The 142808-nt window shown below is 41.1% G+C and overlaps 7 protein-coding genes and 2 long non-coding RNA genes across 13 annotated transcripts in view; 4 read left to right on the top strand and 5 right to left on the bottom strand.

Moving 5' to 3' along the window:
• dnajc2 (DnaJ (Hsp40) homolog, subfamily C, member 2) overlaps positions 1-21688 on the bottom strand; it is a 32394-nt gene extending 10706 nt beyond the window's left edge. The window contains exons 1-15 of the mRNA XM_031306434.2: positions 21462-21688; positions 20550-20740; positions 18195-18270; positions 18003-18101; positions 17678-17900; positions 16829-16894; positions 16643-16734; positions 15439-15560; positions 14691-14840; positions 14506-14594; positions 14263-14332; positions 13937-14121; positions 10780-10880; positions 9632-9742; positions 9302-9453 (exon numbers count right to left, since the gene is read on the bottom strand). Coding sequence (XP_031162294.1) covers positions 9302-9453; positions 9632-9742; positions 10780-10880; positions 13937-14121; positions 14263-14332; positions 14506-14594; positions 14691-14840; positions 15439-15560; positions 16643-16734; positions 16829-16894; positions 17678-17900; positions 18003-18101; positions 18195-18270; positions 20550-20740; positions 21462-21516 — 1782 coding nt within the window. The 5' untranslated portion in view covers positions 21517-21688. The remainder of the gene's footprint in view (positions 1-9301; positions 9454-9631; positions 9743-10779; positions 10881-13936; positions 14122-14262; positions 14333-14505; positions 14595-14690; positions 14841-15438; positions 15561-16642; positions 16735-16828; positions 16895-17677; positions 17901-18002; positions 18102-18194; positions 18271-20549; positions 20741-21461) is intronic.
• A 124-nt stretch (positions 21689-21812) lies between these two features.
• On the top strand, positions 21813-27577 carry psmc2 (proteasome 26S subunit, ATPase 2). The gene is made up of 12 exons (XM_031306436.2): positions 21813-22067; positions 22370-22407; positions 22591-22672; positions 22844-22943; positions 23460-23591; positions 23704-23776; positions 23987-24082; positions 24264-24428; positions 24539-24626; positions 25296-25498; positions 25648-25744; positions 27278-27577. Exons 1-12 carry the CDS (start codon positions 21998-22000, stop codon positions 27433-27435), a joined length of 1302 nt encoding a protein of 433 aa, XP_031162296.1. The 5' UTR covers positions 21813-21997; the 3' UTR covers positions 27436-27577.
• On the bottom strand, positions 27545-51667 carry slc26a5 (solute carrier family 26 member 5). Its single transcript, XM_031306432.2, has 18 exons — positions 51452-51667; positions 44121-44416; positions 43082-43221; positions 42096-42206; positions 38202-38383; positions 37752-37916; positions 37325-37560; positions 36918-37065; positions 35297-35410; positions 35115-35192; positions 34757-34852; positions 34082-34188; positions 33806-33875; positions 33590-33682; positions 31429-31536; positions 30298-30498; positions 30004-30058; positions 27545-28423 (listed from the first exon to the last, which is right to left on the bottom strand). Exons 2-18 carry the CDS (start codon positions 44276-44278, stop codon positions 28275-28277), a joined length of 2211 nt encoding a protein of 736 aa, XP_031162292.2. The 5' UTR covers positions 44279-44416; positions 51452-51667; the 3' UTR covers positions 27545-28274.
• Positions 51668-70372: 18705 nt separating this feature from the next.
• LOC116054593 (chloride anion exchanger) lies at positions 70373-89563 on the top strand. Its single transcript, XM_031306215.2, has 21 exons — positions 70373-70570; positions 71380-71556; positions 72790-72929; positions 74996-75106; positions 75190-75350; positions 76244-76408; positions 77807-77959; positions 78232-78314; positions 79665-79812; positions 79900-80013; positions 81548-81625; positions 81721-81816; positions 81957-82063; positions 82268-82337; positions 82529-82621; positions 82792-82887; positions 85909-86136; positions 86225-86279; positions 87570-87715; positions 87800-87859; positions 89121-89563. The coding sequence occupies exons 2-21, from the start codon at positions 71426-71428 to the stop codon at positions 89139-89141; spliced, it is 2256 nt and encodes a 751-aa protein (XP_031162075.1). The 5' UTR covers positions 70373-70570; positions 71380-71425; the 3' UTR covers positions 89142-89563.
• A 1767-nt stretch (positions 89564-91330) lies between these two features.
• On the top strand, positions 91331-111921 carry LOC116054594 (chloride anion exchanger-like). The gene is made up of 19 exons (XM_031306216.2): positions 91331-91559; positions 91749-91888; positions 93360-93470; positions 93769-93929; positions 94017-94181; positions 95380-95532; positions 96949-97031; positions 97650-97797; positions 98858-98971; positions 99146-99223; positions 102935-103030; positions 103775-103881; positions 105079-105148; positions 105259-105351; positions 105431-105526; positions 106489-106710; positions 107749-107803; positions 108927-109060; positions 111626-111921. The coding sequence occupies exons 1-19, from the start codon at positions 91432-91434 to the stop codon at positions 111644-111646; spliced, it is 2175 nt and encodes a 724-aa protein (XP_031162076.2). The 5' UTR covers positions 91331-91431; the 3' UTR covers positions 111647-111921.
• LOC118493996 lies at positions 93330-100576 on the bottom strand. Its single transcript, XR_004896054.1, has 2 exons — positions 100566-100576; positions 93330-93464 (listed from the first exon to the last, which is right to left on the bottom strand). It is a non-coding gene; the product is annotated as an uncharacterized LOC118493996 (long non-coding RNA).
• Positions 111922-112602: 681 nt separating the features above from the next.
• cbll1 (Cbl proto-oncogene-like 1, E3 ubiquitin protein ligase) lies at positions 112603-120247 on the bottom strand. 2 transcript variants are annotated; one of them, XM_031306219.2, is made up of 6 exons: positions 120116-120247; positions 119112-119276; positions 116678-116784; positions 114332-114415; positions 114174-114247; positions 112603-113933 (listed from the first exon to the last, which is right to left on the bottom strand). In XM_031306219.2, exons 1-6 carry the CDS (start codon positions 120126-120128, stop codon positions 112925-112927), a joined length of 1452 nt encoding a protein of 483 aa, XP_031162079.1. In that variant the 5' UTR covers positions 120129-120247; the 3' UTR covers positions 112603-112924. The 2 variants fall into 2 exon arrangements, with proteins under 2 accessions (XP_031162079.1, XP_031162077.1); XM_031306217.2 differs by having other exon boundaries at positions 119112-119279; positions 120116-120237.
• A 2196-nt stretch (positions 120248-122443) lies between these two features.
• On the top strand, positions 122444-142403 carry ppp6r2a (protein phosphatase 6, regulatory subunit 2a). Of its 4 annotated transcripts, none has more exons than XM_035996308.1 (24): positions 122444-122553; positions 125374-125543; positions 126887-127141; positions 127814-128000; positions 128525-128662; positions 128770-128835; positions 129420-129532; positions 130165-130278; positions 130546-130672; positions 130912-131064; positions 131917-132141; positions 132291-132355; positions 132481-132596; positions 132692-132777; positions 133936-134016; positions 134690-134787; positions 135091-135148; positions 135414-135541; positions 135673-135827; positions 136395-136539; positions 137971-138059; positions 138572-138761; positions 139584-139688; positions 141186-142403. In XM_035996308.1, exons 3-24 carry the CDS (start codon positions 126915-126917, stop codon positions 141232-141234), a joined length of 2715 nt encoding a protein of 904 aa, XP_035852201.1. In that variant the 5' UTR covers positions 122444-122553; positions 125374-125543; positions 126887-126914; the 3' UTR covers positions 141235-142403. The 4 variants fall into 4 exon arrangements, with proteins under 4 accessions (XP_035852201.1, XP_035852203.1, XP_035852200.1 ...); XM_035996310.1 differs by having other exon boundaries at positions 122449-122888; positions 134708-134787; XM_035996307.1 differs by having other exon boundaries at positions 122450-122888.
• LOC116054686 lies at positions 128575-132350 on the bottom strand. Its single transcript, XR_004106123.2, has 2 exons — positions 132261-132350; positions 128575-128692 (listed from the first exon to the last, which is right to left on the bottom strand). It is a non-coding gene; the product is annotated as an uncharacterized LOC116054686 (long non-coding RNA).
• Positions 142404-142808: the final 405 nt, after the last annotated feature.

Raw genomic sequence — 142808 nt, 5'->3', positions numbered from 1 at the left:
TGTTCACCTCTATTCTTAGCCGTAGACTGGAGAAGCTGTTACCTGACCTCATTAATTTAAACCAGACTGGTTTTATTCATCACAGACAAACGACTGATAACATCAGAAGAACACTACATATCTTAAGTCAAATACAAAAGGACAAAACTCAATCAATTATAGGGAGCCTGGATGCTGAGAAAGCTTTCGACTCTGTCAAAAGGTAAATGGGAAAGGGAATCAGGGCTTGAGATTTCTGAGGAGGCGTGGGGCAATATCGGGTCCTGCCAGTGGACAACATCCAACTCTATGAGCTGGAGAGAGCATTGCTGGAAGAATATTATTAGATATTTCAAGACACCGTATCAGGAGAGGTATAAAGGTGCACATATGCCGTGCTGGAGACAATGTGGCTCGACTGTCGCTAACCATTATCATATATTCTGGGAATGTCCCAAGTTAAATGTTTTCTGGAGGGGTATCCAGGCTTCCTTAAACATGGTTTTCAACACTCAAATACCTCTGAGCTTTGATGTTATGTACCTGGGTCGCGTCTCTTTTTTGGAACGTAGGAGCGAGATAAAGTTGATGCAATTACTCTTGGTGGCATGTAAGAAAACAATTACAAGGAGATGGTTAAGCCCGATCCCGCCTACCCTGGATGATTGGATTGGAACTACTCTAGAGATATTTAGGATGGAAAAATTGACCTACCAATTAAGAATCCAAAAGGACAAATTCTACCAAATTTGGAACAACTGGATTTCATTCATAGCTCCCACGAGAACAGACTTTTGATCTCACTGGTAATATTGTTTTGTAATTTACCTATTTAATTTCTGACTGGTTTTTGATGCTTATTTTTATGTCAGCAGCAGCAGGCAGCCACCCTGGTTCCTGTTCATAGTTTCCTGTAACCTGTTTTATCTGTAATGTAATTAAGCTGTTTCAGAGTTCTCTTTAAGTGAACACGTGGACCTCGTCTGGCTCTGTCTATCCCGGGCTAACTGTCAGTATTCTCCTTAAGAGGATAATGAGTACCTACTGACGATATTCTATCTCAATTGCTGTGAAATCTAAGTTATTAGAGGAGAATGGATAAACACTAAGGATGAACGTCAGCTGATCCACGATCCATGACTATACTTCCTTTGGCCCCACATGCCTGGATGTCTGGTGATGCACTTATTCTGGACTCAAAACAAACAAAACTGGAAGGACATGTGTTGTTATTTCTACTAATGTCGCTATGCTGGCATATGTCTCTGTTCTTTCCAAATAAAGATATAATTTAAAAAAAAAAAAAAAAAGTTTAATTACTAATGTTAACTAGCATTTTAGTTAGCAATAATTAGCCTGTGCCTATGTTATCTCCTTACATATACCTACGCTCTCCGTCTCTGCTAGATTGGGAATGATTGAGATTTCTCTTGGCACAGCTACCAGAAGACTTCCAACTTTCAGACAGGTTGCTCACGTCACATTTACGTCGTCTCTCTCAGTTGGAGGCTGCTCGGTAACGCTCGGTGCTCACCGCAAAAGTGCTTCTAATATCCTTCGCTGGTCTCCGTCCAGAGCAATGGGATCTGTTGGTCCATTCTTATATACTGTCTATGGTTTGTAACCCTCTCTCATATTTTGAAGAAAATAACTTTTTTGAATGGCTGGTATGTAGTTTCTACTTTTGGATGTCATGTGGTATGACCTCAAAATTTAATTTGTTAATTTATATTTACAAATTTATATTTTGATAGAAAATGTCATAGTGCCCTTTCGCGAGAAACTAGCTAGTTTTATTTAGGTGGCCGAGGCTGTGCCTGTAAATTTTGACTGAATTTTAAAAAAAATCATGTGGTGCGACCATTGATCATGTATCAGTATCACAGGTCACTTAACGGCATCAGGTTTTATGCTCTTCTATTCTTTTGATGGTTTGTATACAAATAGTAATTCATTTTAATATTCTATAAACAAGATTTTAAGGCTTTTCACGATTTTTTCATGTATTTCAGAGACAACGGTTTTGTACAATATAATGAAAACAATACAGAAAAATACCATTTTATTAATAATAATAATAATAATATATTATTTTAATCCATTTTATCAGATGCCACTGCCAAGTAAAGTAAAGACTGCTCGCCACAGAGAACGCATCAATTCCGACCCTGCGGCAAGAGCAGAGTACCTTGCCGGGAGAAAAGAAAGTTTGTTGTAAAATGCAGAAAATGAAGACAATAAATTGAAAAGCAACATGAACTACATATTGCTCTTGTGTGGAGGACATGCATTTTTGCATTAAAATATTCATCTACTGTCATTTGTCTAAAAGAAAACACTACGCCGTAGATTTATGACGTGACGCTACATTTGTTTCAGCTACCAGAGAAGAAAACAGCAGGGAAAGATGCACTATGTTAAATCAAGTGAGCTGCCTGGTAGAGAGAAAAACAAGCAGAGAGAGAAATGGAGGGCTGCATCCGGTTCCTATAGAGATAGGAAAAAGATGGCGAATGCAACATCCCGCCAATTCTGCTCGATGTAGCTATAGCTCCAGAGCCATCCGACAATGCAGGTCAACCTATCTTAGACCCAGAACCTTTTAATGAGGATTTTAATCCGCCAGTCGCGTCCACGCCAGAGAGAGGAGAAGGGAACGCTAGAAAAGCAGGTCTTGTATCTGAGGAAACAGCTGGCAGAAATGAGAAAACTAAAGGATAAATGTAGAAAGAGAGAGAGAGAGGAGATTGACGGCAAGACAGAGTCAAGGCCTAAATAAACAGAAAGTACAAAGAAGAGTTCTAACAAAGCCCCTCTTTGAGCTCCATGCGCAGTATCAGACTGAGGTCGAACAACATCTGTCCGTGTCTTACAGACAATTTGTTCGAAGGCGGCCATTTTACATCACAGAGCCCAAGTCCGGGGACCGAGATACCTGTGCGTGTTCAGAACACGAAAACATCCGTCCGTTGGTGAACAAACTTACCAAGAGAGGGCTGCTGAAGACAACAAGCATCTCCAAGTTAGTGGGAATCATTGTATGTGACCCCAAAAATAAGGAACGTATGGATCGCGTTTGTCCCGAGTGCTGCTTTGACAAAGTTGAATTTCCTGAAACGGACGGTATTACGGTCTCTTGGGAACAACGGGAGCGGGTAACTTCAACAAATGGAGAGAAAACCTTTGCAAATGTCGTAAAGCGCACACATACAGGGCCAATACAGGAATTGAAAGAGCTGTTCCAAAAAAAGCTAGAAGCTTTAGCCGTACGTCAGTTCAGTTGGATCCACCAAACGGAGCAGTTTCGATACAAAAAGCAAAATCTCGCTGACTTCTTCGCATCGATTTCTCGGAGAACTACGCGTGCGAGATGAGCACGGAGATACAGGCTTATCGTTTCGGAGGCAGTCGAAAGCCAGCCACAATCCACACTGCTATCCTCTACGCGGTCCGTGGCACAAAATCATACGCAACGCTGTCAGGCGGCCTCCGTCGTGATGAGCGGGCAGTGTGGGCACACTTGGAGCCCGTACTGGAGGAGCTACGGGCAACCTACCCAAAGATTACAGCTCTGCATATTATTAGTGATGGACCGGTTACACAGTACAGGAACAAAGCAAACTTTTACATGCTTAGTACTGTGCCTTTCCTGTCTGGATTTAAGTACGTTTCGTGGAACTATTGTGAACGATTCCGTGGGAAGGGTGCCCCGTAAAGAGGGAGACCGATCGATACGTTCTACGAGGAGGCGAGCTGCAGACTCCGCGGGATTTGTACGAGATGCTGGCCGAAAAGTCAGGATCGAGCATTCGTCGTCACTGGATAAGCAAAGAGGCGATACAAAAGTATGATGAGCGGATTCCAGGCAAGATGATGGCTGTGAAGGGCACCTTAAAGCATGCAGAAATGAAGACCTGCTTATGCTACCAGCCAGTAAAAGTTGACCTGAGGGACACCGCGTGCCACACTGAGGATGCGTCAAGATATTCTGAGCCACCGATGGAACGAGATAGTCTTCGGGACTTGTGTGGCAAATGTGTGATTGTAACATATGATGAGCTTCCATACATTGGCCAGGTCCTTGAGGTTGTGGGAGAGGATGTCAAGGTCAATGCCATGCGGCAGACAGGAAATAACAACTTATTCATGTGGCCACAAACTCCAGGTGCCATTTTCTACTTAAAGAAGGATGTCCAGCCTGCAACCTCTCGCTGTTCTAAGTTGAGCAGCAATGACTGGGAAAGGTTCAAAAGTTCCTGGGGTTACAGAAATGCCTATACCCCAATTCCAATGGTCCCATCAGAATAAGTAGGATTAGTAAAATGAGCAATTTGATGTTTTAAAAATGTGTTGTTTGTTGTTCTTTCCTACCTTTCCTGTTTGTTTAAAAATGAAAATGGTATGTTGTGGAAATGAAAATTAAATCAGTTAGATTTGAATAAAAATCTGTTTTAGATTTTTGCATGCAATTTATTGCTTCCTAATCTATTGATTTTTGACAAGATATGGTTGCCCCATCATTTGGTGCGACCACACATCGTTTGGCGACCGGAAATGGCAATAACTATTAAAATAAAAATGCAATATGTCATTTCTGAGGCTAAAATATTAATCTCTGATCGAGTATGGTGAAGGGAATTATATTGTTTAGACAACTTTTTCAGTTTTGTGCAATTTACGGGAAAGATGTGTATGTTAACTACGTGTAGGTAGGTGACTGCGAATTCCTAGCTAGCAGTTACTAGCGTAAACAAATAGGCACTCACGTGTACGGTAGGCTACTCGCCCATTGTGAAAAGCTGCACGTCTTTTTTGCAGACTTTACTACAAGAGGCAACTCGTGGGGTTTGTCCCCGTTTAATCCATAACTTGCCGCTATGGCCTACGAAGCAGCTCGATTGGTTGGGGTTAGGCATTTTACCTCGAGCGGTTAAGGTTAGGATAGCCGATTGGTCGGGGGATAGGACCTGAACGGGGGGCGGAGTCGCATATGGAAACAGACTGGCAGATCGCAGTCACACGCGTGCAAGAGCGAGCAAGTTTCATTTTAAGCTCTCCAACATTTTATTTCTCCATTTGATAAACAAATTATTCAGTCAGATAGGTATTTGTCGTGAATGAAGTTCGCTTTTACCGTAAGACTTGAACGAGATCAATTTAAAATCTGTCGGGCATCCTGGGTCGAATCGATATCCTCGCTTAGATCGGACTTAATTTATGAAGATCTCATTTTTACGTCTCCTCCCCCCAATTTGTTGTTTAAGTTACTCAAATGTTTGTTCGCTTCGTATTTTCGGCTCGTCTTTCTTTCCTACTAATTGTATTATTTTTTTTTTCTTCACCATTTTAATTATTGTGTCCGCTTGTATAACCAAGTTCTTTTTTCTAACTTTTTCTTTTTTCGAATTTTTCTTTTTCCTAATTTTCAAATTATGTTCAAGTATGTCATTCCATCCTTTTCTACGTATATTATTTATTTATTTATTTAATTTCTTCTTTAAATCAGAAAAACATGCATATTTGTTGTGCCGTATTACGTACACCAATGTGTTCCTAATAAAAATACTTTCCAAATAAATAACCGTTTACGCGTTAAACGTATCGGACTAAAAGACGACACGGATCGAGCGTAGCGGCGAAAAAGATTCCGTTAGAAATGGATAAAGACAAAGCCGGTATAGCACACTTGCGTTTAGAAAAGCGGGAACGCGAGAAGATAAAGAAACGATCAAACGGCCAGGTACGTTATAGCTCGTATAACTCAAAGAGAAGAGGAGTAGCGATATTAATTAAACGACGTGTGAACTTTGAAATAGAAAACTGCTTTACAGATAAAGAAGGACGGTACGTCTTAGTAGTTGGTAAAATAAGATCAATGGATTTCTCTTTGCGTAATGTATACTATCCGCCGGACGTGGGTCCAGAACCGATGCTCGCGTTAATTGATTTGATTTGGTGGTTGCAAAGTCTACGGGAGTTCTAATAACGGCAGGGGACCTCAACCTGGCGATCGACCGTAAATTAGATTCGTCTAGCGCCGAGGTACATCGGGTAGAGAAAAATGCTAATTTATCGAGGAAGGCCCGTTTAGAAATGGGACTCGTAGACGTACGGAGAGCTCCGTCCCGATCAAAAGGAATATACTTGCTATTCTGGAAGGCGTGGAATTTATAACAGACTAGATTATTTCTTTATATAGAGAAATAATGTAACTCTGGTGAAAGAACGTAAAATTACTTCTATTAATATGTCGGACTGTGCGGCAATTTCCTCGACTGGGGCGAATCCCTACAGAAATATATACGGGAAGGAGCTAAAGCGGTAACGAGAGCACGCGTCATTTCATATTCTTCAGCTAAGATAAAGGAAAGGTTAATTGAAGAAATAAAGGATATAGAAAATAGACCGTATAATAAATAGTGATAAAGATAAACTAAAGCTAAAGGTTAAACGGTCAAAACTAGAGAAGCTACGTACAACCTAAAAGGGAAAAATGAATGCGATTCGCACGACGACACAAATACAACTTTGGACCGCAGTCCTTCAAAATATTACCTTATAAACAAATAAAGAACTCGCACATTACAAATTTAAGGACCGACCAATCTAAAATAATAACCGATAAGGATCAGATTGTAGAAGAATTTGCTCGTTCCTATGAAAACTTGTACAGGCCAGAGGCGAGCGAGGATAAAAGAGCTGTATGGGCTTATTTGAGAAAACTCGAGTACACCCAAAGTAGCACGAGAAAATAATGCAAAGCTAACGAAATTAATTACGCTACAAGAGGTAAATAATTTTATAAAGTTTTTAAAGATCAAATTAGCTCCTTACTAGCGAAAGCATACAATTACACATTAGACACAGGAATGTGTCTACAAACACGGGCGTCGTCCATAATTACACTTATACGTAAAGAAGGAAAAGATGCCTAAGAATGTGCATCTTACAGACCCCTATCGCTTCTTAATGCCGATCGTAAGATAACATTTGCAATTCTAGCCGATAGGTTAAAAGACACTATTACGGATATAATAACAGCCGATCGGTGTGGATTTATACCGGGAAGGATTTTGGCCGATAACGTTAGGCCAACTCTAATTGTATTACTTTTTTTATTTTTATTTTAATTTTATTGACTTTGGATGCAGAAAAAGCTTTTGATTTGGTGAATTGGACCTTTATGTTTGAGACAATGAGGAGCTTTGGCCTAAGTGAGAAATTCTGTCGACGGATACGAGCCCTCTAAAGTAAAAGCAAATGGTACGCTATCGAGGAGATTTAGTATTCTAAGAGGCACCGGACAAGGCGATCCTCTTTCATCATTCATGCTTTCATTTCTTCGCGTTTGGATTACTGTAACGGTCTTTTGACCTGTTTGAGTAAGACGGAGCTTTACCGTCTCCAGGCTGTCCAGAACTCCGCCGCCAGGCTTTTAACTCACATTAACAAAAGAGCACACATCGCGCCTGTTTTGGCAGCACTTCACTGGTTACCAGTCCAGTATAGAATTCAATTTAAAATCCTGGTCCTACATCCCTACGTCTCTGACTCGATACAGCTTCGTACTCCCACCCGTAGTCCGAGGTCATCAGGTCAGAGGCTATTAGTGGTTCCCCGCACTCGTTTTCAAATTAGAGGGGATCGATCATTCCAAGAAGTGGCTCCTAGGCTGTGGAACGTCTCGCCTCCCTCTCTACGTTGTGTGAATTCTGTCGAATCTTTTAAAAAGCAATTGAAGACTCTGCTGTTCAAGCAGGCTTTTAGTTAGTCGAAGGGTTTTTATGGTTGTTTGTTATGTTTTCTATTTGTATTTAAAATGTTCTTGTATTTTAAATTTGTTGTATTGCAATATTGTGAAGCACTTTGTGATTTTTATCTGTGAAAGGTGCTATACCAATAAACTTTACTTACTCACTCTTTCCCCACTTCTGTTAATTAATTAATTAATGCCATTGATTATTCTACACACTCCAATACAGTGATGTAGGTGGTGGTACGAGCCTTAAACTTGGTTTGCGATCCGCTAATTAACACACGGGAGAAGACATCGACCGACATCGATCTTTTTCCCCGCCGAGAAGACGGCTAGAGTCGATCGGAGTTTTTACCGGTATTTAATCGAGGTTTATACTGCATAGAGAAAATTTTGGCGCCCCTTAAAGAGGTTTTAGCCAGCGTCAGAGGAATATCACGAGCGCCAACACGTCTGATTTTCAGCTGCCAGCGTTTGCAGAGTCGGACTGTACCGGACTCTCCAGGTGACCGCGGTGCTCTGGGGACCGGCGGCGCAGCGAGAAAACCGCTGCCGACGGACGCAGAGCTCTCCGTCCGCCGGAGCTCCGACTGCTATCGGTCTGCCGTCTATCGGTATTAAATTGAGACAGTTTCATAACCTGTAAAAATAAAAACGTCTTGTATGTCGCAAGCCGTCATCGGAGCCCCACGCGTAGCGTTCGTCCAATCGGGTGCAGCCGTCGCGCTTGTAGGAGGGTGTGGCCCGTTTTTTTGCTCGTCGGTGGTCAAAGTGAAGAGAAAGTGATAACTGCTAGTGGGTAAGCGGGGCGATCCCTGCCGTGTAAACAAAGTCTATACGCCGCCAGAGAGGCAGGGAGCGCTCTCTCTTCTCGTTGGTCAATGTCAATGAACGCGTCGTAGAACACCAGGCGGAAAAAGACAAAAAATGTCGACACGCTAGACTTTCTGCGAAGCGTCCCGGACGTTAGATCGCCCATCTTTGATTATGTCGCACTACGAGAGGTAAAGATGCGCGCTCGTCGGTCCCGACCCTAGTCATCGGGCACGACTTTGAACGTTTGTCTGCGACGTGTGCGTCGGGTCAAAATCGGGCTGAATTTGCGTAGTCTGATCCTGGCGTTTCACACGTTCCTAATATTTAGTAGGGCTGCTCGACATATAAACATATCATAAACATATCGCGAAAGACGCGCAGATTTAGTTTATAGAAAATATCGGTAAAAAAACTGCACTTTAAAATATAAATCTTTTGTCTTTTCTTAGTGGTGCCTTTTACATTCAATAATAATAATAATAATTAAATTCAAGCAATTTGTTGTTTTTTAGCAAAATACTGAAAGCAGCTGAATCGAGTACACTTTATCTGTTTATTTATCGCAAGTAATATCGCGACATACGACTATGGGATTGCGCATTTTCCTCATCGTGCGGCCCCGATATTTAGTCTGCTCGATTGATATAAATTAATGGAAAAATTAGCGACCCCTTGACGCGACAAACTAAACCGGAAACTGGAACGGTGGCGACGTGACCAGAATCCATACGGTGCAGCGCATCGTCTTACCTTGTATCTCTTCATACAGTCTTTCTTGCTGCGTCCCGGGACGGCAGCAGCGATCTTCTCCCAGCGCTCGGGTGTGCTGACCGGGTAGGTCTTCAGGGCTTGTTCCAGAAGCTTCTGTTCCTCGGTCGTCCAGGAGGCAGTGCTACCGGAGCCTGAGGAACAAGACGCGGTGGGTCAATACGGAATATTTGTCAAACGTTTCCTTCGCTATGAATTCCGTACACGACCACCAGCGCGGTGACGTGTCTGGACTGGACTAGAACTAGTGTGTTTCAGGTCTAGATCTCATTCTCTCGTACAGATGCTGAGCAGCTGTGCAGATACACTCACCGTCAAACCTCTCTGAGGGCACAGCGTTGTCTATGGTGGGCGCCACTGCACCGTGTTCCTTCTTGAACTTCTCAAAGGCTTTCCTGTTTATCTCGTCTTTCTGTACTGGATCTGCGGAGAGGACATTAACAGGACTGATGACCTTCTTGCATGGCAAATACTATTTAACAGAATGTTAATAATGTATAATAAAACATTTCATAAAATGATGTCTAAGCAGACGTGTATGTAATGTTGATTGATTGATTGATTGATTGTACACACATTGTACATAATCAAAGGTTTTGAAAAACAAGTTCTTTTTGCAAGCAGAATCTTTATATATATATATATATATATATATATATTTTTTTTTTTTTATCAACTAATAAGAGAACTTGCAGCATTCCATTCATGCAAAATGGATCTTAAAGTGACTATATGTAACTTTTTAATGTTTCTGAAGCTCTGTAATTTTTCATAAAGTGGTCTTAAATGACCTGTAACGGCCAAAGACAACAACGGTGAAAAGAGCGCCATTTTTATATAGTTTTTAGTAAGGCATCTGCCCGGGTCCGATTTTTCCCGCAAAGTCACAGTTTTCTTTCTAACACCGGAAAGCCTGCATTAGCGTATCCATCCAGCTGGAGGCAGGAGATATTCTCTACGTTTTATTCCTTTTACTCCGCGTTTGTGTTGGCCTGCTATTTTCTTTTCCCTCGTCCCCCTGTAACGTTACTTGTGTAAAGCGTCCGTGGGTTTCGTGAAATGCGCTACATTAGTCTAAGTTCTCATTACGTCGGTCGCTACAACAATCTCTTAATGCTTTGGCTCGTGACCCAGTGACAGCGATACACGGTTTAGCTCACGATACAGCAGGCCGAGTTACCGTATGCGACACCTGAAATGCAACGATGCGTCTGTAACTCATTCTCTTATTGTGAATGAATGATTTTCTGTCTTAGCAAAACATTCATTGCGACTATATGTTACTCTCCGTAACACTAACCCGGTAATACGGCACCCTAAGGCTTTACGACAGCAGGTGTGGTAAAAACACTCCCGCTTACTCAAAGTTACACACGGCCGCTTTAAACGGCCGATTAGCATTAATAAGTGGATTTGATGTAACACGCGACTCAACTTATTTTCTTCCCATTCGAGCTCACCTAGCCGTTGTAGATTCTTGGCTTTGTTGATGACGTCTTTGGCCGTCCTCTTGGTGCCGCTGGTGGAGTGTAGGTTCATATAGTTGGCGATAACTTCCCATCTGGAAGGAAAAACACAATCAAACCTCCAAACGCACTGCAAAGCAGCGCAACGCAGTAAATTGTATTTAAAAAATCACAATCTTTTTACATTTTAACAATTCGGCTGTATACGAATTAGCGGGGCGCTCCGTTGCACCAAACCAAGCGCTTCTCATTTTTCCTCAAGTTACATTTACGGGAGCAGAAATAAAAGATAGAAAAGCAAAAGAGTCGGCAGAAAAGCTTTGGAGAAACAAGTTTGAAAGAAGACAATCCTGTCGGTGGTCAGGAGAAAGAGTTTGTCCAACTCCGGTTGTGACAAAATCAAAGGAGGAAAGCCGAGGTCAGGGCGTACATTTCTCCTGACGTCTATTCTAACACGCACGCCTCGATGCAACCAACCAGGACCCCCTGGCGTCAACGCCTGTTGCGTTGGTCCGTTGCGCCTGCTTTGTATAAATCAGGGCTGGATGCGTAGACTGTATTAGTAAAGCCAAAACATCTGGATTGCCCCCCTGGTGGCTGGCTGCAGTGTAGGTCATAATGTTGGCGGAGAGTCGGCTACGGCTGCGTCCCCGAGATTCTACGTTTCAACATAAAAGCTTGCGTCTGGTCCGCTACGACTTTTTGAACATAAATACGGCAATAATGCTAATGATTACAATTATTTTTTCAGCAGATGTCTCAGTTCCAACGCGATTGTGCTAGCAAAGCAGTTATCGGTTTATATGTGCGGGCGAGATTTATTCAGTTTGGGAAATTCCATAGTAACAACACTAGTGAGCTAGCAAAGCAGTTTTGTGTTTAACATTAAATATGTGCAGGATTTATTCAGTTTGGGAAATCCCACGGTCTCTACAAAGCTGGCCGACTAAACAAGTATGGACTAGAAATTGGCCCGTGTTTTTTTTTTTTTTTTTTGTATTTTAAGAGCGAATTTCTCCACAATATGAATACGGATTGATCATCACTTATTTTGTTGGTAACCGTTGTATAATCGCAATAGGCTATTACACTCTAGGGTACACTTCAGTGATGCTTACGGATCTCGAAATTAAACCCTCTTATGTAACATGGCTTAAACTGATGATGATTAAATGGTCCCTTCACCTCTAAAAAATGTAATTTGATTTTTTTTTTTAAATAAAGTATTGGTTAATAATGTGTATTATTTTTAGTAGGCTATCACATGTGGGTGGCTTCATCGTTATTTATATATTATTTTCTTCAGCTGGCATATGTTTTTATGTTATGCTTGTCCTTTTTTGTACTCTTGTGAATTTGCAAATAAAGAATAAATTTTTTTTATTGTAAATCGCAGGTTTCATCAAATAAACAATACATGTTAACATCAGGGATACAACATCAACATCCACAAATCTGCCAACCGTAGGCTATGTGTGGCTATCGTTAATTTTAGAGTTTATATGGCTTTCAATTGATGGCAACATGCTCAAATTGCATTTTGATTTTTTGACCCTCTGAATTTACCGTTGGACACGACTGGGCATGAGGTCTCCAGGAGTACACCTCAAATACATTTTTCACAAAGATGGTTTCTGTCATTTTAGGTAGCTTTTATCATTTGGGGTTTTTATTAGTTATTCGGGCATCTGGTAAGGATGCTCCCTGGGCGCCTCCCTAGGGAGGTGTTCCAGGAACATCCAGCTGGGAGGAGGCCTCGGGGAAGACCCAGGACTAGGTGGAGGGATTATATCTCCAACCTGGCCTGGGAACTCCTCGGGATCCCCCAGTCGGAGCTGGTTAATGTGGCTCGGGAAAGGGAAGTTTGGGGTCCCCTGCTGGAGCTGCTACCCCCGCGACCCGTTATCGGATAAGCGGAAGAAGATGGATGGATTAGTTATTTGATGCTATAAAAACAGGGTAAACTGTCACGATTGACAGCAGGGATCGACTCGTGATTGGTCAGGCAGGTGGCCGATCGCCACTGCGCCGACTCTGGCTCCAAAATTACAAGATGGCAATCGACATTTAACGAGGCAAGGCAACTTTATTTCAGCAACGAGGCAATTCAAAGTGTTTTACGTAAAACATAAAGAGCAAACCAGGTCAAAGGCTTTTGAATGAGTATTACCAATATATTTTTCTTGTTGACAATGTGGCCCCATTAAGAATGAGGGTCTCCCTCAATGGGCCCCGAGTTTTCAATAAGGTTTGAAATAAAATGAAACAACTACGGCGATCGTGTGTCGGGCTCCCAGCGCTGCTAAAACACTGCTGACCTACACTCAGGCCCCGTTCACACGAATACGCCCGCGGGTGAAAACGACAAAATATTTTATCAGATGTGCCTTTCGTTTAGACTGCGACAAAATTGTCAGCTTTTTGTTGTTCGCTTCACGCCACTAGGGAGAGGAGAGGGAGAGAAGAGGAGGAGAGGGAGAGAAGCAGAAGGAAGGCACGCAGACTTGGTGGTGTTGTGTGGCAGTGCTTCACACTACCACCTAGCCGCCTGGTGTGCATACTACATCGAATTTCAAACACTTTTGCCGTGCAAAATATATCTATCTATCTATCTATCTATCTATCTATCTATCTATCTATCTATCTATATATATATATCTATCTATTTTATTTGACTGAAAGAGACAACCATGTCGTTCAACTCTATGTGCACCTTTGTAACTACGTCGCTGCGACGCAGACCACAACTGTGATTGGTCCGCGTGGCTGTGGCTTGGTAGCGTTGCAAAACTCACTGTCTCTATCGCTGCCACAAGAGAGTTTTAAAACACCAAACACAAGCACTGAACTGCCCGGGAGTTTGTGTAACAACCGAGTCCCTACGGCTCTTTTCTTTCTCCGTAAAATAAAGGTGCCTTCAAGTGCGGTCAGAAACTTTGACGTCTATAAACGATGTGACAGACAATTACTGACAGTAATTGTGAAATATGAAGTCTACTTTATTATATTACAGGGTCTGAAGTAACAACAACGTTACGCAAATCAGCCAATTAAGGGACACTCCCACCGCCGCACAACCCTTGCGCCGAATCCCATTTTGCTGATGTGAACGCAGCCTAAACATTGTGTGTGCGTTTGTGTGTGTGTGTACCTGGCGTTTGTCCCAGCAGGGAACAGGTTGACAGCTTTGATGAGCAGCTGGAGGTCCTCCTCGTTCCAGCCCTTCCCCCCCCCTCCTCCTCCTCCTCCGCTGGCCTGCTCAGCGCCGCGGGCCGCCTGCCTCATCTGGACCTCGGCCTCCTTCTCCCTCTGCAGCTGGGCGTTGACCTCCTGCACCTGGGGGGGGGGGGGGGTCATTTATTTCACATACATCAGCTGATGCTCATTCTCTTAAAAGGGCGGCCTTTGCTATGTATCTCCTCTATTAGCTACCAAATAAATAACATGGGAAATACCCTAAGAAAAGGGCCTTTTTACCTGCTTCTCCACAGCTACCTTGCTGTCCTCTTTGGAGCCTGAGGCCAGGATTTCATTCAGGGACTGCAGGCTAGAAACAGACAAGCACCATAAAATACTGTTACACATCTCCCCATGGCCGTTTCCTGACAGGCTCTCAGCTGAAGACAACAGGACTAGGATCATCTTAGATTAAAGAGACCTCTGGCGACCTCATCTACAGAAATGTGTGCAGAAAAGTGGCGATCCCGTAGTTGACTGTACCTCGTCAGCTCCAGGCGATCGCAGAGCTTCTCCACTTCCTCCATCATTTTCACACTGTCGGCCTCGTCGTCAGCAAAGTAATTCCAGTTCTGTGGAGTGTGGAAACATTAAACACAGCGCTATTGCTAATGCCGGTTTCAAGTGTCAGGGATACTGCCGGTGTGAGAGCTTCAATGAGAGTGAACCTTGCAGGTAGTCCTGAGTTTCTGCCTCTCCTTCTTGATGGCTTTCTTTTGGATCTCCTTCTCTTTCTTGGCCTGCTGGGCTACCTGCTTGGCCTCCTCTTCCTCCTTCGCCTTCGCCAATCGAGCGGCCTCCAGCTCAGCCTGCCGGGCCTGTAACGCGCACGGGACACCGACTGATGAGTATGTGCCAAAGTGACATCATTTCAAAAAGCAAACTTCAGTCACCAAAACATAAACTCTGACCTATCGGAAGCTTGACATCTGTGTGTTACGCAGTCCGTCTTTGATATACAGCTCATCCGCTGCTGAAAATAGTCCCTGACAAATGCGCTATTTCCTCCTGTTTGAGTCATGTTTGATAAAAACTACAGTGACCAGCTGTTTTAAGACATTAGTGAGCCTTTTTTCTTTTTAATGAAAGTACGTATTTGTGCGCTGACTAACATCTTCGGTAGGAACCCAGGGACTTGGAGATGAGAGCCACAGACAGGGTGGCGAAGTCAAGGTGTTGAGAGAAGGACTAACGCATGTTGGTTTTGGTCTTTTCATACTACAGTATGTCACAGTAGACATGCGCAACTTCCATATAACATGAACACAACAACCTTCAAAAAAAATGTAAAATTTTTGACTCCGTGTAAACATCCGATTGAAAGGTAATGGCGACGCTTATTGATTCACCCACAACGGACAAAGCGAATGGCCAAGTTATGCCAGCAGGTTTAGAATCAATGTGAATGAGACTCACTCGCTCCTTCTCCTCCTGCTCCCTCTTCTTGGCTTCGACTTTAGCCTTCTTCTCAGACTCCTTCCTGGCTTTTTCTTCTTCTTTGAATTTCTTTATTCTAGGGTCACAGCTGTAGGCAGTATCTGCAGTGAAGAAATACAAGTCATCAGTCTCAGGCTACATTTTTATTTTACACTACTGCGTAATGCTACTACGTGCACACAAGAGCTTTAGCTACAGTAGCAGAAATGTTCTCCGTTTACGCTAAAACGGCTCATGACCATTCGTGTATACTGGGCACGCCCACGACGGTGTAAATTGGAAGCAGTGTGTATACTGAGCCCAGTTGCTGGTAGTTGACATGGTAGTTGCTTTTACTACAGAGGAAGAACAACAATGTCGACAGATTTCTTCTTCTTTGTTTGCACCGACAGCGAGGTAGAATTGTCACTGAAAATAACACGTGGCGTCAAAGGCGGCAGTCTGTCTGAGGTTAACGTTACTCTGTGGCTCAAAGTCACGGATGTACAAGTTGAAAACACGTTGGAGAAGGCACAACAATGGCCAAGAGTAAGAGCAGGGGTTTATTTAGCTTGGAGCGAGGACGAGGGGGAACGGTTACTGAAAGGTATGTAAGCTAGCTAACAGGTAAGACTGACTGAAGAGCGTTTCCAAAGCTCTCTGGGGTCGTTTGTAGTCTGGACGGACGCACTAACCATTTCTAAATTTCTCCGTTTTAGGTGCTCTGAAACTCCGGCGCAATGTAGTGGCGAGGCGTAAAAGTAGCAAAAAAAAATTTAACCAAAACGTAGTAGCCTCACTAATATTCAGCAGCAGTATCTAGGGATTATAAACAGTTTCTTAGAGACATTGTTTTTTTTCTACTATCTATCTATCTATCTATCTATCTATCACATATACACATACATATATACAGTACATATATATGTATAAATGTTTTTTTGGGCTTTTATGACCTTTAATTGACAGGACAGCTTGAAGACAAGAAAGGGGAGAGAGAGGGGATGACATGCAGCCAAGGGCCGCGGGTCGGATTCGAACCCGGGCCGCTGCCGAGGACTCAGCCTGAGCGGGGCACACACTCTCCTGGGTGAGCTACAGGTTGCCCCTTTTCCTACAACATTTAATATCTATACGTGGCCTTATGCTATTTGTCATGCGTTTCATTCATCTCGCAGTGTGTGCTGGCTCTGAGAGACTGTACCAACTAGTGTTCGTATTCTGTTCATCTCCTCCTTCTTCCTCTGAGCTCTGGAGGCTCGATTCTGCTTTTCAATCCATCTCCTCTCGTCTCGACTGCGAGAAGAAGAAAAACGTCAGTTAAGTTATTACACAGGGTCTGAAATGCGTTTCAGTACAATGGATTACTGTCTCACACACGCTAGCTTACCACTCGGCCTTTTCCTTCTCTTCTTCATCCAGGTATGAAAATTCCCTCCATGAATCAAAGTTGTACCTTTAACGGAAATTGACATACAAGTTAAAGCGCTTTCTCTTCTCGGTTTTGATTTTTGACACGGCTAAATGCTATTTTTCTGTTCCGACACCAACCAGGCACTCAAATCCCTCTAATCAGTGTAGTGGGAAATTTACATTTAAGCATGATTCTTTATATTTTTGTCTTATTTTCTTCTCTATTAGCTTTCTTTTTTAGTTTCTCTCATTCCCACATGTAGAATCTGATTCTAACTAAGTGAGAATCACAAAGTCTGGAACATAATGTGAGCACTGTTTGTCTGAACAGATAGGGGCTACAAGGTCACCCTAAAACTATCTCTCCTGATACATTCAGTTTTCCCATGCCAGTTGAGATGCAACTGGGGGGGTGAAAGTCATACAGGGGGAAGGAGGCAAAATGGCTCCAAGATGTCTCTTGTGTTTGTTCTTGATTGTCTTCATGTGTATCAGATTGTCTGTGAGAAATGTAGAGTCATAATAAGCCAAGTGTGTGTGTGTGCTGTCACTCTGAAGATGTATTTAAGCTCAGTGTTTCTGTTCACTCATTTGAAGAGCTTTTCCACACCTGTGCTGCGTGCCTTCTGTGAAATGTGTTCCTCCTATATTTGCAAATATACTTAATAAAATACAAAAAACCTAACTTGGTTTAGTCTTCGACTGTCCTTATTTTGTTTCACCTTCTATTTTTAAAACATCTACACCTGCTGCATCGAAAAACTTCCACCACATCAGATCAACATTTCTTGTTAGGTAGCAGCAACAAAAAAACTCTCCCACTTACCAAAAAGAGTAAAAATTGTCGACTTCTTCAAAGGAGGACTCCATGGTTCCAAGTAAGGGGACGTGCTTTTTGGAAGACCATCTGGCATTTCTCTCGAAAACGGGAGAAAACACCTCCGTAAAGTTTTCCTTGCCTTCGCTCTTTGAAGGCACGGCGTTGTCAAAGGTAGGGTCTACGCTGTCAAAGGCTCTCCTCTTCACAGGGTCCGACAGGATTTCTATAGCTGAGGTTCAAACCGCGACAAACAGAGAAAACAGCGACGGTGACTTCAGGGCCTCCGGTAATAATATTAGTGCCGATACCAATAAGAGGCAGTGTTGCGTACCTTTAGTTATACAGGTGAAGTAGTCATTGTCTCCCTCTACAATCTGCTCTCCTGCAGCTTTCCTCTTGTCAGGATGGTGCTTCAACACAATCCCCTTGTCTGTTGAGAAACAGCAGAGAATGTGAGCGGAATACGTTACTTCCACCAACTAGAGAAATGATCCATGAGAGCAGGAGGAGGAAATATACTCACGGGCAGCTTTGATCTGTTTTTGTGTGGCTTTGTACCTCAAGTGTGGCAGTCCGAGGACAGCATAGTGATCTTGATTCTGACAAACAAGTAAAGAGTAAGAAAAAAAAAATGACAAGCTGATTCGTTGATTATATTTGAGTAGTCTATAAATAACTACTAAATATGAAGGGTTACTGCACCTACTGTAAACTCACATGTCCAGCTCAGAAATAGAAATATTGATCAAACATCACAAATTGGTACAAAAGTATTGGCTGCAACTAGCAACAATTTTTTTTGCTCGCGAAAGAAATAGAGGAGACGCCGTAACGAATGCTGCAGCGCGCGGCCGCTCCTCTACTGATCGCAGCTGATGTGAACTGACAGGTTGGATAACATGGGCGTCGAAATGAAAATCGCTTTGCGGCGCGGCTTTCCGCAGCATTTTTGCCGTTTTATATTGTTAATTGAATAAGATTGACAGTTTGAAACAAGCAGTTTGACGATGCCACTTTGTGACCTGTGATGGACAACTTCTACCAGTTTCTGCTAAGGGTGTCACGATTTCGATTTTAAATCGAAATTGACCGAAATTAAGTCACAATCTCGAAGTTCGAATAAAAAAATGGAATCATCGATGCTGCCACGCCCCCACGTCACATCCGGTCGGCCTGTCAAGCGGCCATCCAAGCCCCCAGGAACAGCGCCATGTCTTAAAGCAACCATGGACTTAGCGGTCAACGGTGGAACTGCCCTCCTCTGGCCCAGAAAGACTTTTCCCAGAGACTTTGCATGGCGAAAGAAACTTCTATATTTTCAGCGGATAATTTGTTTTGGGGTACATCAACTTACCAGCCCGAACACTTAAAGGGTCCTTGTTTAAAACGTCGCGTTTTAAACATTTTTAACGTTCAATAGTAGCCGCATCCAGACTAGGCATGATGAACGCGCATAATGAACGCGAGCAGACCCGCGGGACTGCGCCCGCCCACGTCGCCTTGCACGCCCCCATTTCACGTTCTGCCAAGTGGAAAAAAAAACACACGTGTTGAAGTGCTGCGAGTCAACATCCTCTAACTTAGCTACAGCCAGTCAAAAGAAAAGATAGGATGGCAACTGCAGATGCAGGAGACCCATCGACAGAACTTGAGCCCCCTCCTCTTTCACTGAAGTTGCCGGTGTGGAAGTATTTTGGATTTCCAGTGAGTTATGTTGACAACGTTCGCGTTTTCGACAAAAAAGCCACAGTTTGCAAGCTCTGCTATGTGTGTCATATTCTGTGTGTTTACCATTGCACATGAACCTAGCAGCTAGCAGAGTTTCCTTCCGTTTATAGCTTAATCCCGACAAAACCGCACGGTTGAATTTTAGCCTGCATGCACGTTTTGTAGCCTAAACAGAGCAGCTTACATTGGTAGAGAGAGCAACAAGTTAGCGGACTGCCGAGTCACCCTCTCTGCTCTCTGTCTGCTCAGCTGCTAAGACCGCTGTGCTGCGAAGTAGAGCTGGGCAATATATCGATATCATGATATGAGACTAGATATCGACTTAAATTTTGGATATCGTAATATGGCATAAGTGTTGTCTTTTCCTGGTTTTAAAGGCTGCATTACAGTAAAGTGATGTCATTTTCTGAACTTACCAGACTGTTGTAACTGTTCTATTATTTACACTTAGTCATTATATCCACATTACTGATGATTATTTATCAAAAATCTGATTGTGTAAATATTTTGTGAAAGCACCAATAGTCAACACTACAATATCGTAGCGGTATCGACATCGAGGTATTCGGTCAAAAATATCGTGATATTTGATTTTCTCCATATCGCCCAGTCCTACTGCGAAGCGTCTGCCCTCCTTCGGCATTGTCGGCAAACTTTTTTCTTTACTTTATTGACAAATTGTCAAGTTTCCAATTGACTGAAGATATAAGTTATTGTTACATCATGTTAATAAATGTCTTAAATTTGACAAATATTATATTGCATAAATGTCTAGTCTAAAAATGGCATAGCAACCTGTGCTTTAAAAAAAAAAGTTTTAGTTTCTGCATCTACACACTATGTGTTCAAGCTCCCCAGTCAAACAACACAGGGATTACCAGTCTGGCCCAGTCTTAATTTATAGTAGTCACACATTTCTCAGTCCTACGTTCCTTTTCAAAAGGACAGGAGGAAGATGTAGTAGTCGGAAAGCTGATGTCAACTGTGATTAACAGAGAATAACTGATCAAAGTTAAGTTATTTCCTCAACTAATTAAAACTGCAGGGTGATATTAAAAAGCAGATGTTGGATGAGTGTCTCCTGTGATACATCAGCTCTAAAAAGGAAGCAGAAACTTGTCTTCCTGTGACATAATATTCTGACCGATACCTTCCAGTCTTTGGGGTCAAGTGTTCGCAGCATCGGGTACTCCTCCAGCTGAAACTCTTCATCTTCCGACTCCTCCGAGGACTCCGCTTCCTCCTCCAACTCCTGGAAGGAGACAGATGCATTCCGGTTCCTCCTCCTCACGTAGGCCTCGAACCATCGACCCACAGGCTCCACCTGGATCTGCACGGAGGCTGAGGAGGGGACAGACAGGTCAGAAACCATGCCGGTTCTAATCCACAACGCAGAGCCCCACTGGATACAAACTATGTTGGCCGATGCTGATATTAATATTTGACTGTTTCTCTCACATAAGGATCCCATAAACTTGTCTTGTAAAGAATTGAGACTGAGACATGTACTGTTCTAGGGATTTCCCTATCATTATAGGGTTTAGGTGCAGCACCCAAGTCGTTTTTGGCAGCACCTAAACCGAATTCATGTCAAATCCCAAGTGGACTTCTTTAGCAAGTTTTGTCTTTAAGCTTTTTTTGAGTGTTATGTATCATCTGCTATAGCTTTTCCAACGTTTTAGACAGATATGGTAGTAATAATGGTCCAAAATGATGTCAAATGACATGTTTTTAATTGAATAACATCACATTTTCTCAAGTGCTGCCAACTAGCAAGTGTTCAGCTCATGTCAAGAGCGATAATAAATCACTGCGGCAAGTGCAGCCATGAGTGGGCAGCAGCTCGGTTACATTATGAAACATACAGTCGGAATGAACCGAGGAACAACACACATTATTAAAAATAAATGGACATTTCCCAGCTCTGAATTAGCTGATAAAAGTAGCTTAGTCCTTACTGTCTGCGTGTTAGCTGCGTGCTAACGAGTATAGCAACAGTCTTCATGAATTACATTGGTAAGTTAGCTTAGCTAGCTAACGTTACCTTCCTTTCAGTGCTTACCGGTAGCGGCTGTAAAGACAACGGTCTCATCACCGTCCAGCGCTTCTAACAACATCTTAGAAAAATGGGCTACGCGAACATTCAGGTGCCGAAATTATCAAGTGAAAGCTTTCTAATGTGCTGAAGTCTGTGGCCCGATCATTAACATACCACATGGGCCTCCCTTCCTTCAGAGTGCCGAAAACGGCTTGTGCTCTCACTCCGTTAACTCCGTGTTGCAACTATGGTTCCTAGCTGTTGTAGTTCAGCATTAAGCGTTTTATTAAGCAGCGCCTCTTTGTTGGAAACCCACTGATATAAATTAAAAAATAATTTGCAATGATTGAGTAATATTTATGATGACATATAAGAGTAATGTTTATGTGACAAAAATATATTTTTTTTATTGGTGGTACAGCCTGAATAAAATTCCGACCTGTATTTCCGGTGACTGTCGGAAAGCGGCGGAAACCCAAAGCTGCTGTGTAATTGTACAGTTTGACTGCCAGAGAGCTCGATCTTTTTTTTGTAAGAAAGTGTTTATTCCGAGATAAGAAATGCCGGACTATTTGGGAGACGATCAAAGAAAAACTAAGGATGAGGAGAAGGATGAAGGACCTATCAGAGGTAACGTTATATCTAAGAAAAATAAATGTAACGTTAATGTTAATAGCTGAAAATGAACGTCGACAATAGCTACTTGGCTAACGTTAGCTAGCTCTGCTCGTTAAATAGACTGCTCGTTTTCCCCTATGGCCATGGTAACTTTTTGCGGTAACATTTAAGATGTTTGCAGTGAATGCAGCTACTGTAAAACGTGTAACCTTGATGTAACGTTAATGATAAGCTGCATCGCTAAGTTCGACAACAGTGCTTGCGGCCTAAGGACAGAATGCAAACCCCCGTTAATGTTGTTTTCATCTTCACAGCTTTGGATGAAGGGGACATTGCCCTGCTGAAAACATATGTAAGTCCGCAAAGATAGCACCAGTTGACATCTAAAGCGGTGAAATTGGTCACATTTGCATTATTATTCACATCTACACTCTGTTGTTAGATTTTTCACGACACACACACACAAGCCTGAAATACACACATATACACTTGCACATCCATTTTGAGTTCTAATGTTGTTGCTGTGTGTCTTCAGGGTCAAAGCACCTACTCCAGACAGATCAAACAAGTGGAAGATGACATCCAGCAGCTGCTCAAAAAGATCAACGAGTTGACAGGTGGGCGATGAAACCAGGAATACACTTAAATGACAATAATGCCGTGTGTGACAGTGGGAAATATGTTGCTATTACTCAAAGTGTTCTCTCAGTAAATCACTGGCGTCAGATGTTGTGACTGGATGCTGGATTGGGTTTGAAGTTCCTGTTGTGTTTTCTTGGCTTTGACAGGAATTAAGGAGTCCGACACAGGCCTGGCTCCACCAGCGCTCTGGGATCTGGCTGCTGACAAACAGACTCTGCAGAGTGAACAGCCGCTGCAGGTTGCGAGGTAAAACAAACTGGCTTATAGTTAAAAAAAAAAAAGAAAAAGAATCTATCACAGTGGTTTTGAGTCAGTATTAGTATTGTGGCATAAAACAGGATAATGTGGCAATATTCTTTGGATATGGCTGTTTTAGCTACATCACGAGGGAAAGTCAAAATTGAATGTGATATGGCCTGTGAGGAAAAATACCATCTCCTAGCTTTAGCAAGAATGTCATCTTCCTAACAAATGTGTAACGCCTAATTTATTCCCATTTAAGATGCAAAATATTTGCATACTGTAGGATTGTGTCGAGTTAACTCATGTTTCCTACTGCATTCATCTAAAAACCTTGTGTATGTATTGTCTATCCCGTCTAAATAAAATTATATACAAAATATATTCCACCTCACAAAACGTAAACATTTTGCAATAATAGCTTGTAAACAGCGTTTTACCATGCTACCTTGTTTTTCATGGTTGAATTTTTAAAGGTTATCCATTGTTGTAGTCCCAAACGTTTGTGTATTATTCAAACAGATGCACAAAGATCATCAACGCAGACTCCGAGGACCCCAAATACATTATCAACGTCAAACAGTTTGCCAAGTTTGTGGTGGACCTGAGCGACCAGGTGGCCCCCACTGACATCGAGGAGGGCATGAGAGTCGGGTGAGGCGGACGATTTATCTAAATGTCTCAAATATTATTTAAAGGTCACATTTATGTCGAATGTCTCTAGGGATACAATCTGCTAAATGTAGTGTCTCTTCTGGTCTTTCAGTGTTGACAGAAACAAGTATCAGATCCACATTCCTCTGCCTCCTAAGATTGACCCAACTGTCACCATGATGCAGGTATGAATCTGCTTCACGAGGGCAACGTTCTCGTTAAGAAGTCTGTGAGAAGTTTAAGCTCTTACGCTATCTATGACCTTTTTACAACATTGTCCCAATTAATTTTTGAAAAAGTGACAGCCGACGTCCACCTTTACTAAAAAAATTGCAACGTTGGCTTCTGCAATTTCCAGAGTAAGCTGCAGCAACAACTCTGTTCTTGTGTTGTAGGTGGAGGAGAAGCCTGATGTGACCTACAGTGACGTTGGGGGATGTAAGGAGCAAATTGAGAAGCTGAGAGAAGTGGTCGAGACCCCCCTGCTCCATGTGAGTGTTCACAAATAAAGACAATCCCACAGCCTAATAGACAGACCTGCCATCATACATGTGTTCTGTAAAAAAAAATGAGTTTTAAGTTTCCAATTTAGTACAGTTAACAGGACTGTTGTCTGCCACGTGAAAGATCCTGACTGATGATCCCGTTTTGTCTTTCTCCTCCGCTCACCAGCCTGAGAGGTTTGTCAATCTGGGTATTGAGCCTCCAAAAGGTGTGCTGCTATTCGGGCCGCCCGGCACAGGAAAGACCCTGTGTGCCCGCGCCGTGGCCAACAGGACTGACGCCTGCTTCATCCGAGTCATCGGCTCCGAGCTGGTGCAGAAGTATGTGGGAGAGGTGAGTGGGAGAAGAGCTGGAGAAACACACCCGGCAGAGAATATCAGCTGTGAGATCATGAATCCTGGTCATTGTAAGTATTAAATTTGGATTCCTGTCTTTGTGTGTAGGGAGCCAGGATGGTGCGTGAACTGTTTGAGATGGCCAGGACTAAGAAGGCTTGTCTGATCTTCTTTGATGAAATTGATGCCATTGGAGGTAAGGCTCACCCCACTGTCACATTCTTTTATGTTACGATTTTATTTCAAGTACATTTTCACTAATGTGTCCGTGTGATGATCATTTTAAAATAGCTTAAACTAAAAGGGTCGGGAACTAACGAACAAACTAACCGATCAAGGCAGCGGTAGAGCAGCGACTCCTGTGTTCTTCGAGGTTAAATTACCGTTTTTGTCAAAGGTGGCTTTTAGAGAACGTTATAATGGCTTCAGTTCCCCGTCGTAAAGGGCGGCAAGGTAAAGCGGTGAAAATATTCTAAATATAGTATACACTTTAACAGAGATTTTCGTAGGTGGTCCTCATTTTAGGAGCTAAAATGCATTTAGTTGCTTCCCCCCGTCCACAGCAGTACATTGCTTAGCTTCTGTGTCAGTACTCTTGTCTGCTTCTTCACACTGGGGGCCAAACTGACTATGTACCAGTATCAAAAGATCCAAACTATCCTTTTTAAAATAACCCATAAAAATGTATATTAAAAACTAATTTTAGCTAGTTTTGTTACATTCCTTCTCTATGTACAATGTTTTTCTTTTGTCCTATCGTGAAATACTCAATGTTATTTCTTTTAAAGCAGTGGTGAAAAACATATCCGTGTATAACACTTGAACACATTGACATGGAAACGTGTGCTGTGTTTGAACCTGCCAGGTGCTCGTTTTGACGACGGTGCCGGTGGAGACAACGAGGTCCAGAGGACTATGCTGGAGCTCATCAACCAGCTGGACGGCTTCGACCCCCGAGGCAACATCAAAGTGCTGATGGCCACCAACCGACCGGACACCCTGGACCCGGCCCTGATGAGACCCGGACGTCTGGACAGGAAGATCGAGTTCAGCCTGCCTGACCTGGAGGTGAGTTACAGTAAAAGCACACCGGACTCGGAAGTGGAGCTATTTTCATTTCGGGGCCCATGTTATCCAATTTGTCAAGTTATACCACCTGCGATCAGAAGCAAAGTAGCCGTTTTTCTAGCCTCACCTGTTTTTGTTTTGCATTTCAGGGTCGCACACACATCTTCAAGATCCATGCCCGCTCTATGAGCGTGGAGAGAGACATTCGCTTTGAGCTGCTGGCTCGCCTCTGTCCCAACAGCACTGGTAAGACTGACGCAGCAGCACTCAATCTCCTATCTGACATTTGTCTTCTAAATAATCTTCCTATAGCTCTATTTGACATTAGTGTTCTCTTGCGTCCTGTTCTAAAAGTATCACTCCCAGTAATACTGATGTTTGTTCATCTTCTCAGTTGCTTATTTTACTGGTGTGGAGTATTGACTACGAGGTATTCTAGATCAGGGCTCTTCAACAGGGGGTCCGGGACCCCTAGGGGGGTCCTCAGAGTCAATGCAGGGGGGCCTCCAAATTATTGTTAATTTTGGAAAGTTTTTTTCAGAAACCATGCCAGGCTTTAATAGCTTAGTATTCTATGCAAAAAAGGTATGTATAAAGGCTTTAAGCCGCCCTACACGTTATTGTAGACCCAGTTTATTATGCAACTTAATTTTATACAGTATATGTAATAGGGGGTAACAGCTCCACCTCTCTTTCAGTTAAGGGGTCCTTGGCTTAAACAAACGTTGAAGACCCCTGCTCTAGATGACCGTTCCAAATTTGCCTTCAATTATTTGTCCACTGGTGTAGTACTGGTGTGTGGCCACAAGGGTGCACTGTAACAAGTTGTCACTGTCAAATAAAAACCACACATCTCTAAATTTAGTGATTTTTAAAATTTTTCAGATAAACCCAAGGATGAAATGTTTGTGTGTTGACAAAATGCTCATTCTTCTCAAGCTATTTAAAAGGATTTTGAATCAGTCATCACAAAACTGAAAACGTGTGTTTTTATTAAAGCAGAATGTGTAGGATTTGTTGCCTTGACGGTGTTTTAAGACCCCAACGTCTCCTTCCAGGCAGCGCTGCCACCGTTGACCTCAAGGCACCTAACCATAACCATTCCCCAGTCCTATGCCTTCCAGGCAGCGCTGCTTGGAAGGAGATGTTGGGGGCTTAAAACACAGATAAACGATTTGTTGGTTACAAAGTTGTCCCTTTTTCCACCGGCTCACTCATTTTGGAAGAGCTTTGTCCGCTTGGCGTTTCGCCTCGCTACATTAGTGTATGTTTTTTTTAGACGCTGTGTCCACCATTACCGTAGCTTCATCTTGGATGCGCGCTTACAATCTGGCACCTGGTCACTACGTTTTTATAGAGATTGAGGCCCAGAAATGTCCCGAACATAGCAAAATAAGAAAATACAGGTCTTGACAGATGCAGATACACTCACACTTCTATTATTTGTGTATTATCCATACATTGTTTTTTTTAGGAAAATCCTACTCATTGTGCCTTTTTAAGTTAAAATTAAAGTAAAATGAAAAGTTGTTTTGGAGGGACATGGTTTGAATGACAGAATGAATGAATGACAGATTTCAGGGGAAATCTAGGGTTTGTTTACCACCTCCTCCAACAGACTGTATCTCATAGGTATAAAGACAACACTGTCTTTATAAATGTTTTGGAAACACGGCACAATGGTCCAAAAGCAGTTAAACCTGTTTGGTTGTAATGACGTCTTAGGTCTGAAGACATTTTTCTCATTAAAAGCTTTTTGATGCTGTGTGTTCCTGCCAGGTGCTGAGATCCGCAGTGTGTGCACAGAGGCGGGCATGTTTGCCATCAGAGCTCGCAGGAAGATCGCCACAGAGAAAGACTTCCTGGAGGCCGTTAACAAGGTCATCAAGTCCTACGCCAAGTTCAGCGCCACCCCCAGATACATGACCTACAACTGAGTGTGTTTGTGTGTGAGATTGAGAGAGAGAGAAGTTCCACTTTGGCTTTTTACTGTCAAAAGAAGCCGAGAACGGAGTCAAAAATATTGTCCTTTTGTTGTCATTCTTGTTCACTTAAAAATAAAGTTTATTCCAGATTTGAGTCTGTGATTTGTAAAATAACCACATTGTAACTTTTAAGGCATCCTGTGTTCTACAATAACAGCACAACTACAGCTTCTTCTTTTTCTTAAATAGGAAAACACTTGTACAATATTAGCGTTGCACTCAGACTAAAACCACAGTGCAGATTTACTGCAACAACATGATACTGCAAATTGACCAATGATAGTGCTTTCGCTGGTTTAAATACACAATTACACAGACATAAACATACAGCTGAAAATAGAAAATCCATCAGGACAAAACTTCTCAGTAACAAACATTACATGTGATACCAACAGGATATTGACGGTTTGTTTTCATACATTTTTACCAAAAACTGTATAACATTCTAACAAGGTCAGCTTACTGTAAAATGTACTTATTCCAGCAAAGCAGTGAGAACTTGAACGCAACTGCTGCATTTCTGATTGGATAATAAAAGCCTCGTAAAACTGCCCTCTCTCACACTGCGCTGGCCACCTTAAGTTCACAAGGTTGTCAGACTTGTGTGCTACATGAGAGGGAAAAGCTGTTCTACAAACACTATTCAATATGAATGATTGCTCGGTTCATCCCTACTGTGATGCGGAAGCATCAAAAGGTAATCGCACCTACAGTACAGTTGTGTGGAAGAACTCCCAAATCTGCTGTCCCAAGGCAAGACCTTGTTGCTGTGATACAGGTGTCTTCTCCCGTCAGGTTGTTCCATTGGTTGGAGCAGCTGAAAGGCTGCCATTTGAGTGCTGACAGCGCAGTACTGCATCATGGATGGTGGGGAACACCATCTCTGGGGTCATGACCCCAGTGAAAAACTGTAAGGTGTCCAGCTCAGACAGTAGGCTTCCTTGTAGATTAAAGCAGAGATACAGGATCAGTCAGACCACATGCAAACAGTGTTCACATACTACAGGATTTAGGTGACAGCATTTACATCTCATCTGCTGTACCATAAAGGAACCCGATCACAGCCCACCAGCAAAAACTAGGTATTCAGTTTGACCGGATTGGACCACGGCAGTTGGATGCTTTTAAAAGAATGTATCTCAAACAGTACAATGCTGCTGTGGAGAACATAGAGGGCTTTGCTAGTTTATAGTAAGAAATTCATGAATTGTATCGCTGTAGTTTGTAGTGCTGTAGTCTCGCATTGCCAGACCTTCCTCCACAGCGCTGCGGATGAAGGTCTGGCTAGTCCACACAGCATTCCGGGATGGAAGAGAAATGTGCTCTGGTTTATTGCCATTTCTTTAAACCAATCACAATCGTCTTTGGCGCAGCTAAGTGCCGCACGGTGCCTCTGCAAAATAGCCTCGGGAAGGAACTTGTTTTGGTGGAACGTGTACGTTCAAAAGTTGTTTTAGTCGTGCAAGAGAAAACTCAGATTGGAGTTTAGAATTTCAGCACAAAGAAAGCGGAAGGAAACGGACATCCGGCCGAAAAGAAGGACATACGGCGGAATTTCCAGCAGCAACGGAGCAATCCCAGAAGTGGAAGGTGGTGGATATAGACTAGTAGTGCTGTTGACCTGTGTTCAGGGTCCAAACATTTACTTTTTCGTCCAACAGCCAAATGAGTAAATGTTCAAATTTTACCAGCCATTTAATAGACTACCATTGTTTTTTTTTGGCTGATGAATGAAGCAAATCTACCAGCCACTTGCATATTTTACCAGCATTTGGCTGGTGGATTGTGCTAATTTTGAACCCTGCTTGTGTTATACTAATAAATAAATGGTATGGTGAAAGTATATAGTAAGGTATGGTGGTTAGTTGTAGCCACGTCTATCTAAAAACTGGCTACTAAGTGCATTTGGACAATATTGATTAGGTTTGATAAAATAAACTATTCATTGATGGATATGTCAAGTAAACCCTCTGCAATACATTCTTGGTCCCCAATATGATGATGATTATAATGTCATACTATAAACAATGGTGTGCAAGTCCTGACTTTGCAGGCAGAGATGAAGCAAAAGTTTAGCAAAGATATTTCCACATCAGAGTTACGTGTTTAATCTGGGTAAGGCATCTAAACGAGGTTCCTCTTAAATCATTCAAATTAATCCAGGTTAGCCTGTATTTTAAAAAGGGTACTGTGTTTAAATATGGCCAGTGTGACTGTTATTACATTTCCACATTTAATAAATAACGTAAGAAAGCTTTTTTTGCACACCTCTTTTGTCGGGTAGGTGCATAGGATATGATCAAAAGTAGCAGATCAGAAGCTTAGAGAAAGTCCCGCACACTGACGCAAGCAATAATTTATTTAGAAAAATACAACGTTTCGGTCTTAGACCTTCATCAGGTAAATTCCTGAATTTACCTGATGAAGGTCTAAGACCGAAACGTCACATTTAATAAATGACAGTAGCAATTACTGTACAGTATCTCTATCTAACACAGAAACGTCACTGTGAAGACTTACTGCTGCAGCCGGCTATCACCACTCGAACATCCACAGCTGCATATTCCTTAATAACCTGCAGAGATAAACACTGATTTACTCACTGAGGTCAAATCCTGAACCAGTGTTCCTTGTGCATCACACATTTTCCTACAAGAATTCCTGACTTACACTGGATTGGACTTCAGAGCATTTATATAAAACACTTAATTTATTCCTCCCCTTGTCGTCCTAATACCCAACTGTTAGAAACCCTGTTGCAGTGAACGCGATATTGAAAATACCCTCGGTTAAAAAAAAAGAAGAAAGACGAACCTGTTTGATGGCTTTGGCTCCCACAGAGTCGATGTAGCAGGCAGGGGTCCAGTCCAGGATGATGGAGTGGACGGTGCTGAGAGGTTCAAGGAAGACAGCCTCCTCTGAGACTGACTCGCTGTGTCTGTCCCCCAACTGGCCGTTCCCCTGCTCCTTCTCCACGTTGTTATAGGACAAAACCTCATGCGTCACTCCCCGCTCCTTATTGTACAACCATTCAAAAAAGTGATCTTTTTATAACAGGAATATAACCCTTGTGATGTCTTCCGGTCGACCAAGAAATGAACGCTTTTTTAAAATGCTTTTGGCACTTTTTTGTCCCTCTTTTCAACGCTTTTTTTTTAATTCATGGTCAATTAACCTAATTAAATGACATTCTACCTAATTGTTTTGTTTTTAGGAATTATTTAATCTAATAGTTAAGATCAGTGGATGTTGAGTGAATCACAGAGGTTTATGTCAAAGTTTAGTCAGGATACTGTTTTGAAACCATTTATTTCAAATGCTATGAACCTGAATAAAACAATGGAAGCAATCATTCATTTTACCTGCAAAGAATGTTGTATGGGTTCCATACAACGTAGATGCATGCATCCAGGTTATTTTGGGGCACTTAGGTTGTAAGAAACCCATATTTCTGATATAAAAGCTTTGAAAACAGGTCAAATTTGAACCTTAACACAAGGGTTAACAAGCCACAAGGTATTTCACGGTGTCATTTTTGTGTATTGTTTTTATACTACCAGTGCGGGGAGCCAAAGTCCAACATTTTCTACATAGAGGCTCTGAGAATACGTAGACGTTGCACATGTATATCTAGCTAACAAGACGAAAATGTCTTTTTTTTTTCCATTTCACTTTTACCAAACAAACTATAGTATTCATGACATGATAAAATAGTTTTTTGCCATCTCTTTACAGAGTTCTCCACCGAGGCCTAAGAAACATCGTCAGTCACTTCCTGCTACTGTACAGCAGCCTTGGGAAACACGTTTTACAATCCCTCCAGGATTTTACAAGCCCAGACATGGGCACATAAATGCAAATATGCAGCATGCTGACTAAACAAAGTTGACTGTGTACATACTGAACAAGGAACCAGGGAGAGAAGAAAATTAAAGGAGAACTCACCTTGGCACACATCATCTTCAGTGGAAAGCTGTGGTTGCAGTTTGCCTTCTCCTTCCGTTTTTTTTGGGCTTTCCGGGCAGCTTGCAAGTGCTCGGGGTTTACTCCAGTCTGTAAAGACATCATCAATATTAGCCAACATGTGAGTCAAGCAGTTTGACTGCTAGAAGGGAGCTACAAAAAAAAGGGTGCTTTATTTTGTTCTTGATTAGACAGTATGGTTCCAAATTTGAACCATATACATTAACTGAAGAAATCACAAAATATTCCTGCTGTTAAGAGTTTATAGGAGATTTAAGTAAGGTTTTTTTTTTTATAGTAGGCTTGTAATCATTACATAAAACTCGCATTTTAGAAAAGGTGCATTTTGTTAAAAAAAATTCTCACAATCCAGAGACCGTTTTAAAAACTTTATTTCCTTGTAATGGTTTGCTGAAAACCTTGGCTGAACACTCAGTACAATGACTGAAGTAGATCTAATGATAACTTGTGCGTAGGACATCTTACAGCCTAATGCAAACCAAGAAACACAATTAAGCTTTAATCTCTTTAGTCTCATTCTAATGTCCTTCATGGCAATTAGCAACTGCTACATTTGCTGTCCAGGCCAACAGCTGTTAGCCTCCTTGAAAACCCTTGAACACAGCCACTTGATTGAGTTGTTTTGATTCTCCTAGGCTGCAGTGGAGGCCGAGGCAATTTTTTCAAAAGTCATTTTAAATTTCCACAGTAGTTGAATCACTTTAATCTTTTGAGGTTATTTTATTTCTGATTATCACTAATAATGTGTGTTGCCACTCACCACTGTGACCACCTAGATGTGACGTACATTTTTTTAACAGGAAAACTAGGAACAGGAACTACGGAACAAAGGAAAAGGAACCTTTTCTTGTTGAATGTTAGATGAGAAGATTGATATCACTCCCATGTCTGTGTATTCTAAATATGAAGCTACTTCTGTTATCTTATTTTAGCATAAAAACTGGAAGCAGAGCCAGTCTAGAGAAAACAGCGAGCCTTGCTCTGTCCAAAAGGTAAAAAAGTTCTGTAGCTTCATATTAGCTATACAGAGATTTTCTCATTTAACTTTTGGCAGAAAGTGCGAGTTAGATTTCAGATTCCTTCTGACATGTTATTAGTATTTCCTAAATTGTCAAACTATTCCTTTAAATAGGATAAATTCACTAACTTGTTAAACGTGTTTTTGGACCCAGACATAGGTGCAGTAGACGCATACTGTCGTCCTTGTTTTTACACGTGGACTTAATCTCAAAAACCTGGGCCCCATTCTTCAAACGTGGCTCTACTAATGAATCTGAAATAATCCTGTTCTCTCCTCCAGATCATTTGGTTCTTTGAAAATCAGTTTGAGATTTGAGTTGTTAATCCTGGATGAAGTTACCTTGAATTATTTTGAAATAAAAAGGCAAAATAAGTTGAAATCATTGAGTTCGTATTCATATTATTGGCTTAAGTGGCAAACGTGATTGCAGTTTACACAAGGTAAGTGTGTCGGAAAGCCTCCCAGCATGCACTGGGGCAATAGATTCATAGACATGCTTCGGACGCAGCGACGGCGGCTCTGCAAAATAGTCTCAGGAAGGAAACTTGTTTTGGTGGAACATATGCACCCCGCAAAAGAAATCGCCTTATGTAACATTAAATGAAGTTAACTGTTCACACAATAGAGTAGCATGAGTTATTTATTGCCCTGTGTCATGTTACTTCATCCACAACAATCCTGTCACAATCAGTCCCAAAACGTCCCAGTTAGATAGTAAATGCCGTAACGTTAAACATAAACTTTGTAAATATTTACAATTATTCCCCGAACCAAGCAGGCCTGCCTTGTTGCACCATCCAAATTTTCTTCAAAACTTCCACAGGTAGCTTGCTAGCTCGTAGTTTGCAGAGTAGTACAGAGTTTTGCAAGGCAAGGGACAATACCCTGGACCCTGACAACTGCTCACAACTTTAACAATCAATCTGCCACCACATTGTTTTCACATAATTACATGTCGCTGGGTATCAGTAGTGATGATCTACATGGTGCCAACGCTGTTTGTTAATTCTAGACTTCATTGCACTTTAAACAACCCGTTTCATTCCATCAATAAAAGTGTTTTAATATTCCACTCCCTCCATAGATGACATGACATGTTACCTTCTCCTTGAGGGCGTTCACATAAAGATCACTGTTGGCGAAGTAGATTGAAGAGTTATAGTGGAAAATCTTAATCCCCTCATATTCAGCCGCCTGGTAACAAAACACAAATCACAGGCTTTTAAGAGTTCAGAACAACAGACTTAATTTAGCTTTTTAACTTTTTTAGCCTGGGTTCAAACTCAAAAAAGCATTTGTCTCTTCGGACAGTCTCACCTCTTCATACTCATCCACATCACAGTACAGCCCTGTGCCGGGAACATGACCCAGGATGGCACTTTCAGGGCTGGAAGGTGAGGAGAAAGGTCAGAAACACAAATAACTCTGACACTAAATTATTCTGTTAGCACGCTTGGAGCACCACCCAAACCAGTTCATACAAATGTATTTACATCATGTTTATTCAGTGAATGTAGTAAATTATGTGACAAAAGAGAATCACACATTCGGACTAAAACATGAGAAAACGACAAGCAGCTGCCTATTCAATACCTCTGTGTTCTGTAGATGACTGTTAGTATGGCGAATGCGATGGCCGCCAGGAGGCCATAATCCAGTCCCAACAGCACAGATGCTACGAAGGCCACGAGCCAGATGGCCTGAGGAAGAAAAGGGAAGCAACAGAAATATACCGACATGAAGTGTTACAGCAGAGTGACAGCTACATCCTCTTTTCCTTCTCTAAATGGGGAAAAAAAACAGGGCGTGCACAGGACAAGATCAATGGCATGTGATAGAGGATCCAAATCATATCTCAGTCAACACACGTCTCATGGCCTTCAGTAATTGAAGAGAGCAATCACATTTAGTCTGACAATAATCTAATGATATTTAAGAGCCACACTTAGCATCTAAATAGTTAGATAGTAGTTTCATATCCCGTTTCTCACTAACTCCAACTAAAAGTGCAGAACTTTTTTGTTTTTACTTTATAAAAACATAGAAAAGGTGGGTAGGACCAGAAAAGTATTTCTTTTAACTTCTTCCTTCTCCTCTTTGAACATGGAAATCCTTATTTGAATCAGTTCCTGGAACGTTGAAAGATATTTTTGCTGATGATTTTGTTTGTGGAAGTTTTATTGCTGTAACTCAAATGCACAAGTTCTTAATTATCTGTTCAAAATAAACCAAATAAACTAAACTTTTGATTTTGTTTTGGCGACTGACCAGTTCGATCTTGCTGTTCCTCCACAGAGTAGGAATGTCTCGGAACTGTTTGAACATCCCCAACAGGTTCACCATGATGATGGCGGCCAGTGCAGTCTGGGAAACAGATCAGAAGATAGTACAACATGAGAACTAAACAAACGTCAGAAACGAATTAGGAAAGACTCTTGGCAGTTGGCTCATTACAAGAAACATTACACATTAACTAGTTATTGTGACTTGTAATCTGTATCAGTGGAGGTGTCAGCCGTTGTTTGTTCAACAGATTGGGGAGAAAATAAAAGGGTTCTGCAGCTCCACCTGTGACGCCGAGCTGCCAGACAGGAAGCTCTGCGTCATCAGCAACAGCGTCACCCACCTGAGGGAGCGGCTGGAAGACAAAACCAATGGCCACCACCACCAACAGCACCATGAGAGACCCGAGCAGTCCTGCTATCTGGAGAGACAAACACACACACACAAATTACAGTTTTACAACACCAATTTAGTCTTATCAAGTAAGATAGTGTAATCACTCCTGTACTACTGTGCGTGCGTTACCTGGGTTTTTCCACCAGTGCTCTCCTGCACCAGACTCCTCGACATGGAGCAAGTGATGGCGAAGGTTTGGAAGAAAGAGCTGATGAAGTTACACAGGCCGAGGGCAATCAGCTCCTGAAAGCAAAAAGACACAAAGGTTTGGTCTCAGACCATTAAGATACATTCAATGGAATGTGAATAATGTAAACATGTTCTGCAGATTGTTACCCTGTGAAAACAGCTCTAGGAAATTACCCCAACCTATACTGTAGTGTGTGGGTACAAGTAAGCAGATGACAGTAAAGAACCCATAGAAACGCACAATGAACTCCAGAAAGGGTCAGTTGTGGTAAGCTGAAGTTACAGTGACTTCTCATTTGCAGAAGTGATTTTCCATATCCAAGCATATATTGTAACATACAGCATATTCCCTGAAATAAGGTCTTCTCATTGCTGGGATATTTGCTGTTTTAAATAGCCTAGCTCCGCCTGTGAATCTATGTGACTTCAGTATCCTTGTAATTGGGCAGTACCTAGTACTTAGTTTCCACCGTGGCTCAAACAAAACAACGCAGTACTTTACATGCACTGTAGTAACCTGATTACTCCATGTGTTTCGATGCAGCAGGTCAGTGATCAGATTTCCCCTCTGCACTGAACCTTATTTTAGAGGCGTAACTTATTTTGACGTTATTCGTGACAGAAGACGCTGCGTTCAGTTTATTTTGGCGTGTTGTAGCAGACTGGCGTGGCAGTGAGGGACAGGCAGAGCACAGCTTTTCCGCACAGCACAAATGTGTCTCAATTTTACAAATGGTTCATTGAGCATCGGAAACCATCTCATTTAGACATGTCTTAGTTTCGGTTTTAGTCGGACTTTGATTGGAATCAATTTAAATACAGGATATATCGCTAACGTGTATTGATCTTTTTGTTCATCCCACCACTCTTTTGTCAGCAATGTTTTCACCGTCTCAAGTCTTTGTCCTGCACATGCTCACATATAAAAAGCCAATTAGAAACCCTTATACTTGGAAAGAGAAATCAGCTTTCTCTAAAGCCAAATCTAGCTCGAGAAATTAATCTTACTTAATTACCAAAAAGGAAACATGCGGTGAGAGTGTACGCCCCATGTAGGCCGAGTCCTTTGCAGCGGCCCGGGTTCAAATCCAACTTACGGCTCTTTGATGCATGTCATCCCCTCTCTCCCCCTTTCCCTATGTGTCTATACTATCTAATAAAAAAACAAAAGCCACCAAAAAATTATCTTTAAAAAACAAAAAAAGAAACCAGGTTTCTCTTTTACATGACATTTGAGAAATCAGCTTATTAGAGGAGGCCATCTGTGAAAACTATTTTCCACCAGGCGCATCTGTGCGGTGTACCGGAGATACCAACTTAATAATAAACACGTGATTGGTCTGTAAAGTACTTGTAGAGACAATAAAATCTGCAGGTCAGGCAGCAAGACGCTCCGCTTCTGAGAAGCTCCCGGTGTGGTTTGCCGCGTGGCGGAGGACGGAACGCAGCGCAGACGTGCCCAGTGGAAATAGGGGTTACTCGGTTACTTGTCAGGTTAGCGTCGAGTTCATTGTGCCCGGATGTGTAGCTCGCCAGCAGCTCCTCAGATGTCCAGACTCACCTGGTTGCCATCCACGCTGTAGCTGTGCTTCAGGGCAAAGGTCTTGGCAAGTGAGATGCCCATTGAGAATCCTACAATGGCTACAGCAAAGGAGTCTGTGACCAAACTGGGTAACAGAGAGAACTCCGGGGCCGTAGGAGGGAGAAGCCTGAGAACACATAAGATAACATTTCTAGTTCATCCATCCCAGTGTGTCAATATGTTTTGGCTGCAATGTTATGATGGTTAAGGCTTGATGTGGTAAACAAGAGCCTAAAACTACAAAATGCATACAATTAAGAAATATAACACAAGTCCCAGTTGTAAAGTCCCATGGCTTTCCATGACATGCACACAAACTACACCGCTCTATATTCCACAATATTTGACAGAAAGTCCCCTGACAAAATGAGAATGTAAGAACCTACCCGGTTGGTATCTTCCCAACCACGTCCACATGGTAGTCATCTGCTAAAGACATGCCATAAGAGACGCTGGTTGATACAATGACCACGATAATCTCTCCAGGGATGGGAATGGGCAGTTTCTTCTTGAAGCGCTCGTTGAGGTCTTTGATCACGAACAGGAAGACGAAGCACACGAGGCCCAGGATGAGAGTGGAGACATTGGTGTTCGTGATGTCGTAAAGTACCGCCTTGACACTCTGGGGCAAGAGTGGGACAATTTATGATGCATTTGAGCAATTAAATTTTTTGCCATTACCAAACAAACAACAAAACCAGACCAAGAAAAAAAAAAAGGCAGTAAAATAGGTGAATTCCCTTCCAACTCAAATTCAAATCAAGTAGTGCACACTTTCCACCTACAAACCATTCAGAAGCTATTGCAACTCACATAAATAGCAGAGAGGGGCCCACTGAAGCGCTGCGTTTTCACCCCCAGCAGGTACTTTAGCTGAGAGATAACAACGTGCACCGATGCTGCTGTAGTGAAGCCTCGCACCAGGGGCTCTGTGAGGTAGATCGCCACAAAACCAAACCTGAGAAGACCTAGCACAAACTGAAAGAAAGGAAAACAAAATGAGAAAGAATGAGGTAAGGGGATAAGAACAAGCAGTTTCAAACAAAAACATCAAGTTGTTGATACATCAACAGTGATTCAGACACGCTGCTGCTTTGGGTAAACAGTGATTTCTGAGCGTGAGAAGATTTCAGCAAGCTGTATCACTTTACTGTGATGTTTTTACCAAATAACAAGACACTCTGTGGGGGCTGAGGGAAGATAGACCATCTCAATAGCAGCTTTGAGTTGCTGCCTGAGTGTGGCGGTTGTTTTGAGGCTGACCTGGATGATTCCCACCAGGGTTGTGAGCACAACGGCGACCTGCACCCTCCTGGCATCACGAGCCTCCACGTCCAGGACGGCAGACATGTTGGATCCGTTGGCAGGCAGGATGGTAAACATGGAGTCTGGGGCCTCCCTCACTGCAACACTCCCGATCATCAGACTTATCACGGCAAAGGTGCCTGCAGAACACACAAAAAGACAAGCAAAACAGTAGTTTTGCATCACGGCTCAATTGTGTTAAGTACTTTCTTTTCAAGCTTTGTTCTGTACAGTATTATGATGTCCACTGTAAGTGTGAAATCATGCATCTCTCTGAGTGAAAATGCCATCTTGCCTAGCACTTGACCAGCAGACCAGTTATTCCCTCTCCCTTTCTGCCAGAAGTTAAGAGGTTAATATTTCCACAGCAACTTGTTATCAGACTACTTTACAGTGAAGCCAACTGCTTCCTGCTGTTCTATGCAGATCAGCTCTTTTGTTTAAAAAGGTTGAGGTTTGGTTTATCATATCCTTTTGTCAGACTTGGAGCCCCTGCTTGGAAAGAAAGTAGACAGATGGGTGAGATGAGGAGAGTGGGGTCACTGAAATCACACAATCCTGCTGCTCACATCAATTGTGGCCAAAACAGGCACATCAAACCCCTCCTAATCTAGACAAGTGAGTAACTTGTGAAGCTCTAGGTTACTGAGCTGACCCCGTGTGTGGGACAGAGACGGTTGGCAGTTCGAGCTCATTATACTGTTCTTGGCACTGACTATGGAAGGCAACCTGGCTGTGTGAAAAGGCCACTGCCTGCCTTAAATGCCACCATTAATTTATACCAGGATACATATTAACAGATTTAACAACATGAGGATGGGATTAGAACAGCACCCAATGGTTGATGATGAACTCATACTGACGTTGCCAACAGTTTTTTCCACCTCCAGCCCTCAATATACAGCTACATGAGGGAGTAAGCAGCAGGTGGGAACAAAATGTAAGCACAGTTATAACCCAAGACCTTTTTATCAAACATCCAAATTAATAGAATATGTAGCAAGCACAGTGGCATCTCTGTGTTCCAGTAACAGAACATGTGTAAATATACCTGTTGCTTCCTATACTCTTACCAAAGCTGTAACTTACATACAACGTACATGTAGATTGTGGGGATCTCTGAATATAGGATATGATACATTAATGTCAATCAAGCTTGGCTTTGCATTGGAACATTATGCCAAATGTCTAATCTTTCTAGTCATGTGGCCAGGCACACAGGTTCTTATCAGTGTGGGCCTTCATTTGTAAAGCAACACCAAACCAAACACAACAGTCCTCCTTCAAACATCCTGTCTGATTCACGGACGTAGTTCACCTTTACCCTACTTATGTATGTGTGTGCGTTTGTGGGTGCGTTACTGCGTGCATGAGTGAGTGAAAATGCCATCTTGCCTAGCACTTGAAAAGCAGCCCAGTTATTCCCTCTCACTCTCTGCCAGAAGTTACGAGATTATTATGTCCACAGCAACTTGCTATCAGACTAAATTTGGGGCATAGAGCGCTTTACAGTGATGCCAACCTCTTGTCGTTGTTCACTCTAGATCTGCTCTTTTGTTTAAAAGGTTGAGCAGGTTTAGTTTATTGTGACCATGGTCACATGGACTCATTGCTTAGAGCTGACATTTGAGATGACCTGGAGCCCTTTCAAGAAAAGAGAGCAGCCGGATAGGTGAGATGTCAGGGTAGCGTCAGTGAAATGTCACAATCCTGCTTCGGTCAGCTGAGGACACGGTCATCACATCAGAGTTAAAACATTTCCTCCACATGGCATCTCAAAAACTTTTATCTCCCAGAGCAGTGTGTGTGTGTGTGTGTGTGTGTGTGTGTGTGTGTGTGTGTGTGTGTGTGTGTGTGTGTGTGTGAGAGAGAGACAGAGACGGTTGGCAGTTTTAGCTAATCGTGTTCTTGGCGCGGACAGCAACCTGGCCATGTCAAAAGGCCACTGACTACTTCTTAACAGCCTATCCTCCATTAATTTAGAACGTGAAACATTCCAAGAAACACGGTATTAGGAACCTCAGGAATCCCTTTCCTAAAAATATTATGCTACAAAAAAAAGGAACAAGACAAGTTTGTTAATGTTTATCATTTTCTAAATCAAGATGTACTATTAAAAGCTGAAAAACATGGGGTAAGAAAATTACGGGAACCCCTTTCCTGGAAATACTGTGGCAAAGCCTGGCCAGGTGCCAAAAGTATGGGTCAACCCAAAATCTATGATCACATTTAATTGTTTGAAATTTTTATATATGCTCAAGTCAAGCTTTGGATTTCTCCACATGTTTAAATGTCCATGGGGCTGTAGAAAGACTACACTCGTACTCAGCATTGAATGAGGTTTTTGTAAGCCTTTCCAAAACCAAAAACAAGTGTAAGGAATGAATTAAACAATGTGTCTTAATCTGCTCTAATGTAAGCTGCAATCACTAGCATGCCCAGCTAACCAGCTTACTAACTAGTAAACGAGCAGTTTAGCCAAGGACCACGTCATTAACTAACTTCATTATTTTGTGGGGTTACAGGTTACGTTAAAAAAAGCACAGTTTAGGACAAGCACATCCACTGTGTAGGGCTTCCTCACTGTGTGGAAGCGGTTTCTGGATGCTATCAGAGTTTAGGGTTACATTAGCAGCTCTGTGCTGCTTGCCAACATTTTATGAGACACATCAAGTACTCCTCTTCCTAAGACCTTTAACTCTTGTAATTCTACAAGTGAAAATACCAACAAGTATGTAAGTTAAGCAGCCAAACGGAGAAATGTTAGAACGTAATAACAGTGTGATTAGATTGTCCTATTATACGTACAGTTGCTTACAACAAGCTCGGTGCTGCAATACAAGATCAGTGCTTCTTATTTCCATGGCGACTACATAGAGTCACACATCAGCTGGTGAAGCTGGCTTTTTGCCTGGGATCGGTTAGCTTTAGCCCCACTCTACTGGCATGATATCACATATCACATAGTAGGGCTCATCGCGGTATCAACTGTCGCAATAAACGCATCGCAAAAGGCTGCAACATATCGTGAAAGACAGAGATTTTTTTGTGTTAGTTGAAAGAAAATATCTGTAGAAAACTGCACTTTAAAATGTAACTGTCATTCTTTTTTTATAGGGGAGCCTTTTATATTTAATTCAATGTTCAATTTGTTCAAAGAAAGAATGTTGGAAATGATTCTCTTTCATTTGTTTTGAATTCAACAAGCAATTAGTCGTATTTCAGCAGAATACTAAAGGCAGCAGAAAGGCAGAACTGAGTACACTTTAATATCGGTTTATTTATCCAAGTTATCGCGATATTCATAAACGTTATCGCAGAGCGCATATTTCCCTCAGATAGTGCAGCCCTTTCACATATGTACTTGTAACCATGAAGTGCACTTTTAAGACCCTTTAACAAGATTCTCGTTTTAAAGCAAGTCAGCTTGGAACATTAAAAAGTCAGCCGTAGCTTTTTCAACCAACCAACTGATGGACATAATCACAGCTAAATAAGCTGACGTGCAACAATGTTGTCATTTTAGCCAGAATCAACTAATCAACCAAAATCAACTGTCCCCAGCTACAAAAGAGAAGCTACTTTTGTCTACCTCAGTCTAAAAACAAGTACCTACTGTTTCTAAGTATTACTGAGAATTTCAAAAGTTCAATCTGCCACCTTTATAATTGTAAACTGTATGTGACGTGCGAGAACGCAAAACTAAGTGGGCATGCAGAGAGATTAGCCCTAAAGGGATCGGTCAGGTGTCTCTTTGCTGCCTTGTTGTTTCTTTAATCTCCATATTAACTAGGAGGAGATTTATGACCCAAAATCAAAGCCTCTACAAGAGGCTTTAAGTTCATTTCTCACCTACGGAGATGTGTCTGGATGTTCCAAAGAAGGTGTAGAGCAGGACGGGGTAGAATGAGGAGTATAGACCATAAACTGGAGGCACAGCAGCCAGCATAGCATAGGCTAGACCTGTGGAGCAGAGGAGAGGGAGAGATGTCAATAAACTGAACAGCCCCAGAAGCCAAGTGATTGCATCACAACCTCAGAGCTACAGAGATATCAAAACAAAGACAGCGTGAAGCTGAAAGCAGCCCATCAGGGGTTGGCAGCTGGCCGTTCACACATTTAACCCCTCTGTCATTCCAGATGACTAGCCTGGCCAAACGTAGCTTGTGGCTACTGTACAAAGCCTTGGAATGCATTTCAAGGATTTTTTAGGCTTTCAAACATACAGATGGGTGGCAAATGAAATGAAGTGTCTTAGTAAGGTGTTTTTTCCAGCACAATCCTCGAGAACTTCTACTGCTCTCCGTCATAGATTCCTTAAGTAGGGCTGGGTATCGTTCAAATATTTTTGATACCGGTACCGATACAATACTGTGACTTCGACACCCATTTTATAAAACAAAAATAAATTACATTTGACATTATGGCACAAATCTTTTTATTCATTTTTCGGCTCCTACTACGTGAGCCCGTCTCTGTGTGTAACAGAGTTTTTCTTGCGTGCCTCTACGGCATGTAACGTTAGACAGCCAATCACAGACATTATTAGATCATAGTAGATCATAGTAGAAGCATGCTGCATGCTTATTGGCTCACTGACGCTGATGAGATTAACTCCTAAGGTATTGAAATTGGGTATTGAATGACAAGGCCTTTTTCGATCCTCAACAACTTTAGAGGCAATTCGTCGGTGCCTAAAAAGTATTGAATTAGGTTCCCAGCCCTATGCTCAAGTCTGTAGAACTCTAGAGAGATGAAAACCATTCTTCCAGACGATATTCCCTCATTAATGCATGTCTGAAAAGGATTTAAGACAGCTGGGACTGCACGGCACTAACCTTGAGGGAGCTGCACAACTCCTGTGCTGAGACCTGAGACCACATCAGAAAACAGGTACTGCTTGACTGGATAAGATGGCAGCCATGTCAGAATAGGCAGAAAGCTCAAAGCTGCCGCCTTAGCCTTCTTTGATGAACACCTATGAAAGGAGACATGTGGATTAACTTATCAGTTTGTGATTTAACGGTTTTAAAAAAATTTTAAAAACTGCCCCAATTTAATGACTGCAAAGAGAAATGCAAACCAGTAATACACTGCTTATTCATTGTTGGTTACTAAAAATAGCGTAGAATTTAAAGAGATTTTTCTATAATTCTAATTATTTGACTTGGCATTAACATAGCCATAGCTTAACTCCTAACTGCAACCATTAGAAAACATGGTGTGCGTCTTCATCCGTTTTCACATTTCTATGTAAATGTTTTGTAATATCTCTACTGAAAAACAAAAAGGTTACTAGGTCTGAACTAGTAAGGTTGCCATCGTAACTTTAATGGAGAAGTCACATACCAGTGCAGAAATACAGAGGTTATGTGTGTGTACACTGGGAGGGTGAAAAGTGAGTAAAAAGCATTCTAACTAGTGATCACAGGCACTCCCAAATATCTAGGGGGGAAAAAAACTCTTCAATCAAATCAATTTATCCCATTGACTGAAAATTCATCAACAATGAATCAACTCTGGGATATTGTGGTGGCCATTTTCACATTTTAATAGACTAAACCATTAATAAATTCAACGAAATATAATAAAATGGGAGACTGAATAAAAGTAATCGTTAATTGCAGCCCTCAAAATACCTGACACTTGGATTATACTAGTTGACTTCCAGTGACATTAATCAAAGTAAAGAAAAATCTTACACATACATTTTAGAAGCAGCATATTTAGCATTTTATGTTTAATAGATGACTTAAAATTATTAAACCATTACCAAAAATTGTTGGTGATTTGTTGATCAACTAATGGATTAATCAAATGCATATTTCTGACTTCGGCAGGACAAATCCAGGGGTAAATTCCTCAGTGTAAACTTACCGGAACTGGTGTGCCAGCCTCTGTCCGAGGGTAGTGGAGTTTTCTTTGCGCTTGAGAAGCTGCGACCGGATGAGGGCTTCATCGTAGACCGGGCGCTCTATCCTGTACATCAGCTGGGAGTCTGCGTCCTCCAGAGCTGCTGCAGCGTCCTGCTCCATGACAGAGGCAGGAGGACTGATCGTATGGAGTCAGAGTTTGGGTCGCTCCGGTGTTGTTTAGCTCTCCCACTTTATCTTCTCCGTCATTGTTCCAGCCGGTATATCTTCATTCCTTTAATCAGTCTGCACTTGCTCTTTCTGCTCAGAGGGCAAGAGAAGACAAGATAGATTGTATTCCAACACAAACTGGTTGCCTTCTGGTTCACTACTTTTAAATAACAAGAATGGCCATGGTGATAACCAACTATGCCTGCGTGTTTGTACATTTTGCATTGATAAGAGAGACGTCCATTAGATTTGCAAGGCTACCACCTTTGAGTGAATGTTTTACCAGATATTTAGCAAATATTTGGTCTTTGGCCAGTTCATAGAAAGCTTTTGTCAGTGGAGAACATTTCTCTCAAAAGTTGGCAACCATATGCCTTCATGTTTCGACATCTATAGAACTATAACATATATGCAAATCTAGCAGGAGATGGAACCTACGACTGTGTGGCATACTGAGACTCGCAATGAAGACGTGAGGATGGGGTTCTTAATGCTCTGGCAAAGATGGTTCTAGACAACGACGACAAAAAGGGGGTGTTAGTTGACACCATGCACAGAGTTTGTTTCCCCTGTGATGACAAAACCACAAGAGCAGTCGTCATTCAGTTGACTGGTGTGAAATGTAATGCTCCAGACTGCCAATTTCTCCGCACAATTTAATTTTCATTTAATCACAAATTCTAAATCAACCAGGACTGAAGCCTTAGGCTGGGTTGCACCAGCAATGACTTATTTTAGGACCTTCTAAGGCTACGAAAGGCTCTGCTCCTTAACTAATCATTACATTTAGGGCTGCAACTAACGATTATTTTCATAGTCGATTAATCTGTCGATTATTTTCTCGATTAATCGATTAGTTGTTTGATCTATAAAAATGTCAAAACATGGTGAAAAATGTGGATCAGTGTTTCCCAAAGCCTAAGATGACGTCCTCAAATGTCTTGTTTTGTCCAAAACTCAAAAGATATTCAGTTTACTGTCACAGAGGAGAGAAGAAACTAGAACATATTTACATCTAACAAGCTGGAATCAGAGAAATCTTATTTTTTTTAATAAAAAAATGACTCAAACGATTAATCGATTATCAAAATAGTTGGCGATTAATTTAATAGTTGACAACTAATCGATTAATCAATTCATCGTTGCACCTCTAATTACATTGTTTGTTAGCCTGCAGCTACTCCTTAACAAAACATTACATTGTTTGCTAGCTAGCTAAAAAATAGTCAGTTAGTGCGCCTGTAGCTATTCGTTAACAAACCAAAACATTGTTTGCTAGCTAAAAAGTCTTGTGAGTCACTAATGAAACTCATAGGTGTGATTGGCAAAGGACAAAAAAGCAGGAAAATATAAGCTGCACCCATGACATTTTTTTGAAAAATAAACCATTAAATGGCACTTTCTGGAGAGTTTTGTGCAAAGAAATGGAGAAATTGAGTCTTACATGATATGTGCAAAACTGCAAGGTTAAGAGCTTATACTTTGCATTGTTGTAGTATCAACAGGTATTAGGGCATTTAGCATTTACATTACTGTTAATCAGTCATCACTTGATTACACATTGCATTACCTTGTTATAATATAAATAATGTGCCACAGAATATGACAGTAGCAACAGTTGAGAAGATTTGGGTCTGTGGTGACCAGGTCCACCTCACCCAAACTTCCTTCTCCCATTCTCTCTCCTTATTACCACACCTACACGGACAGCCCTGGCACTGTAGCCACAGCAGCCCACATTACCACGCCCATGCAGCCCCACCCACGGACACGTGCATTCACTAATTACATTTGTGTACAGATAGTGAAATAATATAAGCAGTACCTTATGTAACAGACTTTTAAACATTTAATGTAACTGGCAAACAATGCTTTCTACTTTTTAAAGAGCACACGTTTATAACAAATTTTTATTTATGCCGTTTGTATGCTGTTACTGTCATTCTCTACAGTATGTAGGTATGTAGTATGTATGTTGTCACTGTCTGTTCAATTGTCCGTGTTTCTCTCTGTTGACACTGTACATATTGTCTGTCTGGTTCTCCATCTTTTCATCCATTTTAACTCTAACTCTGCAATTTAAATGTTTTTTATGGCTGTCTGTGATGATACTTCAGGGTTTTTCCTTGCTCAGAATTTGTCTTTGCGGGAACACACAAAGCAGGGGGGGGAGGGGGTCTGGGTGTCCTCCCCCAGGAAATTTTGAGGGTAAAAGACTTCAATTCCTGCATTCTGATACATTTTTAGGCACCAATTTATGGTAAAAATGTCTATATTTATTGCAAGGAAATCACAAAATTCTGGTGGCAGGTAACAATTCAAAATACAAAATATAATGGAATATTATTATATTCAGTATTCCAGTAAGGGGGCTTTCACATCCGGGACAACACTTGACACTAAAGTCCAGTTGTTTGTAGGATTGACTTAGGCTACTTAATAAGTGATGTTGAATATATAGCCTACAGTGTAATGGACCACCACAGTTCATTTATACATGTGAACCGCGGATTAACTGCAGAGTTTAACCTACATAGTGTAAAACTACTACGTAAATGGGGCACAGCAGAAAGACAGAGCAGAGCGACGCTGCTTGTTCAGGGTTGTCATGTGTACTCCTATAGGCCTACACTTTGCATCAGGCGTTAAAACCAACTGTACCGAATTAGACTACTATTTAACGCGATAACGAGACGTTTTTAACCGCTAATGAAACTGTCTCAATTTAATACTGATGCCGTCAGACGGCCGCGCGGACAGACAGCAGTCGGAGTTCCGGCAGAGCTCTGCGCCGGTCAGCAGCGGCTTCTCACTGCGCAGCCGGTCCCCCAGAGCAGCATGATCACCGGGAGGGTCCAGCCTGAACCCTGCAAACAGAGATCCCGTTTGAAGGTGACGTGCTTGATTTTGACTGAACGTCCCAATTTAAGTAACCTCTGATCGGGTCGTAGTAAATTAAGTACCCTAAGTTTAAGATTAGGTGTTGGTCATTATCAACTCTGGACTCTGTGCTGCTGCCAGCCTGTGTAACGTACGTTACTCACCATCGATCGACTGTTAGCTTCAGCTGGCTAACGTTAGCTGGCAACTTCTGACTAGCTAGTGATCTAGCGAGGATTAGCCCTTCAGACCACAGTGGACTTCAGTGGACTCTCCATCCAAACTCCCGACTGGACCTTCGTCTACCACAACTGCCGGACTCTTTCAAATACATGTACTCCCTGTCTCCGCCGATCACTTGGTAGCGTTGGTCAGCTGTCAGCTTACGCCAGCTAGCTTCTATTAGCTTTCACCGACTGACGGCTTGCCCAGCACATCTGTTCGCTGTAGAGCTCTTTTAGCCATGTTTCCTGGCTCAACACTAAGTTAGTGTGGGCCACTACCTCTCTGCACTGCTGAAAATGGTGCTCCTAAAATATTCCTCACTGCAACTTCTCAACGTCATCTGCTACGTTGCTTCAGCTTGCATTGCCAACATAAAATAAAAATATTGTCCCGTTGTCGGCTTCAGCTAAGAAGATAGTTCGCCCCCACATGTCCAAAATTCGTATTCAAATAACCTTCCGCAACGATTGCAGGCTCTTTGCTGGAACTCTGCTTTGAATGAAGTTACATCGTGACAAATTAATGGACCACTTGCGGAGTGATATGAAGACATGAGTCAGAGGCACAAAAAACGTTGACAGCAGTGACCAGTCATTATGTTTATATACCCCCGACCCGTGCCTTGCGACACCCCCCCCCCAAAAGCCGATTTCCATGATTTACGAGAGTTTCTTTTTCAGGTCGGAAAAGCCGGATTTACGGAATTATCCGGAAGAATCACACCCCTGGAAACTATTATTTGTCCTAAAAAGTGTTGGCCGAACTAATGGAGCAATATGGCCAAATAATAGCTGGCAATTATCTGGTGGCATTAAAGCTCAGGGCCAACAGGAGTTGCAGCATTGCAGATGTTACAGCTGCGATCATTTCTTTGCCATGTTTGGTCCAATCTTACTGTTCAGCTCCAGTTTCCTTACTGAAGCGGTACCTTAAAAGAAATTCAGGAGCATCATACAACTCAGTTGGGTTGAGTCTGACCCTTAATTTATTTTTGCTCAATCCATCTCAAAAAAGGCCATTAAAAAGTGAAACATCCTAAAGTGTAAATTTAAAGTAATATGGATAACAGTTTGAATTAGAGTTTAAAGTAGTTGTGTAGCAAGGGTTGCCACTTTAACTAGCAGTTAAGAAAGAGATTATATAGCCTATTTTTCTTTTACCATACAACACACTTTTTTTGTATTACTTTTTTTATATATTTTTTAATAATATTGTTTTTAACTGTTATAAACATCACTATTTTGTAAAGTAAAATGGGGGGATCCGATGTATTTCTCTAATGCATCACATCATTCAGCAGGTGTTGCTGTTCTATTTAATAAGTTAAGAGGTGATATTTTGAAAAAGATGCTTTAAAAACATGGTTTATTATGATGATTTGGTATGGATTATTGTGGAATTTAAGTTGGGCAATCAACTTTTTATTATTTGCAATGTATGTGGACCCAATGATACAGCTCAAGCCAAGACTATGTTTACCTGTGTATCTTAAATTTGGAGACGTTCCGGCTCTAATATAAAGAAGCCTCTGTTCCTGTAAGAGGTCATTTTAATGATGCTCCTGATGATTTAATTGACCACCTGCCACCAAGGACATCTCAAAATAGGAAGTTCAAAGCTTTCTCCTTTATCTGTGATGAACTGGTGGTATTAAACACCAGATGGACATCACTTCTCTTGGAGTAACAATAAAACTCCTCAGTCCAGAATTGACTTATGGTGGGTTTCTCCTGTCTGTTATCTCACATTGCAATGTGCCAACATTTAGTCAGTCAGACAAAGAGTTCAACCAACTCATGGAGCTAACCTTAATTTATAAACCTAACTAGCAACAACCGATGGAATCCGCCTGCAACAGTTATCATTACAGCCAGCAAAATCCACTGTCCCCGGCTAGAAATGAGAAGCTGCTTTTGTCTACCTCAGTCTAAAACAAGGACCAGTTGTTTCTAAACATTTTTTATAAGGAGGATTGCTAAGAATTTCGAGTGCTCAATCTGCCACGAGCAAAAACGGAAAGCACGACAGGCTACCACCTTTGAGTAAATGTTTTATGAGGCTACCACCTAATGTTTGTAAAGGTTTTAGCAGATTTTTTTTTTTAGCGAATATTAGTTTAGAGTAAGCTTTTGTTGGTGTAGAACATTTCTCTCAAAAGTCCTGCAACCACAATCTGTCTTATAGCTTTTTCCATCCTGTCCTCAGACAGAGTTACTCCATGTGTGTTGTAACTCTGTCTGATGCCCCCAGCTCTAGCTTAGCCTAACACAGATCCTGGAGGTAACCGACTCCATCTAGCCTACTGCTCCCAATAAGTGACAAAATAACACCAACATGTTCCTGTTTACATGTTGTGATTTGTCACAGGGTGTACAAATAACAAGGACACTGTGCTTTTACTATCTAGTAATTGTTGACTCTATTACTCCAACTCTGAGTGAACTCCAGGTGAACTCTCTGCTCCTCACCACAGGGCTTCAGGTGCTGCGAGCAAATCACTCCGCCCAAGTAGCAGAAGTAGCAGTGCTTCGCCTTTCTGAGAATATAGTTCCCAGTTTGTTTACGGTTAGAAGATGGCTGTGTCTCATGTGACCTTGTTATTTGTACACGCTGTGACTATACAAATCACAACATGTAAACAGGAACATGTTGGTGTTATTTTGTCACTTATTGGGAGCAGTAGGCTAGATGGAGCTGGTTACCTCCAGGATCTGTGCTAAGCTAGGCTAGCGGTGGGGGCGTCAGACAGAGTTACAACACACACAGAGATGAGAAGGGTATGTATGGACTTATCTAACTCTGGGGGATACGGTGAATAAGACAAAGTCCCAATAAGTTGGCATGTTCCTTAAAGTTAAAAGTATGTAAGTTTCATCAGGAAAATGTACTTAAAGTATTAAATGTAAAAGTATCCTCCATTTTAGAAACTGGAAACAATCCAAACTGTTCTGTCAATCAACTAAGTGATTAATCAGCTAATCATTTCAGTTGTACATGTAGGCCTGCATATTGTTGGGTAGTTTTTAATAATGCATCATATTTTATAAACTGCATGTGTATTTGTAAAGTAATTATTAACTAAAGCTGTCAGATGAATGTAGTGGAGTAAAAAGTCCAATATTTCTCTCTGAACTGTAGCGGAGTAGAAGTAGAAAGTGTCATGAATAAAAAGACTCAAGTAAAGTACAAATGCCTCAAATTCGTAATTAAGTAAAGTACTTGAGTAAATGTACTTAGTTACATCCCAGCACTGGTCACAAGTATCTATATTTGACTTCATAGTGAATTTACAGTAACCTTACATTCTGTAGATGAAAAAGCCTTTATATAATACGAAAGCTTAACATCCATTTCTGTATCCCTGAATGAATGCATAATGAATGAATTAGCTAAATGGGTGATGTCAAACCATTTTAACAGGCATGTCTTCAAGGTATGCATGTATGTAAGATTGTATCTAATACGTGTAGTATGTGATACTTCCATGTTAAAAATTGTATCTACTCTCGGCGTGGAATTGACTGATAATGCTGTGTAAACTATGCTATTGCTAGAGCAGACACTTTATAACGTCCCCTCTTACAATATTCTCAAAGTGACACGAACGCACTTGCATGCGTAACCATTTGTGTTCTGGTGTTTTTTTAGTTTACTATTATCATTGTAAAATTAAGCAGCTTCATTTTTTTAGTTGGTTCATGGTGGGACTTACCAGTTTTCCGATTCAGTCAAGTCTCTGACGCACAAACAGTTAAACGCCTCGAGTTTCTTCCCGTTAAGCTTTCCTTAACGTTAGCTAGCTAACACGAAATTTAAAAAAGGAAAAATTGTGATTTCATAAACTTGAAATGTGAGAAAAATAAACACAATTAAAATAACAGCATAACGGTCGCGTTACAATTATTAACCGGTGTACAACTATACTGTCCTCGCTGTGACAGGAGAGGTGTTTTTTTTCTGGCTCTCCACAGTTCAGCATTTAAGCTAACATAAAGATGCTAGTAAAGACAGAACTCTTACCTCCGTACTCCAGCTTCTGTGGGGATGCTGCTGTCGGTTTAAGGACAATATAAATGTACGGCTAAACTGACCTCTTGAGTTAAAGTTTAACAAGGGAAACACATGATTAACGTCCTTCGTGGAAAGCGGACAGCAGCAACCTGTTACGATACACAGATAGTGTATGTTGAAAGGATTAAATAGTGAAATTCCTTTTCATCTTCCGGTCTGCAAAAATAGGCGTAGAACCGCCAGCGTCATGACGTGTAGTAGTCACGGGGCTCCCTCCTGTGCTGTTTTTTTTCCTCATCACATGGTCCAAAATGAACGAAAACTATAAATATATATTTTAGGCCTAATATTTCTTCACAAGGAATACAAAAATAACTAAGTAAGGTTTCCCCACCACCCTTCCCCATATCCCTCTGACAAAGATTTTGCTTCCCAACCATAGTTCCCAACACATGATGATGATGATGATGATGATGATGATGATGATGATGATGATGATGGACAATGTCACACTAGGCTAGGGCTGCACAATTAATCGCAATATTATCGAAATCGCAATATGGACTAGTGCAATACTCAATTTACAGGGGGGTCACAATATTTGAAAATAATTATTCAAAAATTATCATTCCCTCCAATATCGTGAATCATATCGCAATCACAATATCAGTCAAAAATAATCGCAATTAGATATTTTCCTCATATCGTGCAGCCCTACACTAAGCTACTTCTTATTTAATTTGGTTTGCTTCAGATAAAACCATCTGTAGTTAATTATTCATAAGTCTGACCACACCAAACAATCATTTAGAAAAGTTCTGATCATACTGATACAATGGTCCTTAAATACATTTGGCCTCTGCGATATCAGTGAAATTAATTCCCAGCCAGCAAAATATTACATTCACAAATAAAAAGTATAAAGACCACAGAAATGGTAGTATACAGCATATATGCTGTTCATATAGCCTAGTGTATGGTATTTCAGTAGACAGTATACACATTGATGCCATCTGTCTTTGTGTATTAACAGTGTGTTTCCATTAGGGGGCAATACCAGTCAAACTTTAGAGACTCCCTAGAGTTAACTCCTAATACAACGAGTGTTTTGTCATGCTTTTAGCTGGATTTAAATCAGCAACACATTGTTGTTTTACTCTTGTAGCTGCTAGAGGTGAAGCTAGTACTATTTATACAAGTGAACTAGTTTAGTCCAACCTAGGGGTCGGGCCCCTCCAAAGGGCCACAAGATAAATCTGAGGGATTGTGAAATGATTAATGGGAGAGGAGAGAAGAAAAAACTCAACATGTTTGTTTTCATATATTTTTTTTGCATATCTATTAGGTAATTTACATAGACATGTGAAACATGACAAGGGGCCCCAACTAGACATAGCTTTTAGTAAGGGATCAAAAGCCAACAAGGTTGGGAACCATCTGCCTTTTTATCTAATCTTTAGTTATTCTTAATTATATTTTATAAGCTTTTTTTTTTGGTGATATATTTGTAAGTAAAATCTGAATCTGAAAAGTCACTAGTAACTTTAGCTGTCAATTAAATATGGTGGAGTGAAAAGAAAACTAGTTTCCTCTGGAATGTAGCAGAAAATGAACTATCCAAGGATCTTGAATGTGAACTTAAATACAGTACTTTGTAGTGATTTCCAACCGCTGCTGAAGAGTGCTGTAGTAAAAGATAAAGTGCTACTGTAACTGCTTCCATCTTGGTCATTAGGTCAAAGGGAACGAGTGCAGGCTGTTTGCTGGATGGTGTCAATGACCTCAGTGATAAACCTACAGTACAGCAGTCTTGTTGAACTTATCCGAAAACTTTGCCTCCATCACAAACAAGCTTCTGCTGCAGCCTTGCATCCAGCTGCTGTGATTTTTACATCACTGCCTGTCTTTAAGCACAAGTACATGCTTTATAACACCTGCTGCTAAAGACCTTTCTTTTTGACACTAACTTTCTTTAAATAATTGTTAATTTCGTATACTGCACTGTAACTTTTATTATCGTATTTTATCCGTTTTAATTTTTTTTTATGTAAAGCACTTTGAATTGCCCTGTTGCTGAAATGTGCTATACAAACAGTGTTGGGGAGTAACGGAATACATGTATAAATTATGAGTAACTGAATTCCGTTACAGTTACAATTTAAATAGTTGGTATTTAGAATACGGTTACATTGTTGAAATCAATGGATTACATGACGATACTTCTCTGTTTCACGAGTTTAATCACTCTCTGAATAAATTAAGGCAACTCCATGCATTTCCCAGAAGCCCCAATATGAAAACGAAAAAATTAGCTATTTGCGTGAGCACTGATAGAGAGATGGAGCCGGAATATATACGTTACAAATTACATTTTTGGGCATGTATTCTGTATTCTGTAACGGAATACGTTTTGAAAGTATCCTTCCTAACACTGTATACGAATAACGCTGCCTTGCCTCGCTGTTCTACTGTGTCAGCACAAGTTGATGTTAAAACTGCTCTTTATTCAAATCTCTCTTCACAATGAAAACAATCCTTATACAGTTTACTTGTGGTCCCTGGGGAGCTCCAGAGACCTGGGGAGGACCAGGCTGCAGGTGGGGGCAGTTGACTGGAACAAAAACACAGACAGAAGATAAGGACATCCAAAACACAAGATTCACTCAGTGGTTCCTGTGACATGAGGCATACTTTCAAAATACTAATGTTTTAAAACACAAAAACATCCATGGAGCTACCTATAGGGCTGTAGCCCCACCTAGTGGACAACTCAAGCCACGCCTGTTTAAGCATCTTGTGCGGTCGCTGTCATCTGGGCTGAAAATAAAGCAAGTCTAAGATCAAACAAACACAGAAAACACTGGATTGGATTCATTTTTAAATAAATATTCTAGACATTTTACTTTAATTCCATCTAAACATACTGTATATGTGAAATGAGTCAATATGATTTGCTCATATTATTTGATTTGATGACAAATGATAAAGTAATCATTGGGTCACTGTGTGTGTGTGTGTGTGTGTGTGTGTGTGTGTGTGTGTGTGTGTGTGTGTGTGTGTGTGATTTCAAAGCCTGTGTTATACATATTTGTATTGTATAGTGTTGTTTTATTCTGTGGGGCAGTAAAAACATTGTTATCATGATGAATTTTCCCTGCAGCTTTTTAGCCTTCAGCCTGATGACCACTTCCTGCTCCCTCTAAATGGAATCGCAGCGGTGCTACTTAAAACCACTGTGTCCCAGTCTGAATCAATTACCCAGGCAACATGTTGTGTATTGTCTCCTTAACGCACATTCATTTCTCCATGTTTTGGCAGCAGTTATATCTTACGTCACTGGCCTAAAGCGTCAGTGCGGCGCTAGCATTTTCCGAGTGAAAAGCACTTCCTGTTCAACGTCCTCACATTGATTTGTTTTATTGTCATCACTGCTAAGTAATACAGCAGACATGGTCAAACATGTGCTGCCAGAAATAACAAGGGTCAATGAGTCCAGTGCATTGAATCAAACTGCATTCATATAGCACTTTTCTAGTCTTAACAACTAGTCAGAGTGCTTTTACAGGCACCATTCACACACATTGAGCTGACATGCAGCAAAGGGCCACGAGTTGGAATCAAACCCGCGGCCCCTGCTGTATGAGCCTCTGCCTACTTTTGCCCTCTTTGACACCCCTCTGGGTTTTTCTTTCACATCCACACAGACTGAAGAGAATAAATGTTGATGTAGGATTCTCATGAGCCAACCTGTCTTTCAGAATGATGAAGGCCTTAGATCTATTTCCGACCATATTTTCCTCTTTCTTTGTTTTGTTCCATAAAAACTTATAGAGCAGCATTTGTCCAAATCCACCATAGTGGTTCTACTCAGCCAGTGTAAACATGACAACATGGCTACCATTATTATGAGAAGGCGATGGAAATGGATTGGACATGTAATACGTAGAGCGCAAGAAAACATCACGCGAACTGCCCTTCACTAGATACCAGATGGCAAAGTAAAAGAGGCCGACCCTGGAGAAGAATACCTGGCGCAGGACGGTGGAGGGAGAGCTGAAGACCCTACATCACACCTGGGGCTCTATAAAGACACTGGCCCAAAACAGACAAGAGTGGAAATCCTTTGTTGGTGCCCTACATGCCAACAGGCATAATGGGCAGTAAGTAAGTAAGTACCATAGTGGTACACAGTGTAGAGGCAATATTCACATCATAAAAATTGATGATTTATTGATGCTTGAAGGGTAAATGTAGCACCTGTAATCACTCCAGGGGTCTCTGCAACAATGAAACTAAATTGTCAGTTATTTATATATCAATCCATCTCTGTTAAACCAGCCCACATCTTCTGGCACAAGCTCAATGTTGATTTCCTTCGGCAAACGTCCTACAACACTCGTTTGAGTGTGAGTTGAGGGCTTGGAAAAGAACTAGGGCCGGGAATTTAACGCGTTAATTAAGATTACAACAACAACAAACCACAGTGAACATGAACGAAGAAGCTGACGAGACCGCTTTGCTTGGCCCCGTGGATGGGAAATTTTGTTTTAAAAAACGAAAGGATGGAAGCGTCGACAAGAGCATGGTTGTGTGCAAGCTATGCAACAAGGAATTTGCGTATCACCGCAGCACATCGAGCCTCAAATATCACCTCAACGCAAAACACATAGGAGTTAGCGTGGACGTTACCCCGACCGATGCAATTAAAATGCGATTAATTTCGATTAATTAATTACAAAGCCTCTAATTAATTAGATTAATTTTTTTAATCGAGTCCCGGCCCTAAAAAGAACAAAAACATAAATGTGAAACACCACTAACCGCTGGTTTACGACTGCTCACCACGCGTCTGATGGGCCACCGGAAGTCTGAAAACACCACTGGCCCTGGGGAGAGAGACAGAAACACCCTGGCGTGGGTTAAGAGTTAGCTTTATCTTTCAGCCGTGAATCATTCTGTGAGAACTACAAGAAAAGTATCAGATCACCTGATTGGTGCCACGATAAAAACAGTAAAGAGCTTTCACACCTTTGCTTTTAAAAGGTGCCCTGCCACACAAAAACGTTTTTACTTGCATTTTTAAAATATGTTAGGTCCATATGTGTTTGTGTTAGGTCGTGAATGTGAAAATGAACTGCTACCTCCTCTGTCAGCTCTAGCCACTGAAAAGAAATAAGCGGAGAAATCAAGCCAATTACAAAGGCTAGTCAGTCTGACGTGGCGTTGCCTGAGCTCATTACTATTCATGAGCTCGCCCAGTTGCGCTGGGTAAAGGATGTTCATAGCCAGGCTCTCATTGGCTAGCTGTTAGCCAATCAGAGTCAAGCAGCTTAGCTCGTTGAATATTAATGAGAACTGGCATAAGTCGAGCTGAGTCTTCCTACAGGCTTACTATAACGCGCTAGAATGGCTCGAAACAAGGTAACAAAGGCCTTTTTTCTACAACAAATGTTACAGAGTCCATGGTAGAACTTCAGACATTACCACAAAGTAATGAAATACATGTGGCAAAAACGACATATTTCAAAAAATGTAAAATTGTGATTAGTAATTTTAATTTATTTTTAACAACACACAAAACATACATTTGCAACATGAGCTTCACCTAAGTAATTTTGTTCCGCTTGAAAACGTGTTTAAAACAGGAATATCCTTTGCCCTGGAAACGCAATTGAGAATGCATTTTGGTTGTATGGGAATGTAATTGTAATTTTTAAGAGACAGAGTTGTAATTGAGCACTGTCTCTATCTCTCTATATATATATTTTTATAAACATGTCTCTATAATCCACCCTGACATTTTGGATCATGATTTCCAACTAAATGCAGTGGGATTTAGGGTTACATGCAGAATGAAAACAACATACCTTTCTTTCCGTTCATGGTTGAAACTATTCCAAACTTTTATGTTTGTCTTTACTGTTATTGATTTTTCCCCCAGCCCATGTGAACCTGTAAACTTTGTACTCCTTGTTGGCATCCATTCCTGGTTGGAAAGCTTTGAAGGTCCGAGCATACAATAAACATTGTTCCACTAATGGTAGAACAATGTTTACCTTGTCCTCGACATTGCTACAGCCACTGTGCGAGAGAACACTGCATGGTTGGTAACATCAGTCACAGAAGCAAACATGCTCACATACACAGCTTTCTGTCCCGCGCACCAACCCCAACAAAACACACTTTAAGTTTGTGTACACCTTGGCAATCAATGGTGCTTTGGTGAATTCTCAGTAGGCAAATATATAAAGACCAGAGGAGGAGGAATAATAGAACAACACCTTTAAACCTGTACTAGGAGGCCTGATTATGAGTTGAGTGACCTGTCTGCATCAGTAAGTGATATTTGAACTGCTCAATATTTACACTTTTTCTGCATCTTCATTAGGGGCTTTAAACATTCATATCTTCATTATTATTTACTGAGAAATTGCATTACATTTCTCCAGAATTGGAAGTCTGGAGCCAAAACCTGCTGTTGATCTTCATTATCCGTCCATTGTCAATAATCTTTGATTGCACCTTTTATCTTTGTGTTGATTGTTTATTTTTCTTTTTTGATTTACTGTGTGTAATCTGTAGAGCACTTTGGGTTTCCTCTGTACGGAAGAGGATTAGGGCCACATGTAAAAAAAAAACTTAAACTCAGAACTCAAACACATTTTCACATAGCCCTAATCCTCTTCCATACTTTTGGGTATAACATTTACTATAAAGATACATTTCCCTTGCATGACCTTACCTTGTACACAATATCCACCGGTTGTTGTCGCTATTTATTGTTTTTAATGGGTTTAAAGTCTGTGCCATAAAAAAAAAAAAACACCTTCCATGTGTTGAGCCTCAGTTGCCGACAATGTTTAGCGTACACGTAGTATTTAATCGGAGAATCACTTGGAGAAGCATTTATTTTGATGGACTTCCTGACTATATTTCTTCATAAAATCTAGCTTTCATATTGTGGATTATGAAAATGTGTGGTTCCCTCAAACTTCCCTGCTTGCTATCCATATTGTGTCTGTCTCAACTTTTCCATCCGTCTAATCTAATCTCACCCACCTGGCAGAAGAGATAACAGCATACAATGCACTGATAAGGTGTTGTTAATACTTAGATATCAGACGTTTTACAGCATCCTTGACAGTATTTCCACATGATCTTTATCTGAATTGTCATCTATTGTATAGTTCTATCAAGAGGTTGAATTGGGATTAGTTGTCAGAAAAGATGCAATGTGGCTGCATGGTACGAAACTGTCGATAGGCCTTTTGCACAGAAGACATTTTGATGTCACTGTAGGAAAAAGTGTGTAGCAAAAGTGTAAATAATGAAATAAATGATGGCTAAATTGCATTTAGCTGCTTCAGTTTCAGGTTTGTGGCATGCAGGTTCATGCTGGCTCACTGTCACACTGTCATGGCTTACTGGAACACTTTCTATTCAAGTCATTGTTAATGTTATCAGTAACACCGGTGCTTTCCTACTATGACTAAGTCTTCTGTAAAAAAAGGTCTATCAAGGCAAGAACGTTAAGCTTTGGGGTTGTCAGATGTTTGTGTCTCTTCCATTTTCTCTGCCTTTCCCCGTTGGACTACAATTCCCAAATACCTCGATTTCCAAGCCTGTCTCCTAAAGATTTAATTTCCCATACAACTAAACTGCATTACATTCACGTTGTGAAACGGTCGCCGCTCTAAACATTTGGTTACCGTTGTGTATTGACACAAAACTACTTGGTTAGGTTTGGGAAAAGATTGTGTTTGAGTTTGCTATGTAACTTAAGTTACATACTGTATGTAAGTTATAATAGGTCAACGTTGACTTTTGGTTTCACACGGGACACAAACAGTGGTTTCCAGGGTTGACCAATCCATCCACCCTGACCTCCTCATTACGCTTATGACTTTGATTGGAAACATTTGTGATATTGTAACATAACAGTGACACATAACATTTCTTCCACTGTAGCAAAAGACAGATACATGTTTTTGTCAGTCTTCTGTAACTGGGCTAGTCATGACTATAAGAGCAGAGACCTTACAGTGTTGCAATGTCAAGTACATTTCTTCCCCGACGTCACAGCCCCCTGTAACCGTCTCCTCACGTTCTGTTCACGCCAGCAGGACAGACCAGGACACTCTGCATGCTCAAGTTGCAAGTTGTTCTTGATCTCGGGGAATTTGCTTTCTTTTTGGCTGCTGATAGTAGTAAGAGTACATTCTCTTCTGTCTGATAAGAAATGAATGGGGGGGGGGGTTGGCGTGTTAGCTCACTTGGTTGATTGTGTGCCCCACGTACCCAGGCTCAGTCCTTACCACAGCGGCCCAGCGTATGATTCCAACCTGTGGCCCATTGCTGCATGTTGTCCCCCTCTCTCTCCCCCCTTTGATTTGCATTGAGAGATGATCTTATGGAAAGTACCATATGCCAATCTCTAGGTATGGTGAAGGGTATGTGATGATGTGGGGGTATGGTGAAGGGTATGTGATGATGTGGGGGTATGGTGAAGGGTATGTGATGATGTGGGGGTATGGTGAAGGGTATGTGATGATGTGGGGGTATGGTGAAGGGTATGTGATGATGTGGGGCTATTTTAATTCCAAAGGCCAAGGGAACTTTATCAGGATGCATAGTATCCTGGATCCATGAAATAACTGGCCTTTAAAAATAAAAATCTGCCTTCCTCTATGGGAATTTAACATAGAGGTGTACTGACTTATGCCCCCTGTATTTTAAGGAAGAACATTTATTTATTTATGATACATTATTCATTCACAAAGAAAATTGGTGTCCTTAAAGGTTGGATTTTTCCTCCTTTTTTTAATTAAGGCACTAAGATCAATTTCCAAAAGATGATTTTTTTTTTATTCCTCTTTTTAGTCAACTTTAGCATGGGTTCATAAACTTATGAGTGCCACAGTACCTTTAACAAATGTCAGTTAAGGTCTTCAGTGCGGTAACAGACAATTGTGACATGATCTCCGACATGCGCCTTCTCAAACGTTCAGCATAGCCCAAAAATGTATTATTTAAAGTATTTCATTATATGCCTTAAACAGAGATTGTATAACATCTTTCCTCATTAATGAGGGGCGGGAGTCGGGACTCTCTGGGCTGTTTTAGGCAACTGCTGTCAGTGACATGATTTTCAAACTTTACAACTGATAATAAAAGGCCACACACAGTGGTACACATCCCATACAATTTTCATGACCTCACACCGATTATAAGATCTGCATTAAAAACAAAAAAACAGTGGGAAATTTGGACAAACCCGACCCGATTTAAGCCCGGGGGAGTGCTGCACCATCACAGCTCATCTCTGCACGCGGTAATCTGTCCATTTCTCTGATTGGTTGTAGGTCAGTCCAATTGTATACAGAGGCATTTGGGTGTACGACCGTAGATAACGCCCCTTGGAAATCAAAAAATGGACTTTGGTTTCAGACAAACTTGCATTTGCGATTTAGTCTTGCGATGTCACTATGACTCTAAAAAAAAATGTGTTTTAGGTTTTAGAAAGGCTAAAAAGAAAAGACGCCACCCTTTATAAATGCAGAGTATTGTTCTTACTACAGAAATCCAAAGCTTGACTGAACTGCCGTGCCTAATTATGGTTGCTAAGCTGTGATTGGATAATCAATGTTCATCTTTTTATCAATGGAAATAAAATCATACCAGGTGGAAAGTGGCTGACCTTGGCAGATAATTGTACATCAGATATCAATCGTTTATCACTGGACATGGTGTGACAGAACAAAGGCCAGCCAAAACCACCTGATCACACCCATACAATCAGATCACACTGGTTTATTATAGTCATTTGTATGGGCTGGGGGATTTTACCCAAGAATTATTAGGCTTGTTCCAGATGAGCTGCGCCTCGCCCGTAAAGTGGACGAGAGCAGGAAGCAGCAGCCGGGGGGCGGTGGCAAAAAGCCGCGTTCAAGTCGGACAGTTTCCAGCAGCCTTCAGGCTGAACAGGAAGTCACAGAAACACTCACCATCCTGTTAGGTCAGATTCTGATTTATTAAATTTGTTATCAGACCCATATATCAGCTCGTACACAGTCTCCAGTTGTTTTTATTATGACAGAGTAGCTGTCTAAATGCTCTACATGCGATCTGTTGCTGATGTTAATAAACAACAGACTGTAGATGATCAGTAATCTGAACAGATTTAGTCTCTCAGACTTCTAAAAGTCACTATCAGCCACACAACATGTGTTCTGTACAGAATGAGCCTTTAAATCAGACAAATAGCAGTTAAAATCCCTCCAATTCAAAATCAATAAAAAGTTGATATAAAACGTCATCATGTTGAGTCGATTCTGAACCAATCAGCTGTTAGATCAGCTGAAAGCCAGGCATTTCCCAGCATGCCCTTGGTTCGCCTGGGTCTTGCATTCGGTGAAAAGCAACTGCGCTGCCTGCGTCTCAAACCTGCGGCCGCCTTGATCTCGTGCGGTTATCGTTGCCCACGTGTGCACAGGGACGGACTGACAATCTGTGCGTTCGGGAAAAGTCCAGAACGGCCGTCCAACCAACGGCTGTCAGCACAAAAAAAGTCTAATAAAGCGATATTAACAGCCAACAGCAGGGGGCGCTAATACGATCACTTATATGCTACGTGTAAAAAAAAAACTGAGGAAGAAGCGTAGGCCTACTAGCAGAGAATTTAGTCTGGCTGTCACCAGACCAAGCTCAATCTTTTGAGATTGAACATTACAGAGCAAAATCAAATCACCGGCAGATCGGGCTGGGTTTACCCAGTCTATAGGCCTACATCATTAGATGTGACAATGGCTAGTAGAAAACGTAAGGAGAAAGGTGGATGGGAAAAATTCAAAGAAAAGAGGGCCAAGTCTCTTGAAAAATGCAAAAAGCTTACAGAGCATCCACAGCCTGGTCATGAGGAGGAACAGACAGCAGAGTTCATTTCACATCAGAAGAAATGAATGGGGGGGGCAGCTGTTAGCTCACCTGGTTGATTGTGTGCCCCACGTACCCAGGCTCAGTCCTTACCACAGCGGCCCAGCGTATGATTCCAACCTGCGGCCCATTGCTACACGTTGTCCCAATCTCTCTCCCTCCTTTCTTGTCTATAGCTATCCTATCAATCAAAGACCAAAAAATATCTTTAAAAAAAGAAAAAGAAATTAATAGGGCACACATGAACAGAGAGAATCATATCCGATGATCCACAAATTGGATGATCCGCATTTAATTGTTACACCAGGCCTGCAAACTCCCGTGGGATAACTCCCGTGGGATAACTCCCGTGGGATGACATTTGGGAGGATAGGGCCAATGCTTTGGGATACATCGCTTTCAGTGTGTTGCTACTACAGCTGGGTCAAACAAAGCTAAAACATAGCTCATAGTAGAGCTTCTAGCGAAGCTACAACAAAGTTACCCACCCAGTGATTCTCTTCTAGTGACTGTCAAAGCTCCACCAGACTCCCTGTCTGACAGCAGCTTCTCATGGCTGGCTAGCTCTGACTTAGCCTGGGAACTTGAGCTGTGATCAGGCCCAGAAACTCAGGCCCAACCCTACAGGAACCTACATGTCCAAGTCCGACCCGAGCCCGAACCAGTTCTGGGCCTGAGCCTGATTACAAATCCGAATTTCCACTGTAAAAAAACCCCTTTTTTTATAATATAGATAGATGTGAAATGACGTCTCACTTACTGTTTGTCAACACACAATGTTCGAAAATGGCCTCTCCTTCCCGACTCGGATACAGAGAGAGAGAGCAACTGTGGTTGAGCGAGATAGAAAATAATGTAAAGAGGGAGCGCTGAACAAAGCAGTGAATCAGAGGAATAAAACGTTATTTTCTGATTGTTTCACAGTGGTTATGTACTATAAATAAACACGTAAACACCGCGGAGAGGTGCCGCATTGTCAGATTATGAGTGAATGCAGCGCTTCATCGTGTCTGTTTCTGTGTGTGTCTGTCAGTTAAACTTCATCATGCCCCTTGCGTCGGAATAAGACGCAAGGATCAAAGTGGCGGTTAGGAATGAGAACGGCTGCACACCTTCCACGCTGTTATTGGCTGGGGGTTACATACCCACGTGGCGCCAAAAGGCTCTTTTATATGCCTTAAACAGAGATTGTATAACATTTTTCCTCATTAATGAGGGGCGGGAGTCGGGACTCTCTGGGCTGTTTTAGGCAACTGCTGTCAGTGACATGATTTTCAAACTTTACAACTGATAATAAAAGGCCACACACAGTGGTACACATCCCATACAATTTTCATGACCTCACACCGATTATAAGATCTGCATTAAAAACAAAAAAACTGCGGGAAATTTGGACAAACCCGACCCAACTCGCATTTGCGATTTAGTCTTGCAATGTCACTATGACTCTAAAAAAAATGTGTTTTAGGTTTTAGAAAGGCTAAAAAGAAAAGACGCCACCCTTTATAAATGCAGAGTATTGTTCTTACTCCAGAAATCCAAAGCTTGACTGAACTGCCGTGCCTAATTATGGTTGCTAAGCTGTGATTGGATAATCAATGTTCATCTTTTTATCAATGGAAATAAAATCATACCAGGTGGAAAGTGGCTGACCTTGGCAGATAATCGTACATCAGATATCAATCGTTTATCACTGGACATGGTGTGACAGAACAAAGGCCAGCCAAAACCACCTGATCACACCCATACAATCAGATCACACTGGTTTATTATAGTCATTTGTATGGGCTGGGGGATTTTACCCAAGAATTATTAGGCTTGTTCCAGATGAGCTGCGCCTCGCCCGTAAAGTGGACGAGAGCAGGAAGCAGCAGCCGGGGAGCGATGACAAAAATCCGCACTCAAGTCGGACAGTTTCCAGCCGTTTCCAGCAACCTTCAGGCTGAACAGGAAGTCACAGGAACACTCACATCCTGTTAGGTCAGATTCTGATTTATTAAAATGTTATCAGACCCATATATCAGCTCATACACAGTTTCCAGTTGTTTTTATTAGGGCTGTCAAACGATAAAATTTTCTTAATTGCGATTAATCGTTGAATTTCTATAGTTTAGATTAATCGCATGTTTTATCACATGATTAAAATTCTATTATTTTGCATTTCAGAACAGTTTTTAGGTACATATTAACAATGGAAAGCAATTCTTACCAGTGTATCTTGATTGGGAATCAAATGAATGCAAAGAAAGTGACTTTATGAACTTGATTTTAAGATTTGTATTTGTTTATTATATATTTAATCTAGTCACACATTTTAATCTAGAGTCAATATTAGGGTTGGGTATTATTTGGTTTGGATACCGGTGCTAAAGCGGTACTTTTAAAACGGTACCGGTGCCTTAACGGTGCCTGAACCGATACTTTTTAAGAAAGTTAAAAAAAAGAAGGGTACTAAACAGTTGGCGACATTAAAGAATGGCTTGTTTATTGCTAAGGCCATATCATCAAAATTAAATGTTTAATAATAATGTAATCACTATAACAATAACTTATTTCACTAGTAAATAGCTGCTGAATGACAAAAACAACCACCAGATGGGAAAAGGGCATTTAACAACAACTTTGAATGCACCACGAGGATGTAAATTACCAGTTTCATTGAACGCACCGCCTGTGTTTTTCAGCAGCTGCAGATTGTTACATCCCGGTGTCGGAATCCTCTACAGTGAAATACAGTCAAACTTTACACCGTTTAGCGTTAGCTGTCAGAATTGTAACCGTGTTTAATCCAGCTACTAGCTAGCGGTAGGCTAACGTCGAGTATAGTGTTAACTAGCGTCACGTGCAGCAATGTTTCTGTTGCCTGTATCTTCTGTTTCAGAGCATCAGAGCAGTGGCACCAGAATGAGGCACCGAAATCCGCGTTGCTATTCCTGCAGCAGCAGGATGTGTTATAGTAGCCTGTTAGGCTCGACGCAAAGCCGAGTGAAGTGAAAATAAATTAATAAATGGCGGCATGCGATTAATACAATTAAAAAAAATTAACGCATTATGCTCGGCCCTTAATCGCATCGCGATTAACGCGTTAATGCTGACAGCCCTAGTTTTTATTATGACAGAGTAGCTGTCTATATGCTCTACATGCGATCTGTTGCTGATGTTAATAAACAACAGACTGTAGATGATCAGTAATCTGAACAGATTTAGTCTCTCTGACTTCTAAATGTCACGATCAGCCACACAACATGTGTTCTGTACAGAATGAGCCTTTAAATCAGACAAATAGCAGTTAAAATCCCTCCAATTCAAAATCAATAAAAAGTTGATATAAAACGTCATCATGTTGAGTCGATTCTGAACCAATCAGCTGTTAGATCAGCTGAAAGCCAGGCGTTTCCCAGCATGCCCTTGGTTCGCCTGGGTCTTGCATTCGGTGAAAAGCAACTGCGCTGCCTGCATATCAAACCTGCGGCCTCCTTGATCTCGTGAGGTTATCGTTGCCCACGTGTGCACAGGGACGGACTGACAGGTGAATGGGAAAAATTCAAAGAAAAGAGGGCCAAGTCTCTTGAAACTGATGCAGCAAAATGCAAAAAGCTCACAGAGCATCCACAACCTGGTCATGATGAGGGACAGACAGCAGAGTTCATTTCACATCAGCAAGAGGTACTGGTGCCAGGAGCAGGACACATTATAATAGGCTGCCTTTATCCCTATCTTAGTGAATTGCATAGTCAGCTATCAACATGGGTGTGCATCATGATTATGAAAATGATGGTGCCATTTAGTGCAAGTTTAACCAAAAACTCCTAGCTTGCACTTTCTGACTGTCTTCCATCAGAGTGCAGTTTTTCCTTGTCTTTCATATTTAAGATAATTTGTTTATTCAGGTTGAAGATAGTTGCAGCACAAAAGATGACAGGGTGGTAACAAACACTCTGTAGTTTTGGTATATGCCTACAGAATATCTAATCCCCATGTTCTGGTACAGCAAGTAGCCTACTTTATCTCTGTGTTGTTACTAAGTGTTGTCAGTAATACTCTGTACTGTAGTTTGTAATTTGGGGTTTCTGTAGCCAGTGACATTTCATTATTTGTATTTTTTTTTTTCAATGCAGATGTAATGGCAGTGTACATGTTTTGTTTTTATTTGAAGGCTTAGGCTTCATTAATAAACACAACCCCAATGTCACGGTTTGTCAGGAAAGGTTTGGACCCAAGTGCAGTTTAGAAGGTTTATTAAATGAAATGAAGTACATACCAAAAAATCCAGAAAACAGGCAAAAACAAATTCCAGGAACGCAGAACGGGATAGCGGAAAATCAGAGACGAACGGTAACTCCAGACACGAACACACAGCAACAGAAAAACAATGATCCGACAACAGACAAAGAAAACACAGAGACTAAATAAACCAGGTAACGAGGACTAACAAGGACGAACGGAGGAACAAAATAAATCAACCCCGGAGGGCGAGGGCAGGCACAAGAGTCATCCGGGGCCAGGAAAACACAGGACAGCGGATCCCAGGGAACAGAACTGCTAGGCACTAGGGTACAGGGTACTAGTGGGCAAAGAGGCCTGGGGGAAACAGAGGGCCGGAGAGGTCTGGGGGAAACAGAGGCCCAGTGAGGCCTAGGGGAAACAGAGGGCCGGTGAGGCCTCGGGGAATCAGAGGGCCACTTGGGACAGGGAACAGAGAGGCCACTCGGGACAGGGAACAGAGAGGCGCAGTGCAGATGGGACCCCTCTGACGACCGGCAGCAAAGGCAGAACCCTTCAGGCGGCCGACCGCGAAGGCAGAACCCTTCTGGCGGCCGGGCAGGACGGCGAAGGCAGAATCCCTCAGGTGGCCGAGCAGGACGGCGAAGGCAGAATCCCTCAGGTGGCCGAGCAGGATGGCGAAGGTGAAGACCCTCTGGAGGCCAATGGCGAAGGCGGATCCCTTTAGAAGGCCGGCAGCGAAGGCGAATCCCTTTTGAGGGCCGGAGGCGAAACCCCTCTGAAGGCCGGCCGCAAAGGCGAATCCCCTCAGGAGGCCGACCACGAAGGCGAAACCCCTCTGGAGGCCATCCGCGAAGGCGAAACCCATCAGAACGCCGGCGGCGAAGACGAAACCCATCAGAAGGCCGGCGGCGAAGGCGAATCCCCTCAGGAGGCCAACCACCAAGGCGAAACCCCTCTGGAGGCCATCCGCGAAGGCGAAACCCATCAGAACGCCGGCGGCGAAGACAATCTCGGGCTCCAGTCCACTGGAGAGCGATTGAACCCGTGCATAGCGTCGGGAACCATGTGGACCACGTCCTCTCTTGCGGCCTCCACGGTTCCCAGAAAATATGGCCAGACGGGACCCTTCAAAAGACTGCTCAGGGGAGCTGCAGAAAGGCGAACTGGACCGAAGCTTATCAGCTAATAATCTAGCGGCTTCGGCCTCCTCAGTCTGTCTAGCACATTTAGCTAGGTTCTGGAAAACAGTCACATAAGTCTCTGGCTCACTATCAGGCAGAGAAACGACAGGACTAGGTAAAGTGGACAGAGGAGCAGGCTGGTTAAAAAACAGAGATCCTGTAGTCACAATGCTAGCAGGCCGAGAAGTAGGCAGGCTAGTGGTAGCTAACTGGCTCGGAATAAAACGAGGAACTGGCATAGGAGGTAGCTGACTGCTAGAGGGCTGGAGAGAAGATAACCTGTTAGCATTTTGAGATGAAGGATCACAGCAAGGGGTCTCTAGGAAGTCCTGTATCCACTCAGGCAAGGAGCTCCTGAGCCAGGGCCGAGTGGATACCTCACGGTGGGCTAACCTAAGAGCTGCCTGTTTCACCTCCCAACTAGGTGCTCTCTTCCACTCTCCAAAAGCACACATAAGAGTGTAGGTCAAATCATAAAGTTCATCCTCTAAATATTCCGCTGGGTCGGTCATGGTCGGATCATTCTGTCACGGTTTGTCAGGAAAGGTTTGGACCCAAGTGCAGTTTAGAAGGTTTATTAAATGAAATGAAGTACATACCAAAAAATCCAGAAAACAACAGGCAAAAACAAATTCCAGGAACGCAGAACGGGATAGCAAAACTGGAAATCAGAGACGAACGGTAACTCCAGACACGAACACACAGCAACAGAAAAACAATGATCCGACAACAGACAAAGAAAACACAGAGACTAAATAAACCAGGTAACGAGGACTAACAAGGGACAGGTGACACTAGGCTGGGCAAACAGGTCAAACACATAAGGGTAATCACCAGGGAGGGAAACACAGGAAGTAAAATGGACAAGACAGAAAACCAGACTATCAAAATAAAACAGGAAACAGAACATACAGGCACACACGGGAAAACAAGACAGGAACTAAAATAAGACAAGACAAGGGAGGAAACATGGGCTACAACAGAAAACAGAACAAATACACAACAAAACAGAAACAAGAACAGAAACTCAAAACCAAAACCATGACACCCAATTATCATCATTGGTTTTGAGATGTTACTTGCTGTGAATACCTTGTCTGATAGGCTACAGTATTGTGGCATAGTATCAGGACTTCCTGGCTAGTGTCTGTCGCGCACGGCTAGGGGCGAATGGCCGGATGATCGGCCTATTTGGGAGAAAGTCCAGGGGCCTCATTTATAAAACTGTGCGTAGATTCTATTCTGAAAGATTTTGTGCGCCAAAAAGTCAGAATTTTCGTACGCAAAAACAACATTCTGATTTATAACACCATGCAGCGCACACCGGTACGCACTCTGCTCGTTATAACTACGGACGTGCGTTACCTTATACGGTCGTGCACGAGCCTCACGCTCCTCCCAAGGCCGTCCCATATTTGTCCTAATAAGGTCCATGTCAATCAATCAATGAATATTCCAGCCTTGTAAAGGAGCCCTTGACGACCATGTGTAACAGGTTTTATAAATGAGGCCCCAGGGCTGTTTTTTAGCCCCAGTCCGTCCCTGCGTGTGCAGAGCAAGTCAGGATCAAGTTGGACACAAATCTAACCGGCATGCACTGGGCGGCGATTGCCGGTGATCGATTCTGCGCAGACCTGGCTCATCTCGAACGAGCCTATTGTTCCAGTGAGTAAGCCATTGTAAATAAGATCCTGTTCTTAATGACTTGCCTGTAAAAATAAAGGTAGAAAAAAGAAAAAAAAAAGAAAACACACATCCACAGTCAGATATTCGCATATGAGCACAAATGCACACGTTAAAAACATAATATGTGCATTCACAATTATGCACGTTCACTGTCAGGTTAAAAAGAAAAAATGCCAATCCCCAAAACTGGAGATTATATTTTCACAAGGAGATGTATTCATGCATCTGGGTTCCACACACACATTTCCCATGAACCTGGCCTGAACTGTGCTTGATCCTGGACAAACAACAGGGGCAGGCATTACCTCCCCACTTAATTCTGAGTAGACACTTCGATAAGATTGCACTGAAACCAGCAACACCCCCCCCCCCCCCACACACACACACACCTCACGCTCCTACAGTTTCTGCTCTTTCTTATCCATTTGCTTGGTGTTGCCAATGAGTTAAAGGAACACTCTTTCCTTTCTGTCCACTCTGTGGAGGAAAAACATAAAAGGTCGGTTCAGTTTTGAGATGAATGGATTGACCTGTAATGTGTTCAACATTCCAGCCAGGAATCTGATATCAGAGTACCAGTGTGTCTTATCGCACGCTAGATAAATGAATCCTGGAATACAAATCTTGCATTCTGCAGTGTTTTCCTCAAACAAATCTGGGTTCCTGCAGACTATTTTTACCCTTGAAGTGCACTGCAGTCAAACCTTTAGTGGGCTTTTCCATCCTGAAAAGCTACTTAATTTCCACTTCAATGAACAATGACCCTGCCCTGTTCTGTCCTGTCCTGTCCTGTCTGTTCTGTCCACATCCTCCCTATCCCATCGGTACAATATCTTCCAAACGCTCTTTGGGGGCGGAAAGTCTCCACTGAAAGTTGCAGGTTAGAGATATCAGTAAGAACAATGGTCAAGGATAAAGCAGGCGTCGGAGCTGTTGTGAGAAACATCATAATTGCTGTTAATAATTACAGCCGTGATAAGCGGCAGAGGTGGCATTTATTAATGGAAAAGCCAGCTGATATCGCAGTAGATCTCCAGGAGCAGGACGAGGAAGAAGAAGACAGAGTGGAGAGTTTGGATTTGAGAGATTAGGACACTGTCAGGTATGTGGGACAAGCTGCACTACTTTACATGAGGATATGAAAGTTACTGGAAAAAAAAAACTACTTAAGTACTTTTTTGTTTGAGCTTTCGGTTGTGAAATCTTTGAAATCAGAAGCAGAATTCCAGAGGTGATGATGTATTTAGTACTGAAGTGGATTAGGGCCACGTTCAAAATCTATGTGAGAGAATTCTGATTTTTTTTCTGACTTGTTTCTCAGGAAACCAGAGGTGCTGATGTATTTTGTATGGAAGCGGATTAGGGCCACATGTGCAAAATGTATCAGAAATCTGACTTTAAAGTCAGAATGAAATCTGACTTTTAACTCAGAATTCTGACTTTCAACTCAGAACCCAAATACATTTTCCACATGTGGCCCTAATCCTTTAATTTGTCATAGAAGCAGAAAGTTTAAAAAGTGACTAATTTGACCCTGTTCTCCCCTACGAGGTGATGCTCTACCAAGGTCCAACTCTTCTTCTTGCTTTCCTGCCTCACACTTTCAACACAGAATACTGACTTTCAACTCAGAACTCAAATACATTTTCCACATGTGACCCTTAATCCTCCAGTTGATTCAGGAAAATTCAGAGTCACAGTTCAGTGCTAAAAATTCAAAACCAAGCCTCTCTGGTGTTCTTGTTTCTAGAGCTCAAATAGAGCCTGACAAGTCCTTACCTGGCTCATGTACCTGCCACTATATTTGTGGGCCTGGCCCCTTTGTTGTTCGTTGTTAATGTTATTTGATAAGTGATGTTCAAAGGCAAGACAGGAGCCTCTTCCTAACCTAATGTGGTTAATGGGTCTCAGAGCCACATAGAGAGGCAGCAGCGGTGTCCCAGGCAGCAGAAGCGAGATGATGCGAACGGGAGCGAAGGAGTTTGTGGTGGTCCGGCCGCTGTACTCGGAGGAGGCTTTCGCCCAGGACCATGAGAAGGTCTACAGGCACGGCAAGACCATGCTGGACCACGTCAAGGACTACTTCACGTAAGGAACACACCTGTTTTCCCGTTCTTTGACTTGTCATCACTTAACAATTAACCCTTGGAGTCTGGTTAGGCTGAGGAGCGTAAAGGGGTCGGGGAGCGAGAGAGAGAACGTGAGTTTCTGGGAGAAGTTAGTCTCTTCTTGTGTCATGAGTAAAAAAAAATGCAATTTCATATCATTTTGGACCATTATTTTTTCCATATCTGTGTCTAAAACGTTGGAAAAGCTAGAGCAGATAATAAATGACACTCAAAAAGCTTTAAGACAAAACTTGCTAAAGAACAACCATTAGATCTGAGAAGAGTAATTTAGTTATATTCATTGGCTTAGGTGCTGCCCAAACGGCTAGGGTGCTGCTCCTCAGCCTTATAATGCTAGGGAAAACCCTGCAGTTCATATGGATGCCTCTCTAAATTAAGATTGTTTTTGAATACTTGTTTAATAAATGGTAATGGTTGAGATAATAAAGCTGAAGAATTTGTTTCTTTAAACCAGTTTGTCATGCATTTATTTATTTCAACACTGCAAGTTTACAAGTAAATCCTAGTATTTCAAATTTGCAATTAATCGTGATCAATCAAAAACCGTGATTAACTTGATAACATTTTTGAATTGATTGACAGCCCTAATATATATATATATATATATATATATATATATAATATGATATATATAGTATGAGATATAGATATATATATATATATATATATATATATATATATATATATATATAGTATGAGATATAGATATAGTATGAGATATAGAGATATAGATATATATATATATATATATATCAATATTGAGCGATATTGTAGGGTTGACAATTGGTGGTTTTTACAATGAGATTTTAGATAAATAATCATCAATAATGTTTCATCAAGTGAAATTATAAAGAAAAAATTTATATTTTTTTCCCCCAGCTCAATACTATTTACATGTATGCACAAAAATAGTGTGATGTTACAACCTGCAATTCTTAAAATGACATTCCCTCACAATGTTTCACAACAGATCTTTGGAGAAAATTGAGTTAGTATGTGCTTGTTATTATCAATTTAGACAATGTAATTGTATATCACAATATCTCGATATATGATGTCATACCGATATGATTCCATTGAAAGAGGATAAATTATCATATTGAATGATCGCCCTGCCCTAACCTAAAGCTTCAGAGACAGTGCTCTATTTAACATGGACTTTCTGTTTGGGCCCACTATTGTGCCATTGCAGATGTGACGCCAAACGAGCCAAGAACGCAGCTCTCTCTCTCCTGCCGGTCATCGGCTGGATGAAGATCTACCGAATCAAAGATTGGCTGCTCAGTGACATCGTGTCCGGTGTCAGCACTGGACTGGTAGCTGTCCTGCAAGGTAAACCTTTACAACTGCAAGTCTTTCACTTTAAAGTATCTGAGTGTTATTTACTTATTTCTTCTTTAAACCAAATAGATGCATAATAGATGCATATTAGCAGCCTTAAGGCAATTCTGTCTTTCCTCATGTCACTGGCAAACATGGAAAACAACAGGGACAAATACCTCACATATTATGGAAGATAGTTGTATTCATAAATAAAATTAAAAGTCCAAAAAGACTGATCTCATGAAGTGGCGTATGTATGACACGCCAATTGGTATGCCATTATTGGCGTGTTATCAAGACGCAGACTCGCTTTTTAGCGTGTTTATCAATGCCGTTTGGCCTCCATTGACTTACATTACCTTGCGATTGCGTGTGAATTTATGCTGCAGCGAGTAGTATAAAGGGCGAAAATCTGCATAGGGATGTTGGTTGGGGTGGAGGATGGGTAAAACACAGGACTTTCACCCAGGAGACCGGGGATCGTGTCACGTTTCCTTTGTGTCCCGCGTGTCCTGAAACTCAACCTTCGCTTTCTTCTTTTACTAAATCCAACCCTGTTCTTCTTTTCCTAAACCCAACCTTCGTTTCCTAAACTCAACCGTCGCTTTCTTCTCGCAATAACATGGCACGTGGCAATAACACGCCAAGTGGCGTGTATGTTTACGTCCGCTGTATACGGCGTAGACATACACGCGGATAGCTCAAAATGCGTACAGATAACATGCCACTTGGCTTAAGAAAGTGGGCGTGTATGTTTACACGAAGTCATGATGTCATGTTGAAAGAGAAAATAAAAAGAGATCAAAATAACATAGTAAAATAGTAATGTCATGTCACGCATGTCATGCGTAGCAATGCTCAGTATCTTACGAGCTGAGAGTGAGCACGGGTTGATATGACACCAACAAAACCTGGATGTCACTAATACAGTGTCTAAAAGTCCCACTTATTGGCACAATGGCTGCTGGCAGCATCATGTGTCCCAGAGGTCTGTGTGCAGCCCCTCCACAGACCAACAACAGCAGAGCCAACAGTCACAAGGACCGTAACGTCAATGGCCATTCCAGAGGGGGGAAAATCACAGAAATTATTCATTAACCCTGTTACGCTGAAAACACACTGGGACTGGCCCGACAATGAAATGAAGATGAAACGTTTACAGTTATCAGTAGCCTCATTCCCACTGCATGACCTAACCAAAGCAAGGAGACAAATGCATCTGTAATCACACAGTATTGGTATCGGCAGGAACAAAAATCCTGTGTTTGAACATTCCTTTAGAATCTTGTTACCGATATGCTTGACGAGTTCCTCCATTACTCATGGGGATCAATGAGTTGATTTATTAGAAAAATGACTATTGTCTTTACTTCTGCACAAAGCTGGAAATCTCACCTCTGAAAATTACGAATTTAAAAAAAATGCAGTAAATGTTATGCATTGTATTTAAACATTTTAGACATTATACTTTACTGACTTTTAGAGGTGATATATTTCAAAAAGTTATTTTCATTTCTTGTCAGTTTTAAAGGTATTTTTACTTTAATAGTGGGTGATACGGTAGTCTATATTGACGATGTCTCATTTCCAGGATGTCAGGTTACCTTCCTCTTTCTTTGTGTTGGCGTTCTAAAACTCCGGTGGATTTGTGAGGACTATGGTTAACTGCTCCTCAGATCTCTGCAGGGTAAATCCAGACAGCTAGCTAGACTATCTGTCCAATCTGAGTTTTCTGTTGCACGACTAAAACAACTTTTGAACGTACACAAGTTCCACCAAAACAAGTTCCTTCCCGAGGCTATTTTGCAGCACCATCATCATCATCATCGTGTCCGGCGCTTAGCACCGCCCAAGACGATTGTGATTGGTTTAAAGAAATGCCAACAAACCACAACACGTTTTTCTCCCATCCGGGAATTCTGTGTGGACTGACCAGACCTTCCTCCGCAGCGCTGGTAATGCGAGACTAGTGATACGGTAATCATAGCTAACAGCAACTACCAGAGAAGTGAAGTGCAGGAAACAAGAGCATCATCTGTAAATGTGTATAATAAGTGCATGTTTTTGTGTTTCAGGTCTGGCCTACTGCCTGCTGGCCTCTTTGCCACCCTGGTATGGACTCTTCTCTGCCTTCTTTCCTGTTGTCATTTACTTTTTCCTGGGCACCTCTAGACACATCTCAGTAGGTAAGGGATATACGTGCGCATCCCTAGCTGCTCTCAAAAGGCTACAACTCAGCTAATCTGCTATCCTCTCTCTCTTTCTCCAGGTCCATTCCCAGTCTTGTGTCTAATGATCGGCTCGGTGGTCACCAGGATAGTCCCAGACGAGGGTCCGGCCCTCAACATCACAGGGCTGGAAGGCCTGACCCGAGACGAACAGAGAGTGCTGGTGGCTTCTTCTCTGACCTTCCTTACTGGTATCATGCAGGTGAAACACACTCGCCACAACCACTCCGACTATCCCTTCAATAGTGTCGCATTGACAGACCCATCTCCATAGCGCTGTGGAGTAAGGTCCGGCTACACCACAGATGCATTCTGGGATAGGAGAAAAAAACGCTCTGGGTTGTTTGCATTACCAATCACAATCGTCTTGGGCGGCGCTAAGCTCTGGACGCAGAGACGGTGGATCTGTAAAATAGTCTTGGGAAGGAACTTGTTTTGGGGGAACATTTGCACCCCGCAAAAGAAATCACAATACAGTAACGTGAGCTATTTAAATTAGCTGGATACATGGTTAAACATAATTTGCTCTTACCAGTGTATCGCTGTGTGTACTTTGTCCACAGCAATCCCACCAATGTATCCCAAAACGTCCCAGTTAGAGAGGAAATACCATAAACATATTATTTGTAAATCTTTACAATCATTCCCCGAAAGAACCAAGCAGACCTGCCTTGTTGCACGATTAAAATGTTTTTTTTTAACATCATTTAATATTGTATGTGGTGATTTCTTTTGCGGGTTGCATGTTCCGCTTCCCGAGACTATTTTACAGAGCCACCGTCGCTGCGTCCGGAGCTTAGCGCCGCCCAAGACGACTGTGATTGGTTTAAAGAAATGCAAACAACTCAGAGCGTTTTTTTTTCTGCTATCCCAGAATGCATCTGTGGTGTAGCCAGACCTTACTCCACAGCGCTGTGAAGATACTGTAGGTCTGGCAATGCGAGACTAGCCTGGCTCTGCCTTCCTACGTACTTCCGCCCAATTTTCATTTCCCTTCAGTACTGTACGAGAGTCTGGTAGGACCAGACTAATGCGAGACTACCGTGTCTTTTATATACTACCACCCCAACATCATGACCTCTCTGTCTCTTCCAGCTGGCAATGGGTATTCTGCAGGTGGGCTTTGTTGTCATGTACCTGTCCGACACTCTGGTGTCCGGCTTCACCACAGCCGCTGCTGTCCACATCCTGGTGTCCCAGCTCAAGTTTGTGTTAGGATTGACTGTTCCAGGCATCAGTGGTCCACTCTCTCTCATATATGTAAGTACAGAAGAGAATACATGTTATTACCATCTGGCTTATATTATTATTAGCACCCCCTTGGCTCTTAAACAGAGATTCAAAAACTCTTTTATTCCTCTTTTCATTAAGGCACTCAACTCAGCTAAGAGGACGTGATAGCCCTTGCTTATATTAATGACCCCTGTATTTATTTATTTATTTATCGTTATCTTTATTATTACTATCTATGGTTTGAGTTTTTGTAGTTATGTTTACCTTCATTATCACTCCAATACAACTCTGCAACTATGTATTCTTTAACTCAGGCTGAAGCTGCTGTTTGTATTGTGTTAACTTTAACGTTTGTGTTGTATATTCTTCATGTGGTGTCTTCCTGCTGCATACAAATTGCCCTTTTGGGACAAAAAATAACTGAACTGAACAACTTTCTCACTGATTCTCACAGTCAGGGAGTGAGGATTCATTCACAGGGGCACAGTCAGAAGTTGTAAACATTCTGGGCTCAGCCCAGAATTAGGGAGGGTCTGGGTCATGCTACGTGTAGGCTACAGCAGCTATACGCACTATTTTGCGTATGCACGACCCATGGGCAAGAATGGCCCGCCGAAGGATCCAATCAGGCACACTGGATGACTTTGCAATGTGTAAAAAATTATTCCAATTCCAAATTTACCACTTTAATCTCAGAGAATATCAGAGTTCTTCCGTAAATTTCCAACTTCAATCTAAGAAAGTTTTTTCTCTGAATATTCCCCCTCTCTCCCGGGTCCGTATTATTATTTTCCTATAATGGCCTTAGAACGCTGTCGTAGCAGAAGCAACTTGCGTTTGCCGACATCAAGCAGACAAGAAACTCTGTGGCAGATACAGTCTCTGATCTTTCTGGAGTGGTTTACTGGTCTGGCCCACTTGAGATCAAATTAGGGGGATTTGGCCCATGAACTAAAATGAGTTTGACACCCCTGCTGTAGAGATTACATCCTATTTTGTATCTAATTGTTCTTCAACCGTCTTCATCATTCTGAAACCAAAACATTACAAATGTTGAGGATGACTCATTTTCACTTCTGCCACCTAAGAAAAGAGGCTAAAATTGTCTGATGTTTCTATTTTTAAGTTACATAATGTAGGTAGGGTAGGAATTAGCATTCCTAATCTTGAAACCAATGTTCAGTAGAGTTTACAAAATGAATGAGCGATATTTCCTCAGCGATAGAAGTTTTGCTCCATTAATTTGCCAGTCCTGTCAGAGAGACTGAGCGGAAATGGCACTAAGTTGAAGTTATTTTAAAAATCTAAAAGATTCTGGGCTTTTGAGAAAACATTGGGAGCTGGAGCCCCAGAAGCCACGCCACCTCGCCCTGCCGCCCGGTCATTCATCTATTTGACCTGACTTTTTGTTGCTGTCTTTTTCAGACCCTGGAGATCATTTTTAACAAGATCACCTCCACCAACGTGTGTGACGTGGTGATCTCCTTGGTGATCATGGTGGTGGTGTTCATCGTCAAGGAGCTGAACGACAGATTTAAATCCAAGCTGCCGGTGCCCATCCCCATCGAGGTTATCATGGTGAGCAACATTGCACAACATGACCCTTAAACATATTTTCATAGCCTGAGGGGCTTGTTAGTTGTACAAACAGTAATTATGATAAAACCAGTAGTGCCGTCTATAACAATAATTCAGCGGATTTATGAGATAATTTTATGACACTTGAAAGCATTCGTGTCAGTTCAAAGGATCATTGTACACACTGTAAACCAGAAGATAGTACATATCTCTCATTTTGAAGCTAATCCTATGAGTCAGGCCTAACAACCTTTTGTCATTTCTCCCCCCAGACCGTCATCGCATGTGGAGTTTCATACGCGTTTGACTTCAAGACAAGATATGGCATTGATGTTGTTGGCCATATTCCAAAAGGGTACGACATTTTGCATAATAGCTAAAAGCTAGGATTTGTGTATGTATGTCAGCCCTGTCGCCCAAAAATAGCGTTCCCATACAACTAAACTGCATTCTCAATTACGCTTTGAGGGAAACGTACTTTGTCAGGGATTACGCTTGTTTTTGGGAATATGTTTCTCATCAAAGTCTGCGTACGGAGGAGGGATGGGTCAAACAACCATGGGACTTTTACCCAGGAGACTGCTGTGTGTGTCAGAGATCAAGTTGGTTTGTTTTAACTTAACTTATGTAACATACTTTACTCATTACTTAACTTATATTTTAATTAGGGATGTCAATCCATTAACATATTTCAATGTGATTCATCTGAAATTAATCGCCCATTTTTTAATCTCTTCTAAATGTTCTTTAACAGGGATATTTTTCAAGTTTTTAATGCTCTTATCAACATGGGAGCTGACAAATATGCTTGCTTTATGCAAATATTTATTAATAATCACAACAATCCAAAACAATGACAGATACTGTCTTATTTGAGACTGGACGTACTCCGGTGGTAACTCAATTCACATTGACAGTACATGGAGAGAACCATCTCGAAGGGCTTTGAAACTCAACTTGCCGTTCAAAAGACCCTTTTCTTTATCCGTCTTTATCTGCGCGTTTAATGGGCATAAAAAAAACAAGGTGTTAAAAGGAATTTGCATTAACTCGTTATTATCGCGTTCATTTTAATAGCCCTAATTTTAACCCGAACCATGATCTATAGGTTACATAAAATTGACAAAAAATTGTCTTTGTGATGCTCAAAGATTTGAAAAATGATATTTGGAAAAAAAAAAACTGATCAACAAAATTCATGTTCAGGTTGACATCATTTTTTTGTTTGACACTATTCACCTCCATGTTATTGGGGTGTAGGCATAAATCTATATATATATAAACAAACTTATAGAAGTTATTGCTGTCTTTTTAAGCTTCCGAGGTCTACTACTATTACTTGAAAGACTGCATGAATCAAATCTCTCTCAAACAGCTGGGTCCTTTGTTGGGCTCAACGTTTAAAATGTACGACTTTCTGGATCTCTAACTACATGTGTCAGACAGACAACAGACTAATTCATGGACCATGACACTCCCATTGTAAAGATAATAATGGTGAAAAAAAATAGCAATACACATTTATTTGTAAGGCAACACCCATCAGTACTGGTGTAACATGCGTAGATAGTGTTCACTTTTTTTTACCATGAACTTGACGACCCATAACCACAATGACGAATGTCATCTGAGATAAAATTCAAATAGTGTCTATGTTAAATATTAGGCAAATATTTCAACATGACAGACTTCTATCTGTTCTCAGGTATGAGTCTCCGATAGCACCAAACCTGCACATCTTGCAGGAGACAGCAGTGGAAGCATTTCCCATGGCCATAGTAGGTTTCGCTGTTGCCTTCTCCGTGGCAAAAGTCTATTCCGTAAAACACGATTACACCATAGATGGCAACCAGGTATGTACTGATTCTAAAATGTACAACATTAAAGAAAGAAGCTACAGATCTAATCAGGATTTAAACAACATGATGTGTTTTCTGTAGGAGCTGATAGCTTTTGGAGTAAGCAACATCTTTGGAGCTTCCTTCAAGTCTTTTGCTGCGAGTACAGCTCTTTCTAGGAGTGCAGTGCAGGAGAGCACAGGTGGCAAGACTCAGGTAAACTAATATATCTCGTGTTTTTTTATTCCTCAAAGCGCTTATTTGCCTTAATCCTAATCTTAATTCTAACCCCAGACAAATTTGAGTCAAAGCTGAGACAAAGTCCAGTGAGTTTGAGCCACGTTGAAGACAATGTGTTATTGCATTACTAATGTACAAAGTATCTAAGTACATTTACATTCTAGAATATGCAGACCTCTCCGGTTGCCTTTCCGTCAGCTCCGCAAAATGTATACTGAATTGTCTATTTTACCAATATTAGTTGTGCTTCATGTAGATTTTGTGTACACGAGAAATGCCTGGATCTATACTAAATTAGCAGAATTTTTCAGTATGAGACGTGAACGTTACTGGATGTACTCAACTGCCTCAAAATGCATAGCGGCTCTTTAGACTGTCCAATAGAGCTCAACAGTGACTGCCCACTTTTTGAATGGCTGTGGTTCCAGAACTGAGTTTTCCTGTTCAAAATCTCCAGTGACGTTTTATTAAATGCTTAAAAGTGTTTTAAGCCAACCAGCTACAATATGAATCGTGATTATAAAACATTTGATTTGGCGCAAAAGAACAACTTGGAAAACCGAAAAAAAAGGGAAAGGTACAAGACAGTGTACAAAAACTCAACCAATCAGAGACATTGCTGTTACGCTTAGGACCTTAACCTTTGTTTCACAATTCCGTCTACCCCGGATGGTTTAGACATTACGGCTAATAATCTAAATCGTTATGGAGAAATTAATAGGGTTTTCTCTGTTGAGCTCTATTGTGGACTACATTTTTCTGCTGTGGTTTACAGTTTTCATACACTTTAACTTCAGATAAGCCTCTTTAAAGGTCCCATGACATGGTGCTCTTTGGATGCTTTTATATAGACCTTAGTGGTCCCCCTATACTGTATCTGAAGTCTCTTTTATATAGACCTTAGTGGTCCCCTAATACTGTATCTGAAGTCTCTTTTATATAGGCCTTAGTGGTCCCCTAATACTGTATCTGAAGTCTCTTTTATATAGACCTTAGTGGTCCCCTAATACTGTATCTGAAGTATCTTTCCCTAAATTCAGCCTTGGTGCAGAATTACAGCCACTAGAGCCAGTCCCACAATGAGCTTTCCTTAGTATGTGCCATTTCTGTGTCTAGCTATTGAGGAGGAAAGGGGGGGGGCAAGGTGGAGGGTGGGGGTGTGGCCTTGACCAACTGCCCCTTTGCTTGTTTGAAAGCCATGATGTCTCTCTCTCTCTCTCATGGGTAGGCCAAATTCTCTGGGCGGGCAAAGCAGAGAAAGGGGAGGTAATTCCACATCGGCCCATCTGAGCTTTCATTTTCTCAAAGGCAGAGCAGGATACCCAGGGCTCGGTTTACACCTATCTCCATTTCTAGCCGCTGGGGGACCATAGGCAGGCTGGGGGAACTCATATTAATGTTAGAAAACCTCATAAAGTGAAATTTTCATGCCATGGGACCTTTAAGACATGTGGCACAATAGGAGCCAATCATCTCGGTAGTTTAACATACCTGTTCTGTCCTTTTTCAGATAGCTGGTTTACTGTCAGCTATCATAGTGATGATCGTCACATTGGCCATTGGATTCCTACTGGAGCCACTCCCGAAGGTAAACCTCACATCTCCCTCACTCTACCAACAAGCAAGTAAGTCTTTGGAGTGTGGACTGGCTGAAGTCTGACCTTTGACCCATTATTTTACAAGTCTGTGCTGGGTGCTGTGGTCATCGTCAACCTAAAGGGCATGCTGATGCAGTTTAGAGACATCCCGTACCTGTGGAGGAGAGACAAACCAGACTGTGTAAGTTCTCACAAAAACAGCCAAACATCTCTGCATTGTAAGGTTGATCATTGCCATTTTGTGCTACCCGGCAGTAAAAAAAAGACATATTGCCCCTTTTAAAAAAAAAACTCGTGTTTCTTACCATCATCCACGTCCAGGTGGTGTGGTTGGGTACCTGTACTGCAGCTATCTTGCTGGGATTGGATCTTGGATTGGCTGCAGGCCTTGGGGTGGAGCTGATCAGTGTGGTCCTCAGAGCTCAGTTGTATGTATTTGGCCATCAACTCTTTACTTTTTCCTTACACAAAATACCAACCCCTATACCTATTTTATCTTAGCTTGAAATTTTCTTTCAAGTCTTGGCAGCATGCAGTTTTCCATTTGATAAATTGAACTACTGAAGTTCATAGTGCTCCGATCATCAGATTTAAAAAGGTTTGAAGTTTTTATGTCCTTTCCTTTTTTTCAGCCCTCGCTGCAGTGTGCTGGCCAACATCAAAGGGACTGATATCTACAAAGACAGGAAGGACTATATTGATGTAAGTGTCTGTGTGTGTGTGTGTGTGTGTGTGTGTGTGTCTGTATCTCATATTATGGAAACCAGAGTGGGGATAAGAATAATTTCTGTTACCTTACTCATTCACTGTTTGCATCTTACATTCAACAGACTTGTTATGCTTTACCATGATTTGGGCTATAACTAGGGTGTAAAATGAATGACTCTCTCCAGATATATGAGCCAGAGGGAGTCAAGATCTTCAGGATACCATCACCAATCTTCTTTGCCAACATCGAGTTCTTCAGGAGCAAGCTGGTGGAAGCTGTAAGTACAACAGTGGCAACAGACTGATGCCTGATGCATTTTATTTAAATTGTTGGTCACGTCCTCATTACATAAAAAAAAAAATAAATAAATAATTAATTTAAAAAAATGCTCAATTTAGCTAATTTAGGTTTGTAACACAGGATGTCATTCACTCATGTGTTTCCTAGGTTGGATTTAATCCCTTGAGAGTGTTGAGAAAAAGAAATAAAGCACTGAGGATGATCCGGAAACTTCTAAAGAAGGGAGACCTTCAATGGACATCAGTAAGTAAAGACTTTCACCGCAGTCAGTGATAACAACAACAAATTTTCACGCTGGCAATGCTTTTAAAATCCCATAAGTCTCAGTCCCTTTTATTTTAACGCTGTCATTGTTGTCTATTCCTGTTTTGGTTTGAAATCTATTCAGGTCATAATAAAAAGATGTGTGGAGTGTGATAGCATTTGCTCAACAGACGTACAAGGTTCACCTCCACTTATCTCAGATGCAAGTAAATGTGTGAACATGATACGAGCAGGTCTGTGATGTCCTGAGGGTTTGTTTTCTTTGGTTTACAACTTGCCACACAACATTTACAACAGGCAGGCTGTAATTATATCTTTTGGAGTAGAGCAGCTGAGCCAGGACCCTATAAAAGTAAATACACCAAAGAGGCTTTCACACCGGCCTCATTTAGCTCGACTGAATGGCATTAGAGTTGATTTTCCCCCTTGGTGCGGTTCGTTTGGCCAGGTGAGAACGCGGCAATCGCACTCGGATGCGCCAAAAAGCGGACCAAACACTCGGTCACTCGCATTTCTGTGGTCAAACCAGCCGCCGCTAAAGTTGGAGACAGACACCAGCAGAGCGAAGTCTCCGTGACCAGAGCAAATGTATGTACTTTGCTCCGGCCCCAGACACATCCGACCAATAAGAGGAGTGAATGTTCTTGCGTGGTTGTAATGACGCATTTTGGTACGCTTGGATTTTTCTACGTGTGAAATGAAACCGAACCAAGGGGAAATCGCTCCAAGTTTACAAACTTATCAACGAATGCGGACCAGAGCAAACAAACTATAGGTGTGAAAACGCCCTAAGGTTGCTTTCACACCTGAGCTGTTTGGTCCGTTTAAAACGAATCCTGGAGCGGCGTGAAAGCTTATTTGAACTCTGGTGTGGACCAAACAACCAAACTCTGGTCTGCTTGAAAACCGGGGGTCTCGGTTCGCTTCCAAGTGCATCAGAGTTCGGTTCACATCAGGTGAGAATGCGATTGGACCCAAATACAGGAAGTAAACCAAAAAACAGTGCATTTACTAGCCTGCAATTTCAACCTTGCAAACAATTTACAGAATTAAAGTGACAAAAAATAGCCGATTCGATGTAGAGATGTCTTCTTACTTGATCATTTTATTACTTAAGGTGCAAAACAGTGACTAATGTTAAACGTTAGTCACTGTTTTGCACCTTAAGTAATAAAATGATCAAGTAAGAAGACATCTGTGTTGCACTGGCTATTTTTGGTCACTTTATACCGTTTTTGTCCAGCCTTGGTTGCACCGGATTGTTGTGGTCTGCAGAAGCGCAGAGAACTTTCTCTTTTTTATCTGAATTTACAGAATTCTATATGATTTAAGGGATGACAGCTTTCTAATCCATAACCTATTCTGAGCACACATCGCTGGTCGTCTGTGTGAGATCATCGTCTCTCTCTCTCTCCGTCACTCACTGTCTGTCAGCTGCTGACATTGATCGCACTTAGAAACACTAAAGCAAAACCAGAAAAACAAAGACGTTATAAATTTGGATATGCCCCATTATTTTTGAAACCAGGACGTGTTGCTGAGATTCACTTGGACATTTTGCCCAACAAGCAAGAGACCGTTTTGACCATATGACATTTGTTTACAAAATTTGGCGCGTTTGAAAAAGTGCAGTGTGAACGCAAACCGAACCAAAAAAAATATGCAGCAATGTTGCAACTTCACCCCCGAATCGCACCGAGTCCACAGAACTATAGGTGTGAAAGCTCCCTAAGTCAGTTGTTGTACTCTTGCCATTTTGACTTGTTGGTTATGTTCCCCAGATAACCAACAAGTAAATAAACCATTAATTCTCAGAAAACAGGGAGGGCTACAACTCCCCCTGCGCTGCAAGCCTAGTTGCTCCCACACTTGGAGGTTGTAGACGGACGAAGACAGTGTAGACACACCCACCAGTAGTCCTTAGCGGCGCTACAAGGTTCCTTCAGAATCCCTCACCAGCTTCCCATCAGATATAAGCCAAGTTTCCATCCAAATGTAGTGCAAATTTTACCCAAACTTCCAGAAAATCTGCAAAAGAAAAAAGCAGATTAATGTGTGCCTCCATTCACTACTGTTATGTGTAATGTTAGAAGTTAGGCTTAAGGGGTTTTCCCATGTTTCAAAAAACCTGCATGCACACTAATTTTGGGGGAAAAAGGGTATAAGTGGGCACAAGTTGTGACTACAAACAGTAGTGCTTAAACTGCATGATTCAGTTTAACTAACCCCAAGATCTTTATGGCAGACCAAGCACTAAATGTGGTAAACAAAGTAAGTAATGTGTAATGTAATGACGATGATGTGCAGCGCCAGTGTTGCAAACTGTATGCACAAGCCAATATGCTGGCACGCAAAATGTGCACAGATGATGTTAAAACTGCCCCTTTAAAAGCCTATGGTACTCCACACGACACAGCCCACTTGAGGTGCAGCTATAGTAAGGCAAAAATGAGAAAGCTTCAGGTGGCATTTAATGATGCATTCAGAATCTTTCTCATAGTGCCAAGATGGACAAGTGTGAGTCATATGTTTGTGACTATATTGTTCCCACCTTTCATGCTGCGTTGAGAAATTTTACGTATAAATGTATGTGTTGCTTAACTTATTCAAAAAATTTAATTATAATTGCTTTGACTGACCCCACACAGAGTGCCACAAGGTACACTATTTGCTTTTGGAAACACTGGAACAAATGTCTGTATGTGTTTAAATCACTTATGAACTTCAATTTAGGTAACTTCTTTTGTCTGTGTTGTTGTGTTTTACACATTTTATACTGATATAGACCTGTATTTCCGAAATAAAGTTGAATTGAACTGAACAAAGTAGATCAACCTCACTGTATGTAGAAGGCTGCAATGCTAATACTGTACCAGGTAGCAAAGAGGCTTGTCCTCCTTGTATTACGTTTTTCTTTCCATCAAATACTGGAATGTGCTGCAGCTCTGTATGAACCAAAGACAAGCAAGAACACGTATGAACAGTATTTTACCATTACAGAAAGGCTTCCTGAATACCTCATGTGGATTCATCAAGGAGTCAGAGGATGAGAGCAACATGGAGGAGCTGGACCTGCCCACTGACTTCAAGGACCTTCCTGTCCGGATCGACTGGAGCACCGAGCTTCCCGCCAACATCATTGTTCCTAGAGTGGACCTCCACAGCCTGGTCCTGGACTTTGCTGCTGTCTCTTTTCTAGACATCTCTGCTCTGAAGGGACTTAAAACTGTGAGTTGTTCATTCACAGCAACAGAGGCAGTTCTTTTATATACAGTATATACTGTATCTGTAAAAATCATCTTTACCTTTTCTACAGGCGCTGAAAGAGCTGATCCGGGTGGAAGTTGAGGTCTACATTGTGGCTTGTGATCGTAAGTACAAAACTTGAGTATTTAAAGTCATTGCTTTTGTTCATGTCACTTCCAACAGAGATGCTAAAAAGACATCCTGTTGTTTTTACTATATTAGCAAAATGGTACAACGGTGAATTAGGGCTAATGCATGTAAAAAAAAATATATATATACAGTATATAATTACGGAGCGTTACAGGGGGGAATTTCCGAGATTTAAATCGTAAATTTATGAGAAAAAGAACTTGGATATTCTCTGAGAGTATAAAGTCAGAAATTTACGAGAAAAGCTTTTCTTTTTTGTCAAAAAAATTTGTTCTTGTATATGTGTGACTTTTATATTAGAGAAATTGCGAACTGTTGTTTTTTCTCAGACTATTACCCCCCTCCACCGGCTCTGTTATTATTATTATTATTATTTTTACCTACAATGGCCCTAATACGGCTTTGTAAAAGGGAGACCAGCCAGAAGTAAGAATGTTTTTTAAGTGTGTGAAGAACGTTATGTTTATTACTGATTTTCAAAATGCTGTTAGGCCAACAGTTTTAACTGAACAAGATTGATGCTTGGTGAAAAAAGCAGAGGGGGGAGATGTTTTTTGATCATACACAACAACACAGAACATGCAAGAATTAAATCCTCCTTTCAATTCCATAGATATAGAGCCACTCGGCCAGCCATGCCAAAACACTTCAATATGAACTTCAATATCCAATGGAAAATAATCTCAAAATGACATAGCACAACATGGTGTCAACATAACACACAGTGCTTTCTAGCCGGAGAGCGGAGTTCACCTCGCAGCGAAAACAAAAAACTTTTTTCCAGGAAACACTTGTTTGTTCCTCGGGAGTGTTTTAACCACAATCTTTTTCCTAAACTAAACTAAACGTTTTGGTGCCTAAACTTAACTGTCATCGCCGTATGACGCTTACATTATCTGGCTAAACTCCACTACCATGGACCCTGAAAGCACCGTCATCTGGTGGTGCCTGTAGCCGGCTCACAGTCACCTGTTGGCAGCTAAACAACTGGCGCTGGTACTTCTATTTTAGGTATATACTGGTCTATTGGTGAAGTAGCATTGATCACTTTGAGGGGGGGGGGGTACATTTTGTACATACATTTTGTAATAATTCAGCAGACTCAGGGATATAGACCAAAAAGGAGGAAATCCCACATATCCCCCACCGGAATATTGCACCCTGTGCACGATAGATACAATCCTTAGTGTCATTAATTCTTTCTCCAAATCCTTGCTAGACCTCTGACTGAAGTACTTTGACTAATCTCTACTCATCACCTGTAGCTTACATCCTGAAGAAACTGCACGACTGTTGCTTCTTTGATGATGAAGTTCAGTCGTCGATGTTCTTCCTGACGCTGCACGACGCCATGCTGCACATCCTTAAGAAACATCCAGAGTCCACAGAGAAGAAATCTGACTTTGACAGGGTAAAGAAGACACATTTTTATTTGGTAGAAAATACAAAGCATAACACAATATTGGGAATAGTTAACTCTTCATTTGTTCTGCAGATTGTAACAACGGTCACAGTTCACCACCCTGAAGGCAGTTTGAGGAGCAGAGATAGAAATGTACGTATCCATTTTTATTTTTGAGCAACCTGCGACGGCTTTCATCTCTTTTACCTTGCCATATCCTATACCTCATGCTATTTCTTTCATCTCATCTGTTGGTTTATTTTTGCGACAATGCCACTTAATCAACAGACCACAAATAATCATTCTCCAAATTTCAATTCAATTGTATCAAAATCACTATCAAATCACAACAGGAGTTATCTCAGGGCACATTACAGATGGAGTAGGTCTAGACCACACTCTATAATTTACAAAGACCCAACAATTTCCTACTAGCAAGCATTTGGTGCGACAGTGGCGAGGAAAAACTTTTTTTACAGGCAGAAACCTTGGACAGACCCTGACCTTTTGGTGGGGGGCCATCTGCTGCTGCCGGGTGGGACATAGAGACACTGATATACAGAAATACAGATGTACAGAAATACAGATGTACAGATAGGGAGAATTATGATTCATAATAATTATAGCAGTTGATATGATGAACATTAGCAAATTATAGTACCAATAAAGATAATAGATCTATGACTAGAAATAATAGTAGTAGCAGTGCAGGGCATAGCAGGGCATCAAGCAGAATAAGCTCCCCGGTGCTAAGTTAGTAACAAGTATTACTGGGACATTATGGCACGCAGATGGAAAGGGAGAGAAGCTCAGTGTGTCAAAGGGAGTCCCCCGGCAGTCTAAAACTATAGCAGCATAACTCAGAGCTGGTCCAAGGCAAACCTGAGCCAGCCTACAAAAGGGTTGGTGGATGAAACCGACAACGATGAAGAGAAGCAGGGAGAGGGAGGGGGCGAGCTAAGGCTGGGCGATAGGGAGAAAATCAGATATCATGATATTCTTGACCAAATACCTCAATATCGATATTGCGGCAATATTCTAGGGTTGACAATTGGTGCTTTAATAAAATATCTTCACACTAAGATTTTAGATAAATAATCATCAGTAATGTGGACATAATGTCTAAGTGAGGAAAAGGCAAATAATAGAACAGCTAGAACAGTCTGCTAAATTCAGAAAAGTACATCACTTTACTGTAATGCAGCCTTTAAAACCAGAAAAAGACAACACTTATGTCATATTACGATATCCAAAATCTAAGACGATATCTAGTCTCATATCACGATATCGATATAATATCGATATATTGGCCAGCTCTAGGGCGAGCCGTGATGTGATCAAACGTGATGATGACAGAACATTTTCAATAGCTCCACGAGTCTAAAATGAAACACACCTCCTTCTTCACCCACAGGCTCCAGAAACCAGGTTCTAGCTTCTGAATGAGAAGATGAGGATTTCTGGGAGAAAACACAGAGAAAGGCCAAAGACAAAAAGAGTCAATATTTTACAGATCATGCTGTACTATACACTGAGGTAGTGAATAACATGGCTTTTTGACTTTATACATTTGACAATCTAAGTTTACATACACAGTAGTTACTGTAATGTAACAAAACTAATTTCATGGTATTGTTTTTTTTTTTTATATTGTATATAGTGAATTTGTAGAAAATATTGGTGCATTATATTTTACATGTTGTACAGTTATATTTTGAGATGACATGAGAATAAATGAAAATCTCGGCACACTGTTCTCAAAATAATGTCTGTTTGGGACCAAAGCAATGTGAAAAAGACTGAATGTGCAGTGGCTGAAATATTTAAATAAATATTTTATCACTCAAAATAATGACATTCAATGTTTGTGTATTTTTTATTGTAGCTTAGCCTCATACTGTTAAAAGGCTGTCACACACTCACTGGACATCTAGGCTGGATTACTAACAGGCACCAAAAGCACCAGGCTTACTGTGTGGAACTTGGTTTGTTAATTAAAGATATAATATGTAATATTTCTGCATTAAAATGTCTAAAAAACAACTATACCTATGTTTAATATGTTTTATAGTTGTGTACTTACATTATCCCAAATGTTTCCAACAATGTTCAAACCCAGGGAAATTACAAATCAGCCATCCAGACGTCCCCACTGCTGGGTGATGGAAAACAGTCACTAAAAATTTGTGGTTTTCCAAGGAATGTCACCACAGACACCCAGTTTGAACTACTGTAAATGCAAGGGCTTTCATCAGTCAACCATAGGCTCCGGAGACAGAGCCTTTAGTGTTGCGGCCCATCCCTCTGGAACACCCTCCTTGCAGATATCCGCAATGCTACATCCCTGCTTTAATGTTCAAAAAACACATTGTTTTTCTCATACTATCCGTCTGAATATACCTGTATTCACCCTCTTTCTGAAACGCTCCGTTTTAGCGCCTGTCTCTTTAAGACCCCTTCTCCTGAAAAAGCCCAATCGGCTCTGATTGGTCAGTGTTTCTGGGTCTTCCACATCTGCACTCTTTATTGCAGCTGGGGAATGACCGTAACGGCACTTTCTACCTATATATAGTATAGTTGTGACATCACAACCATACAGAAGTCCTGACGGCTCGTTTAAAGGCACAGTTTCTGAATACGGGCTGTGTGAATTGAGCAATTTCATACTTTCACATTAAATTTAAATCTTTATATAGCACTAAGACCTGCTTTATAATAGAAAAATACATCTCACTTTTTAGAATATGGGACCATATTAACAGTAACCTTAAAGTAAACCATATAGGGACTACGACTGCACTGTGACACTGGTCGTACTAGAAATGGTAGTACTATATTGTTTTGATGCATCATAAGAAACGAAAAGCCCAGATCTGAGAACAGGAGACACAAGCACCAAAAAAAGCAAATGCAAGCTCAAAATGTTGCTATGCTATAAAAGAAACAGAAAACTCCTCATTAATGACCTCCCTTTTCCACACAGCACATCAGAAAATGACACAGACCTGTAGTCATTTAAAAAATATATAATAGTGCAGAATCAGGCACATTGATTCCAGACAGTACCCAGAGGAGCTGTATGTGAGAACGACATTAAACGGACTTTACCCTGCCAGCTCCCAAGTCTCTGTTCGTTCCTTGAATTTGTCTGACGATTTTGGTGTCGGCCCTGTCGATAAGGGCAAACCGGCTACGTTACAGCGGTGTAATCATGTGTGAAAGGGAAACTTCGTACAACGCACCTGATTCGTCGGACGTTGTCCGGAGTTCATATGAGAAAACGGCTACTGCTTCTTTTTTTGACAGACTTTAGGCAACCAACGTGGAATGTCCCTTTTCATTTGACTGGAGTGATTGAGCGCACACAACAGAAACATATTTCCTTTTCCTTCATTGATAAACTGTGCTTTCTATGTAATCATTGTGTGAAAAGTAAAGCTCAGTTAATGCATTTGAAGTTGTGATGAATGGATTTGCACACTTAGATCATTCTGAAGGCAAACTTCTAATACAAAAAAAATTGCATATCAAGACAATGAATCATAAATCTGTGTTAATGATTGAACAGAGCTTAGATAAAAGTGACATAGTGATGATATTGATCTCAGATAAGATAAACATAGTCCATAGCACCACACAGGAAAGCAATGGGCAAAGGTTCTTTTAGGAATCTTTCTCCAGAACTTTTCACATACTGGGATTCCTCAGACACCTGAGGTGTGAGGATGGTGACTTTGAGGAAACAATATGCGGTGGCCAGACCTGTGTACTCTGAGGACAGTTTTGCTGAAGACCATGAGAAAATCTACAGACAGCGCAAAACCATCCTGGACCATATGAAAGAGTATCTGACGTAAGTGAACCCCGGTTGTTTAGAGATAACTGTCTTTGATATGACTTAATAACTTGCACTCTTGATTTGAAATCTGCTGCAAAATAAGTGTCTGATTATGATAGAGGTTTTGATGAAAGGCAAATTCTTTGAAGTTGCAAACTTTAGTAGACAAAGTGCAAGAGCTTTTTTTATTTCCGTTAAATCCAGCTGCGATTCAAAACGTGCCAAGAATGCAGTGCTCTCTCTTCTGCCCATCATCGGCTGGATGCGGATCTACAGAGTTAGAGAGTGGCTGCTGGGTGATGTGGTGTCTGGGATCAGCACTGGACTGGTGGCCATTATGCAAGGTGAGGAGCAGGACGGAGAGAGGCCGAGTCCGTCTTGGGGAAATATTGTGGCCATACTTCCATATGAAAACTTTCGACACTGACTTATACAGTATGTGCATCTACTGTATGGTCATCACGTTATTGGCATTGTCAAAGAATATTGCCTAAAAATGTAAATAACACCACATATTAATGTAATTTGTAAGTATGAATTTGGCACTGAATGTGCGATCAGATTCTTTCTCCCATTTAGGGTTTCCCTTTTTTTTAAATTTGAATTTATTTGTTCTCATTTTTGACAGTATGTACGTATACCTCTCATACGGCTGCTTGTAACAGCAACTAAAATAACTAATGCATTTGAGAGATTTGGCTTAAGATAACATTTTATTGTTCCCACACAAGGAAATAAAAAAGTTGCAACAGCAGAAGAAAGAACAAATGCATAGTAGCGACAAGTAAGCCTTAACACACTTGTAAAATCATTATGAGCATCTACTAAATACAAAATAAGGCATTAAAAACAAAGGTGCTAAATAAAAGAACATAGTAATAACTACAAACTGTATTAAGATACTGGTAATTGAAAAAGTGTTACATAGAAAAACAGTTATATTATCTAAAGTATAATTGTGAAAAAGTATTGTTTTCTATTGGTTCCCAAACTCAGGTGGCATTTGGCACCGGTCAAAACCAATAGGGATCAATATTTGGGTTGGTGCTGCTTATTGGCTATTATTCTTTGTCATATTACTACTGATGTGTAGTATAGTTGTTTGATAGCCAACTACACTGGTTATTTATTCTTCTGATATGATTCCCCAAACTCATGGGAACTTGTTGGCTCTGTTCTGTGGCCCTAAGATTGTATCTGAAAACCTTTTTCCATAAACCGTGAACACTTAACTGGGGTATTTTTAGCAATGCTAGTTGGTCAATCAGTTGCTGAAATATCCTCAAAACTATTGGATGGATTGACATGAACTTAAATGTGGTACATAAACTCATGCTCCCTGAGAATGAAGTGGTAATCCCTTCATTTTTCCTTAAAGTCTCCCTGTAGGTCCAATTTTCCATTTGTTCAACACTTTGGTTTATACCTGCAGAACTAATTATTCCTATCAGCCTCAGCTCTTTTGTGCTAATTAGCAAAAGTTAGCATACTAACACACAAAACTACGATGAACAGTTAGCATGCTTACATACTTTTTGTTGTAGTCAAATGTATGTCGGTACCAAATGTTATCTACCAGAAGTTTCAATCTATTTTAATATTGACATTAAAAAACAAGAATGAGCAAATTTAGCCACAGAATTAGCTTATTTTAGCAACTTAGCAGCCATTTTTAAAATGTTTTCTCATTATTTGTGGCAGAAAAATAGGTTTTTTGTTTGTTCAATTAGTTTTTTTTTCAAAGATATTTTCAAAATGTCCATTATTATTGAAAACTTAATTCCGTGTTTGTTGTTTTGTTGTGGTCCCACTCAGGACTGGCCTTCTCTCTGCTGGCCTCGCTGCCTCCGAGCTATGGCCTCTACACAGCTTTCTTCCCCATGCTGACATACTTCTTCCTCGGTTCTTCAAGACACATATCTGTAGGTATGTCATGCAATGCTTAGTCACTATCAATATTTTCACATACATTTTCTCTATGAGTGAAAACCAGTTGCTTTTCGAAAACTTTTGGACTAAACTCTTTACTCTTTTATTCTCCATCTTTTTTTCTACAAACTGTCTCCAAGTAATAAAACAGGTTTTCTGTCATCAGGCATAAACATATAACTTAAAGAGGCCAGTTTGGAAAAGTTACGGATCGTATCATTTTGACAAGAGATAAGATTGGGTGTCATATGGCTTAACAGTGTCTCCCCACCCCTCCACACACACCTTCATACAGGCTCTTTCCCAGTCCTGAGCCTGATGGTGGGGGCTGTGGTGACCCGCCTGGTCCCAGAGAATGGACCCCCGGCCAACATCACCGGCTTTGAGGGCCTGACCCCGGACCAGCAGAGAGTCCTGGTGGCCTCCTCTGTAACCTTTCTCATGGGGATTTTCCAGGTAGATTTGACTCCATGTTATACCATACCATACTTGGAAGAATTTTCAAATCAAGCTTCTTTTCCTTTATTGTTCTGCCCCATGCAGCTGGCAATGGGTATTCTGCAGGTGGGCTTTATGGTTGTGTACCTGTCCGACACTCTGGTGTCCGGCTTCACCACAGCTGCTGCTGTCCACATCCTGGTGTCCCAGCTCAAGTTTGTGTTAGGATTGACTGTTCCAGGCATCAGTGGTCCACTCTCTCTCATATATGTAAGTCCAGGAAGTAGGGCTGCACGATATGAGGAAAATATCTAATTGCGATTATTTTGACCGATATTGCAATTGCGATATGATTCACAATATTGGAGGGAATGATCATTTTTGTATCATTATTTTCATATTATTATATTTCATATTTTCATTAATTGGAACATTTACTTGTAAAAATCTTCTTCCTGCCAACCCTGGCTACGGAAATCTGGTGCCACTGATATGTCTGCTCTTCTCTCTGGTGCTCTGAAACAGACGATACAGGGAACACAAACACCGCTGCACGTGACGCTAGTTAACACTATACTCAACAGCAGCTAACGTTAGCCTACCGCTAGCTAGTTAACACTATACTCAACAGCAACTAACGTTAGCCTACCGCTAGCTAGTTAACACTATACTCAACAGCAACTAACGTTAGCCTACCTCTAGCTAGTTAACACTATACTCAACAGCAGCTAACGTTAGCCTACCTCTAGCTAGTTAACACTATACTCAACAGCAGCTAACGTTAGCCTACCTCTAGCTAGTTAACACTATCCTCAACAGCAGCTAACGTTAGCCTACCTCTAGCTAGTTAACACTATACTCAACAGCAGCTAACGTTAGCCTACCTCTAGCTAGTTAACACTATACTCAACAGCAACTAAAGTTAGCCTACCGTTAGGTAGCAGCTGGATTAAACACGGTTACAATGCTGACAGCTAACGCTGAATGGAGTTGAATGAAGTTTGACTGTGTTTTAGCCGTCGGAAAAACAACACAGACGGTGCGTTCAATGAAACTGGTAAACTACAGCCTCGTGGTGCATTTGAAGTTATTGTAAATGTCCATTTCCCACCTGGTGGTTGTTTTTGTCATTCAACAGCAATTTACTAGTGAAATAAGTTATTGTTATTGTTATACATTATTATTAAATCATTTAATTTTGACCATATGGCCTTAGCAATAAACAAGCCGTTCTTTAATGTCACCAACTGTTGTTTAATACCCTTTTTTTTTTCTTTTCTTTTTTTACTTTCTTAAAAAGTATCGGTTCAGGCACCGTTAATTATGTATGTGATTAATTTCGATTAATTAATTACAGAGTATGTAATTAATTAGATACATTTTTTTAATCGATTGACAGCCCTATAAATAATACATTTTTAGTCATGCTCAAAGTGCTAAGTAAAGTGTGTTTGCTTCTTTTGCGCAGACCCTGGAGAAGATATTTGTCCAGATCACCTCAACAAACATCTGTGACCTGGTGATGTCCATAGTGATCATGGTGGTGGTGTTCATTGTGAAGGAGCTGAATGACAGATACAAAGCCAAGCTGCCTGTCCCCATCCCCATAGAGGTTATCACGGTGAGGGAAGATACTACTCCTGCACAGTTTATCCTATTAACTACAAATCATACTTTACATTATTACTAGGTTTGAGCATCGAGAACCGGTTTCAGCTTGGAATTGTTTCAAAAATTGTGATTCCAATGGAATCGTTTTTTTTTAAAAATTGGAATCATTTGGAAAATTTGGTTTCGAATCTGATCATCATTTCCAAATTTAACAGGCGCAAGTTTTCTTTTCCGTAGCAGCCAGCCACTGTACTTCCAGGCACTTGTTATGTTGCAGCCATGGGGCACAGTAAGGTGGCTTCATTTTACTTTGAAAAGCCCGGTACAACTGTAAATGACCATTGAATCAAAACAAAACACAAAATTATCTGTGAAATAAGCACATGACCCGTTTCAAGTCCACCCCTCAAAGAATGGAATTTGAGAGTCGATAAGAACCAGAATCCAAAGCAAAAATCGGAATTGGTATCAGAATTGTTAAAATCAAAACTATGCCCAACTCTAATTATAACCTTTTCCCCAAGTATAATACAGTTTATTTAAGCAATATTACACGAGAGGGTTTGATTTAACGTCATTATTAGAACGACGAATAATATGACATTAAATCAGACCCTCTCGTGTAATATTGCAATTATACAACGGTTACCAACAAAATAAAAGTTATAATCAAACTGTATTCATATTGTGGAGCAATTCACTCTTAAAATAAAAAAAAAAGCAACAGAGACGATTTTCTAGTCCCTCCCTGTTTAGTCTGCCAGTCAACTTAAGCTAACGTTAGCTTTGTAGAGATCGTGGGACTTCCCAAACTGAATAATTACCGCAAATATAAACACAAAACTGCTTTGCTAGCTCAATCTTGCTGTAACTAAGATATCTGCTGAAAAAGAATAATTTATCAATCGGTCCTGTACGTCCACGAAAATCACATTTAGCAGCTATTTTCTAGATAGCACCGTCACAGGCACAACTGATCCAAACATATCCAGTGAAAGTTATCTTCAGAGCATTGAAACAAATAAGTTGTTTAATCCGATTAATCACTTTATATACTAGTTAGAGAGCTTTTGTGTATTGCCCTGTGGTTCCTGCATTACTTAAATGAATACAAATGTTTTTAAACAGTTTTTTAATTCAACTCCGTAATGACAGAGAGAAATAACGGAGTGATATTTTAAGTGATGCAGCAATTGTGCTCAAATGGCTCTGGGTGTGCTGTCATGCTTATTTGAGCACATTCTAAATGTCTAGTTGACCAATCAGATTGTCTGGTCGGATCTACTTGTTGTATAATTGTTAGTTAACACCATCTAGTGTGGTAATGCAGTTATAAAAACCTGCACTTATCGTGGCATTCAAGGAAGCTCTGATAACTGGGATTTGAGAGTTGTCTGTCTCTCTGGTGTCTTTCCTGGTCACACAGACTATCATAGCGTGTGGCGTGTCCTATGGCTTCAACTTCGAGAAGATATATGATGTCGACGTTGTTGGCAAAATGGTTAGTGGGTAAGTTTCAAGTTCAACATGTCATCAGTAGATTATAGGTCAAAATCAAGATGCCTGCTGATTTGTCAGGTAATTCAGATCCAGTGGTTGAAGAAACTCCTTTACTTAAAGTAAACTACCAAGTCCACAATGTACAAAAATTCTTCACTATAAAGTAAAAGCACTGGATTTAAAATCCTTCTTAAATAAAAAAGTTTTAAAAAAGCGTCACAACGTGGACTTAATCACCCAAAACCAATCATATTTTTTGAGGAGGACAAAGCTACATCTTCTAAATATTGGGGGGTACATATCCCCTACATCCCACCTGAAATCTACACCTATGGCTAAATGTATTTTAGACACCTAAAATGAGGACCACTCACCACAGTCCTTTTTTTTTTTTAGGTGGCTAAAACACGTCTAGCTGCTGCCCCCGTCCACAGCAGTACATTGCTTAGCTTCCGTCCCGGGACTCAGTGCCTGCTTCTCCAAAGCGGGGCCATGCCAACCGCCATACAACCCAATAAAAAAAAAATCCGAACTATCCCTTTCAGCACAGTTCTTGAAATATATTTAGCTACTTTTGACCACTGTTCAGGTCCTATAAATGTACAGCTAAACACAATTATCTTTCAGGTATGAGTCTCCCATTGCACCCAATATGGAAGTCTTCCAGGAGAGTGCAGTGGAGGCTTTTCCTATAGCCATAGTGGGGTTTGCTGTTGCCTTCTCTGTGGCCAAAGTCTACTCTATTAAACATGATTACACCATAGATGGGAACCAGGTGAGTTACATATATATTAATCCTCTGAAACCCAAGCGTTTTTTGCTCCTGTCTAATTATTTCTCACTGTGAGTAAGTGTGCAAGTTTTGCATCTCAAATTAACAAGCACAACCATGGCCAGAAGTAAGAATAACTCCTAAATGTCTTTTGTTTAATGTTTAAAAAAAATCAGAAGGTCAAAATGCCAGACCGCACCTGTCTATAGAGAGCCAAAGTCACGCCCTTCTACTTGTGTTCCATGGACCTATCTTTCGAAAAAATATGAACGGGAGTCAATGGAGAGATAATAATTATTTGTTGGTCCGGTTTGAATGAATGAATTACACATATGATGTTCATCAGTTTAATAGATAATTCCGCAAGTCAAGAAAGTCAAGTTAAACTGTTAAACTGTTGAAGTATAAGACTGTGAAAATGCGTAATTAGAAAGACTACACACTTCAAAGTCGCATGGATGACGTCTCGTTGAATCTACGATGTCTGTGTGCATCGTACCTGGGATGTAACGTTACTCAAATGAGCAGCGGATCTTGCTAGTTCTTTTGCTTATCTGCTGAAAACAGTTCACTGGATAAAACACATCAGGTGAGATAACGTTACATGTGTTGTGGAACAAAGCTAAGCTAGCTAGCTAGCGAGCAAGTTGAGCATCAAGAGAGATGTAGTTCACTGAGCGGTTTCACACAAAACTAAGTGGTCACACGACAAACCTAAACTTTCTTCAGTTGAAAAAATATCTTTTAAATTGACGAACATCATATTTGTAACCCATGGCTCAATTAAAACGCGATCAAAAAATAATTTGCCTCTCCCTGTTCACTACCGTTCATATTTTTTCCGAATTAAGATCCCATGAGGTCCACCGGAAGGGGAGTGACTTTGCCTATCTATGTACCAAGGCTCAGCCTGCGGCCCTTTGCTGCACGTCTTCCCTCTCCCTCTCTCCCCATTTCCTGTCTACAACTGTCCTATCAATTAATGGCGGAAATGCCCCAAAAAATGTAATCTAAATCAAAAAATGCCAGAGAGGTAACTTAACTTTTCATTGTTCCATCCCAGGAGCTAATTGCATTTGGGGTAAGCAATATATTTGGGGCAAGCTTCCGGTCGTTTGCAGCCAGCACAGCACTCTCCAGGACGGCTGTGCAGGAGAGCTCGGGAGGCAAGACACAGGTCAGAAAACAAATCCTACTTTGACTAGGTCATAAACTTTTATAGGTCTGCAAAATTATTTATTGTAATGTCTCTTTACAATCTGGTTTTATGTGATTTTTTTTTCCTTCAATGGCATGTTGACATGAAACATTAACCTTTTTTTTTTTTTTTTTTTTTTTTTAACAAATGCAGATAGCAGGGCTGATCTCAGCCATGATGGCGATGATTGTAACTGTGGCACTTGGCTTCCTGCTGGAGCCGCTTCCCAGGGTGAGACTCGCCTCTGTAATGTAACGGCTTACGCCAATATGTATGTCATTTTCTTTGTGTAACCCCTTCCTTCCTGGCGCTGGAAGTATTAATACTAGATGAGGTTACTAATGTTTTACTGAACAGGATTCTGAGTGCTTAGCAGTTGACTAAGTCTCCTTTTACCAGTAGATGTTATCTTAGGTATAAGTAACTATAAAGAAATAATAGAGCGGTGCCTCCGCTGTGGAACTACATAACTCACACACTTATGAGCTATATTGGTATTTCCCCAGAAACAAATGTAAGGTATCTTAAATGTCTACAGACCTTGGTAAAATGAAATGCCAAGTAAATGTATAACAAAAAAAAATGTATTTTACTACTCTGTTTTCTCTTACTGTGTTATATTCGAATATTTTCTCTTATGTGTTTCTCTTCATGATATCAGTTTGTTACACATACATGTCTTTACTGTTGCTTTACAGTCTCCAAAAAAAACTCAAAACCAGTGCCAATGCACTTGAAATCCCTTAAAGAAAGTAATAGCTACAAAGAGTTTTAAGCAAATGTCCTTTAACCCTTTTCACGTAAGTATGAAACTATTGAGAGCCAGAGTCCCTCCCCTTCCGGTGGACCTCATGGGACCTTAATTCGGAAAAAATATGAACGGGAAGAGGCAAATTATTTTTTGATCCCGTTTGAATTGACCCATGGATTACAAATATGATGTTCGTCAATTTAAAAGATATTTTTTCAACCGAAGAAAGTCTCAGTTAGCCGTAGGTTTGTCGTGTGACCACTTAGTTTTGTGTGAAACCGCTCAGTGAACTACATCTCTCGTCTCCCACAATTTACGTCACCTAGCTTGATGCTCGGCTTGCTCGCTAGCTAGTTTGTAATCCATGGCTCAATTCAAACGGGATCAAAAAATAATTTGCCTCTCCCCGTTCACTCCCATTCATATTTTTTCGAAAGATAGGTCCCATGGACCGGAAGTAGAAGGGCGTGACTTCGGCTCTCTACTGTAGAGTTAAATTTCACGTAGGTACCCTTTAAAATTAAACTCTTTTCTCTCACAAAAACACACCAGAGTTAACCAATGCTTCAGATGACGTTAGCTTATCAAATATTAAACAGTTCACTTTAACATTGAAATATATTTTAAAACAATTACCAGTCAATGGAATTTTAATTGGGGGTTTAACCAGTTCAACCTTTTTAAATGTTCAGAATAATACCAAGTGCTTGGGTTTTTAACCATTGGGGCCCTCAAGTGGCTGCACAGATGAAGAAACAACTCCTCATTGTTTAATGAGCTGAGACACACACTGTGTCTGATAGAAACACCTCTGTTACTCACGCATCCGATCCACTGAGACAGCTGCAGGCAAGGTTCAGCAGGCAACCCGTCTGTGTGGCAACCAGGTCCGGCGGCGGAGTCCCTCCTCACAAGGCTGTAGCCACAGCGGCTAATAGCACTGTCCTCCAGCGAAGTCCTCGTCTCTCCCGGGTGAAAGCTGCGGCTGGCGTTTACAGCCGACTGTCCCTCCCGACGGTGCTAGCTTAAACTCCACGTTTTACGTTTTACAGTTAACACTTAAAGTGCCGATATTATGAAAAAAAAACACTTTTTCTGGGATTTGGGGTGTTATTTCGTGTCTCTGGTGCTTCCACACGCATACAAACTTTGAAAAAAAAAAACATCCATGCTGTTTTGAGTGAGATACGGTTTCTGAATTTGTCCTGCCTTCAGTCTCCTGGTGAGCTGTTCAAAATCTGCACGGCTTTCTACGTGACTAGCTGAGACAAGGGGCCTAGGGGGCTAACCGTTAGCATGCTAGCTCGTTCTCAATGGCAAAACACTGCTACAACACACACAAATTCACCCTAATCTACAAAATAAGTTGTATAGAACTACTTACATGTCCCTGCTCTGCAGGTATTCCACACAAAGTTGGAAGTGCGCCCTTGTTTAGAAGAAGTCTCCCGGCTAATCCTGCCTTGTACAGGCCGAAGTTGCAGAAACAGCTAGCTAGCTCATGTAATCCTTACCTAGCTACTGCGCATGTGCGACTGACAACAAAGATCTTACAGAAGTTGTGAGGTCTCACTCTGTAGCTAAAACAGAGACCTGACAGAGGGTGAAAAGAGGATCTGCAGCAATGTGCAGTACAACAAAAATATGGTGTTTTTTGAAAATTAAACAATACAATCTCAAATTACAATTATGAACCTGAAAATGAGCATAATATGAGCACTTTAACACTTTTACAAAGCTAGTGGAAACAGCAAACGTGGCTAACCTGCCTGCCCTGACTTCACTTAAAAACTACAGGATAACAAGTTACCAAACTGCGAGTTGCACAGGACTGTTAGCTGCAAAATGATACTTGTGCCAATACTTTAGAAGTAGGCTACTCTAACGTGCTGCATGCTCTCAGGGAGTCTACATGCTACATGCATGGATGTATTAAGGCTACATGTCGTCTCAGACTTCCTCGTTTTTCCCATTTCCCAACCTAGTGATCTCTGATTGGCTTAGATTACCCAGTCAGAAAATATATTACAAGTCACATCCAAACAAAGGATTATGGGAAAAGTAGTTTTCGTTGAATTTACCCAGATATGACATATATTTTACAGTCAATGAATGAAACACCATTTATTCATGTATTTAGCTGTATGACAAACCCTTTTGTATTTATTTAGCTGTATTATGTAGGTCCATAATACTACATTTGTTTTGTTTCATGTTCCTCATATGGAGAGAGGATTTCAAACTTTTCTGTCACGTCGTAAATCGGAGTAAACTCACTTGTAGAGCTGCAAAGATTAATTTGATTAATCCAAAGATCTCTAACAGAGGGTCCGTGACCCCTAGGGGGTCCTCAGAGTTACTGCAGGGGGACTGCCAAATTATTGTTTGATATACTGTATATTATTTGAAGGTTTGTTTTGTTTGTTATTTTAAAATATGTCTGAAAATATACATTACCATTAATCCAACATATTATAAGCAAAGATGAATCGGCCTATTCGTACAAAAAAAAACAACACAATTTACACAACACTGATGATACGCTTACTAAGTAAGGTAGACATTATGGTAGCCATCCACAGATACGGTTTACCTTAAAGCTTAATGACTTACTTTGCCTTCCTCGTGTATGTTTAACATTAAAAAAATAATAATGTTTAAATAATATATTATATCCATTTTCATCTGTTCCAGTTTAATATGCAACTACATTTTTATACAATATTTGTAGTTGGTGGTCCCTGCTCACTCTCTCTTTCAGCTAAGGGGTCCTTGGCCTAAAAAACGTTGAAGACCCCTGGTTAGTTAGTTGTCAACTATTAAATCAATCGTCAACTATTCTAATAACAATCGGTTTGAGTCAAAATTCTCTGATTCCAGCTTGTTAAATGTGAATACGTTCTAGTTTCTTCTCTCCTCTGTGACAGTAAACTGAATATCTTTGAGTTGTGGACAAAACAAGACATTTGAGGACGTTCTCTCGGGCTTTAGGAACACTGATCCACATTTTTCACCATTTTCTGACATTTTATAGACCAAATAATTAATCCATCAATAAAGAAAATAATCAACAGATTAATCCACAATGCAAATTATCATTAGTTTTATCCCTACTCAGTTGTGTACATCTATAGGTCTAAAAGTCTGTTTATTTTTTATACACCTGCCCTTAACATTTGACTTGACTCCAGTCTGTCCTGGGTGCCCTGGTCATCGTCAACCTGAAGGGCATGCTGATGCAGTTCAGAGAAATCCTGTACCTGTGGAGGAGAGACAAACCAGAATGTGTAAGTGTTCCAAATGTCTCTCTGCCAAAACTAAGATGTACAGTATTTACGTGCAGGGTGCGATTTTAGAAAAAAGCAGAGGGGGGGGGATGCTTTTTTATCATGCACAACAAAACATGCAAGAATTAAATCCCCCTTTCAATTCCATGAATATAGTGCCACTCGGCCAGGCATGCCAAATCACTTCAATATGAACTTCAATATTCAATGGAAAATAATCTCACAGTTAATTTAGCACAATCTGTTGTAAACAATAAGCCTGAACTGTCATCGCCCCATGACACTCACTTTTTCTGGCTAAACTCCACTACCATGGACCCCGAAAGGACCGTCATCTGGTGGTGCCTGTACCCGGCTCACGGTCACCTGTTGGCAGCTAAACAACTGCTGCTGGTAGCCGGCGTCCCGGAGCTCTGGAGCGGCTAAATACAACCAGCAACTGCCGCTTGGATTTTATCGTTCTATCACACTGTAGACTGTTCATGTTACAGCGCTACTTAGTTTAAAATGCCTCTATTTTAGGTATATAATGGTCTATTGGTGAAGTAGCATTGATCACTTTGAGGGAATGCATTTTGTCCCCACCGGGGATACAAAATAATTCAGCAGATGCAGGGATATGTAGACCAGAAAGCGGGAAATCACACGCATCCCCCACGGAATATCGCACCCTGTTTACGTGCTTATTTACTTGGCCCAGTCTATTCTCTCTCAGTGGTTGACCCGTCTGGTGTTTGTCTGCAGGTGGTGTGGGTGGGAACGTGTCTGGGCGCCATCCTGCTGGGACTGGATCTTGGTCTGGCGCTGGGCTTGGGGGTGGAGCTGCTCACTGTTGTCTTCAGGACTCAATTGTAATGACATGATAATGGATTTTACTGTAGTGGCTGAAAAATCATGTCAACACCCCAAATATAGTAATTCATTGAATTTAATTTACAGTAATTATGCAACATAGAGCAGTGGAAATCTGTTTGTCCCTTTAAAGAGGCACTCCAGCCATTTAGTGTAGTGCACTTCCATAAAGTTGGGGACTAACAATACCAGAGTTTATCCTGACTCAGAATGGGTCTTGGCGGGGGGGGACTACACACGACAGTTTGCATATTCATATTCAAGTTCATGTTCCGCTTGTTTAACGGTTGTTTGGCAAATTGCTCTAAAATACATTCAGAGAGGATTTGAATCGTAATTTTTATTCTCAATTCTTGGTAGTGGGGATTTTCCTTTGGGGCTGGCTAAAATCTCTTTCGGGATGGGGGCACCAAAAAAATCCTCTATGCAGGAAAAACCCTGAATACACAGATGGAGATGGAAAAAAAGAAATGGTCAAAATCTAAGCAGCAGAGGTCAAGGTATCCTGACTTTTAGTCCCTAGTCTGGGTCAAGCTCAAAAAACACCAATGGCGATAATTTCCACGGCATGGTCCACCTCAACTAGACTCTACTGGACACAATCTGTTTGGGATTTAATTTAGAAAAAAGTTTTGGATGATAAATGTTTTTTTTTGGGTGGAGTAAAAAACACTGCAGTTTGCCCATTTGCCACCCCCCACACTTTTGGTTCCCGTGATCCAACCACATTAAATATCAGCTACTGTAGATCTCTGATATTTAATGTGCAAATACTTGTCTTATCTTTGACTGATGTTCCCTTTTAGCGTCTTTTATGAGAAAGTCAGATAAAGTAAAATAATATAATAATATAATACATTTTATTTAAAGCGCCTTTACTGACACCCAAGGTCACTTCACAAACAATCATCAAACATCGTTAAAATTATAGTCATCTCATAAAATAAAAAATAAAAATATAAAAATATACAAAAAATAAAAATAAAAATAAAAATAAAAATAAAAATAAAAATAAAAATAAAAAATAAAAAATAAATAAAAGTCAGTCAGTCAGTCCATAAGCCATCTTGAAGAGATATGTTTTAAGTCTGTTTTTAAAGTCAGTAATTGAGTCACAGTGTATATAAAAATGTATATATTTTTTAATCTGAAAAATGCGAGTAGTGTGGCCAAGAACCTCTTTATGTCTTTTTTAGCCCCCGCTGTTCCGTCTTGGTGAACATCCCAGGGACCGACCTCTACAGAGATCGCAAAGATTACCTGCATGTAAGTATGTTCAATGAAAACAAATAAACACGGTAAACACTGTTGAATGGTTTCAGTTTGAGATATCCTTCTGAATGCCATTTGTTTTATCATAATGCTTCCCTTCTCAGATATTGGAACCAAAGGGAGTAAAAATCTTCAGGATACCATCGCCTATTTTCTTCGCCAACATTGAGTTCTTCAGGGACAAGCTTGTAGAAGCTGTATGTAGCCTACGACACATCTTCTCCATCCTCTGCGTCAATATGTTGTGAAAATAATGCCTACATGTGGTTGTTCCAGGTTGGATTTAACCCTCTGAGGGTTTTGAGGAAGAGGAACAAGGCTCTGAGGAAAATCAAGAAACTGTTGCAGAAAAAGGATGATGCCATTGCAGAGGTGAGACCTACCGTTTTTTTCAACCTGGACCCTATTTGCCTATGTTTTTGTGTGTAAGTGACTAATGGGAACAACGACAACGACAACGCTGTAACCGCGAAGCAGGCTGCATTGTAACCCTATAGGGTTAATGGGCATCATAAATTGCATCCATTAAAAGTGCTTTTTTTGGCAGGCTCAGATTGTTCTTCTAAGTGTCTGACAACATTATGGAAAGGATCCCTACAGAAATAGAACTTTTTTTAAAAGAGTAAAATCCTTTTTGTTCTACCAGAAACCGCTCCGAGATCGCTATCGCGAAACCCACTATCCATTTAATTAAACAGTACCTTTAGCGTGTGTAGAGAAAGCATATTTTGCACATGTAAATGGGTGAATTATGTGTTTAGTTCAACCAAACCAGAGTGATGATTGTTGGCAAAGTGGAAAGACGAACCAAAATGGCTTTTGATTTTTAATTTAGTTTCTGTTGACTTTGAATGAAGTGTGTTTTACGATGATAAAATTACTGTTTATTTACATGGAGTCTGGTGGGTTAAGCAATACTATTTTGCGGATGTTTTTATGTTTAAAAAAAGGATCTTACTATTTAACAGAAAGGTCAACCTCTGTAGGAATCCTTTCCATAATGTTGTCAGACACTTAGAATAACAATCTGAGCCTGTCAGCGGCAAAAACAGCACTTTTTGTGGACGTAAATTGAAGGTGGGCAATTGCCCTGTTAACTTACATTGTAGCTTGTTTTGCAGACTGCCGACTACAGCGATCTCGATTAATACTGGACCAATGTCAAAGATTGTTGTTCCCATCAGTCACATAGACACAAAAACCGAAAAATAAGGTCCAGGTTGAAAAAAAACTGAAGTTACCCTTTAATATACTAGAAAGCACTGCACCAGTGAGTGCTTCAACATATTCCTTCAAAAAGCTTTAAGCCTTACTTTCCTACATCTTTCAAACAGAGAGGCGTGAGGGATTTACTACACCAGATGACTGATGAGTTTTGCATGAATGTGGAGGAGTTGGATCTGCCCTCTGACTCCAAGGAATTTCCGTTCCGGTTGGATTGGAGCACCGAGCTTACTGCTAACATCAATGTTCCCAGAGTGGACCTCCACAGTCTGGTGCTGGACTTCTCTGCTGTCTCCTTCCTGGACAGCTCTGCTCTGAAGGGACTCAAAACGGTAACAAGTCATTCAGGGGGTGCCCACATGCTAAAGCTTAAACAGCCCCCTATTATGCTTTTATGGATTTCTTCTTCTTCTCTTTTAGTGTGGTATATCATTTTTTTGTGCATGCAATAGATGTATAAATTACAAAAAGACACATTTCCCTCCAAGACTAACATTCTGTTGATGCAGACGGTGTGTTTATTGGCAGAAATGATTTAGTTTATTCCAAATAAATCAAAACTGGATGAGTAAAAGACATCGCTTCCTCTGCAGCAGATTTTTCTTGGGAAAGACCTTTAAGTTGTTGTTCAGAACATCAAATGAAAAAAGGAATGGATGTAATACAAAGATATAATATATAAGAATATGGTGAATACTATACAGCAATAACAACCTGGGACAGAAAAAATAAACTTGTTTTACAAAGACCTTAACATGAACCTGCCATGAGACAAAACCCCATGTCATATTTGATATGATATTATGCAATTGGGCATTGTGCAATTCAGAAGTTATTGACCACAGCATGAGTTAACGGGAAATGTGCAATCATTATCAAATGAAGTGCAATATAAGGGGGAGGATGTGTTGTGGGTTATCTTCTGTTCTTCTGTGACTGTGAGGAAAGGTGTGTGTGTGTGTGTGTGTGTGTGTGTGTGGGGGGGGGGTGTCCAGTGTGTCTATTGAAGCATTGGATGAGATAATGTATGATTATGTTTCTATGTAGGTTAACTGTATGTTTATTGTGTGTTTATGCGCAATGTGTCGCCATTTGGTTTCCCAATGCCCAAGATGAATTTTTCCTATAGGAGACAATAAAGGCTTATCTTATCTTATCTTATCTTATCCACCCTGCCATACCAAGATGGTCAAAAGGGAATTGAAAATCCACTGTATGCAAAAAAAACATCACAAATAAGTGGGGAACACTGGCAATCTGCCTTAACGTAAAGCCAATTATCACTCATCGGCTGCATGTGTAATTCTATACTTCATATACTAACACACGTGGGATTATTTCTTATTTTAAACTCACTGTATTTTCCGCAGACACTCACAGACTACCTCCGTGTTGATGTGGACGTTTATGTTGTTTCTTGTGACGGTGAGTTTTATTCTTAAAAGGACAAAATCCAATAGAGTCAGTGACGAGGACCAGCGGTGGAAATTTATCAAGTATATTTACTCCAGTACTGTACTTAAGTTCAAATGTTGAGGTACTTGTACTTTACTTGAGTCTTTTCTTTTCATGCCACTTTTCTACTTCTACTCCGCTACATCTCAGAGAGAAACATTGTACTTTTTACTCCACTACATTCATCTGTTACAGCTTTAGTTACTAGTTACTTTACACATTAAGCTTTTTGCACACAAAACACATGTAGTTTAGAAAATACAATGTGTTAAACTACCTAACAATATATACAGTGGTGGAAGAAGTATTCGGATCCTTTACTTAAGTAAAAGTACCAATACCACACTGTAAAAATACTCTGTTACAAGTAAAAGTTCTGCATTGAAAATGGTACTTCAGTAAAAGTATGTAAGTATCATCAGGAAAATGTACTTAAAGTATTAAATGTAAAAGTACTCAATGCAGAAAAATCCTCACGTTTTGAAAACTGGAAACGATCCAGGCCTCTATATTGTTGGGTAGTTTAATTTATAATAAACTTTTTACAAACTACATGTCTTTTGTGTGCAGTAATCTGTAAAGTAACTAATGCTGTCAGATGAATGTAGTGGGGTGAAAAGTACTATATTTCTCTCTGAAATGTAGCGGAGTAGAAGTAGAAAGTGGCATGAGAAGAAAAGTACTAGTACCTTAACATTTGTACTTAAGCACAGTACTTGAGTAAATGTACTTAGTTACATTCCACCACTGAATATGCAGGCCTGAAAATGATTAGCTGATTAATCACTTAGTTGATTGACAGAACTTTTTGGATCGTTACCAGTTTCTAAAATGTGAGGATTTTTTTACATTGAGAAATTTAAATTGCAATACTTTAAGTACATTTTCCTGATGATACTTACATATCTTTGCTGAAGTACTGTTTTCAATGCAGGACTTTTAACTTGTAACAGAGTTTTTCACAGTGTGATATTAGTACTTTTACTTGAGTAAAGGATGTGAATACTTCTTCCACCACTGATGAGGACACATGTACACTGAACATCAGGTGAATACTACTGCCTGTGAAAACATGCTTCTCATGTGTTGACAGCGTGCGTCCTGGAGAAACTACGCAGCTGTACGTTCTTCGATGACGAGATTGGGACCTCCATGTTCTACCCGACCCTTCACGACGCCATGCTGCATGTGCTTGAAAAACACAAGGACAAAAGTAAAGGCCGGGTGGTAAGGGAAACTATTTATATTATCCTTTCTATACTGGGCTTCTCAATAAATCAACCAATCAATCAATCAAATTTATTTAAAGTGTAAAATCACCATTAGACATGGTCTCAGTGCACTACAATTAAAGTAACACAGAAATAACAGACAGCAACAAAACAACTGAATAGCAATAAACAACACAAAACCAGCAACATAAGACAATAAGTGAAAAGGTATGTTTGTGAAGGACGCAGAAAGCATGGTGTGTTATGGTTGGCTGTAGTATAGTCTCGCTTTGCCAGACTATCGACACGCTGCGGAGCGGAGGAGGGTCTGGCTAGTCCACACAGCATTCTGGGATGGGAGAAAAAGTGCTCTGGTTTATTGGCATTTCTTTAAACCAATCACAATCGTCATGGGCGGTGCTAAGCTTCGCACGGAGCCGCAGTAAAATAGTCGTGCGAGAGAAAACTGAGATTGGACAGATAGTCTAGCTAGCTGTCTGGATTTACCCTGCAGAGATCTGAGGAGCAGTTAACCATAGTCCTCAGAAATCCACCAGAGTACTGCAACTAAGAAAATGATAGTTCAGCGCTGGCTCTCCCCCTACTCGCTTTGTATTAAATAGTGGTTGGCATACTTTCTGGACATAGTTATGCTCAAGCTCTCTACAGCAAGGATTAACAAAGCCAAATCATCAACTATCAGCCTATGGGAAAGTGCGGCAGCACAAATATCGGGCCTGGTGACCTCAGCGCCACAAGAACGGGAGGAGAGCGACTAGGCAGGGTGCGACAGTGACTAGGAGAGTGACCGTTTTTGTTTTTTTCTTCCTCGAGACCGCAGAGGGTAGGGGGGTGGGCGAGAGTTCTTGTTCAGTTTGTAGTTTCTGTTTCTGTTCTGAATGTCGGCATAAAATTTTAAAAAAAAACAAAAAAAACAATAAAAAGTTGATCTAAAAAAAATAATAAAAAAAAAATAAATCCACCGGAGTTTAAAATTACAACACAAATAATGCGAAAGGAAACGGACATCAGCGAATTTACATGCATCCGGCGGAATTTCCTGTGGCACCGCAGCCACCACGGAAGTGGAACATCATGGATATAGACTAGCTATAGTATAATGAGTAGAGGTGGGATTTCAGTCTAGATTTAAGAAGAAAATGTCAATTAAGTGAGCTTCTTTAACATGTAGTGGATACATGTTAAAGAAGCTGTATGGATAGCTAGTATACTAGTACTTTTGGTCTCTGGAAGCCTTTCTTAATGTTCATTATGACCCACAGTACAAAAGTGTTGCACAGACAGAGAAGCATACTAACAACTTGTATTTTCTTATGGTCATGAGCAGGGACACAATAAATCTACGGACGCAGAATTCTTCATCTGAATTTTCCGCAGATTAAAAAACGATTAAAATCAAACTCAGAATGTTAACACATCTCCACCCCAAGCAGAACAACTGTCTGCTAAATTCAGCAGATTTTAATTCTGGATCACCGGTGAAAACTGTAAAAAAAAAAAAATAATAATAATCTATTCTTTTTGAGTCTGGTCATGAGTTATGGAGTTCAGGTTTAGCCTCAGGGTGGAACTAGAAGAAAGGTCATGGGGGGATAATCAAAAGTTTCATTCCCTTACCACATTTAGATAAGTATGGAAGATTTAAAATGCCTAAATAAAAAACAAATCACAGAAATAAACAATTTACTAATGGAAATGTAATTTGTATTTCCTTTCTATGCATGGAATAACCATGTCATATTGAACACTTGATTGTGAAATTATAATCAAATCCCAACACATAAAAAAATAGAACTCATCCAATGGGAACCATGAATATCCACAGCAGATTTCATGGCAGTCGCACATGAAATATAAACAGATGAGGTGATTTCACCTGACAAAAATAGCTCGATAAATTTTTTTCAAATTAGTCTGAACGTCCAACGGTTTTGCACATACAAGGTTTTTGCCGGACAGCAACGATATCTAAGATGGGTATATGGGGACAATTTATGTCTTTAAACCAGGGAACTTCAACAACCCCTAGGGGGTCCTCAGAGTCAGTGCAGGGGAGGCCTCCAAATTATTGTTAATATTTGACATTACAATTTTTTTTAATCAAATATAATATATTTTAGCAAATATAAATCCCCACTGTGGACAGGCCTACTGGCCTATAGGTAAGGTAGTCACCATCCACAGATACAGTTCATCCTGAGGATTTACTGTGCCACAGGTATGTGCCAACAATTAGGCTATTTTAAAAGCGTAGTATTCTATGCAAAAAAGGTATGTATAAAAGGCGTTAGGCAGCCCTACACGTTATTGTAGGCCATTTAATATGCAACTTCCATTTTATACAATATATGTAGTAGGGGGTCCCTGCTCCATCTCTCTTTCAGTTAAGGGGTCCTTGGCTTAAAAAAGGTTGAAGACCCCTACTTTAAACTAAAAGGTTATGCAACACAAGACACTTTTATTGGAGAAGATATAAGTATGTGTGTCTTGTGTATTGTAGCAGTTATGCTTTGCTTTTTCTTACTTCATAACTTTTACAACTCTTTTTTTGTTGTTGCAGTTAGCAGATACCAAACTCTAGAAGAGCAACCGTCTCCAGAAGGATCCTTTCAAAAAGACCACATCAAATTGTTAAAAATACTGTACCATATAATCTACTGTAGTCACTATACTAAAACAAATATGTATGAGTGAGTTTTATTTTGAAATGCTGTTTAGGTAAAAGTCTATTGAAGTTCATGTCATTTTTATGGGTGATCCAGTCTGTTGTCCCATAACTTGTTACTACTGTAGTGTCCTTTTTCTCACCGATTGATAAATGCAATATTTTCAAGATTAAACGAGGATATGAAAGAATTAGAGGTAACAAGATGTTATATGTGTGATTGTTTGTGTCAATCAAGTATATCTTAAATACTCCACAAATGTGTGGCATCTAGATGGTTAAAACCAGCCCCCACTTTGACTATCTGCAGGTTTTTCAAAGACAATTTATGAGATTTTTAAAGTGGTACCTGAACACAAACTAAATTTATGTAATTGAAAAAGTGAGACATCACTGCACTTAAAATATTGAGATACAGAGTGAGGTTTGAAGGAATCACTTTTTTTCTAAACAAACACTGAAAAGTTATAAGCAATAGGACCTGAAGAGGACAAACAGCTGCCAAAGTACCAGCTAATCCCTGATAGAGGATACACAAAGTCCTGTAGTGTTTACTACAGGAGACAGAATAAAAACACGGCATTCCTTAGTCCTAACCATGGCTTTGATTGAAAAGCAAACTGACAAAGACACATGAGAATTACTACTTCAACTTGGGGACATGAGCTTTGAAAGAACCAGACATATCCAAGGGACTGACAGAATATCTTATAAATCATAACACACATTTGGTTATTTCCAAGGGTCTTCTTTTATAAAACATGTTTTAATTACTAAATGAAATGCTAATTGTTCTGAATAACATCCGAAGCAAACAAACCAGCTGGTGATCCTTCATCAGTCCTCATATCAAAACAAAGATGAGAAGCACATCTGCTGTTAAAAATTTATTGAGACATGGTTAGCGTCTTTAAATGTACAGTACATACGCGTGGAATCAGCTGACATATATACAGAAATATTTACCATACACTATAAAAAAAAGGGACATTGCTGCTCTTCTCCAAGTCTATTGTATGTTCAGCGGGAAGTTCAGTACACTTAACTAAAATGTGCAGCACATACACATTTTCTTCGGGGCAAATGTCATATCAAAGTCCTACACCCTGTAACCCTGAGGTCTACTATCACATTATTCAGACAAGTGGTATGGAACAGAATGACACACTGTTGCCCATTCATTCAGATGGCAGTTTACTGATAGTAAGGCCGGTAGCGGCCCTGATCTGGATGGTGTGGTCCGGGCATCTGGCCCTGGGGAGGAGGGCCCTGCATTCGTGGAGGTGGGGGCCCTCTTGGAGCGGGCCACATCCCAGGACTGAGCCCTCCTGGCTGGCTGAACGGGGGACTGAGGGTGCCCTGGTCTTCAGGGAACTGCTGCATGGAGTTGGGGTTGTAATGATGAGGTGGGGGGGCGTTGACAGGAGGGCCACTGTGCTGTGGTGGAGGCCCAGGGGGCGGGTGGTTCATATAGGGGGGCATCTGGCCCATGATGTGCCCTGGTGGTGGGGTGATGGGTGGTGGAGCTGTGGACATGGGGGGCGGAGGGGCCTGGTTGTACACCATATGTGGTGTACCAGAGGCCTGGGGAGGATGCTGCATGGGGTGGCTGATAGGAGGAGGCGGGGGAGGTGGCGGGCCGAAGTGCTGCTGCGGCGGGGCCATCATGTGGTGAGAGTGGGACACTACAGGCGGCTGCCCAGGATAGTCCCCGGGGTGGTGGTGGGGTGGCTGACTGGGGCCTGGCCCACCAGAGAGGGGCTCCCGAGAGGAGGAGTCATCTTGGATGGGCACGGTGATGAGATTGCTGTGCTTACGGGTTGTTACCGTGGCAATGCGGAATGTCTCGGGACCAAGAGCGGTCGGGGGCGGGGCTTCGTGAGCTGTAGGTGGGGGCGGCTGACTGTAGGGATCATGACCACCGTGCTGGAGCGGGTTTGGGAGGTGCACGTGGTTCTTGGGTAGGTGAGGTGGAGGCACGCGGAAACGGTCCGGGACCTCGGATGCAGGGGGCAGGTGCACAGGCTCCTGTCGGCCAGCGGAAGACTTAGCCCTCATGTGGCGGTGGTTGACATGGGCCTGCAGGTCACGCTGGGACAGGTAGGTACGTTTGCATCCCGGCACAACACTGCACATGTAGAGGGCACCCCGCTGGCTTTGTTCGATGCGCTGCACTGGGTCTGTACAGTTGTACATTGTGAGGCTGAACACAGGGACAAAAGTTCAGTGACACAAAGCAGTAATAAAACACATCTGAGGAGCTACATTACAAAATGCCACATACCCCTTTTAGTAAAATAATGCTAAATGGGGTTCAGTAAATATTGTTAAATCAACTGATTCACCACTCAGAATCTCACATTTATAATACAGGATGTTAAAACTGTAAGGTCTTGCAATATTCACCACATCGAAAATAGTTAAAATGTCTCAAAAAGCTCACCCAGGGCACATCTTTTCTCCTTTCTTCTCATGGAGCAAAGCACAGTCATAACAGAAAACATGTTTGCAGGGGATCTGAGGAGTCAGAGGACAATTATCAAACATATGAACATGTTTCTGATTGCCTGCACACAAGAGTCAGTTCAACTAAATACATACCATTCGTCCATATAGCTGGATAGGAAGACCACATTTATCACAAAAGTGAATTGGTACTTCATCTCTTTCTCCAATCAAATTTAACTGTTGAAAAAAAAAAAAAAAGAGGGGAGAAAGCACAGGTAACTACCATTGAAACAGTCATATACAGTTACTTGGATGTCATTAGTACTGAGGATCTACTTTTTTGTTTGCCAGGTCTGACTGAATCTGAGAATTCCCCATACCGGGACAAATACGAAGATAAATGTTTTAAACAGTGTGACATCAGGACAACTTTTCTGATTGTCTGGAGGGGAAGCATACTGTAATTAAGTGTTTGTTATTAACCCTCCTAACCCCAAAACCCTCCGGCGGGTTTGAAAAAGCATGTTTTGTTTAAAAGATCGCCAAAGAAAAACCACTTACCCTAGAAAGAAGCTGAAAAAAATTGTTCATTGGATTCTCAAATTTCCGACCGTCTGTAAATGTATCTCGGTAGAACGCAGCGCAATTATGTAGTAAAAAAAAGGTCCAAAGTTAAGCCAAAAAAAACAATAAGTGGATAAAGAACACACACAGAACATGTCCAACTTCAAAAAATTGTTTAAAAAAAAAACCATTAACCATTGACATATATAAACTGGACCACCAGGTCCCGTGTCTCTGGACGGAGACCAGTGAAGGATATTAGAAGCACTTTTCCGGTGAGCGCTGAGCGTTACTGAGCAGCCCCCAACTGAGAGAGACGACGTAAATTTGACGTGAGCAATGTGTCTGAAAGTTGGAAGTCTTCTGGTAGCTGTGCCAAGAGAAATCTCAATCATTCCCAATCTTGCAGAGACGGAAAGCGTAGGTATATGTAAGGAGATAACATAGGCACAGGCTAATTACTGCTAACTAAAATGCTAGTTAACATTAGTAATTAAACTTAAACAGCTAATGTAAGTCCAAACTGCCTGAGAGCTTCTCCTGTACTATACGGTAATTCCTCTACTATGCGACAGTACGTCCCGTGGTTATGACACAATCGTTAGCCTATTTTTATAAAAACGTCTGCTACGGAGCCATAACGTGAGGTACAAGGTAATGGAGCCTTTTATACATTGTCATGTTTCTTTAGAAATAAACAATGGACAAATAAAGTATCTAAACGCTTCAAATGTAAAGTTATTTGCTGTCAAAGTGACGTCAAAATGAATGGCAGTCAATGGGATGCTAACGGGGGGGTGAGTGCTTATTAGCATCAAAATGGCGCCATAGGAGGTACGCGGTCCGAGGAGAGGCTTACCCCCTTGGTTTTAACCTACAGAAAAGTTTTACTGTGAGGCACAGCCATGTGATGAAAATTCATCCAATCCGCGACCCCCAGCACCAAACTACAGCACAGCCTAGTGTTAAACAGAGGTGGAAGTAGTATTCAGATCCTTTACTACAGTAAAAGTATTAACACCACACTGTACAAATACTCTGTTACAAGTAAAAGTCCTGCATTGAAAATGTTACTTAAGTAAAAGTCTGTAAGTATCATCAGGAAAATGTACTTAGTATTAAAAGTATAAGTACTATAGTACTGCAAAAGTCCAATAGTAGTAGAGTAGAAGTAGAAAGTGGCATGAAAAGAAAAGACTCAAGTACAAGTACCTCTAGTTTGGAGTTAAGTACAGTACTGGAGTAAATGTACTTAGTTACATTTCACCACTGGTGTTAAGTTTGTAAAAATGTAAATAATTCTTTGTGTGAATGATCTACAGACAAAATGTTTACCTGTATGCTGTATTACCTGATTTTTTTTAAAGAAATTAATAAATGTAACTCACGTTTTTCCTTTTTTATGTTTTATAAAATATTTTATATATAACTGTGTTATACTGCTAAAAAGACATTTAGGAGTTATTCCTGCTTCTGGCCATGGTTGTGCTTGTTAATTTGAGATGCCAGACTTGCAGATAGCGTGAAAAATGAGCTCACAGTGAGTAACAATGTGAAAGGAGCAAAAAACACTCAGAAATGGCTTGGGTTTCACAGGGTTAACATCCGTCTAAACCAGGGATGGGCAACTGGTGGCCCCTGGGCCGCATGCGGCCCTCGTCCTCACTTAGTGCGGCCCGCGAATCAATTTCCAAATATCAATAAATTGTTTCACAGGCGTTGGAAGCAAGCGGCCCATTCAATTCCAATTGTAATTGGTAGCTACACTTGGCTAATTGAATGATAAGGGTTACAGCATCCTACTGGTGGGAGTGCGCAGTCACAATCTGGCCCTCAGGTAGTGAGGATAATATTTTTGTGGCCCTCTTTATCACAAATGTTACCCATCCCTGGTCTACGCTGTATGGGTTGTTTCACTCCCCACAGGTGATGTACCTTATAGTCCCAAAACAGTGCCTGGGGGAATCTCCTCTGAGTTGCAAACACATCACCAGCTTTAGCTCCACAATCAAACCTCTCCTCTTGCTTGAAGCCAAAGGTATCTGTAACACAAGGCACAAATATTAATGATGTAATGCAGAAAAAACAGAGAAAGCCCTAAAGTCTAATTCTATTGTTTTCAAAGTTGTGACCATGGGCCTTGATAGGGCTGTGACCAGAATTTAATGTATTAGTAATTGTGGATACCTTTAATATATCAAAAACTAAAAAAAATAAAGTTACTGTAGACATCTATGTCTTTCTGAGATCACACATCAAACAGTTAAATGTTTTACATGATCAACTTTAAAGTGTTATAGGAAAACACGACTGCCTTACGACGAGATACTTCAGTAACAACCAATATCAATGTTCAAGTAATACTGCATTTGATATAACAATTGAGGAGACCATTGTATTGTGTAAGATCCTCCGTAGATTATTTGGGTTGCAGTCTATGGCCAAATTATGGTAACAATGGGCGATACATTGGCACCCTCTGGTGGTGCAAAGTTAAACGGCACAATGTACGAACATCAGTGTTGGATACTAACTGCTTACACAGGGCTTGACAATAAGCTTTTTCAGCCACATTGCCCAACTGTAGGCTTGTTAAAAATGAAATAAAATGAAGAGGGATTTGGACAGTTATAATTATTAAGGTACAAAACATACAATTAACAGGTAGCAATAACATAGCTGGAACGATTCTAACTTATTCCTTCAATTACAGGAGGAACAGGTGCTTCAGGGCCTCTGGCTTTTTCCGCTATTGTGCAGTGGTGCCTTTTGCTGTTATCATGAGCCTCTAGAATGTTGTACCTGAATGACGTCGTTAATGTAGCCTACAATGACATAAGAACACTGAAAATGACAATACTATGCATGCACTAATAATATGTGGCAAATGAGGGGCTGTCTTTAAAAAATAAACCTGTTATGACTAATAAAAGTAAATGAGAAAAGTATCAACGTGTGAGGTTGCTGTACCTAGTCAATTTTCCAACAAGCCATCGTCAGCTTAACAACCAGCGATTGCTGATATAAACTCACACCTCAAGGTTCTTCCACGCATTTTCCTTATTTAACAGACAAATACAACCATTTTGAATTCAAGTTTCTCTCTTTCACTTAGCTAAAGGCCTATACACACTGGGGGCGTGACAAACAAACAACACGAAAATGTGAAATACTCAGCGGCAAATATTTCACATTAAAACTATTCATACCGGCGGCGATGCAAATTTGCGACAGTTCAATCAAAGGTTTGAATATTGGCGACAGCTCATCTACCACGGCCGGTTAAGATGTCGATGGGACAGTTTAAGGTCCTTCTGGAGATGCTGGTGAAGCGAGAGAGAGAGAGTGAGAGCGATCCGAGCAGAGGGGAGACCATAGTCGGGAAGCCAAAGCAGGAAAAAGCTAACACTGAGCTACTGTAAGCTTTTTTTATTTGAGGTTCCTTTTACCAAAATACAGTGAATTGAATTCCCTCAGGTTTACGCAATAGTTACGCAGTGTAGCCTACATGTCTAGGTTTTTATGGTGTAAGTAAGACCAGAAAGAGTGCCATTGCTGGCCTTTTGTGCTACTGGGTTAACCCACCGAACAAGCCTGTCGCTGAGCAGCAAGTCTCGCTCACAAGATTTCATTTATTTTTCACTTGCATGATCGGACACCTGCATGAGGCATTCCACTTGCTCAAAGAAAGAGTTTACTTGCGCCAGGGAAGTGTTGATGACGAGCCCTATTACATATAATCAGAATTATCAATTACAAAAAATGAGTAACTATAAATCAGCCCAGATTACATTTTTTATTTGGATTCATGGATAGCTGAGTTTTTATTCCTTTTTATTTACATTGAAAATGGAATTGGCCATGCCGTGGCCTTTGATTGAAAAACAGCAGCAACAAAAACTTTGATTTAGACTTGTGAGCTAGTGTGTCTGCGCCCTTCTAGCATATCTCTTGGGAGAATGGCAGAGCTAGTACGTAGTGTGTGTGTGTGTGTGTGTGGGAACTGAAGTGTGTGGTAGAGCAAGCGAGAGAGAAAGTTAACCCTCTCCTTGATTTCACGTTGTTCACTGAGAAGGAGCACCAGGAAATAAGGAGGAGGGAATGCAACTCTACCAAGCCACGGGCAAGCTGACAATCACATATGTTGCATTCTGCGTCGCCACACGTGAAGTCTGTATCTACGTGTACCTACAAACGTACCTATGGCGTAGATTCAATGCAGAACCATAAATGAGACTTTCCACATCATGAGGACATTTGGCAGAATGGGAAAACTGCATTGGCAAAGAGGTCAAACTTCTGCCCCTCTCACTAACACTGACTGAAAGACACTAACAACACTACCTCAGCTACTGCAGAATGTGCCTACCATCTTCTCCAGCCTCACTTTTACATGGCCTGCTGCTGGGTCTCTGGGTGCGGGGCTGAGGTTTGCTCCTTATGGGCTGCTTAGATATGAGCTTGATGGGGATTCGTCTGCGAACATCTGGGCCACCCAAAATCCCAGAACCATCACTTCCTTGAAGATCATTGTCTGCTGGGGGGAAAGGTAATACACAAAAACACTACTTTTGAGTCTTTAGTGCAATGATTTAAAATACCCCACAAAATTATTCAACATGGACTCAAAGGCCACGCCAGCATTTAGTCTGAATTACACCCGTTTGATTGAATGTTACGGAGGGGACACATTTTGGAGAACATCCTTACCACCAAAGCCCTCACGAAGAATTACAACGTTACATTCAAAGTTATTAACAGCTGAAAACGTCTTTTACCAGCTCGAATCACGTTACGTTAATGTTATGAAATCGCAACTCAACCTTAGCGGTATGCCTTTAGGGGCATACATTGAAAGCTAAGAGGATTGACTCAAAAATTTGAGCAAATATTCTTAAGACATGCAATTAGCGTTATATCAGCTCTTAGATTGGTTAGCATTATGCTAACGTTGGTGATGTAGCTAGCATTCGCGCCCCAAGTCAATCGCAGCTAGCGGTTACGCCTACTAACATGTGGAAAAGCTATGTTTGCCATTCAATATACGGTAATAACGGTGTATACTCGGCAGGCACTTTGTATGTGACCTCATAGATTCGTTTAAAACTTAACGTTAACTTTTGGTGAACACCAGTGTTCTAGCGCTACTCCATCGCTAGCCAGTTTTAGCTAACGTTAGCCTGGACCATGTTAGCTTAACGTTAAACGCTGCTATGGAAGATAACGGGGTGTCGTAGCAAACCCGTCTACAGAGAGGATGATATGTTGTTATCCTAAGAGCTGATACAACAACAACAACTATAACTATGTGGTGAAAAATATGTCACATAAAATAAGTTTGCTCACGTCCGCCCTACTGGGTATTTTGCTTACCGCTTTGGTCCATGATCCAACGAGTGAACACAATGCATTGTGGGATAGAGAAGGCGAGGTGAAGAGAGGAAAGGAAAGAACACAGGACAGGAGAGAAGGAAAATATGAAGTAGGGAGGACGGAGAAAAAAGTGAGAGATGAAGAAAACACAAGTTAAGGAAAGAGAAAAAAAACAATAGAAAGCAAACATTTCAGGACATAATGATTAAGAGCGAATATCTAAAACCACAAACTCAAGGATATTGTTCATCATTCATTGCTGATATAAATATCAAATAACGTATGGCTTAATCAGTTAACAGATTCGGCTGACAATTAATGATTTTTAATGAATATTATATCACGTAAACATTACTTTTTAACAGTCTTTAAACTGAGAGGAGTTTCTTGGATGCATAGCATGGTTTAATATCATTAGGCCTAATAGTTTCTTGGCTGTGGGTCAAAAAAGTTGTAATAAATCATTACTTTCTGATTGGCCAATATGGAAGCAAAGCATGGCAATAAGGTTTTGAATCTTATTTGGAGCTGATTATTTAATTGTGAAATTAAATCACTATTGAATACTGAAAATGAAATACCACTTTTGCATTGAAATATTTTATTTTGAAAACCATGTATCTGAATTTAGGTGGTTTGAATTTGTCTCTATGAAGTTTCCCAAAGGTCATTTCAAGTTGTGCATTTTCAAAAACGTAATAGCAAATAGCCTATTATTTGTTTAGGGTTTGCAGAGTCAAATATTCAGATTGCACAAAAAAGTAATAAGTACATAAATGAATAAATAAAATTGGATTAACATTGACACTGACACCCTCAGACATCAACACTGAATATGAAAAACTCAAACTTGAAAATCCAGGCTGTGGAAACAATCAAGCCTGAATGGAATCAGTGAGAGCTTTGTCCTAAAGGTAACGTGCTGTCATATGATCCAAGAAAGTGAAGTTCAGGTGAGGAGCGAGGACACATGATTTTTTTTTTTTTTTTTTTTTTTTTAAACGGCACAACTTCACCAGCTGACAATTTCAAAGAGGAGAACCTCATGTACTCAGATAGATGGTTTTCAAAGTAAAACATTTCAATGGTATTACTTTTGTGCATTTAAACATTGGGGTTACATTTCACAATCAGGTATTCAGTTGCTCTTACAATTAGTTGTTACACTCCCCACATTTGTTATTATTGACATTTTATGGACTAAAGAAATATTTATATATAAATAATGAAAATGATTGGTGACTCGGGGCGACCTCTAGCTCACCCAGTAGAGTGTGTGCCCCAGGCTGAGTACTTTGCTTGTTGGGTGTTTGTAAAGACTCTATCTGTGTATAAGTGTCCTGAAATAACTGCTGTTATGATTTGACACTATAAATGAAATTGATATGAATTGCTTCTTGCCATCCCCATGTCTCTCTCCCATTTCCTCTCTGTCTGTACTTTCTAATAAAGAAAAAAGCCCCAACAAATAATTGGTGACTGCTGCCAAAACACCTTGCCTTTCAACCCACAACCATTATTTTGCAAATCTGCCTGTCCTGATGATCTTACTCTGCCAAATGTAGTCCACTGTGCTCAACTACTTGTGACACGACTGAAATCTGTGGTTTCAAACAGTGAGGATGTGACCTGGTGGTTGGGTTTCCTACATAAAACATTATTAATTATGCAATATACCTTAATATTCTTTTAAGGTTATAGGTCAGACTCGGCTACAAAACACCATAGTCCAAGTACCTCCCCTAATCAGTACTTCACCTGTATGTCTTACTAAATGGAAGTCAACAAAGAACTGCAACTTTAACTTCTTACAGTTACATAAAATACATGTTATGGTTATAATTCAATGCAACTCATTGAGCGAGTCATTTTATATTGCATTATGTTTATTTTGAATAAATAGTTGTGACGCAAACTTCTATATAGTGAAAAACAGACGCAATACTAAATTAGTGTCAGATTTAGTATAGGAAACGATTTATTAAGGAAGATCACTATGACTAAATGTAGTTAGAAAATCACATTGGTATTGTGGGAGTTAATGATTGGTTGAAATCTGTTAGGGTTGTATGCTTAAAATACCAGAAAGTATGAAGGTCACTTATAGTATAGAATATAGATAGGACCCTTCAGGTGCATTTTAAGAAATACTATTTATTTTATATAAGGCCCTTGGAATCGGACTATTTGTTTAATTTGATATGCAAAAATAACAGCGTCGCGCTGTCGCATCATTCAGTAGTACTCCAAAACGATTTGTTATGTTATACATCCATGGCTTTGCTGAGTTCAGTGCACTGTCTGAAGTCAATGCGCGTCCCCTGTGTAGGTCTACTGCGCGCTCTCGTAACCATGTCGCCATTTTGATTCGAAAAATATGACTGAGTTTTTCCTGCTTTGCATGCTAAACTTAGCCCAGCGTTTGAATTACTTTGTGCGTGAGTACGAATCATACACTCTAGATCTGTAATAACAGGTATTGTTATTAATGTCAAGTAGCCATTCATGCTGGGGAACTGTTTATTTGATAGACTTCAGAGCCACATTTGACTAACGTTAGCTAAGTTGAGCTAGCTAACTGTAGCCTGTGCTGTCGCAGACTGACCCTTCTTCAAAACAAATCACTATTCGCTCGTATGTATCTTAGCTAACACAGCTAATAGCGAACTGGATAGCTGGTGACTTAACGCTAGTAGCTGACTGCTTGACGAAAAACTCAACTAACAATCTTGAACACACACGGGAGGCATAGAAGCGAACTTTCAATCAAAAGGTAAGTTTTGGGAGGAAAGATCGTCATGAGTTTGAGCAACTAGATAGCTAACGTTAACTCTACTGCTGCATCGACAAAGTTGAACCTAAGTTGGAGAGCTATTTAAGTTGGCTAACTCAGCTCAGTAACGTTACACGTTAACTGTTAGCAGCTAGCTAATTAGCTTACGAGCTAATCAGAGGAAAGGAGGAACTAACGTTAGCTAAATTGTTTGCTAAGTTAGAGCCTTACAATAGCCAATTCACAGTTTATGTTGATTAGGAAACTAATGTCAGTTTATCGGCTAACATTGCCGAAGGTATATATTTAGCTAGCTGCTAACGTTCGATTACTTAACGCTAGTTAACACAATCTAGTCAAAAAGTTACGTTTAACAGCTGTAGTTGGGTGCCATCGACATCAACGTAACTTATTTACCACTGACATGTTCCTTATAATACAACAGATCGTTTAAAATGTCGTTATTGTCTAGTAGCTAACGAGCTATAGTTAGATAAATTGTGTTCTTCAGTGAGGCCAACAGCACCGAAGCCTTGCTGAGTTCCTGAAATTAAGTAACGTTACACGCTGTTTTAAGTTAATTTGTACGTGTGTTACGGATGGATAAAAAAGAAAGTAACCTCGTGTTTAAACAACTGTGACGAATGTAATTAATTAATGTAAAGTAAATCTACGTTGTTGTTTTTATCGTATTATTTGGTAGTGTTGCCTCCACGGGAGTTGAAGTAAACAGAAATCTGAGCTCCTACCGCAAGTCAGTTGATGTGCACTTCATGCCGAGGCTACGGCAGCTCACTTTACATTTCTTTAACAACACGCCAGTGTGTCTCTCATTGTTGGACACTCCTAACAAACATGGTTAGAGCTGGGCGATATGGAGAAAATATCACTATATTTTTGACCAAATACATCGATGTAGATATTGAGCGATATTGTAGGGTTGGTGCTTTCACTAAATATTTACACAGTGAGATTTTAGATAAATAATCATCGGTAATGTGGATGTAATGACTAAGTGGTCAAAGGCAAAAAATAGAACAGCTAAAACAGTCTGGTTAGTTCAGAAAATGGCATCACTTTACTGTAATATAGCCCTTAAAACCAGGAAAAGACTTATGTCATATCACGATATTATGATATCCAAAATTTAAGACGATATCTAGCCTCATATATCAATATCGATATATTGCCCAGCCCTAAATAGGGGCTACTCTTACTTTCCCAAAATAGTATGCATGTGACAAATAAAATTTGAATTTGAAATGTTATAAGGGAGTGATGCCGACACATCCTTTTGTTATTGGTTGTTCTATCACATGGGTCATTATTAGCTGTCACATGTTAAAAAATGATCCCATGTGGCCATCTTAAGTTATTAAAGTGTGAAGCCATGGCTTATTTTGTTCGACAGCCAACAAACCCAAAGGTAATCAATAATGTGAATGGAAGAAGCCCAGGAACTCTTTACACGTGTGAAAGAGTATTATAAAGCACAAGTAAAGTCACTGGCCTTTCTTCTTATGAATTACCCTTTTAAATATTTTGGGACCATCATCTCTGTAAAAAACATTAGATACAGGTCTGTTTACATAATTTTACAACTTCAGTGCGTCTAAGTGCAAGTAAGCAGCAACAGGCTGATTGAAACTGTAGCTTGTGTTTGTCCTCCGAAGTGTACCTTTGCGTACTGTTGGATCATTTGGTAGTGCATGTCACTAGGCTTCTAGTACAATATGATAAGCATTCAGTCGCCACCAGTTGCATCTTTATTTACACTCAGCAAGTATAGGAGAGTTCAAGTAAAAGTGTAGATGGAATTCCCTTTTGCTTGATTTAACTGCTTTTTAACTTGCCTAATTACAGGCTATTGTTGGCTCACAACATCCACATGCATGCCCTTTATGTGTGCCATTGTTCCTTTTTTTCATCGTCTGTAAATGTGCCAGTAGACTGTTTTTGTTGAGGTTGCCTCTGGTGGGTTCTATTTTGGATGTAAAGTCAAGCATTCGCTTTCCTGCTCTCAGTGTCCACAGGGAGCGTTCAGCGGGTTATTATTGCACTTGTGTACTCTGTAAATGTATGCCAGATGGACGCTTCTGCTGCTGCCGCATGTGCAGGGAAGGGTCCTCCTCAGGAAAAAAAGGAAAAGTAAAAGGAGGAAGCATTTTCGATTTCCCCTTTCAGTTTTACTTTCATGATCAACCGTTAATAGCATGTTGCTCAGGGAGACACATTAGCTTTGAACATAACTATTGTGACATGAGTATGGTGATGATATCGTATCGTGAGGCCTCTGGTGATTCCCACCCCTAGTACAAAGTTGACTTTAGTCACCAACTTGCAAAACATACATTATAACTCTTCAGGGTACATTCACATACAGTATTTGTGCAGGTCTGAATAGTATGTTAACACTGTGTCATTTCTTCTAAAATTTTGTTGCGCAGTTGATTAATAATGCCCGCTGTTGTTTTGTGTTGTGCAGGTTATGGTGAGCCTCTCTGCGTCTCATCTCCTAAAGAGGCCTGCGTTTTAAGAGGAGACCCATGCTGATAAATGCCAGGCCTCGCCACACTCTCTGTCGTCGGCACAAACACAAATGCCTGCCTGCCCGTGGGGGAGGTCTGATTAAAGATATCCACCTTTCATCCACTGGTACGTGTGAGCATTTTACTGTGGCATTTTATTTTTTTACAAAATGTTTTTATTGTACAGTCTATGACTACACTTACATGGACCACAATAATGCTACTCTTGTCTGTATTGTAAATCATGTAGTATTTTGATCAAACTGGGTACATGAGTTGCCGACAGATCTATTCAATTCCTAATTTACGGTATATTTAAATTCTATAGAGCACACAGCCTGATTAGTGACGAATAGTGAAGATGTCGCCTCCACATTACATCACATTGTCATTACCCGCCAGTATTTAAACCTCACAGTCAATCTTTCTTTCATTTTGCGATTTTCCTTTGTGGGCTCAACTTACAAATTTAGCAAAACATGGACTGCTCTTTTATGCCTTTCAGGGTTTCCCTCAGAAAAGTTGTTTAGCCTGGTGGAAAGTGTCTTTTTTTTCGCCAGACTGATTACAGCATCAGTGTAGAGCCCATAGTTTCTGTGATAATAACAGAATCATGGACGGAATTGTGAAATTGAGAATTTAAAAAAGCTATAAGACAGGGTCCATAGAGCCCTACATTCAGTCAGTGCTAAAAGCTAACTGGAGATTCAAAAATATCACTATGTCTAAGTTTCCAACCGAGCCGCCTCACTGTAACTGTAACTGCAATTTAGGCCCGTTGGGCCACCAGGCCTGCAATACACTGGGGGAAACCCTGCCTTTATATATGAAAGATCCACACAGTAGAGCAGGGATCCTCAACAAACAAAATAAAGGCAAATTCATCTGTCCATTTTTCATTAAATAGCCTGTTTTCAACCTTTTGACGTTGCTGTCCTCACTCATCTTTGCCAAGAAGCAAATGCAGTCGCAGCAGCCCCGCACAGGTCAGGTGTATGCAGGGGCGTCTCTAGGATTTGAGGCCGGGGGATCAAGCTCTATTTTTATGCTTTTGTATGCACTCTGGCACCCTATTTACATTTAATGTACAAAAAAAGTTCCATTGTGAATCAGTTCATTTTCATTGTGAAGATTAGTTAGATTAGAATTAAAATGATCAGAAAATGCTGTTTACAAGACAATTTCTCATTAAGTTAATAGAAGAATGTTGCAGCCCCTGTAAACATATTCTGTGATGTAAAAGGACTTACTGCAAGTGATAGTGCTGTCTTGTCGGTTTAATCCTTTATCTTGCATCTTTTGTTTACATCCATTTCTCTCCCCGGCTTCCTTCCCCCACCTACGCGTCCACTCCTTCCCTTTTCCTACCCCCTTTCTTTTATTGTTGGACCTCTCTGTATTCCCTCTACCTCCTGTGTTTTTGTCCTTTTTACCTTCCTTCCATCCTCACTCTGCTGTCCCGCGGCCCAGGGCTGTGTCCCCCGTCCCAGCGGCCACCATGTTCTGGAAGTTCGACCTGCACACCACCTCCCACATCGACCAGCTGCTGGACAGAGAGGACGTGACGCTGAGAGAGCTGATGGAGGAGGATGACGTCCTGCAGGAGTGCAAGGCCCAAAACCGCAGGCTGCTCCTCTTCCTCTCCCAGGACCACTGCATGCAGGAGCTGGTCCGCCTCATCACCACGGAGCCGCCCGCCGACCTGGAGGAGAGGAGCCGCTTTAAGTGAGTCGTACACGGTTACAGTCAGTGCAACCATTATAAAGTGCTGTAATTACAAGGTACAATTTATGTTGTATTATATTGTCTAATTTTATCAGATAACATGCAAAAAGTGCATGTGATTCCCCTAAAATTAAAGCAGATGAAGCCAGACATTTTGACATTAGATGGAGGCATCAGGGCAGTATTTGCTTAAATCAGTTCTTGTTCTTAGTTCCTGTTTAGTTGTTGGGGCAGAACACCAAAAGACCTTTTGCAGTTGTATCAGTTTATTCAATATACTTTTTCTCATCTTGAAAAAAACTCATACTAAACGTCTAAATCTTTGTTTCTGCAACACTGTCACACCTAGTATAATTCATTTGAATTAACATGCATTAAAATCCTATATTCATATATTCTCTTAAAAAGAGAAAATACAAAATTAATTTGTTAGTGTTACTGGTTGTGTCCAGTACCATTTTCTGCTCTGATATCATTTATTGTACTTTGTTACATCCCATTTTTTTGTTGCTCCGGACAGTGAAATCCTCAAAGGATTCATTAAAATAGTTTTTTTTTATGTAATTAAATCCCCCCCCCGTTTAGACACACCATGCTCATTTCAGAAATGCCACTTAAGTTGCACCGAGACTCCTTCTCATTGTCATTCTGTGATACGTTTTTTTCGGTAAGGTTTCCCAACATTGCTTGTGAGCTCCTGACATCAGACGTGTCCATTATCAACGATAAGCTGGGTGCAGACGACTCTCTCCTTGAGGTGCTCTATCACTTCCTGGAGCAGGACCCCCCCCTCAACCCGCTACTGGCCAGCTTCTTTAGCAAAACCATTGGCAATCTCATTGCCAGGAAAACCGAACAGGTATGTTGAAAAAGATCACGGCTTGAGCAACGGTTTGATTTAGAGCAGAGGTGCCAAAATGGGCCCAAAATAAATGTTGATGTTGAAGAGTACAGCGATTCTTGTAATTTGTCGTAGATAAAACTTGCGTCTTTAATTTAATAGGGACGTTTACCAGCACTGTGCTTTACATTGCCGTAAAACTGAGATTAAGTACTTTTTAGCTGCACAAAATGTACGTTTCGTAGTCATTATGGTGAGGATTTTACAGCTTTTAAATAAGAGAAGAATAAGCATGAGCATGTCAAATGCCATGGTGGGCCAAAACAAAGGGAGCATGGGCCAACCTTGGCCCGCGGCCTTGATTTAGAGCATGTAAATAAGCAAAGGCATTTAATTCATTGTACTGGATAGCAAACCACTGACATACAGTACAAAACACAAGTGCAGTACTCACAGATGTTAAATCTCGCACGTTCAGTTTTACCCAGGTTTGGGCTACTATGTGGAACCAAAAGTATTGAGCGCTTTGATTTATTTTCCAGGTGATTACCTTTCTAAAGAAAAAGGAAGGCTTCATTGGTCTGGTGCTGAAACATATTGACGCCTCTGCCATGATGGACCTGCTGCTTCGCCTCATCAGTTGTGTGGAGCCTGCCCCCTTGAGGCAGGAGGTCCTCCATGTAAGCACTCTTAATGTCTTTGTGTACTTCCTAAACATAAAAACACCAGCCTTTACACGCCTTCAAAGTATCTTACACCATTTATGTTTGGTTTTTTTCCTCCTAAGTGGCTGAATGAGGAGAAGTTGGTACAAAGACTCACAGAGCTCATCCATACTGGCAAAGATGAGGAGGTGAGTGTCAGGCAACAAAATTGTAGGCCTTAAAAAGTCTTAAATATGCTGAAGTATTGTGTTCTAGGTCTTACATAATTTTAAACAGGTCTTAATTTTCTTACTTCCATGCAACACTACCTCTAATGCTCATTGAAATGCTCCCGCAGCGCTTTAGAATGATTTCTTTGATTCCGTGGTGTTGTAGTTCTTTCGCTACTATTCCAAATATGATTCGCTGTATTAGCACTACAAATGAGACCAACATGCAACTTATATTATAGCCAATCAACTTTCTTGTTATTAGCGCGAGTCTCTTTCAGGTTGTACCACAGACATTCTTCAGCTATGGGGAAGTGCAAGTTTAGCAATACTTGAAAAAAAAACGGACGTTTTTGTTTTTTGATGTTGTGACATAGGTCTTAAATTTCATTCACAATGGTCTTAAAAATTCTTAAATTTGACTTGGTGAAACCCGCAGAAACCCTGGTCAGGCATGTTGTCATGATGCTCTCTTTGTCAGATGAAGAAGCTATAATTCTATAATACATGCATTACCATAATCTGTTAATCAGGACTTTCTAATTCAATGATTTATGTTTCAGAGACAATCAAATGCATCCCAAACGCTTTGTGACATCATCCGCCTTAGTCGAGACCAGGCCAATCAGATGCAGGAGAATATGGAGGCCGACCCGCTATTGGCTGTACTAGAGTCGTAAGTGTGCAATGCCTTTTGATTAAAGTTCTAGGAGGGAAAGCGTCAAGTTGCTTGTGGTATTTAGAGTCAGTGTGTATTGGAAAAACATGGCATTTATCTGGCTGCAGTACATTACCACCACACACACAAAAAAACAGCTTTGTTTGATGACTAAGCCATGCTAACCTTCTGCTTCCCATCTGCTGTTGGTTAATGGTGTGACCTAATTGGTAGGCTCTTTTTTGTCTTCTTTGAAGCAGTTGACGGTAGACTTGGTAGAATGTGTGCTCTTACATGTCCACACAAGTCGGGATTGTAAACCTACTGAAACGCTCCTATGTAGTTTTACAAATGTCCAAATCTGGAGTGGAGAGTTCTTTTAAAAGGTTGTTGTGTGTACGATGATTTTCTGCCAGAGCCTGTTAGATAACAGTTTAGATATTTGTGCAAGTTTGAGGTTGTGTCTTTCATAACACTTCCTCGGTGTACAACATCTCACCCATGAATTTCCACCCCTCAGTATCAACAATAGCAAAGCCATTGGACAACTGGTGTGCTGGCTTTAAGAGGCGAACACCACGCTAGCGTGTCATCATCGCTTAGTAGTTTGTTTACTAAATTTGCTCCTGCATAAACCTTTTGTCTTTCAGGCAGGAGAGTGTAGCGGGGCTCCTGAAGAACATGTTTGAAGGGGAGAGGAGTGAGGCCTCCATTGTTAACGGAACTCAAGTGCTACTTACCTTACTGGAGACCAGGAGGTCTGGGTAAGTGTTTCCTGACAAGTTTTTTTTAAATGTATATGTTGGGAGCTTAGTTAATTTTTGTTCCTCTGGGTCCTGGTCCTCCAGGGTCTTTTAAACACATGGTAAATTTGTTTTGCATTTACTTCTATAATGTATCAGGAAAGCAGAGGAAATGCTCCCCTCTGCATACATTAAAAAAACAATACTGACTCATGTCATCTACTAAGTTAGCATTTTCATAATTTCAAATCTAGTGGCCTAATGTGTCTGTCTGCTTGTGTCTCCCAGGTTGGAAGGGCTGATGGATCTGTATTCTCAGGGTTATGAAAGGTCTTACACTGTCAGCAGCAGTATTTTAAATGCCATTGAGCCCCATATAAAGGACTTCCAGCAGCTTCTTCTAGATCCCCCCAAGGTAAAGCCACGGAGCAGTGCCATGTCATGAAGCACTATATATTCTAAACATAAGCAGGTAGCGCCTTTGGCTAGCAGGTTTTAGCCTTATATTTTTAAAATAATGTAGTAGCTTAGCTGATGGTATTGACAGTACACATTTTCATTGTTCCCCTCTGTAGTACAGTTATAGCATTACATCTCTGGATTCTTGTGTATTGGCATCAAAACAACATTGGGCTTTTCTCATTCCCTCTACAGAAAAGTGCAATATTGACGACCGTTGGCGTTCTAGAGCAGCCGCTGGGGAACGCCCGCCTTCACGTGGCCCGGCTGGTGGCCGCCCTGCTGCAGACCAATGCCCTCAGTATCTGCCAGGAGCTCTGCAATCTCTCCACCATGGACCTACTACTGGTAGGCTAAGCCTGGCTCGATTCTGCACCAGGGATGTTAATAAGTCGATGAGTGTTTCCCAAAGCCCAAGATGGGTCCTCAGATGTTTTTTCCACAACTCAAAGATATTCAGTTTACTGTCATAGAGGAGTGAAGAAACAAAAAAAATTCACATTTAAGAAACTGGAATCAGAATTTTCACTTCTTTTTTTTTCTTCTCATAAAAACACACACACACACACACACACACACACACACACACACACACACACACACACACACACACACACACACACACACACACACACACACACACACACACACACACACACACACACACACACCTTGACTGGTTGGTGAAGGCATACAACCGAAAGGCGATAATTCTAGTGAGGAGATGTTATAGAGCGATGCTTTTGCCTGATTCTGTTTGTGTGCTGTATCTGAAAAGGTTGCATCAGATTTGCACAAGGTTGGTCATGAGGCATGGAAGCACCGATAACCTTATCACACCACCTGACCAAAGGGCAGTGGGTGTGGCTTATTTCATATAAAACCATGGAGCTCCGTATGTAGTGCAGCAGACTGTTGACCTGGTTAAAATGCATGGGGGAACTGGAGAAGTCCTTTCTGGTCCAGATATAACCATGACTTTTTTAAATAGCCATGTTAGAAGGGCACAGAGCCATGTGGTCTTGCAGTAATTGGCTGAAATGCTTAAAAACTTCTAGCGCTATTGGTGCATCTTGACAACTGTATGCTGTTAAGGGAGGTGTCCACTCAACTCTGTGCTGCTTACAGTCCGGTCTTTTAGCAATCTTTTGCAGCATGCCACTGACTTTGCTTCACATCTCTCTCTCTCTCTCTGCATAGGATCTGTTCTTCAAATACTCCTGGAATAACTTTTTGCACTTCCAAGTGGAGCTGTGTGTGGCGGCTATCCTGAACCATCCTTCCTCGGAGGAGCGGCCCAACCCGGGCCTCCAGAACCACGATGGGAATCCCGCAGCATCGGACCCTGAGCCGCAGGGGGAGGCGGTGGAGACAGGCAGGACTAGTGACCCACAGACCTCCATCCACAATGCCCTCGTAGCGCATGTAGGTGGCTTAAGCAGCTTGATGTCCTGAACTTGTTATACTACGCCCAAAACCTTCTCTGCCACTTTTCGTTTGTGGAAATAATCGAGGAAGGAAGAGCACCAAAGCCTTGCACTCACCTTCATTCTGTGTTTCTGTCGAACCCTCAGCTTTTCCAGAAGTGTCAACTGGTACAGAGGATCCTTGACGCCTGGGAGGAGAATGATAAAATACAGTAAGGATCTCTTGCATCAAAACAGAAAGTTTTCCACCACCACATCATACCTCTGCAGCTGCATGATCCTGCTTTATGCATGTCCTGCTAAATATTTTATATAAAGTGTAATTTGTGAATCTCAGGGGTGAGGGTGGCACCAGGAGAGGCAACATGGGTCATCTCACCAGAATCGCCAACATGGTGGTCCAGAACCTGGAGAAAGGACCAGTACAGTCCCAGATCACCGACCTCATCAAAGGTATATCATATTTTATATTGCAGTAGGCCTGATTGCCAGATGAGTTACCATTTTAAGTGACAAGTCAGTTAAAATGAGTGTGCCTGTTGTTGCAGAGCTGCCAGAAGACTGCAGAGGCCGCTGGGAGAGCTTCGTGGACGAGACCCTGCGAGAGACTAACCGGAGGAACACGGTGGAGCTGGTGAGACTGGGCCCGGCAGTGTCAGAGCAGCTGCTATCAGCTTCTCAGCAAATCAGATTTTTCTTTTCAAATGTGTCATTCAATAAATCTTAAGTCAGACATTGGTTTAATTGATTTAAAACAATAGTGACCCTGATTATAGTTTGTAGACTCAAAGCATTGCAGCGCTGAGGTCCCAGGCAGCACCGATATCTGCTGATAGCTTTTCAGGAAACTGAACTAGGCATGTTTACAAATTGCAGATGGGCATTTGCATTGCAAGAAAAGGTATTTGTTGCATTGAAAGTGGTATTCCCATAGTTTCAGCTGAGAGGTGTGTTTGTGTTGCAGGCTCGCTACGTTCCAGAAGCTCTCATAGCTTTTTTAAGTCTTTATAAATAAACAAAATAAACTCCCAAAATGTCAAAGAAAACATTCTTATACCTATTTCCCTTATTAAAACAGAAAAATACAACCGTACATCTCTGAATTCAGGCTTCATGACAAAGGCCCAGTGGTGTACTGTAGGATGACTGAATGAATCTGCTCTTGGTGTTTCAGTTTTCCACATCATCATTTTTTTTTTTTTACATGATGATTTTATGTTATGAAAAAATTACTTGGATTTGGTTTCTCACGAGTTAGTCTCGCTTTGCCAGACCTTCCTCCATAGCGCTGCGGAGGATGGTCTGGCTAGTCCACACAGCATTCTAGGATAGGACATGAAGGTTCTTTGGTTTATTGGCATTTCTTTAAACCAATCACAATCGTCATGGGCGGCGCTAGCACTGCACGGAGCCACGGTGCCGCTGCAAAATAGCCTCAGGAAGGAACTTGTTTTGGTGGAACGTGTACGTTCAAAAGTTGTTTTAGTCGTGCAACAGAAAACTCAGATTTGACAGATAGTCTAGCTAGCTGTCTGGATTTACCCTGCAGAGATCTGAGGAGCAGTTAACCATAGTCCTCACAAATCCACCAGACTTTAGTATTCCAACACAAAGGAAGCGTTAGGTAACGGAAATCTGGCCGAAAATAAGGACATGCGGCGGATTTTCCGGAGGATATAGACTACTCACGAGTTAAAATTGTTCAAATGTGTTTAGTAAGGCCACTGGGTGTCTGTAATGTACCGTAGGACTCTGTAACAAGTTCACCAAAGCTCTGCACTGTGCCCTGCAGGTAAGCACCCACAACATGCACTCGTCCAGTGAAGACGACGACATGGAGAGCCCGTTCCCCAACGACCTGTCTCTCCAGCAGGTAGGACACCACACCAGCATGGAAACTAAAATGACACCTCACACCACTGTTACTTGTAATAATAAATACACATTCATCCCTAGTAACCTTCTAGTAGAAAAAGAGAGCACATTACACCAATGTTAGCGTCTCTCCGTTGGCTCCCGGTAAATTTTAGAATAGATTTTAGGATATTACTGATAACTTTTAAGGCCCGCTCCGGATTTGCCCCCGAGTATATATCAGATCTTATCACCATACGTGCCCGGTCGCAACCTGAGGTCTTCAGCCAAGGCTCTGTTAGCTGTTCTGCAGTCTAGGCTGAGGACCAAGGGTGACCGGGCTTTCTCTGTTAAGGCCCCCGCCCTCTGGAACTCTCTCCCTGAGACTAGATCAGACAAGCTCCTTATCCTCTTTTAAATCCCTTTTTAAAAACGCATCTTCATAAGTGCGCTTTTACTGGGTTTGTGACCTGAATGTTACTTTAATCTGTTTAAATCTACATTTTAAGAAATGGCATTATCTAAAGCGATATTTTGTAATTTGTTTTAAATTGTGTTTATAAGTGTTGGTCGGCCATGTTATTGTTGTCTTGTTAAGCATTTTGTAACTTTGTTTTAAAAAGTGCTATATAAATAAAGTTATTATTCTATCCATAATGACATTGCCTTAAAAAGTGCTTTGACCTTCCCAGGCCTTCTCTGACTATCAGATCCAACAGATGACTGCCAACTTTGTGGATCAGTTTGGCTTCAATGACGAGGAGTTCAGCGAGCATGATGAAAATATCAAGTAAGTAGTACAAAGTCTTACACGGCTTGTTGGCCTTTTAGGAAAATGAAACAAGATTTGCCACTCTGCATCAAACAACTCTGCATCCCAACCTGTGCCGTCGACAGTCCCTCCATACCAGAACTCAGACATTTGTATTCATTCTCTGCTACACTATTTGATTTCATGACTGACTGTTGTGTTGTATTATTTCAATACGTTAATGTAGGTGTCTTATTCTTTGTTGCTAAACCCATTTAGTTATCCCACAGCAACCTTAACTTACAGGATGTCAACTAATATTTTCTTGTTCTCGTTCCTCAGTGCCACATTTGACCGAATTGCCGAAATAAACTTCAATCTAGATGCTGATGATAATAGTGTAAGTGTTTTGCTGGTGCCAGTTTGTGTCCTACTCAGTTCATTAAAAACATTGCAACTTTCAAACTCAATCTACTTTTACTGTCATTGGTATTAATATCACCGCTACTGATAATGTCCTAACAACAGCTGTTGCTATTGTTAAGTGTTTAGTTGGTCAACACTGCTATGGGAAACTGACTTAAACTTGATGCAAATTCTGTCTATTAGGCATCGTCGCAAAAAGGCGGCTGACTGACCTCTTTCCCATGTGTGTTTGTTAACAGGCCAATGCGGCTGCGTTTGAAGCCTGCTGTAAAGAGAGGATACGCCAGTTTGATGATGCTGAAGAGGAAGAGGACATTTGGGAGGAGAAGGAGATGAACTATGCAACACAAGCTAAATCCAGAACAAGGTAAACCCGACTATGTCTTCCAGTCTTTGGTTCCCTCGCTGCAGTGTTTAGTTCACCAAGCGTTTCTGTCGTCTGTCTGTTAACCCCTTTCCTCTCTCCTCAACCTGCATCCACCTGCCACTCTCCACCAGGTTTGGGGTCTCCCAAACCTCCGAGAACAGCTCCAGGAGCAGCATGGAGAACGGAGGCAGGGAGCGGGACCACGGTTCTGAATCTGATGAGGACGAGGACTCTGAGCAGAACACATCTGAGCAGAACACATCTGAGCCCAACACGTCAGAAACAGGTAGATTAGAGGACAGCGGCGACCCACAGAACACAGCCAAATGTCATGTAACAGGGTTTCTGCGGGGTCTTAAAAACTCTAAAATTTCAAAATCAAAATTTTAGGCCTTAAAAAGTCTTAAATTCACTGAAATATTGTGTTCTAGGTCTTAAATAATTTTAAACAGGTCTTAATGGTCTTACCTCCATGCAACACTACCTCTAATGCCCTTTTTCTTTTTAAATTCCGTGGTTGTAGTTTTTTTTCCTTCTAGTCGACTACAAATGAGACCAACGTGCTACTTATATTGCAGCCAATCAGCTTTGGTGTTATTGCCACGAGTCTCCTTCGGATTGTACCTCACATGTAAATTGGATTTTATTCTTCAGCTATGGGGAAGTGCAAGTTAAGCGGTACTTGGCTTGAAAAAACTGAATTAAGGGCTTAGTTGATGTTGTGTTAAAAGGTCTAAAATTTCACTCATAATGGTCTTAAAAAAGGTCTTAAAAAGTCTTAAATGTTACTTGGTGAAACCTGCAGAAACTCTGTGTAAACCTACGAACTTTCAAAATGGGCTCTTGTTTCCAGATCCAGGCTGGACAGCAAATTTCAGGGAGTCTGGAGGGACTGCAGCATCCCAAACCCCAGCCCAGTGGGACAGCTCGTCTAGGAGTGGAACACAGACGCAGGGAAGTGGCTGGGCCACCTTCACTGAGTTCCAGCCTTTCTCTGGGTGAGGTTTTTTAGGTCGTAAGTTTAATTGATGCAACAGGTATCACTACTAGGGCGTTTCCACTGCAGGAACTTTACCAGGCGACCGAGACGGTTTTGAGGAACTCACAAACTAAACCTGCGTTTTCAACCAGAGGAAACGGGGACTCCAATTTAGTTCTGTACGATACGATGGCCAGGGGGTAGTACTTTCCAAAGGTTCAGGAACATTAGAGGGGAAGTTTTAAGCGCTGACTGTCGCTGATTAAACATACACTGCGGCTGCTTCAACTTGTGTATTGCTTCATTCACAAAACAAGGAAGTACTGTAGTATCGATGTCTTGACGAGGGTCGGGCATTTCTTGTTGTTTATTAACCTTAAAGTTAGGCCTGGCTGTTGTCTTCTGGACTTGTTTTTAAGAAAAGTGAACAAAGCTGACAACGTGAGCGAGAGAGTGAATGAAGGAGAGGGAGCGGGGATGAGAAACAAAGCAGGTGAAGGAGAGAGATAAAAGTGAATTCTTTCATGGCGGTTATGTTCTAAAGCAGAAATAAATAAACGTCAAACACGCAACAGATGGTTTTGTGGAGACAGATGTTCTTATAGTGTCATTCTCCTCCTCTGCATTTCATTCATACTGGTGCAGTAGTAAACAAGTGGCTCAAGGAACCTTCTAGTTCCTTCAGAAATAGTACTGGGGACTTATAAGACCCCAGATCCTCGTGTCGAAACGCTGCTAGAGTGACCCAACAGTAAATACAAAGACCAGGATGCCACTGTGTTGTTGTTTTCATTTGTGAAAATGCGTGTTAAATGCAGCCGTCATTTTTTAATCCTAGGGTCTAATTTACCTAATCTTCAAAGTTCTTCAGATGAAAAACACAAGGGATTTTTAGTGCCTAGTTTAATCTTGACAGTTTCCATAGTTTCTGTAACTTTTTGGTCGAAAAAAGGGATTTATTTTACCAATCTGTTGGCCCTCCGTAGGAGGAGGAACTATTATTTTGGCTAGTAGACATTAGGAAGATCAAAAAATCTTTACGTTTACAACTATAGAGAGTGTACGGGACGATTTTACATTGTTTACCCTACAATAGTCTGGGCCAACGGATGTACATTGCTGGGATAAACCTGACATCCGGCGTGATGTCCCTCCCCTTCCGCTATCTATTTTGTAAGAGCACCGTCGCTGCATCTGGGGTTCAGTGCCACCCAGGACTGTTTGGTTTGAATAATTACAAACAAGCCAGAGCGGTCTTCCCTCTATCCCAGAATAGATAAGCGGTGTAGCCAGTTGTTCATATGCAGACTGATGTCGCGCCATTTCACAGTTGTATTGCCTTCTTTACCATTTCACATATTAAACACAGAACACTTAAACAACGAAACGACAGTGATTCTTTACAGCTTGTTAACACGGTTCTCTGTTTTTTTGGGTTGTTTTTCTGCAGTACGGAGACTGATCCCAGGTGCAGCTCTCCGGTGGGCTCGGGCAGCGGCGATGCCGATAAACAAGCCAAACAAAACCACGAGAAGAGTGGTGAGTGTTTGCTGCCATCCTCAGAGCTCAGACAAACTCTGCCCGTTGCAGATGCACACTTATTTTTATATTTTTATATATATATATATATATATATATATATATATATATATATATATATCTCATTACAGCATTTTTTCACACCTGCCTAAGTATGCACAGTACTGTGTATATATACAGATACTCACTCAACCTATTCAGCCTTTTCTCTTATGCAACAGTTACTTTGTATGTATTTGTTTTTCTGTATTTATATATATTTATATCGTACACAGTCCTGTCCATCTTCTATCTGTGGACATGTTGCTGCGCTGTTTGTATGCACAAAATACAGCGTAATGCATTTTCTATTGTATTGCTGACAATGGCTAACCTGGCTAGAGCTAAGCACATAATGAAAAATCTGACTTGTAAATGGAACGCATTCAACTCGGGTGTGACGTCATTCCCAGCTCAGATCAGTTGATTTGGAGAACCTCATTTTTTCCCTGTCCTTTTGTTTGTGTCGTCAGACGTTGGTGCCTCCTCTGGTGCCTGGCCGGTGGGAGAGGGGAGGAAGGCTCCCATCGTGGCCTCAGACAGCAGCTCCTCCGGGGGATCCGACAGCGAGGAGGACGACAAAAACGCCGGCGCTCCTCCCACCACCGCCGTCGTCTCGGAAATGGCCGGCGCCCCCGGCAACAAGACAGCTGACCTCAAAAGGTTTGAATCTTTTAGCTGGAAGCTTTGCTGTCAGATGCCGAGTGGTAACATCCTCCTCGGTTGACCAGTCCACTCTGCAGCCTACACCAGAAGCTGGTCTGTGTGCGTAAACATCTATATTTGAAACATAATTACCACCATGAGGTAATTATAGACTGGACTGGGATTTTAAAATTACTGGATTCATTCAGTTTTGCCTTTTCTAAAGGCTTCTTCTTCTAACTTCTGAAAGTAAAGTATAACCTGGCAGCTTCTCTGGTAATCTACAGACATTTGAGGGTAAACTGAGACGTATAAGAAGTTTTATAACCTGGCAGCTGGGTAGCAATGTTAGTACTTTTCCCAGTTGTGTGAAAAAGTACTATTTCAGTTATAGATGCCCTACAGTAAATGTACTGTAGGCAGTTTTAAGTCAAATAGTTGTCTAACCCTGTCAGTCATCATAAGCACACACACACACACACACACACACAATGCTACTTAATCTTCTGGAGCAAAGGGCGTCAGAAATATCAGAAACACTATTTGGTTCACGCAGTAACACAGGCATCCAGGGTAGTGTAAGAACGGCTAATCCCAGAGTGTTCGTGGTCAAATAATTTTGCTCTTGAGACGAGCGCCGAGTAATAACTGCTGATTACTAGCACTGTCACTCAATATGTCCACAGACTAAAACGAGCTAAATGAAGTGCTTTATGCAGCGGGGTCAAAGGTCAGCTACAGAACAAAGAGTGAAGACAAAGTTCACTGACTAGAGTTGAAACCTGCAAACTGTGCTGAAAGTTTGTGGGAGTTGCCTAACTGTTTGTCTGTGTCCTGCAGCGAGGAGAGTCTGGTGTCTCTGGAGAAACTCTCTCTGTCAGATCCTCTGGAAGCCTCAGAGCAGCCTGCTGAGACTTCTCCTGCAACCACACAGACTGACAGGAGGTAAGAACCCCGCCTCTTCTCTATAGGCGCTCTATACAAGATTTCTTGTGCTGAAATAATGACCTAAAAGGGATAGTTTGGATCTTTGGAAGTGGGGTTGTATGAGGTACTTCACCATAGTCAGTGTATTAGCAATGTTTCCCCCAGTGTATTGCAAGCCTGGTACCCCACCAGGCCTAAGCAACTGGGAATTATTTTTTAATGAATGTGTAAGACGTTTTTTAAATTACAGTTGCAGCTCGGTTGGAAACTTACTAGAACATAGTCATATTTTCAAATCTCCAGTTAGCTTTTAGCACTGACTTAATGTAGGGCCTTGTAGCTTTTTTAAATTCTCAATTTCACAATTCCATCCATGATTCTGTTATCACAGAAACTATTGGGCTCTACATTGATGCTGCCATCAGTCTGGGTCCCCAGCCGGGCCCTCGTCAAAAAAAAGACACTTGCCACCGGGCTTAACAACTTTTCTGGGGGAAACCCTGATTAGCTACAGTTTTCACTTTTTTTCTGATATTTTGTAGACCAAGAGAAATGATTAAATTAACTGAGAAAGGTATGTGCAGATTAATAGATGACTCAAAGTACTGCTCAGGAAGCTGTCTCCAGCTGTGCAGCTGTAATAAATAGTAACTGACAGTTGGACTCTGTCGAAAACATGTTTGTCTTTGTATCCTGATGAAAAAAAACAGTCACTGGGGCACACGAGACATGGAATAGGTCAGTATGTGCTAAAGGTCACAGATATTTGACTTTTTCGATGAAATAAAAGCATGTCGATAAACTTTACGTGTCTGGCCCTTAATGTGATTCTCATTTTCCAGTGTGGCCCTTTGTTTGAGTTTGACACTAGAGGATGGATACCCGACTGGGCCCGTCAGGATCTGATGGGGTCGGACAAATGATGTTGGGGTTCGGGCCGGGCTCGGTCACATCAGCGCGATAAGGCATTGAACATTTAAATTTAAAACAGCTTAGTACGTAGGTGCGCGCCTGTGTTAACGTGCGCTTGTTGCCCCGTGTGCACTGATGCACTCATCTGTTGACATTTCTGAATGCCTTCCTACAGTTGCTTAATAAAAGCTTTCCACACAAACAAACGTACATGTGTCATTAGTATGAGAAAAAATGAGATTTTAACTGTGTCGGGCTCGGGTCGGGCTTGGACATAAATATCTTAATGTCTGTCGGACGCAGGCCGGGCTCGGACAGAAAAATGCTGCCCGATCCGCACTCTGTTTGACACCCCTTAGACTCTAAGGGGTTAGGGTTAGCTACCAATAGCATTGTGTATCTAATTCAAACAACTGATCGATTTATTTTCTCTTTTTGGAAAAGTAATTTCGGCCCCACATTCTTTGATCAGGGAGAGATGACGGCTAAGGTTAGAGGCTGTGTGTAGTTTGTCCATAGGACTGTGTGTTAAACTGCTACCAGTAGATGCTCGTCCTCTCAGGTTCTGTGTTTATGTGACTGTTTCCTGTGTCCCCCTAACAGAGAGGAAACGCCACCGCCCCAGGAAGTGTCGGTCAACGGGCCGGTCTGAGCGCCAGCAACACTGCTCAATCCAACAGTGACTGTCAGCCTCCTCCAGAGTGACTCCCCCCAAAAAATAACCTCACTGCAACTTGGGTGTTTTTACTGAATCCCTCGGCCATGTTATTGGACCTGGACACTGCCAATCGACACCAATAATGAGGCGGCGGAACATGTAAAAAAAATTAATTAAAAAAAAAAAAAAAAAAAAAAAATCAACCAAACCAACAGACAGAGCGGAGTGTAAGGAATCATCTTCGAAGCCTTTTTTTTTTTCCAACGTTGCACATAATTACGTGCGGTTTTAATGTAGCAGCGATCTTTGAAAAACGACAGAATCCGAGGGGTAACATCGTCATTATTTTTTTATGTCCTGAAAAGAGCTCCCCCCACTTTGGTCAAAGCTGTTGGAATCCCATTGATAGGGATTTTTTTCTACATCGTCACCCCTGAATGGATAGCACAGGCTAACTTTTAATGATGCCTCAACAATAAATACCTTATTTTGAAAATAATTTTTTTTTTTTTTTTTTTTTTTTCTTCTTCAGGCTTAAGAAAAAGCACTTATGCAGCCACTTACTGTACATTATAGCACAATGTAAGTGTTCTACCCTCATCTCTGCTGGCTGTCTTATCTGTCCTCTCACCCAGATCGAGGTTTCTATCCGTTGTTTCCGGGGTCGGTTTATTTTTTATTTTTTTTCTCTTCTCTTTGGTAGCTGTTGATGAAGCATCTCTTGTTGTCGTACATCACCAGGTTTCTGAATGTTCTCAAGTGCTTCGGGAGGGTCGGTGGAGGGGCAGGTCGATGAACAGAGCTCCAATAGTATTACTGTCTTTTGCTCATGTGCAATAATGTCAATTAGCCGTTTAATTTAAAAATGAAATTCAACATTTTTCCTTTTTAAAAGAATCAATCTAGCGTTGGATACTCATGTGGTGTAGTTTGGGGCGCACAAATTTGGATATATTCTCAACTTGATCATTTATTTTAAAATGTTCTTTTTTGGTTTTATTTTTTAGTGCATGTATAACCGGTTCTCTGTTGACCTAGCTAGTGAGCTAAGACCTTCTGATTGTATTGACCTTTAAGTTGTTATTGCTATCCCCCCTTAAATCAAACCAAACATTATCTGCCTATATACAAATATTATCTACATTTAAAAGTAATTTTTACAAAGCAATCTTGAGATTACTATTGTTGTCTGTTCCTTTTTTTCTCTCTCTCCACCAAGCACTTATTCACAGGGCGAGAGTGGCATCTGGTTAAGAGTGACTTTTTTTTTTTTTTTAAGTTGAATTTTATTTGTCTCTGAGCAGCAGGATTGGAAAGAGGGCAGGTCTGGGTTCTGCAGAGCTCCAGGCCTTTTTTTTTTGTTGTACTTACTTAAATCATTTGACAACGATCAGGTTCTACGATCATTGTTAAAAAAACAAAACAACAATTGAAATTAAAATTGTCTGGTTGACCACAATTAATACCAAAAGCTTTGCCTTGCCCGTCTGGTTGTTGTCTTTCCACCTCTGCAAAGATCCAGCTGCTTGTTGATGTGAATAAGACGTTCAGGCCCCCCCCCCCCCCTT

The sequence above is a fragment of the Sander lucioperca genome, chromosome 20 (genome assembly GCF_008315115.2).
Source record: "Sander lucioperca isolate FBNREF2018 chromosome 20, SLUC_FBN_1.2, whole genome shotgun sequence".
In the NCBI taxonomy this organism is placed as follows: Eukaryota; Metazoa; Chordata; class Actinopteri; order Perciformes; family Percidae; genus Sander; species Sander lucioperca.
Note: the sequence above shows the minus strand (reverse complement) of the source record. Positions and strands in the feature narration are given on the sequence as shown.

What these genes read in the sequence shown, in the direction of transcription:
- psmc2 (XM_031306436.2), top strand. Translation starts at nt 21,998, where the DNA reads ATGCCGGACTATTTGGGAGACGATCAAAGAAAAACTAAGGATGAGGAG. An exon ending in GAGGAGGGCATGAGAGTCGG is followed by an intron (nt 23,592 to 23,703) that starts GTGAGGCGGACG and finishes CTGGTCTTTCAG; the next exon opens with TGTTGACAGAAACAAGTATC. An exon ending in TCGAGACCCCCCTGCTCCAT is followed by an intron (nt 24,083 to 24,263) that starts GTGAGTGTTCAC and finishes TCCGCTCACCAG; the next exon opens with CCTGAGAGGTTTGTCAATCT.
- slc26a5 (XM_031306432.2), bottom strand. Translation starts at nt 44,278, where the DNA reads ATGGAGCAGGACGCTGCAGCAGCTCTGGAGGACGCAGACTCCCAGCTG. An exon ending in ATCCAGACACATCTCCGTAG is followed by an intron (nt 38,384 to 42,095) that starts GTGAGAAATGAA and finishes TGTGTTCTGCAG; the next exon opens with GCACCTTTGCCGTGATAAGT. An exon ending in GAGCCAAAGCCATCAAACAG is followed by an intron (nt 30,059 to 30,297) that starts GTTCGTCTTTCT and finishes TTATCTCTGCAG; the next exon opens with GTTATTAAGGAATATGCAGC.
- LOC116054593 (XM_031306215.2), top strand. Translation starts at nt 71,426, where the DNA reads ATGATGCGAACGGGAGCGAAGGAGTTTGTGGTGGTCCGGCCGCTGTAC. An exon ending in ACTGGTAGCTGTCCTGCAAG is followed by an intron (nt 72,930 to 74,995) that starts GTAAACCTTTAC and finishes TTTGTGTTTCAG; the next exon opens with GTCTGGCCTACTGCCTGCTG. An exon ending in ACACCATAGATGGCAACCAG is followed by an intron (nt 79,813 to 79,899) that starts GTATGTACTGAT and finishes TGTTTTCTGTAG; the next exon opens with GAGCTGATAGCTTTTGGAGT.
- LOC116054594 (XM_031306216.2), top strand. Translation starts at nt 91,432, where the DNA reads ATGGTGACTTTGAGGAAACAATATGCGGTGGCCAGACCTGTGTACTCT. An exon ending in TTCAAGACACATATCTGTAG is followed by an intron (nt 93,471 to 93,768) that starts GTATGTCATGCA and finishes ACCTTCATACAG; the next exon opens with GCTCTTTCCCAGTCCTGAGC. An exon ending in GTTGTCTTCAGGACTCAATT is followed by an intron (nt 103,882 to 105,078) that starts GTAATGACATGA and finishes TGTCTTTTTTAG; the next exon opens with CCCCCGCTGTTCCGTCTTGG.
- cbll1 (XM_031306217.2), bottom strand. An exon ending in TCCAGCTATATGGACGAATG is followed by an intron (nt 114,248 to 114,331) that starts GTATGTATTTAG and finishes CTGACTCCTCAG; the next exon opens with ATCCCCTGCAAACATGTTTT. An exon ending in GGAGAAAAGATGTGCCCTGG is followed by an intron (nt 113,934 to 114,173) that starts GTGAGCTTTTTG and finishes CCCTGTGTTCAG; the next exon opens with CCTCACAATGTACAACTGTA.
- ppp6r2a (XM_035996308.1), top strand. Translation starts at nt 126,915, where the DNA reads ATGTTCTGGAAGTTCGACCTGCACACCACCTCCCACATCGACCAGCTG. An exon ending in GATCACCGACCTCATCAAAG is followed by an intron (nt 132,597 to 132,691) that starts GTATATCATATT and finishes CTGTTGTTGCAG; the next exon opens with AGCTGCCAGAAGACTGCAGA. An exon ending in CAAGCTAAATCCAGAACAAG is followed by an intron (nt 135,542 to 135,672) that starts GTAAACCCGACT and finishes ACTCTCCACCAG; the next exon opens with GTTTGGGGTCTCCCAAACCT.